The sequence below is a fragment of the Anomalospiza imberbis genome, chromosome 3 (assembly GCF_031753505.1).
Source record: "Anomalospiza imberbis isolate Cuckoo-Finch-1a 21T00152 chromosome 3, ASM3175350v1, whole genome shotgun sequence".
Classification (NCBI taxonomy): Eukaryota; Metazoa; Chordata; class Aves; order Passeriformes; family Viduidae; genus Anomalospiza; species Anomalospiza imberbis.
In genome coordinates, this window is record NC_089683.1 from 43,920,122 (window position 1) to 44,064,300 (window position 144,179).

Below are 144,179 nucleotides of genomic sequence, written 5' to 3' on the forward strand. Positions count from 1 at the left end.
GGGAAAAGACAAATGCTGTTTGACCCTTAACATTTGAGCCTGCTGTTGCACCCTTCCAACTTACTTTCCTTCCTCGTCTGTACCAGATGTGAGCACTCATGGGGAATCCCTTATTTGAGTAAAAGCCATTTTTGTGGCCACTGTGGTCCCTGAACTTGTTTCCACCACTTGACTGTAGTACAATGCAATGTTACTAAAAGCATTCAGTTTTTCAATAAAGGTGGGATTCCTTTGGCCAAAGCCACATTAAACATGACACTGAATCAGCATGGGAGCTATAAAAATATCCCTATCATTTCAGCACTCCTGCCCAGCTCAGTGCACAGTGCTGCCTATCCTTAAGAAATTAGCCAAGAAAATACAATTGTGTAAAAACTACTGAGCATGATTTTAAGCTGCACAGGAAAACAGATAGCATGATGAATTGGAGTAAAGCCATGCTTTTACTTAGAACTAAAAGCAACCTAAGGCTAACCATGAGTTGGTTAGACTAAGTGGCAGGCTGTGTTTAACGTTGTGTTTTAGCTGCCATTTGTTAGCCCACTACATTTCCTTTGTGAAGGAGAAGCTTCGGTCTGATCAATTCCTTTGCTGCTAATGATGGACAAGGGATTCTAGAAAGCATCCCCAGGGTACAGAGAGCCCTGCTGGGCTGTCTGCCTTCCTCCCAGAGTTTTCCCGTGGAAGGGTATAGTATAATTCTTTGGTTTTAGCAGTTGATTTACATCTCTTGCTGTCTCTCATTTGTTATTCCTACTCCCCACGCCTGAGACTGTCATACTTTGTCCTTGGCGTAACGGGTTTCAGTGAGTGTATATGAAGTCATGAAGAGGATTATTAGCTTCTAAATTATGACAAGTGAGAGCAAATGAAGACTTAAAGCAAAGATATCAGTTCTCTGAGAAAAATACTAGAATGAAATTAAATCAGATAAGAAATTACAGAAATTTGGAATAGGAGATAGAGACAAAATTGTTTATAATTAGCTCATTGTTTTAGGATTTTTTTTTTCTGTACAGACTACATGTACTTTGCACTATTTATTAAATAAACTAATTACTGCTTCTTTGGGATCACTGTTGTATATACCATGCTGGAAAACCTAGCATGCTGCCTGGGGAGCTGCCTTCACCCATGTTACACCTGGGACAGGGCAGGTGTCCACTCTGGTACCATATCCCAGGTGTGTTTTCATGCAAGGGTTTGTGTGTCAGGCTTGTAAGACAATGTTTAGGTATGGGCTAAACTCAGAACCTGCATTTGCAAAAGATGACATTTGAGAAATTTGTGCATTTAAATCTGCATGCTTATATGACAGAATTGGAAATAACCCAAGATTTCCAGTCTATCTAAGCATTGCACCTGGGGGGTCTGCCGAGACAAAGCTTGGTGCCCAAATGCCTTTTGTGGATCTTTTGTACATCAAAGCAGGTGTAGAGTACACAAGACTTTTAACCAGGTGCAGGATGAGATCTCTACTTCTGATCCAGTGAAATATATTTTCTTTATTCAACAGATGAATGCAGAAAACATGAGTTCAAAAACTCAAGGCAGTTATCACTTGGAAGCCAATATACAGCAGCTTCAGTTTTCAGGTCTTCAAAGCATTCATAGGTGGTTTGTACTGAAAAATGGGTATATGAAATAAACTCTGACAGCAGAGGCAGCATCTGAATAGTTGAACTAAGCTGCCAATCTTTGAAGTAACTCCTAAACCACCATGAAGTCCATACTCACACCAGTAACCAGAAAGCTTTGCCCTACAAAGCTTCAGATGCTGAGACCTTGCCCTTGAAAAGAGTTAAGTTAGCATCCCACCATAATTCATTGTCATCTCAGGATAAAAAACATTTGAAAATAACAAAATGCCACCTGGTAAAGACTCTATTAATATTTGTAGTTGCTGGACGGTTTCTATTTTTGAAGCCAAGTGAGTGAGTAGAGTGTAACTTCTGTATTTGTGGCAGCACAGTAGTACCAAGACATATTTAAACACTTGGACTGTAAAGTTATGAGTAATCTCCTTAGAACAGGGATATTGGTGTCAGAGATGTAACTGGGCATCCTCTTTCAAGCCCTGCTCTGGCAAAGAAGGTAAAAATAACTAAGTTTTTTTTGGAGGGCAGCTAATTCTTGGGTGACTCAAGACTTTTCTTCAAAAGTGTATCAGTCTTACTATCCATGTTGTGGACATAAAGTGCACTTACATGAGCTTAGATAAGGCTCCCATTACGGTCCCGATGTAAGAAGGTTGTTCAGTTTGGGATGCCCAAGGGTTGTCTGTGATGTCTCAGCAGGGCTGGCACATATTTCCAAGGCCTGGGAAACTGTCCCCTTTGGGAGAGCCCCTGGAGGCTGAGGCAATGCTCAGGAGCATCTCAAGTGCCATCAGACATGTGTGGGCAACTGAACTGCTCCACTGGTGACACACCATTGATCAGGCACTTTTTAATAATCACACATGAGCTCATCTAACACAAGGGCTATGCCAGACTTAATAGGTTACTTTTCTAAAGATCTTTTAAAGATGTGTATTTGTGGAGTTTTTTGTTGTTTTCTCTTTTTTTTTTCTTAATTTTTTTTGTGCATCACAGAACTATAAAGCACACACGCTTGCTAGCTGAATTACATTTTAACAGGGTTCCCTAGCAGACTTCATGAAGTCTCCATTCTCTGATTTGTTTATCCATAATCCTACCTTTTACTATTCCCATTCCCCGTTCTATTTATGAAAGAAAGTGTGCTGAAAACACTCTGGAGAAGTGTAAATCATTGTAGCTTGCTTGAATTGAATGAAGTTAGAAGAATTTTTATTAGGGAAGGATTTTGCCTTTTCATCTTCAGTTGTCATGGGTTTCTCCAGCTATCTCTGCGGTAAAACCCAAGGGGTACAAACTTATATGATGAAACGGTATTGTGTAGTTCGTTCAGATGGTTATGATTTATCTGTTCATTATAAATCACAGATTTCTGTTCAGAATTGATTAGGTTTAAAGATTTTGAGAAAAAAACAACTTTGTGATATTTTGATTAATTCTGCTGTGATATGAAAGTCCTCATGTGTCTTCCATAGAACAGACTCCCATATTAGATGAAATAAAAACTTGGAGGGCAGTAATGGATATGTGGTCCAAGAGTAACTGTACTGAAGTGGAAAAATATTCTTTGTGCAACAGAGGCATCATAGCCTTTAAGACATCATTTTTTTGGGTACGTAAAATTGAAGAAAACTTTTCCCTTTCAGCATGCTGGAATCTTGTCAGGAATTATGAAGCACAATTTTTCTTTTTCTGGTTTTAACACATTGCTAAAGAAATGGAATTTTTTGCTTTTGACAGAGACAATAGCTAATAATTCACTGTGCATGAAAATAATACCAAGATTGGACAAATCTGCAAAAAACATTGTTAACAGAGCTGACAATTGCCATTCATCTTAACTTTTTTTTTTTTTGCAGCTGGCAAACGAAAAGATATTTTCCATTTCCCTCTGAAGTTGTGTCTATGAGATTCATTGTAACACTATGATAAGTGGGCAAGAAGAAACTAAAAATGGGATGGTATAATCTGAATTGTCCGAAGGGCTTAAGACAAGCTAAGTAAGTTCCTCATAATTTTGTGCTGAACATCTTTAAACTGAGCTCAGTGCACACGTGGCTCCCAGTAAAGTTACTGGGAAACACAGCATGACAATAACAGCATCCCATTGTCCATTTTACTGCTGGAACCATTCCTGCCTTTCCCTGCACGTTCATGGCACATGCAGCATCCTCAGTGTTCCTGCCAGGAAAGGCAGCCCTTGCTTGATGAGGCTGGGTGGCCACTGTTGGGAAGCGAAGGTGAGGCTCCCAGGCCTGGATGATGCCTGGGCACGGCGGGGCTCAGCTGCTGCAGGGGACCACAGAGCCCTGGGGAGGCTGGTGGCTCCTGCGCCGCTGCTGCTGTGTCGCTGTGAGCCAGGCTTCGTTTCCTGAAAAATGGAAACTTTGAAGGAGGCTGAAACCCACAGCTCACTACTGTTTCAGTCTTGTCCTCGAGGATCAAAGCTTTCCCTGCTGCCTCTGTCTGAGACTGTGATAGAAAGAAAGCAAAGCACGCAGAAAGGGGAAAAGGAGAAAGACCATTCACTGGGCAGAACCATTTGAAGAGGAGACTTACAATGGGGCAAAATCTTGTACCTAAATATGAATTTAGGAATACTAAAATGTAACTGCTGCAAATCTAACGGAGGACACATGGGGAAGTCTCTTGATCCAGGAGAACTGTCACTGCAGTTAAAATAATAAGCAAGAGGTCATTGATTTTGAATCGAGGCTGAGAAATAATCCCCCAAGTGCTGTTTTGAACTGGCAAGAATTTGGCAGGAGGCACTGATTAATGCTATTATGCTCTAGCTCCTGTTGAGGGCTTATATGTTTTAAGCAACAATTTGGCAGAAAAAACAGAGGAGCAGCAGCAGACAGGTTCTTTGATGAAACCTTATAAAAGTAAAGGTGGAACCACACCAAAAATCTCTCCCAGGCATAAATGCTTTAGAAACAGCATGGGAGTTTTATGGCAATGTAGGATTATTTAGAGCATGAAGGACAGTGAACAACAATTTGCTCAAACAGGACTCCATATTTTAGGACTACACAGTGATGTGCTCATGACACATTCAGTGAAGTGTTGGAAAAGAGTCTCACAAAACCTTGGCAAAATCAAGTCAATTAATTTTCAAATTTCCTTCCTTTTGTGATAGATGTGCTTAATTTTTTTTCCTGGACAAATGACAATTTTTCTGCAATTAAATAAGAATTTTAGGACATGCATTTCAGTGAGGAAAAAAACCAAACAGCAAGACATCGAACCCATTATATATGAGCTTGACCAGAAAACTGAAAACCACATTTTGCACAAATAGCAGAGGTGGTAAATGGAAGTGAAAAGGCCGAGACCGCTGGCATCAATGTCAGTATCTACAGCAGAGTCAGTTAAATTAGAAGAGAGAAGAAAAAAGAATGAAAGGATCTCAGGTTAATTGCCAGTTGTCAAACCAGATTGAAATTAAATGTGAGTAGAGCAAAGGATGTGTAGGTATTTAAAAGCATTTCTAGTAACAAGCTGGCACCAGAAGCTTGTTTTGTTTTGATCAGAAAGCAAAGAGCTCAGGAAACTCTTTGATAACCACTGCATGAATCCAAGTAGTAAGGGAGAAGTAGCAATGAGCAGGTCCATACATATTCCTTTGCATAAAACCATCTCTGACCATTTTACCTGTGTCTGTCTCTCTTTCAAAACACTCTGCTGCTTAACCTTCCTCTGGGCCAGCAAAGTCACCTCAGATCATCACAGGAGATGAAGACACACAAGGACTGAGTACAGAAGTGCATTCCCTTGGTTGAAAAATCCCAGCAGTGGTAGGGTGCAACATTCGGAAAAAATGTGATCTTAGTCTTTATAATCTTATTCCTCTTTATACCTTAAATGGCTTCAGACTGCAAGAGCTGGAAAGGGTTTAAGAATGAAGGAAAATATTTCCTTTTTACAACCATTTCCTCACTTTTCTCCCACCATCTTTCTAGTGTGAACACTCTTCAGGATGTGCCATGGAGACCTGAGAACCGTGATGTTTGGAGGTTTTTTTCCCTTCAATTTCAACAGTAAATTGTACATAAAAGTGATTTGCTCCATTTTAGAGGGGGTTGTCCATACTTTTGTGGTAAGGTTCAGATATCCCAGGACTTGAAGTGAGCAGATGCAGCAGGGTCTCAGGCTGCCACTTCTCTGATGGTGAGCCTCCCCCAGGAGCAGGGCTGAGAGGGAGATGTTGTTAGGAATGCCTGCAGGGTGAGCTTCTGGCTTGGAGCCAGGTGGGGACCTTCCTGGGGATAGGGCACAGCTCCCTGGCCTCATCCCTTTGCCTCGTCCCTAACATGTGTTCTCACCCACCCGGTCACTGAGGGTGATTGTGATAATTAATGACCAGCAGTTCCCAGATTGTTCAAAGACTCAGTTAAATATAGGCACAAAATTAGCAGTGGCAGAACTACCTTAGTGAGGTATACTGAAATATCTCAACAGGTATTTGAGGGCTCTTTCATACCATCTATGCTGCAGATTCACAATTACACTAGTGTGAAAATTTCCCTGTTGTTTTTGGATCTGATCTGAAAGTTCATTGCCAAAATGGGAAGATTCACACAGATTGTTATGCTTTGGATGAGGACTGCCTTCTGCTGCCAGTCATTCTTCAGCTTCCAGTACCAAAAATCTTGTGTTGGGGGGGATGGTGTTTCACTTTGAGGAATCCCCAAACTCCTCCGTTATGTTGGATTTTGTTTGATTTAGACCTTGCTGGCTGTGTTTTCCTGAAACGAGAATAGGGAAATGCCAGACATACTCTTTGTGTGTCTGCAGGAGATGCTGTAATGAAAACAGCAGGGAATTTGCAGGAGGAGAAGCCCACATTGTCCTGGGGGCCTGTGTCTCTGAGACAATTACTGGGACAAGTGGCTGCTGTAGAGGTGAAATCACCATCAGGGCTGAAAGGTCTGCAAGCTGCCCATCTTCCAGTGTGGAAAGCATGCACAGGCAACATCTCTTCATTAGCAATTTCAAGGAATGAGATGGAGGAGATGCACAAGAGGTGGCAGCAGTCTGTGGGGACAGCTTGCCCTGGTGAAATAATGAGGGAAAGGAAAAAACAACAGAAGCTAAACCACAGCTAGTTCCAGCTAGAGGAGCTGATTAAACAGACCAGGAGGAAGTTCAGAGCAGCAGTATGTCTTGGGCATTACTTGTTTGTTAAGTAAGGACATCCAATTATCACAGAAGCAACTGGAGAGAAGGTTTTTCAGAGCCACAACTTATGTTCCAAAAGTGTTTCTTTAAAAATCAACAGCTGGAGTTTGCAACAGATGGTGAAAGCACAGTAAAAGCAGGGATTACAACCAGAGGGCAAAATGGGAATTTTAATGCTAGTACCAAAGATTCCTGATGGGAGAGATTCAGTCGCCTGTGGATAATAAGCATGCTGTTGCAGTCCCTGCTGCATCCCAGAACTAAGATTTCAGTGAAACAGTCCTTAGGAGGGCCACGTTTGTGGCAACCATATGTCACCCAAGGAGAACAGCTAGTCTTCAGAAACTGGCTCAAGGGATTTCTGAATTGCTAAAAAGTGATCTGGAACAAAGATGAGAGAAAATGAAGCAAAACCCCAAGGAAAGGTCTCTCTCTGCATATGTGTTAGCTGGCAGCTTGTTTGTTTTGCCGTAAGCTTTGTAGACATTCTCACAAGCTAAAGCTCCAGATAATTCAAAGAGTAGACAAAGTTAAAAAGCAAGAAGGTAGAAGAATGAAAAATGATCAGATGTAATGTGATTAGGAAAGATGAGAACACCTTTTGGAGCTCAAAGGTAAAGAAAATTAGGTATTTCTGTAACATGCAAAACTGTAGAGAGAATGGGATGGGAGAATGAGAAGGACAAAGCTTGTTGCTGTAACATATGGGCTCAGAGTCAATAGGAGGATCTATGTCTGATAGGCTTTAGGTTTATAAGTCTAAAGCTGTCATTCAGAAAACTCTGTCAATTCATTGCTTCCCTCCAAAAATATCTCTCATGCAGGCCAGAAATCTCTCTTGGTAGCTGGAGGTCTCTGCTGTACCAAAGGCCCGACCTGAGCAGGACTTCTCCTCTGCATTGAATGACAGGCCAGGCTGTTTCCTGCCAGCTTCACGCTTTACAGGACAGCAGGACAGCTGAAACAAATGAGCCAGTGGTAGAATTTTGGTAAGCCCTGTAGAAACTGGGGCTCCCCAGTCTTCCTTGCCTTGGCTGCTCTTGCTGGTCCAAGGGGTCTCCTTGCTTATGGCATCTCCCTTATCCATAGGTCTGTGTGGGTCTTGGGTTGGCAAGCCAGGGAGATCAGCTCCATGCTTCTCTAGCAGGGAGGAAAACCCCTGGGAAGCTGGCTTCTAGGCTAAACTCTCTTCATCAAAATCTGTGCTGGAGATAAAGATGACATGTTCTCCCAAAAGGCTTGTGCAGCTTTTGAGGGCTTGACAGAAGAGTAATTAGCTTCCCTAGATGTCTGCTGTCATCCTGAACAGTGGAGAAAACCCACAAACGAGATGAGCAGGCTAGAAAACTTGGAAAAAACCAGGTTTGACTGCAGATGTTTCAAGGAAGAGAAAGGTAGCCTCTGTAATTTGGCAGAATTCAGGTCCTCTGCTGAGGCAGGGCCTGAGGTGGTCCTGGAGACTTCAAATTCCAAATTTACTTCCCGACTTCCTATGTAAGCCCATTTTTCTCTACAGACAAGACCCAGGTCACAGAATCAAGCATCCAGAATCACTTAGGTTAGAAAAGACCTCTAACCTTTGACCGTTCACTATCTTGTCAACTGAGCCAGCACTGAGTCGAGCTATTCCTTGAACACCTCCAGGGATAGTGACTTCAAGACTCCCCTGGGCAGTCCATTCTAATGCGTAACAACCCTTTCTGTGGAGAAATTATTTCCCATGTCCAATTTGAACCTCCCCTGGCACAGACTGAGCTAACAACCTCTGAATTGTTCCATGGCAGCCAGGCAAAAATGATTAACACCAGACTTCTTTCTTGAACCTTAATTCAGGAGAGGCATCTCCCACTAATCGGATCCTAACAGCGAACAAGTATCAAAAATAATGAAAGCAATCCAAAATCTCCAATGAAATGTTCTTAGTAACTGTCTAACTCATTAGTAAGAAGCAATTTTGTAAATTTGGTACTCCTCCCCCTCATTTGACTTCCTCTGGCAATCACAGTGGTCCTGGAAGGCTCCACCAGGCAGGAAGAATGGGCAGCAGGCCCATGGCAGCAAAGTATTTAATGACTGGGTTGTTGTGCGAGTGACTGTCATCTGTGAGAGGAGGATGTTTTCCAGTTTGTCCTTGGCAGCTGAAGCTTTGCTGAAGGATAACCACATTGCAAAGACAGGGAATTTCAAGAACTGCTTTTGCTTTTAGGCATTTTGAGTGATGTGTGCTCTTATGAAGTTCAGATTTGGATCTGTACTTCCTTGAAGCTCAAGGAGGGCTGAGCATCTCTAATTATGAAAACTAATCCCTTTAATTTCAAATAACAGCTGGAGGCTTGTTTACATACAGTCAACCATAGAGGTTTCTCAAGACCTTCAATTTACAGGCAGTGATCATCTATGGTTATTTTACTGTTATGTGAAGTTTTTCTAGTTCAGTGTTGAAAAAAGCAGCTTTGGGCTGACCTAATTGTAGCCTTTCACAGGTAGGAAGCCTACAAGAAAGATGGAGAGAGACTTTTTACAAGGGCATGTAGTGACAGGACAAAGGGGAATGGCTTCAAACCAAAAGAGGGTAGGTTTAGATTAGATATTAGGAATAAACTTTTCACTCTCACAAGGTGGTGAGGCATGGAAACAGGTCATCCAGAGATGCTCTGAATGCCTCATTCTTTAAGTGTTCAAGACCATGTTGGATGGGATACTGAGCACCCTGGTCTAGTGGAAGGTGTCCCTGCCAAGAGCAGGTGGTTGGAACTAGATTATCTTTAAGGTCCCTTCCAATCAGAACCATTCTATGATTCTACCTGTGTCTACTCAGTGACACAAAATGAAAGGTAACCCTTTCAGGAGCTGAAGCTTGTGTCCCCTGTGAATGGTCTTACATCTACAGCTTTATAGCCCTTATGATGAAAGCATGGTTTTAATGCTGAGAAGCTTTAAACTAAACCAAAAAGCAGTTTCAGAGGCAGAATGTTAATTATGGACACTAAATATATGAAGTATGAAGTATTTAACAGCTTGGCCCAGCTTCTGAAAGAAATATCTGCACACACCTACATCAAAAAGCTTGTTCTACTACAGCAGAGCTTCCTCTGAAACAGCAGTAATACCAGAAAACAACATATTTTGTTGTTTTGAAATGACACTGTTTCATTTGAAACAATCAGAAGACAATAAGTATTGTTTATCTGCTTCCGTTACTGTTCTAAAGGAAACTGAAGAGTGAAATGCCCAAGCCCTTTATTCAGTTTCTTCCTCAGGAAGGAAACAACATTCCAAGTCACAGCATTTTGTCACTTGGTGCCACAATGACATGCTCTTGTTGCACACCAGAAATGGCCTAAAATAATAAATCAGTATGGATAACAGTTTTTCACCAGCTAAGCACTCCCCAAACTTCTAAAACTTTGCCTAAACTGGTGTAAAACTAACTAATGAATAAACTCCTCTGTTATTTAGTATGTTCATGGTTGTTCAGTAACTACTAGGTGGCAAACAAACTATTTTTTTCTGCTGCTCTTTTCTTCTGACACTTTCAATGTCCCACAGCAGAATATATTTGACGACATCACTGAAATGCAATGTATCTTCAGGTTCATCTGTTCTGCTGAGGAGATGTCAGAGGTTATATAAAGCTCTTCACAGAGAAAGAAAAGCAGCATAAAAATCATGGTGCTAGGAACTAAATGAAATTATTACCTCCTATTAGTTCAGGTGCTACTGCTGAACTTCTCCTTTTCTGATTATTTCCCCACTACTTTAAGAGTGAGGCTAAGATAAAAATTACAGATAATATTTTGGGCCTAGTAATGCCCTGTATAGGCTATAGAGAAGTATCAAAATTACTGCTTAGTTAGCACTATCAGATACCTACCTAGGACACATTTTGCTTAAAACAGCATGTTCCCCCCCCTCCCCTAAAGGGCTTCAAGAATAGTAGCTCCTTCCTTTTTGCATACAGAAGGCCTGGGAGGCATTGAAAGTAGTGCACAAACACAAGTAATAATTTTCAGAGCAGCATGTGGCCAGCTGGTAATGTCACATTTGCAGGGATGTCATCCATCCACTGACCCCAGCTGCCATGCTGCATCAACTGTGGGAGCTGGAAATGTTTAGTGGTCACCCCACACTGACTCTTGCTATTCAGACTTTCAGCATTAAACTTCCACTGCAATGGGTAAGGGCATGAGCACCAAGTTTGTTCCTTGCCTCTCTTACTCCTGGTAACAAGGCAGAGGGATGTCTTCAGAAAAGAGATTCTCACTAATACATTATTGGTTAGCTTTGGTTTTAAATGTTGAATTTTCAGTTATTCTTATGGAAAATCAGAAGAATCAGTCAAATCACAGTTCTTATAGTCCAGAATTTCAGTAAATTTCTGTGCCAGTAGCTAGTCCAGCCTCTACTGAAGGACTCCATCACTAGGATTGCCCTCCCTTGAATACACTGAGGATATGAGCTTATTCAGAATTTTGTATTAATGGATAATGTTATCTTGAGGAAACACTATAGTTATCTTCAGGGACATGAGAATTGGAAGGCTACCCCACATCACTTTTCTGCAAGACCAAGCTAAAAAAACCATGAGCAATCATGAGCAATGTTTTTTTTTTTTTTTTTTCTCCCGGCATGCCATATCTGAAGGCAGAAGTAATTAACACAAGGAAAAATGATCAAAGTTGCCAAACCTGGCTGTTCAAATCAGTAGGACCTATCCATATTCTGAGAGGTCTGGACAAAGAGACAATTACACAAAAGTGGTCTACTAAAGATTTTCGAAGTAGAAGAGCTTGGCAGAAAATTGTGTGGTTGTTTATTAGTCTGACTTCCAAGGCCCTCTCTTGGCCTTCCCCCTAAATCCTACTCAGCTTGGAAAACCCCTTTTACAGGAGAGAGTGTCAGGAAGTCTATAAGCAGATCTTTAGGCAATCCTGAGGGGCAACCTCAGGCTAAAAATAAATAAATGACCTGGCAACATTGATCTTTGAAAGCTGCTGCTTGCCATACTGAATCCAGAAGTACTGCTGCTCATGTTTCTGCCTTCCTACAGACAGATGGCAAAGTAGAGCCAAGTCAAGAAAATCCTGGTCCAGAAGCTCTAGGTGCCAGGGACAGGTATCTATCTCCAAACTCTGTCTTGAGCACCCTTTATTCTTACATACCCACAGGCTAGCTGCCCTCTTCCATCCCTAGGCTATAGAGTGCAGCTCCCAGCTGAAATCAGTACCTACATACACATATATAGATATATCTATATATCTATCTTTTTTTGCAGCTACCAAAATGTAAATGCACTCCAATGCAAAGGAATTCAAATCTCTCTGTAAAGAATATCAGCTTTTAAAAATACTTCTGACCTTTCTCACATAAATCAACTCAAATGCAAATGTACATTCATGGGAGGAAAGACAACTAAGATATCTTTATATCAGTTGTGAAGACTAATAGGAGAATTATGTAAAAAGTTCATTTATTTCCACATAAACCCAGATTTTTCTTAATGTAACATAAGCCTGTTACAGGGTTTTTGTGGGGGGTCAGATCTTGGCGCAAAACATCAGTATTTATTTTTCTAAGGTGGTTTTGAAAAAGCAGATATTTGGGAGGTTACCTTGCCCAGCTTGTGAATTTTGCTTCACATACTGGAAACAGACACCATAAAACACAATAGTATCTTCATAAAATAGCATTTCCATTATAGAGAAAATAACCTTGAAACAAGACTAACAGAAATTTCATTATGTTTTATACAGCAGGAATGGTTTGGCTCCAGGTCTATTTAATCAAAACCCCGAAGGTTGAAATCCCACTATATTACAAGAGCATTACTCGCTCAGACTTAATTACAGATTCCAGTCGGAATATGACCCTGTCTGCCTCAAAAGCAGCAACTCAGATAACAGGACAGCTTTGCAACATCATTTTTCTGGCACCTGAATCCTGAAGTTGGCACGGCTGATTAAGATCAAATAAATGTTGACATGATGACCTTGTTACAGAAACACAATGCCTTTCCAATACTTACCCCAGCATGCCTCAATAGATACTCTGCAACATTTACTTTGTGAGTGGTGTCTCCAGCAAGTAGCTCCACTTTCAGTACTACTGATTGCCACTCAGAGAAATGTTTGTTTCCGAAGTCCCCAGATTATGGGTCATCTGTCATGACACTGAATCATTCAGGGAACTCAGCTTCAACAGAAGGCTTCAGGAGGAAAAATGAGTTACTTTTAACCTGTGCCAGAACTTTTGTGCTTGAGCAACTGGAGAACAAGGAAAAGCATTTTTAGGAACAGACCTAGAGGTGACTGAGCTGGCTGTACTCAGGCATTTGCAATTCAATGCACCGACACAGTTCAGCTCTATTTCTTGAATGTCTGAGGACGATGTTTCCACACACCCTATCCTGCAAAGCTCTGTGTCAGAGGTGAACTGGGTACTGCCCTCTTGACAGAAACTATAAATTCAATAGAAGGCTACATGCCACAACTATGAATATTTCAAATGGAGATGGCACAGCTTTATATGCTTTGTTTCTGCCATGTGGGAAAGCTGTTGAAAATTTCTAGATGATCAAAGAAAGTAGTTCATATACCTCTGGGAAAAGGGGCTGAATCTGCTGAATCTGTACCCCATTTTCACAGCCTGGAAGGAAGAAAAAATCAACCCTCCCTCAACTCTCTATTCTGATTGTTTAATTTAATGCTGTGTTCAGCATTGAAGTTTACAGAGTATCTGTAAAGAACTCTAATGCCTGTGGATCCCAAATAAACCCCAGATCACATACAGGTTTTAGGTGTGGTATTTCATATGAAAGCAGGTATAATTTTTTATTTTCTCCTAAAGTCAAATTAGCCATACATAATAAGCATGATCATTCCTGGACTCCAGAGAGAATCAAAAAAAGTCCATATCATGAGGGAAACACAGAGTGACTCTGGTACAAATTTATTTTTATTTTTGCTGCTCTTTAGAGCACCTTCCTCTCTTTTAAATACCATTCCCTCCTCTTCCTGCACCAAGATATTGTTTGTTTAGAGATAAAACTCCTGAGTCCAAAGTTAAAATACAGTCCTTAGGGTCTAAGTATGAATGTAATGACAAGCATGATTCTGTAAGATTACATCAGTTCATCCACAAATGAGAAACACTGATGTCTTCTCGAGGGGCAGCAAGACTAATAATAGTTGATAGAATACTTTTTCCTCTGCAAAATAAAACTGTAATTCCTGCAGTGCATCAGAGATTAAACAGGAGGCAAACACTCACATCTACTTTACAGCCCTACAGCCTAGATGGGAAAAATGGCAGTTCAAATAATGTGCCTGCGTCAAATCATAGGGGAGTCTGACTATGAGCTCTTCCTGTTTTGCAGCCAAAACCAGGTTATATATGCATGTTCAGATTTTGCCTTGTTAGAGAATGTCCTGTGAGAAGCATCAGAAAAAAACTGAACCTGAAAAATCTGGACACAGCTGTGCCTTTGGGTTGGGGTGGGTTTTTTTATTTTGTGTTATATTTTGTTCATTTATTTAAATCAGTGCCTGGTCTACTCTTCAGAAACAGATAAAGAAATAATTTCACATGGATTGTTGGAGAGTATCTGTACAGCTTGACTGAGATTACAGTGAGAATCTAAGATTTCATCAAGTTTTTCAGCCTCCAGTCTTCCCTTCTGTGCGGAAATAAACGGCAGAAGAGAACACTGGTGACATTTTGAAGTCTCTTTGGAAAGAAAGAACAATTTAGCAAAATCATTATTATAGACTGTAACGCATTTATGAACAGAATGTAATATAAGCTTTTAATAATATTTGACATAACTGCATTACTGTCTCTTCAGTTTTTCATGGTTATCACTGAACACCTTCAGTTTACATTCTTAAATAAATTACTGTGTAAATAAAATATGCTCAGAGATCTTGTATGTGAACAGTACTTACATTTAATTACAAATGATCTGGATATGTTTATAGGTGAAATACATTAAAATTGTTTACAGGAAATAAGCTCAAATAGCACTAATTTTGAAATCTACATTTTCACAACAGTACTGAGAGTAGCTCAGCTATTTTTTTGAACATGCTTTTCAAAATGGAGTTTGGAATGCAGTAGAAAAAGAATCAAATAAATGCCAAAAAGGGGGAAGCACAGAAGATCAAAACTCCATAGCAGGTTGGATCAATAAAATATTAAACTGCAGTTCTTAAATGTAAGTACTACACCAAGTAGTAGTGTGGCTGTTCTTAAATGTTAAAGCCCTTGTTTTCTAAAGGAGACAGTAATAAGCATTTTTCCTATTCAATCCACTCAAGATTTAGACATCGTGCTACAAAAGCGAACATATCTGACACTTCTTCTATAACTTTAGCAGTTGGCTTTCCTGCTCCATGCCCAGCCTTGGTGTCAACATGGATGAGAAGTGGATTGGTTTGTTTACTGCTTCGGCCCACAATGTACTGCAGGGTAGCAATGAACTTCAGAGAATGCAGAGGGACCACACGGTCATCGTGGTCTGCTGTGAGAAGTAGTGTGGAGGGGTACTGGATGCCATCTTCTTCTGGTAGTTTGACATTGTGAAGTGGAGAGTACCTGAGAAAAACACACAAATGTTTCCATATCTTCTTTCTCAAGACCCAACAAGAAGGTCCTTTCTTACTGAAACCATCACAGTGGCATTTGCTAGCACTCAGAATAGAACAGCTCTCAGTTACATTAATCAGAATTGTGCTAATGGCAACTGACACGCAGTATTGGCCACAGATCTCTGGCTCTGAGATGTGAAGCACGTACATTTCTTTATTTTCAAGAGAGATGTATGTGTACATCTCACAGGAATGTCCAAACTATCAGGAAAAGCCAGCAGGGAAACTGCAGCAAAATCTGTCAAGTCCATAGCAGGATCCATCTTGCTGGAAACAGGAAAATTGAGACTCTCAACAGAAGCTGAGAAATTAATTAAGATCTTATTACAGTCTAGTGCCATTCAATTCCTACAAATAAATCCAAACCACACTGTATAATAGAATTCACAATGGTGACTGTCTCTCCCTCATGGTAAAAAATACAATTTATGTAGCGGTCCACTTGAGAATATTGTGTTGTAATAGCCTAAAAGAGTCATTATTCAGAAAGAAAACCTTATGAATTGTTAAAGGCTGCTAGGAGAACAAGGTCTTTGAAAACAAGACTGCTTGATTCAACAGGGCTTTGAAAATAGTCTTTGATTCAAAACTGACTTGTAAGGAAATGCTGAACTCCCCAAATTCAGTGTGGGAAAGGATGAAGTAATCACTAGAATAGATATTGATCATGACAACCAGAAACTGTTGAGCAGACTACGCGTTTTAACGACCACAGAAAGTATTTAAAGGCACTTACTTGCGCAGCCATTCAAACTGCTCCTTACAGTCGGAGCAACCATAGTCAGTGGTCCAAGCATGGCCGATGGTGTACTTGTGGAATTTGAGCATGTCCATCACTCCCACTTGGGCAATAGCACAACCAAACAGGTCAGGGCGCTGATTAGCACAGGCAGCTTCAGCAGGAAAACAATTCCATTAGTATTCAGATCTTAAAGAATTAAGTTCAACAGTAAAAGCCTCACTACCAACTTGCACTGGGAGTAGGCTGTCAGTGAATATGAAGTCAAATAGACTTTCAAGCAAATACACAAATGGATAAAAAACATAACTCTGAAAAATGGTATGTTCAAAAGAACTTAAGAGCCATTTCTGTGCTCTTCAGACACCAAACGTCGTTCTATGAAAACTGCCTTTCAAACCACCATATTGGGACTGAAGGAGAAATAAACTTTTAAGGCATGTGAGATTTTGAACTACTGCACTGAAGGTACCTAAACGATTTGCTGTTTAAACTTTTAATACTAATCTCAAGAAAGAAAAGGGCATTACGGATCAAAAGCCCTCCATTTACTGATGAAAATTGTCTTCCAGAATTACTATGTAAACCCGTAAGAAAAGAGTTTTGATAAAAGCAGACTGTTACAAAACAGTGGAATAACTTCAAATTAACAAAGTGAATTGCTGCTGTATTTTCTTGTTTTACCTTTACAAGTTCTTACAACTGGAAAGGATAATTTCTTTAAGAATAATGCTTGCCTCATATATTTTAAAAACAACTGCAGTAGGCCCATCAAGCTCAGTGTTCAATGTATAAGAGTGGCAACTGGGAGATCTCTCCTTTAAATTATTATCTGATGAACTAGTTATTTCAGTTTTCTCTGAGTTGGAGTTATCTTCAGCCATCCTATAAAAAAGTCATCAAAACACATATCCTCTGTAAATACAGCTGTTTCCTCTCTTACTGTTTATTCATCCAGTGTTCATCATATCTTGTAAGTTCTTCAATTCCAATTACTGTTTCTTGATTCAAACCTTTTCCCTGGTGATTTTACAAATTCCCCTGCCTTTTTTGAATTTTAAGAAATAAGAGCACTGAAATTATAACTACTACAATAGATCCCAGAATCCCTTAATTAATTCAGAACTATTCGCTGTGCATCCACATGTAGGTATAATCATTCCCAAATTCTTATCTTGTTTTTGTCCACTGTGAAAATGGATTGATTATTGCCACACTTTGCCTCCTGCTAACCATGACATTGCTATGACATGACTTTGCTTCCAGCTCAGCAAGGACTTTCTTTCACAGCTTTTGAAAATCCAAGAACAGCTCCTCACCTAGATCACTGTTACAAGCCCCATATGCAGCCTGACTCCTTCAGATAGCTCTAATACATTTGAAAGCTGTAACTTCAGCCTGCAGGATTCTTTCTTTTATGTCAGCTATTATTTATTGGTTTCAACTAGCTTGCCCGTTAGAGAAGTCAGGTTTACTCAGCTGCAGCTTGTGGATCACCATGAACCATTTAAAACTTGGCATTTCACTTGCCCCCTTCTGTTCCTCAGACATTCAGGCTTAGTAGCCTGCAATTTCATATCAGAGTTCACTTAGGATCCTGCATGTGCACCATCTGGTCCTAGCAACACGCTACTTTTCCTTGGATTGATTCATTCCAAAACCTTTCCTGCTGATGCTTCAACTGGAGCTCCCCAGATTATTCCCCATGAAGACAGACTGGTGCAGGGAACCCCCAACCCTCTCCTCAGGAAGGAACATCAATACAAACAGACCATTTAGTTGTTCTGATTTGCAATTAATTTTCTTTAATGCTCCTTTTACATCTCACTAACCTGCAAGTTGCACAGATCATCTGGCCAGCTTCCTGCCTCTGATGTGCATAGAAAAATGTCATTGCTAATCTTAATACTGGAAGCAATTTTCTCATCAGTCTCCTGTGGTCTGTCTGTCCCTGCCAAGAGTTTACACTATACCCTATTTTCTTCACTTAAACATGATTTTTACTTTCTGAAAAATGAAATTTTACTTCTGGTCATCTCTGATATGCAACTATGCTAACTTTTCCTTATTTATCAATCATTTCCATAAGGTATATATGAAAGAGATGCTATGTAAAAGATCTCTAGGTTTTAACATAAAGATCAGATCCCTCCTCTTCAAGTTATCTTCTTTTATGAACATAAATGGTATTGTGGTAGGAACAAAAGTCAAAACAACTACCATAACCTTTTGTTTTAATATTTTTTATTTCGGAGTGTCTCTTGAAGCACTGTCTGTTGCTCAGGATTTTGGAAGAAATTGCTCCTTGCTAGCTCCTTAAGTACTTACTTCAGTGAGAAATCACCTATGGAGACTCATCCATGCACACTGTACCTTTTCAATTAGCCATAATAATTATATACATTAATAAAATGTAATCTGGAACAACAATTTGTTTGTGAATTTTATGCCCCTACACATAACTTTGAGCTTTATCATTCAGTACGAAAGTAAGCCTTCAAAATGTCGGAACTGCTTTTGTCTAGGCAAACGTGAGAGGTCAAACACTGCATTTGCACAGAGGTTTTCAGCTCACAGCTGTGCTGCTCTGCTCAGCTTGGGGATCACACTGCAGGACAAGGAAGTCTTGTTTTGCAGTTGAATGAGGCAAGATGAGCTCAGGACTCTGCAGTCCTCAGAGTCACCTCCTGCTAGTCTGACTGAAAGGAAGCACTATTTTGGAAGAGTGACAATACTCTTCCTTGTCAGCTTTTTCTTCAGTAAATAAGAACAAAGAAAATCTGGCAGTGGGTCCTTGAACCTACAGGATGAGTTATGATCTCTAATGTTGCATCAGCAACTACTGCAAAATTTAATTTTGCTTTGATAAAAAAGACCTTATAAGAATTTCCTGAATTCACCTAATTCTACTCAGTCAAGGAAAATCCCTATCTGGTTCATCAAGAGTATGGAAATCCTGCTTGACTGTAATCTACCAGTAAATTCAAGGGAAGGATTCTAACAAGATTTTTTAGAGCAGGGAGGTCTAGATTCCTAACACCCGTCTCCTACCGGAATGATGTACTTCCTGCAGTTGTCACTTGCTTCCCCTTATTGACACAAGGAGCCCAGCTGAATAGTTCAGCCAGTAACCCAGGGGGTTTTCTTACTGAAGCTGGGTAGGATGAATCTCATCCTGACTGAAGCTGAAGTCCACATAATGATAAAGAAGTATTTTCAGAATAAATGCAATATATTCAAAGTTTAATTGCATTTCCAACTATATATTTAGGCCCAACATAAAACTGACCTGTGCAATGCTTGCATTCCAAATGGAGTACAAACCCTTTAATCCTTTATCATATTTACCCATTTCTATTTTAAATGCAGAAACACCTTCTGCCACTTGTTATTGAGAAGCATATAAGCAAAACCTAAAATACAGCTTTACAAGTACTTGTTACTTGATCTTTAAAACAATTGTTTTTTAAAAATAATATTGCAGGTCTAGCCAAGATGGCGTAGACCAAAGATCTGTATAATTCCAAATCCTTTTTCTCATGCTGGATGCCAATTCACTGAAAAGTAGAATAGAATCCATAGAGTCAGTATAGAGCAGCAGATAAATTCAAAAAGAAGAGTAAGCAGAGTGGGCCTAGGAAAACTGCTTGTTTTCTATAATTCAGCGGTTTATGAACCTGTGGTGCCTTTTTTACCTCCTTTTCACAGAAGTAGCTCTAATCTATCGTATGTCACCTTTCATGCTGCTTAAAAAAGGCAAACAGACCCTTATACTATTACTTTGTGTCTCCTTTTCCTTTCAAAATTACACAAAAAATCACCTTCTTTTTTTCTTCTGTTACTTTCAGATGCCTTCAGAGAGGGATCTTATCAGAAATATATTTTGTAACTCTTAGACTGCTCAGAATGAGATCTTTCTGTGACAAGACTTCTGTTTAAGAGGAGGCTATTAATTTCCTTGAATTTAAGAATATAGCAGTGAATTTTAAGTGAACATGACGCATTTGTGACAGACCACACACAGTTTCCCAGTGCTACATGAATTAATAGCTCAGTGGTAACTTTGTAATGGTTAACCTGAAAAAAGAAAGATTAAACACCCCTCCCCTCCCCAAGTTTTTTAAACCATTCTTACCTTCTGTGTGATTCTACCACAGGGTTAGCTCTTACCACACAAGACTGTGTGGCTTTTAACAGTTAGCCTTTGCCAGAGACTGCACAATTCCAATGCCCTATGCAAACAGCAAATGAAGTACTACTGTACATATTTAACACCTGGTATACATTAATGCACTGACATACTGGCAACTTTTGACAGGCAGATCTCATCAATTTTTGTCTGGTTACTTTCATAAGCCCAGCACCAAATCTGGGAAATAGACAAGCAGTTCTTACCAACTAAGAGGCCCCCATTTGAGCCTCCGTTAATAGTCAGCTTCTTTGGGGATGTGTAGCCTTCCTTGATGAGGTATTTGGCAGCACACTGAAAGTCATCAAAGCAATTTTGTTTGTTGGCCAAGATACCACCTAGCACGGAAACAAAACAAATCAATTGATACCATAAAATCCTTTTGATACCATCTCTTCAGAAAAACATGTGTAAAAATACCTGGGAACAATTCCAGTTTCATGAATATTTTAATAATTGACGCAGCCCAGAAAAACAGCAAAAATGAAAGATTCTGTCAACACAGAGAGGCTATAAGATGGTTCTGTCAATAACTCTGATGCTTTCAGAAACTCTGAATAATACATACCTATACTGTGGAGTAAGTGCCAGGTAATGCTCCTAACCAGTGAAAGGAAAGCTAAACGCTTTGCACAGCAAAATATATACACAAAACGTCCACATACAACACACTTGAGGTTTGAGCTAATGGGACTTTAACATCCTTAAACTCAGTGACAGTTTCTTAAGGCAATAAAGATTCAGCTTATAAAATAGGCTATGTAAAATAAGCACTTCTAATTTCCTGGATATATAATATGTGGCTGGTAATTTACTCTTTTTTTCTATTAGTTGTTTCCAAACCAGATGATATAAAGCTATGGTCAAAAAGGGACTTCAGAGTTGCATCTTGCTTTGAAATTTTATTAATTAACTTTCAATATGAAAATGCTTAAGATACTGCCGTCATGTTGAATGAAATTCCAAATGTCATCAGATGTATAAGGGAACAAATAATGACAGAACATGATGGTTCTGATGACATCATTGATAAGATCTCCAGGTCTGAAAAAAAAAATTGCAGGGTGGGATAAGGAAGGAAAAGGATGCTTTTTCCCTACAATCTTTCAATTATTTTAATAGAAAAGTATCAGCTTAGAGAACACATAGTTGTTCAAATCTTGGTTGTTTGGCAAGAAACTAAAACTAGATCCTCCTCAAATGTTATCACACCTAAAGACCATGGTAATCTCAGGCAATTAAATGCTAGTAAGAAATGGGAACTAGGAAGAAAATCCTTGCATTCCTGTAGCAAAGGCAGTGGCCCAGCCAGGCAAGCAGGGCTTATAGGATGCAGAAATTAAGTCCAGTTTCTTCTACTTTCTTTAAAAACTGGATGTTTATTGCAAGCTGATTGCCTAAGGTTCCCCCTATGATCCAGGAACCTCCAGGACAATTACTTTTACCCTAAATTAAGTGAGACGAGCTACAGTCTGGAGGTGTCTCTTTATCTCCATTCTCTATCAAGTGATCCTAGACAACCAGTTCACAATGGTTGCTTTGTTTCTATGGCACAGAAGTTTAGCAAGACAGGTCTGACATTTAGTCATAAAGATCTTGTAGAACTGAAACCAGTAAATTTGCAATTTTTTGTGGTTTTAACAAATACACATAATTCTTGTATTAACAAGACTGTTGAAGAGAGACATACTGGGATGACAAAAAAGTCTTCAAGCAGGTGGTAATAAAGGAGAAATAAATCTTACTCTTTGCTCAAAACACCAGGCTGGTGTAAGGTCAGAATCCTAATAAAATTAAACCTAAGTGAAAAAAACTTCTGTAACTGCTTCTGGAATTAAAAAAGAACAGATACATATTTTATTTCAAACTGCAATAAAAGACTTGGGTCAAAATCAAGCAGGAAATAGGTGGATCAAAGAAGCATTATCATATTAAGATAAATTTTATTAAAATCTACTGCAAATCAATCTGCAAATTAAAATTAATGAAGGCTATTTCATCTTTAGCAATAATATCCTGTATCTGCAAGCAAATACAGCTTCTATTTATGAAACTATTACATAATTAACTCAATTGTGAGGAAATGACCCAGACAAGTTACCATAGATGAAATACTAAAATCAAGATGCAATGATCTGGAAATACCATTTTGTCTGATAAAAAGATATTATGGATTACTGCCATGGCAAATTGCTAGATCATAAGCACCACTGTTTTGGTACATTTGCCTTGCTGACAACATTCCCAGCAACTTATGCACCAGATTCTTGGAATATGAGTAAAGTGTCATGATTAAATAAGGGTAAGTATGTTCCTGAGATAAGAAGGACTTTTTCAAGCTTTTTCCCCTGGTGGGGGAATGTGGACAGTTGTCAACAATAAGGCAAGTAGACAAAAACAATTAAATTATTAAGACAAGAACTTGATGGGAAAAACATGGACAGAAATACATCAAAAGTGTTAAGAAAAAAGGAAAAGAGATTGACAGAGCTTTTCAGTGTTTGACTGAGTTTCCCTGTGGCATGACAGTCAGCTTAAACAAAACCTAGAAGGTCAAATGGTTGCCTACAAGTTGGATACCCCAAGAGTTTGGAGGGGATGATGTGAATGCACTTCTGGAGCTGACGGTTTTCATATGAACTTCAATCACAGAATCACAGAACCATTCAGGTTGGAAAAGACCTTTAAGATTATCAAGTTCAGCTGTTAACTCAGCACTGTCATGCCCCTAAGACACATCTATGTGTCTTTTAAATATCTCCAGGGATGGTGACTCAACCACTTCCAGGGGCAGCCTGTTCCAGTGCTTGAAAATCCTTTTGTTGAACACATTTTTTCAGTCACATTCATCAAATATTAAAAAAAAGTCTATTCATTAATTATGCAAAAAAAATATAGAAAAGTTTATACTCTGAACTCAAGAGTTCACACCTTCCATAACATTCTGCAATTTTTTTTTTTTTTGTGTGTGTGTGATACCAAGAGAGCCTAAATAGTCAGTTTTGTTGTCTTGGGGATTTACAATTGGGCACCTGCAATAATGAAAGAGATATGTGAAAGCAAGACAGGTCTTTTGCAATAGACAGACATTTTTTAAAGATCAGTTCAATATAATTAGATGCATTTTCCAGTGTTTAAGTCCAGGGAACTTGATATTGCTTAAAAAAACCACGATTTTCTTGGAAAATACTTTGTACAAAACTGTTTTTAAGTAGGCTGCAAAAATGAAAATAATCTAATGAAAACTATCAGATTAACACTGGACAATGTACAGATCGAACATGTTAGTAAGGAAAAAGATCTACTTTTTGCAGAATAAGTAGAATGCAAAAGGAGATGTGAGCACAGGAGAAGGAGTGAAAAGAAAATGTTGCAATTTTCATTGCTAAGCCTGCAGTTTTGTTCCTGTGCTTTGACTGACTTACCTTTGTGCCAGGTCTCCCCATATTCACCCCCGCCCCTGATGTTCGCCACTGCTAGAACACCTCCCATGTGTCGCACAAAAATAAGCCTTGACACACTGAAAAAGCAAACAGATAAGAGGATTATTTTTATTTTCCAATTTTTATACACCTACCACTTCTGCAAAAATGCTTTGAGGGAAAGATCTCTCCCAAAATCAATGCTGAAATTGTGAATTAAGTCCCTCTTGATAGCGAACCTGAGTAGTTAGGCCTTTTTTGATGGTTATCCATGGAAATGAAACTCCCAGCAGCTTTAGGAGAGGAAGGAACCAGTGCTGGTCTGTTCTTCCTCCTTTAGTTCTGCTCTTTGGAGGAGAGTGGCCAGTGGTTTGGCCTAACAGATGACCACTCAGAATGTGTCACCATTTACAAAAATTATCTTCAAAGCCATTAGTCTGCAGATTAGAGTTATGCAGTACCACTGGACCTCCATAGCTTTACGAATTGTTCCTCCTTCATGGGACCTCCACTTCTTCAGAGAGGAAAGGAAGATTTAGCCCAAAGGAAGAAATCAAAGAATTAAGACTTAAGATCAGCACTTGGTCTTTGTTTATGAGCAGGTATTTTCAACCCAACTTCTGCTTAATATACTTCTTTTGGACCTTTGCAATACTCTGTTTGCAAATAAAAATTCTGCATCTACCATTCTTTTGTGCCATGGTCAGCAGTCACATCAGCAGGTGGCCAATCTCATTCTTATTCAGTTTTCTCTCATATTGCTAAATACAAAACAAATAGTTTAACATAAAATTACAGGTTCTGCCTCCCCTACTATCTCCTGAACCTGTCTAAGAGCCAAAATAGCATATTTTTTTAAAAATGCCAAATGGCAAAAGCATCAAAGATATTACTATCTTTTCTTTTTCAAATGGACTGAAGTAATTAAAATTATATTTAACAAGTAAAAAATATTAATTGTTGATCTGCAGTTGACACAGTAGCTTAATATAGCAGAAGCTGCAGAAGGCCAACCACATATATGCTAAGGAGACAAGTAAAATATTAAAATTTAACCTCAACAAGTCTTTTTTCCCCTCTAGTATGTTTAAATTTCTTATTTGAATTTTTTGCTCATCCAGAAACCACTGGATGCAGAAAATAAATTTGTTCAATCACAAGGGCAAGGATCAGGTCTTTTTACCTTTAAGTCCTACTAATCAGAAATGGCTTGAAAAATGGTAGTCTTACAGCATGTCTCATGTGGACGTAGTATCCCAACACGTGAAGTTTTCATACCTCCCAAAGAAATTACCTATGTACTGGCACATGTTCTTGAGAGTATGTATCAAGGAGTAAGGAAACGAAAAGAAAAGCACAAGGATAACTGGTATAAGATTTCTGTATTTACTTAACCATCAAAGGAAAACCTTCCATCTAGGCTGGTTATCTGGCCCATCAGATGGCTCAGGAGCCATGAATTATCTCAGCTTCTGTAAAATGAATTCTTAAGACCATCACTGTGAATTACATTTCCTTTAGACTGCTGTGACATGATGATCAAATTCAAGATTGATATTCTATAAGCACATTGTACAAAGGTCAGAGAGTATTACTCTGTCAAACTCCAGGACTCTTAATTTCAACAGGATGCTACACAGCTAATGTGGAGTAACCTAACAGAAGGTTGCTTTATGAGACTGGCTTCTTAATTTTTGGTACATAATTTTTGGTACAAACCCTCCCAAAATATTCTGCACTTCTTTTCCCTGTCTGCCTCAAACTTTGGATCTCTTGGTCCAAAGTTCTTTGATTCCCTAATAATCAGAAGTAGCAAGTAACAATTAGAAGTAAGATAAGAGCTTGCTTCCCAAACATGCTGCCTGAGAATACTTTAAAAAATAAGATATTCCACAACAGAATCCATCCTCCTCCAACTACTGAAAGAAACTGTGCCTGTCTGAAGGATCATGGTGAGTCAGGACCCCAACTTGACCAATGTTTTGAATATTTGTAACAGACTTTCTCAAAGCTTTTCTCTTGAACTTTAAAGTAAAGTTCAAGGAACCAGGTTTTACAAGTATAGAATCCAAACTCATTACTTTTTTAAAAAGTGAAAATTCCAAGTAATCAGACAGCACAAAGCTCAAATTTTACACACAGCCCTATTATTGCCTCCTGTGTTTTCCAGGTGGACTCTTGCTTCCAGATTTGATTTCAAGTCAGCTTGGCGTCTGAGTCACAGCAAACTGCCCAGCCAACCTGCATGGCTATGAAATGTCTCATTCTGCAAAACAAAGTCTGGCTCCCTGCTCTTTCCAACAGTCTCTGTAGCCTTTTGCTCATTGTCCCTGTTCTTCCTTCTCTCCTGGAAGTAGGGTAAAGGAAAAGGCAACAGGATCAAGATGGAGTCAGTGGAAGGATCAGAAGATAGTTCCTGCTGTGGAGAGTTCCTTCCAGACCTGCTAATCACTCTTAAGGAGCATAAAACAAAAAATAATAAATCGGGTATTGTTTTTTACAGTAGAGAACAATGTGAGGAGCTGTGCTTCACAGAGCAAGAGCATTTCTCCAGAATTACTGATCTGTTGTGAGGTGTTAGAGTTGACAGAAAAATGCAGGCTAGTGCACGGGTGACGGGGAAGAAGTCCTGAGTCACTGGACTTGGTTGCTTTTTAGGCTTTTGTGGAGCTGAAGAGAGCAGTAACAGAAAAAGCAAAAGGCATAATCCTCCACTCTGCACTGAGGGCTGCTCTGTTGCCTGACCTTTCTCCAGTCTCACAGGCTCTCTTCCCTGCACCACCTCTTTGCTTAAAGGCTGGGAACAACGTGGCAGTGATATGCAATTTCACAGTCTACTGCACAACCAGCTGTATTTCAGGATGACTTAGAAATTGCTCCTCCTGTACCCACGCAGGCACACACAGAACAGTGATGGGAAACATGTTGGTTCCTACAGTGTAGTTAGCCAAATCTGAGGCATTAGTGGTGCGTTTGTGATGGCATTTCCCCAGCAGCTCCGACAAGCCATTGGTATCAGCTCCATCAGCCTTCACTTGCACTTGCTATGTGGGCTGTATAATTAATGACAGTGCTCTAGCAAGCACCATCTCAAAATGCCACTAAATGAAGTTCCCCAGTCCAGAGAAGCATCTGAAAGATGCATGCTTGCATTCAAAAATAAACTACTACTGTAACGGACTTAATGACTTTGGCCTATCATTCTTGCAGTTATTTCTGGATCCTGTAATATGTTGGTTTGTTTCTATTGCTTTCAGTGAAAAAGATTTTTTTTTCATTTTTGATGTGAAAAGGAACACCAGTTTGTGAATTAAGCAGAAATAAGTTCCCCAAACCAGAGAGATGGCTCATGCCAATGGGTGTGAAATACCAGTAATAAAATACTGTACAGGCTGGAAGACATACAAGACAGAATTTAACCAGTGGAAAGGAGAAGATGGAATGCTTTGTGGAAAGTTCTAAGAGTCTTAAGTTTAAGTAAAAAAGCCTAGGAGTATTTAGCCAGGAATTTTTTGGTTTTTTTTAAAGGTAAGCTGGCTCTTACTGGTTACATTTCCATGGCTAAATTGCAGCTCAGAATTGGGTGAGTGATGTGGCAAGCCTCAGCCTTGGCCATCCTGTGGCTGCTTTCTAGCACTCATACCTGTGGTCATAAAAAAAAAACCAAAAAAAAACAAACAAAAAAAACACCACCCAAACCAAAAAAAAAAAAAAAAAAAAAAAGCCCCACCAAATTGTGGTGTTGGGCTGTGGAACTCCCTGTGGAGTAGCACTATATACTGGAGTATATAGTAACAGGGATGGAACAAAACATTAGTGGAATCTGCCAGGTAAAGGGTGAACTGGACATCCTGCCTTTCTGACATAAACTCCCTCTTAAAATTTCCTTTCCTTGATATTGCCTGCCTACTTTTGGAACACATTCCCTCACCAAGTACTCAATTCTCAGGTTATCAGTCATAAACATGTATTTGAAGGTGTTGGCTTTTCTTTTTTTTTTTCTTTTAGAAAGAGAAAACTGAGAAATCATATTTTGATACTACAGGGAGAGAGTAAGGAGGGAGGTGTGGCCAATTATGTTTTATTTACATTGTCAGTGGGATAATATATTTTGATCTGGAGGTCACTGATAGTTCTCTGTGCATTTACTTTTAAGGGACTCTTACAGATTCGTATTCTTAATTTATGAACTGTATAATGAAGGTTTCATAGGGTTCAGGAAAATATAGGTCACTGCTCCTAACTCCCATCTTTCTCTCTTCTAAATGTCAGCTTCACCCTTTTGCTGCTGTTTGCTGGACTCCTACGAGAATCAATTTTTAGCTTGCCAAAATGGCAGAAAACCACCCACTCTGTTTTGCTGGGATAGTTTTCTGTCATTCTTGTGAGGTAAATCAGCTTAGCAAAGCACCAGGGCCAATGGATGGGAGGTGGAAGCAGGGACTGTGAAATACCTTCTCCTTCTGCCAGCAACCAGCTCTTCAGTATGCGAAATTTTACCTTAAATCAATAGATATGTAATATTTATTTTACATTCTTTAAAAATGAAAACATGGTAAGTTTTATCACAGTTTTCAGCATCTACCATAAACCGTAATAAATAAGTAGTTGAGCCTAAGTAGAAAAGAATTTTAAAATTATGCTAGTTATATAATTATGTCTCTCAAGAACCACAGGAAATTAGAAGTGTAGCTTTATGAGGCAGATAAAAAGCTTACAAATAATCACAGAGCACAAGATGGGAGGTCCATTGTTAGACAAGGTATTTGCTAAAAAGGACAAGAAACAGTAAATGCTATTCAGAAAAACAATCACAGCAAACAAGAAAGGCAAGCACTATAAAGGATTTCTTGAAATGTGCAACTTTAAAGCAAGACTGGTAGGTAACAATCTAAACTTAATCGGATTGTTTCATAATAGATTATTTTTCTGTGGTGAGTTGCTCCTCTGCTTCCTGAAAAACTGCTCTCTATTCAGCCCTTTCCATTTCTGCCTTCCTCTGCCTCACCTAGGAGCATTTCTTAGGTATTCAAGCACTTCTTCTTGGCAAGTCTATTCAAATTGCCTTGCTTAAGAAATAAGCCTTTTCTTTAAAGAGATCATCTATGCAAAAAAGCTCATGGCTTTTGAGAGCTACAAAGCCTGTTATGAACACAACATTTTTGGTTTTCAATGCGTTGCTTTGCATTTGTGAGGACAGTATTATTTGCGTCTCAAGACACAATCCTCCTTCCTGATCATATGGGACACAGAAGGATTTTGTTTCCAATGTAATCTCAAAAGTATAATATGAAAATGCAGCCAAATTTAAATTATTTACATTAATTTAGTCAAACATTTGATTTTCTATAATATTTAGACATAGGTATTTGTTTAACTTGGAAAAAAGAAAATTTCCTATGATATTAGTTCAGCAACGGGCTCAAATATTTCCTTTAATATATTTGTCCATGTTTTTCTATTGAACTCAGTGACAGAGCAAGAAGAGGTTAAGGTGTAATCCTAAGGGCAGGGTGACTGTTGTAAACATCAGGAGAGCAGAGCACTTCTCTGCTCCAGCATAATTCTTCTGTGAGCCTCAAATTCAAAACTAACAAAGCAGACAAACGATGCCTGGGCAGTCCTTATGGCCCCCATCTTGCTTCTTAGGAATCTGAAATGCATCCTGTCAGATTCATGGTCCACCCCGCCCACAGTCTGTGACAGCTGTTAATACCAGATACTTCAGAAGAAGTTGTGAATCACCCTGCTTACCTGTAGCTCGGTGTAATTGATATGTTGAAGCCTCCATATCCATACAAGAAGGCGGGATGAGAACCATCTAATTTAATTCCTTTCTTGTGAATAATAAACATTGGGATCTTAGTGCCATCTTTGCTAGGGTAGAAAACCTAAGACAAGAGAAAAAGAAATACGAAATGCACTTAGTGCTGTAACTCTCCACAAGTGCTGTTACCAAGAATCAGAGCTGACCCTTTCTATGGGGTCTGATCGGTAAAACCTTCTGAGCAACTTGCACCAATTGCCCAGGTCAGGTTCAGTAATGGGCACCACCTGCTTGGTTGCTTAGCAGCTCTGGAAAACGTATCAAAATGAGACAATACAAAGGGTATGATGGCATCACCTTTAGGTAGCTTATCCATCAATTCTACACACAAGAGGGTTTAAGAAAATGTTACAAGAAGAATACACTTCTCTGCAAGGGAAGACTGTCAAAACACAAGGGCTGCATGGTCCATCACATGTGAAAGGAGCTGGCACAGAGAACAAACAGAACTAAAACCAGATCTCCTGCACAGATGAATTCACCGAGACAAGTCTGTATCCAGCAAAAGTGGACTAAGCATTGCCCAGTCTTTCAGGTTGTCTCAGGGACACTTCAACCTTGTCAGGGTGGCAACACAAGCCACAACAGAAACTTTTGTAGCACTTTGGTGCATTTTCAGACATTACTAGGCAACTAGAACCAGGAGACCCAACCTTGCAGAATCCCCAGTCCACCAAGTAAGACAACTGAACTGCCCACTGGCTTTCTTCCTGAAAGGAAACCAGCTCTCAAAACACCAAGTATCCACATAGCACGTGCTTTCATACATCTTTCTGTTGCTGCCACAGCACTGTGTGAAGTTAAAAGCTGAACTCCATGTATACAAACTAGACTGTGATTGCTTAACACAGTTCTCACATCTTCTTGTTTTGATGCATGTCTCTGCCTGCATAATCTAATTTAGGACCCACTGTGTGATATTTTGCCAATCAAAAAAACATGTGGCTGTGAATGTAGTTTATTGCTTTTCCTAAAATTCTGGCTGATTCCTTCTCACTGCCTTGCTTTAACATTGTTGTAACTTTGAATCTAATTAGAACAAAAATGTAGTAAATTAAGAATGACACATTATTATAATTTAGTTGCATGTTTACAATCTCTGCTTTTAAAGGAAATAGTCCTACCATGATTTGTAAAGCACATGATCAACAAGTTCTATTTTTACAACACTTGAACCTCATCAGTAATATGAACCTATGCAAAACATTTATTCCGAGCATTGCCTGTAATGTGAAACACGTAAATCCACATGGCTGAAAACCATTATTTAGTTTAATCATGGCGAAGGAAATGTGAGAAATTTCAAATGAAATCACATCTACCTCCACAGGCTTTACCAAAACCTCTAGACATATTACAGATAAAAATTAAGTATTTCACAGTGCCCACAGTAGATGAAAAACAAAACAAAACAAAACCAAAAGCCTAAGGATGATTCTACACAGATAAAATCACTGTTTCCATCTGCCATAATTGTATCTTAACTGACAAAGTGCTTGTCAGAACAGCAGAGTATAATGGATTTTAACTTTGAATAGTTACTTGAACACTATAAAGGAATAAAATAACTGATGAACAGGAGAACTGCTGAGGCCGATGATGAGGAGTTTCAGAGACTCTTCCCTAAAACGTCATCTGTCAACTCCAGCTGTTGCTGGAAATTCTCAGGAAGCAAGCACCTGGCCTTTACACATTTCTAGAAACTTACTGCCATTGGCCAGTCCTTTCCTGATGATTAAAGTATGCCACTAATTTTACTGCTGGTTTCTGAATGAGGACTTTATCTTTTATATAACAACTCCATGAAAACTGACTTCTGTAGGGCTTTTATTGTCATCAGCTAAGATAAAATAACATACCACTAAATTAAATCTCAACAGAAAAAAAAGACGCACGTCAAGCTGCATGTCATTGCTTAAATTTGCAATTTAAGGGTTTTCAGTCCTATCTTTGCTAAAATGATTATTACCTCTCCCTCCAAGAACACATGAGAGATGGGGCAGAAATCAATTCAGTGAGACACTAAGATATGTGAAGCCATTTAAACTTCTCCAAATAGACTATTTTCAACAACTGATTCAATCTCACCTTTAAATTAGCTGTTATCTCTGAAGCAAGTCCAATGGTTTATTCATGTAACCAATAAAAGGATGTGCTTCTATCTCAAAGATCAAGGTAAACTGCAAAGGGCAAGCCCTAAAAAGCATTTCCCAAGACGGCGTTTCATGCTTAACTTTAGATGCTGTCAGCTTTTACAGCGGTAAATGCTCATAAAAGGGTACTACCTTTTCCTGCTTTATCACAGATAGGAGAGATCCACTTGTGCCAGTCACATTACATTACTCGTTCATATATTTTCCAATAAGGTCTTAAGCCACTAAAGTCAGCATATGTAAGAAGAGGATAAGTTAGGAAAATGAATTTGAAGGGAAAAGGATGGAGAAAAACACTTCAGAAATATTATTATGAATGCTGAAACTCACCATTCAAGGCGAGACATGCTAAAAATAAGTATCTTCAGCCTTCAGGAATGCTAGAGCAATGCTGTGTGGTTGACAGGGCACTCCTGCTGCGTGCAACCCTTGGTGCTATTCTAGGACTATCATACTGGAGCAGTAAAGCAGCCCTGGAATAGTCCTAACTTTATGTCCCTGTGTCTCACATTAATGTCCCTGTGTCACATGGCAGTGGGGTCTCAGTGCCAAAATCACCTTCAATTCTGACAGCAGAGCCTGAAGTATACATTTATAGCCTCTAGTCTACTTATTGTGATGGAAGGTGAAAGCAACACTTTGCACAGCTACTCACTGCTACAAATTACATGAAAATTAAGCTACATAAGCAAAATAGAGCCCAATCTTAATCATTCTTCTGTAGTGCATACATATGTATTTATAGAGTGGTGCGTTACTTTCTTTTGATTTTTTAACTTAGCATTTGAAACCAATTTACACTCCATTTTCACCAGAAAAAGTCAATGGATGTTTAGTCAAAGACAGTTTACAGAGTAAGTTTTACAAGTAAATACAGTTAATAGCTCTGTAGTCTGGCTTGTAAATTTACTTAGGGGTGAAACAAGATAAAAAAGTTCAGTACATTCATTCCTGGGGAGGTCTTTGACCTGCTCATTATCATCTGCTTTAAATGTGCAAGTATTTATGTTAGGTAAATCTTCACTTGGGGAAGAGGGGAACTATCAGCTAGCATTGTGGACACAGACCTAAATTCAGAAAGGCTCTATATTTAACCATCTGTGCCTCTGCAATGACAAGAAACATCCTCTCCATCTCAAGTCACCAGGAGGCAAAACAAAGTATTTTAGAAAACCAAAAGGTGTGAAAAACAGGCTGCAGAAGAAGTTTTTCTTTCATTTATCTACAGAGATAACATAGCCAGACATTGATACTTACACACAGAACTAAAAATAATTTTGGCAATCATCAATATGCACTTCTCTTGTAAACCAGTACCTTAAAGAAAGTGATACAATCATCTCAATAAATAAATAAAACTAATCTGTATGCATACTCACATTGTGCCATGTAACTAAAAATACCTAAAATTACTGACATTGAATAGAAACTTCAATTTTTAAAAATTAAAAACTTCAGCAACTTCTGAGTATTTAGTTTTACTTTTTCTCCCTTTCAGAACTATTTTATCTATTTATATAATGAAGATATTAAAAGATGCATGTAATTATAATTGTTTGGGTAAGAAAAGTGCACCTGAAATCATCTTGCTTTTAGAAAACCTGAAATCCTTCTACACAAAAACCAGCCCCAAACCTTTACACATTTAAAATTAACCTTCTAAGGTAAGCTTCAACACAGGTTTTGAAATGCTGCTGTAAAACACAAATCCAAAATTATCTTGTCCATATGGATCTAATGTATAAATTTTTTGAACTGTGAACAATATCTGAATGCTCAAAAATCTTTTATCATTTGCCTGACTTGCTCATTAATGGCAAAGCATTAAAATCCAGTTAAAAAGTGATTAGTTTGTCTTGTCAAGAAAGAGTTATGCTCTGTAGATAAAACATGAATTGTACACACGAGAAGAAACTTTAGTTTCTGAGACTTGAAAACACCCCCTAAGTCACAATAGGCTCATTATTCTTAGGAAGCCAGTAGTTATTCTAATAATATCTCTCCCAAATTCTCTTTCAAGACTAGGTATTACATACCAGAAATAGCAATTGTTTCCATGTCTATGTGTGCTTGATCAAAACCAGGTAAGAATCACACTTGTCATTAGACTGACATCCATTGTGTGAAATGCCACAAAAATTTTACAAAGAGCAACTAAAACAGCATATAAATCAAGCTGGAATGCTACTTATTAAGAATTTATGTTCAATAATTTAGCTTTATTAACATCAAAACAATGCCTTCAAAATAGTTTTTTCCAATGTCCCCTATATAGTTTTTCTGAGACAATCCCTTTTCATTTGGAACAAACACAGGACTTAGCAGTTTTGTGGGAGTTAGCAATTTTTTCTACTTCTAGGTAAGAGCAGCTGCCCTCACACTGCTGCAGCCACCACAAAGTTACAGACAGCACCGGGGAGGCAAAACACTGTTCAGTCCCAGAAAGCCCTGGCACAGGGGCTACAGGGAATGACTACATGGAACTGAGTTTCAAACATCCAGTTTCACATAAAGTATTCCCCTTGTTAAGTGAAGATTTCTCATCACACTTACACCAACATTTGAGTTATGAGATTTGGGGAAGAAAAGTATAAGGAATTCATAGTAAATCACATAACGTTGCCCACATTTTGCCAAATGTCACAAATGATTTGTTAAATAGTCACTGTTTTAAAAATCCCACACCAGCATCTTTGAAAGGTGACTGGAACAGTAAACTTAAAGGAATAGTCCCTAGAGAAAGTCTTTCTTCACAGATGGTGGCATCAAAGTTTTCAAACCTATATTTAGGTACAGAGATAACAGTGTCAGAACAATGCCACACAGCAACATCTCCCACTGACAAGTCCTAACACTCAGTGCTTCAGGAACGCAAGTCACAAAGACCCTACCCTCACACAAGCAAGTCTGAACATATAGTGCTGGCATCCTCTCTTGAGATGTCAGGGCAAAAAAAACTCACTGATTCAAACAGAATCATGTGCTACCTTCCACACCACCTGTCCATTCTCTCCCTCATCACCTCTGACCTTACAAAACAGACACTAGTTTGGGGTTAAAGACTATAGGACATCACAAGCAAAACTCCCCATTTATTGCAGCAGTGGCATGGACCCAAGTATAAGATCTGCAATGGCCCCATAGGCAGCTCTGGCAGCCAGCCAATGGCCACACGTAAGAGCAGCTCTTACTAAATAATAGTTTTTGTGTTCTTATATAGAACATGAATCTGAAGTCAGGAAAAATAGTCATGAATCAGAAGTCAGGAGAACTGTTACCACTACAGAGCAAATCCACAGGATCTGAGGTTTCCTTTCTTCAGAGGGGAATCCTCATCAATCTTCTTTAAGCCTCTTAAATTAGCTTCAAAGCAATTCTGTGTGGGTTGCAAAGCTTGCTTAACACTGAGCTGGAGAGGGGCCAAAATAACTCAGCACAGCAAAAATTCATGCAGGTAAAACCCAGAAAGGACACCCACCACAGACATTTGCAAAAGCACTATGAAAATAATCAAGAAACCGCTCAGAAGAAATTGTTTCACCAGCCACCCACCCACTGGCACAAAAAGCAGACTCATGCTGACAGAGGCAAAGTGCCAGGAGATGGTCTTTTAGAGGAAATGTCTCCTTGTTACTAGGTTCAGCTGCCTAACTGCAGGGAGGTATCTCACAGGGTGATGGGAGGATGTAGGGGAAGACAAGGAAAAAAATACAGATGAAAGATGAGAAACCCTGCAAGACTGGCACGGCAGAAACTGCTTTTAAATCACTCTTTTCTAGGTAAGTTAAAAGATATCATCCCGCTTACATAAAGCCTTAGTGGGAAATGGGATCCAGTGAGACCCCCATACACCCTCTACTTCTGCAACCAGAGAGGCTTCTTGACTCTTCTGTTTATCCTTTGCCCCTTTCAGTACAATCTCAGAGCTTCCTGCAGCAGAATAATTAGAATCTGCCAAGTACAGTTATTGCTTTTCTTTCATCAGTTTGCCTTGAAGTGTAGAGACAGACAGATATGAGACAGATAAATTTACCTTTTCATTTAAATATACAGTGTCCTGTTAAACAGAAGAATGTCCCAGGGGCCTTTGTAAGTTACAGTCTCTTTTCTGAATTACCTCTGTGTTTATGCATTTAGGAAATGTACTACAGTGAAGTAGTATAGCATGAGACAAGCAAAGGGATGGCTTGATGGAAGTAGCACACCATTATGAATAAAATCACAAATAACAGCTGCTGGCTAGTCCATTTTCTTTCATTAAATCAAGCTCTACTTCACTGAGTAAACTGCTCTGGCAAGAGGCAACTCACTGCAGCAGTGTGTGGGCATTAGAAAATAAACACTACTCATTTTTACCAAGCTGGAAATCAGTTTAAATTGTAATGAGAAACCCTCTAAGAGCAAAAATATAGAAGCAACTTAGCATGGGGTAAGCAAGAGGAAAAACGTACTTTTTGCAAGCTACTTCACAATAACTATTCTTATTTATGGTTTCATGATGTGCTAGATGCACACACCTAATCTGACATGCTGAGAGATGAGAGAGATACATTCACTCAAACTAGCTAGTAAATAGCTAACTAATTAAAATTAACATTTACTAGTAACTAGCTAATTCATCTTTCCTGGTTTTGACTCCATCTTGCTTCACACTTTCTTGGTCATCTCAACATAGCCTCACTGCTGAATGTTTTACAAGCTTCAGGAAAATGACACAACTACTGTTGGATTTTCTCCCTAATGTAGGGGCATCTACACAGTTCAGGATCCTCAAATTTCACCTGTAAGCTCATATCCAAAAATTCTTGCACAGAGAAAATTCAATCTTGACAATGGGGGTGTCAAATGTCAGCTTATGTCAAAGCCTCAAGAGGATCTATGCATTCGCTTACATGGCCAAGAAGTTTTGTTCGTGACTTTCAAAGGCCAGGCAACTTCAGAGGGCTCTGCTCTGCGCTCTCTTCTTTAGAGAATCATACCATGTTTATAGATGTCAAGTTGGGTACCCAAAATCAGAAGTGCTATAGATCACTAAACACCTACAAAACCTGCATGAGGCTAATAGAATATTAAAAAATTCATTAATGCTTTTTGCTTTGAAAGAAAAGAGAGATCTTCTAAACCAGACAGTGCATGTTTCAAAATCAGTTCCAAATCACTTTCCTGTGAATGTTTATTTCAAAGTACTTACTGAAATAATAGGTCATTAAAAGTACTGTGATGCAGTTCCATATGCATTTTCCCACTCAAATTATAGCTAAATATAATTAAATTTCTGAGATACACTTTAAATTCAAGTTACTCATTTGTGCCCTTACATGACTAAAAAACCACCAAAATGGTAGCAGAAGGGGAAAAAAATCCCTTGAGAATGGTCAAGGTAAAACTAAAGTCCTGTAAAATATCTATGGTGCTATCTTAGAAAAAAAAATTCTAAGGTTCAGATGCTATTGATTTCAACAGTTTCCTCTGGAGATAGTGCTATTGTTTTCAGATTTGTAGTAGTCATTTGTACAATGAAGAAAAATCACTCAGTGAATAGCCAGAAGCAGAAGAGAAGTATGAGTTTTCATTGATTGTTGTAACAATGCTTAGGGAAAAAATTATTCCAAGTCTAATATAAAGCAACCCAGCAAAAAATTCAACTGATAGTGCAGTTTCGAGACAGATGTCAAAATTAAGACTTTGAAGGGACTTCATATCAGGAACACTAAGGAGTGTACTGGAGCACCCTTGTAATACTCTTGGAACAGGGCAGAGAAAAACAAGTAACAAAAGAGGAACATTTTTTTTAAGCCCTAAGACTAAGGACAGTTTGCAGCTATCTTTCCTTTCTTAGGCAAAACATAAACAAGACAGCCAAAGCTAATAAATTTGTATCATAATCCAAAACTAATAATCAACTATCAATAAATCAACAGATCAAATTTCTAATGACACCAGATCAACTAGAATGAGAGCTATCAGTTCAAAAACCACCAGTAAGCAGAAGGAAAAAGTCAGGGATGTCCTTACTGGTAAAACACAACTCTGATATTTCAGGCATTATGCTTTGAAGCTTTTCTGCATCCAGACTATTTTTAGCTGTTAGCAGGAATCTCTGTACACTAGTTCTTTCAAAAATAATTGACAAATTGGATGAAGAGCAAGCAATTCAGGGAGTTGTCAGGGAGAATTTATGTAGCAATTTTTCCCTGTCTGTGAGAATAGAAGCTGGAACTAAGGAAATAATCTCTTCCTTTATATCATTCATCTACACAGTTGAAACACTAGTTACTGTGAATAATACTAGTTCTTAGAGGCTCCCCATATCCCATAAATCTCCTGTGAGATGACTCAAGGACAGAGCAGAAATAATTAATCTAAGGGAAGATAATATTTAACAGTACCTCTGAGCAGTGTTGATAAAATCAAATCAACTGCTAAATGAAGATGCAAACTAGCTTACCATTAATAAAATTGCCACTGATGAATTTGTACTGCATCATAAGCAGACAAAAGCCCAAAGAAGATGAGTGATTTAAATATTTTTGGGTAGAAAGTGAACTGAAAAAGAACTATCTTTATTTTCCTTCAAAAAAATTTCTTTTAGAATGCACCAAGATTTTGTGATTTTTAAGTTTTTACTACTTCAGTTCTTATACTGAGGACAAATAAGAGAGGTTTGCAGAACAATTCCACTCATGTGTTCCACTTACACAATTTTGCAACTTTGCATCTCTGGATATTTTTCAAAGCACTTTATGTTTAGCTTGTCTTTTCAGCAGTGAACCCAATTTAAGAAAAAACCCGCCAAATCTGTTGACAAAGCACTGACTAAGCTTTTTAAGCTCTGCCTTACTGCTCCTAGTGCATTTTTTCTCTGTTTTTTTTATAAATGGAGTAAATGGAGACTATGCCCTTCAAAGTGGTCAGCAACACCAGCATATTACTAAGAGGTGTGATTGTGCCATCGAACACTGAATAGAAGTTCTCCAAAATCTCCTCACTGCTATTTAGCAAAAATTATTTTCTCGGTATAAACTGAACTGCTCATAATATTATGTGATCATCCTGATTAATATGCATCCTTTTCTAAGGTAATCATGCTCACAGTGAATGCAAGAGTTGTAACTTTAGGTTACAAGAGTTGCTATAATTTGCTTACCTTTTCCCCTTTCAATAGCAGTCTGCTCCAAGTAGTGGCCACACATACTCAATCATTTTTCAGAGATTTTCATCTTTCATATGTCTGTGTAAGATCTCGCCAACATCTGAAATTGTTGTTTTCCACTCTCAACTCTGTTAATCTGCTTTCTGCCATGATGATGAATATTAATTAACAACAAGAAAAACCCTAATCCACCAAGCAGTTTTGACCCTGGATTAACAGCAAGTATAATTTTATTGGGCTGCAGTGATTACGTGTGTATTTATATTATATATCAAGAGTTTATCTGTATTTTTTAGCAGTTCTAATTTGGATTTGTCTCCTTTAGGTATTTAATGCATAGCTATCATTATCAATCTTCCAAATGTAATTTATTTCTCTGTTCTTCAAGCTTTGGTTGGTAAGGGCCCTACGATGGTCTGCATTTCCATGCTGTCCAGCACACTGTTGAATGTGGCCCATGATTAAGACTCTTAAGTCCTGCAATAACCAAGCAAATAAAGGAGCAACAACCTTCTAATTTATTCTCTGCCAGCTGCCCTACCTCCTTAAACCTCTTTGTAATAGTTGCCTGCGAAGCCTAATAAATAACTGCATAAACTAGTTATGAATTTGTGTGTGCCTGGAGGCCTGCAACTCTGAAACACAAACCTCTCAGCTCTGCCGCCAGAGCCACTGCTATTCTGAAAACACTCCAGTTCCCCAGTTGCCTACAGGGACACTATTCAGAAGGAAAGATGCATCCACTGTAAAGTATTTAAATGGGAGCATGGAGCTGTGGTGAAGCTTAATTGCTAACAGGAAACACGGAGACACTGCAGAAAAGAGGGGACAAGGGAGTCCTTTTTGAAAGGAGTAACACAGAGAAGCCATAACTACCTGAAATAGTAAAATGCAATCCAGCAAGGCCAGAAATATAACATACTGTATAACCTGACAGATACAATCACATAAAGAACAGTGAACAACTCACTAAAAAGTAATTTCAAAAAGTATCTTGAAGATGTAGACGTGCCAAACTGAACTTGAATGATGAATTGTTGGGCAAACCCTACATGAGGTCATATAAACCAAAGTCTCACCCACACTGTGTTATCAACCCCTCCTGTTGTATTCACATTTGCAAAGCTGGAGTGCTGTGTTCAGCTGAAACCATGGCATACCAGATGCTGAGCATCTAAACAGATTCCAGGAAGAGGATGCAGAGTGATAGGAGGCCAGGACATAGAATCCACTAGAGAAACTGAACAGAGTGCATATTTTTCTTTTGTTTTGATTGTTTTTAGTCTAAAGGGAAATAAAATTGAGGGATACACTGTGTCAGTCTTTAAATAGGCAGAAATTGGCTGTAACCTGAAGAGAACCAATTGCCTTCCATGTCAGCGAGGGACACAAAGCAACACATTTCAAACTCAAGAAGGGAATTCAGGCAAGACCTTTAGATAGTGTCCACCTGTTCCCTGCAAAAGCTTTTTAACAGCAAACTCAGTGAAAACCTGGGACAGATTGACTAGGGAGTGTGAAGGTTTTTAAACACAAGGCAGACAGAAATCCGACAGGATTGGTCCAGGCAGAAGTGACCTGCCATAGTGCCCACGACAGCTCAGTCATGCCCATGTCACCACCACACCCAAACACATTCAGGCATGGTAGTTTCTTCTTTTTCCCAGTCTTTTTGCCCCTTGTTTATTACAGCAGCTCTGCTACAGGCTTTTCTGTTCACAGCTGCAGGCAGCTGTTGGGCAGTAGAAGAGAAGTTGGTTTCTCTCTTCTTGCAGGAAAAGCCAGTATCCTACCTCCTGGGACGTCATTAGATAAGATGAGCTACTGAGATTGTTCTTACACAGATTTTATTGATTTCAAGAAGAGAAGCTTCAAAAGCAGAAGTGAAGAAGACAGATTCTAAAACAGAAAAAGTACTTCCCTTCTCACAGACTTTTGCCTTTCATAAAACCATGAAACTGAGAAATGTGAAGGCCATCCAGGGAGTTTACATACCTAACAAAATCTACAGGAACAGCTGGTGAGAACAGAGATCTATTCAAAAATCTACCACTTGCATTATGGGTCTGTATTAGTTAAACTTGAGAAATGGTTTAAAAATTTAAGTATTAAACATTTACATGTTAAAACCAAAGAAAACATTTTTAAAATTTGCCCATATGTATAACACAGATGTGCAAACACCTATTAACATTTTATTTTGAAGTAATATGAGCTTCACTAACAAATAAATTACTATAATTGCTACTGTTCTGGAAATGTGTTTGGATTTAAACACTGTCCTGTGGAACAGACAGATACATACACGGGTATGTAACTCTTACTAAGAATAAATCCCCTTCCTAGGAAACCTAAAGACTATTAAATGCACCCACATAACACAGCTAGCACAGTACTGAAAAATACAACCAGAGAAGTCTGGTTTTCCTGGAGGCCTAGTAAAGGCAGCCAGTGTGACTCCCTGCTAGGTCAGTGGCTCGAATGCTGGCCTACACCAGTGATGACTGACAACTGCAATCATCTAATGATCTTTTGCCAGCTGAATAAAACTCATGATTGTGGTCCCAGAGCAATCTGTCCTCAATACAGCATTATCATCACAATTAAACCCCACCCCACCAGCCAGGCTCCATGAGGCAAAATGATGGGTGGGCAGATGGATAGAAATATTCCCATTCTGCAGAGGAGCATTCTCATTCTGAACAATGCTGGCATGCCAAAGTTTGACATTTATCTTCTTAGTGAGAAAAGGGGCAGCTATCACTTTTTTTTTCAGTAGAGGACTATGCTGAAATTTCCCCTTTTTATGACTACTTGGTTTAAGCAAGAATTAAACAGTTACAAGGAGGCTTTTGAGCATTTTTTCCTGTGGAACCATTCTGCGTTTGATCCCCTACCACAGATGGTACTGGCCATTCGATCTGCACTATACAATACACACAAACACTATAATGATCAAAAGACTCTGTGCTGTCAGCCTTTATTACTATTAGACATATCAAGAGGGGGGCTTTTTATTGATGCTGAAGTGCTCTGAACTATTTGTGTAAGATTTTAATAACCTTCTTGATTAGGTTTTCAACACACATCTGAAAACTCAACTCTGAGGATCAGCAAACCACTGCCATTAGAACAACAAACCATATCCCCAGAGCAACACCTCATCAATGTGAAGCCATGGACAAATTTCATCCTGAATGTTTCTGCTCCTCTAGAATGAAGTTAATAATATTCACTACCTTTGAGAAATAACACTGATAAGCCTACACAAAGAGGAGAAGAAAAGCTGGAAGTAGATTTCCACTGAGGAACATTAAATAGAATTCTTACTTACCCTGTAAGAGAGTTAACAAAAATAGCAATGTGTTCATGCTTAATTAGTGGAGGTGAGTTCAATCAGAGGAGTGAATATGAGAGTTGGAGGAAAAATAGAAGGGAAGAAATTCTTCAGTGACTTTTTAGAAAGAAGACAAACCTCAAGTACTTTTAGTACAACATTATAATTTTAGTATCTCTATATCAGCAAAGAATCTACCTACTGAGGTTCCTGAAGACCTCAACATATGTGTTCATTTAAGGTGTCTGAGTGAATGACTTTGTAAATATTTTTGATGGCAAAAGGTATTTTCCCATTTACTGCAAAAATCAAAACTATTTTTTATTTACAATCAACAATGCAATCATTTAAGACATGTGAGGCAATCCTTTAAGCTCCACTACAATTCCTTAAGCTCTTATTTAAAACTCCTGGGTGCAAAGAGGAATTCAATTCACTACACTATGTTTAATGATTACAGGTCTGTTTCAGTCTGTGCTATTTTGCCTTGTGTTTTAAGGAATTCTGAGAGAGCGTAGAATGCAGCTTGGGATTAAGTAAGCCAACTAATATCTCCCTTCGCTAGAAAAAAGGAAAACAAACCACTGCAAGTTCAAACCAAAATTCTACTGAGTAAGGCACAAGAATAGTATTTCATAATGAGCTTTAGTTAAACTACTAAGCAATCACTTATCTTGTTTGCTTGAAACAAATGAACATTTCTATAAAGTCTAGAGCATTAATGGTCTACAGATGCTTCCATTTTAAGAAGCTCTCAAACTCCCTGTACACTCAACAGAAAAATAAACAATTTATTACTAAAAGCTTGGAACTACAGAACGTCAAAACCTATATGACAATACAAATGAACACAGAGGGTATTTAAAAAAAATATTTTAGTATTATTTCCCACATTGTGTGGTCAGTAGTGTGCTAATTCTTCCTAAGAGAAGTTTTGCACTCCCCCGCATCCCAAACCATAATTTCCATTGTTCTGCATTCTGCTGAACAAAAGCTCCAAATTCCTAAACCATGCATCAATCCCCAGTGATATATAAGAAGAGGATAGAGAAAATCCAGACATTTAGACCTTAAAATAGGATTTGAACTGGACTGGTGAAGAAAGCAATGCAAAGTCTATCACTTCATCCTCTTATTTGGAATAGAGAGATGTGGTTCCTACTCCAGATATCTAAGGAATATCTGAATTGCATTGGCTGGGGGCTACTTAAATTATAATGGATATAGAGCCAACTGCTATTCTGCTACTCAGTCATATGGATTTCAAAGTTCAAGAGCATTTAAGGTCATCATAAGAAATCCATCTCTTGATACTCTATCTAGATGTAAAGTCCTTGATTCTGACAATTTCCTCCCTTAAAAAGGAATGTAATGTGGCTGTGAATATTTAACATATTTAATATAGAATCTCTTTGCTTTCAAGAACTACAAGGGTCTTTAAACTAGAGCACTACATTTTCAGTGTTTCAGTGTTTCTTCACTGACCTCCAATTAGAAGAGGTAATGGCAGACTAATGTGGTGTTTGTAGCAATCCAAGGGTGTAAGATACTATATTTCACAGGCAACCTGCCAAGAGTGTCACAGTTGTCACTGTGATTTTGTTGATGTCCTCCAGAGTGAGACTGGTGCCTTGGTGCCAAAGCACTAGGTGAGATAAGAGCCAAAGCCTTCAACCTCCTTCCTGGGAGCTCTGAAAGAAGTGGCTCAAAGCTTGTTTCTCCCCTGCAAGAGAGCAGGTGTCTGCCATACTGTGGCAAGCACTAAAACTGTGGTGTTTGTCAAATTCCTTCTTCCCCCCTATATTTCACAGAATCACAAAATAGGCTTAGTTGGAAGGGACCCACAAACATCGAGTGCAACTCTTAGCCCTGCAGAGGACCATCCCCAAGAGTCACACCATGTGCCTGAAAGTATTGTCCAAATGCTTCTTGAACTCATTTTCTTCCTTACTGCAATACAAAACCTCAAGGAAATAATAAAACAGAAACAAACAACAATAAGCAACTTGTTTTCCCCAAGCATTAATTCTATCCTCCCATCCCATGAGATCAAGGCAGGATTCAAACCCCAAATACTGTGAGAAGAAAGGAAGTTCAACTCTTCAAAAATCAACCCCTTTTTGATTGTGATGAATTCTTAGGAGAGATGAAAATTATGCCAAAATTAATACTCCTCTGTAGAAAAGGGGAAAATTGTTTGTTCAGAATCAGTTGCAAGTACATGCCTTCAGATCTCTGGTATGAGAGTGCTTTGTCTCAGCAGATAGATTCAAAGCTACTGAACTTTTCTCCCACTTACAATGATAGATTAATATAGAAAGTTGCACTCGAGTTCTGGTGAATTTGGGCTGCCGCTGTGTAACACCTTCTTCAGCAAAACAGACAGTGGGATTGAGAGTATCCTCAGCAAGTTTGCTGACACCAAGCTGTGCAGTGCAGTGCAGTGGACATGCTGGAGGGAAGGGATGTCAACTAGAGGGACCATGGCAGGCTTGAGAGGTGGGACTGTGTGAACCTCATGAAGTTCAACAAGGCCAAGTACAAACTCCTGCACTTGGATTGACACAATCCCAAGCACAACCACAGGCTGGATGGAAGTGGACTGAGAGCAGCCCTGCGGAGAAATACTTGGAGGTGTTGGTTGACCAGACACCCAATGTGTCCCAGCCCATGTGCACTCACAGCTCAGAAAGCCAACTGTGTCCAGGGCTGCATCCAAAGAAGCATGGCCAGCAGGTCACCACTCTGATGAGGCCCCACGTGGAGCACTGTATCGAGCTATGGGGTGCCCAACATATGCAGGACACTGGCATGTCAGAGCAGTTCCGGAGGGGACACATGAAGATGGTCAGAGGGCTGGAGCACCCCTCCTATGAAGACAGGCTGAGAAAGTTGGGGTTGTTCAGCCTGGAGAAGGCTCTAGGGTAGCCTAATTGTGGCTTTCCAGTATCTAAGAGGGGTCTATAAAAGAACTGGAGAGGAACTTTTTACAAGGGCATATTGCAATAGAAAAAAAAGGGAATTGGTTTAAACTGCAGGAGGGAAGGTCTGGATGATAGATTATGAATTAATTCTTTACTGTGAGGGTCATGAGACACTGGAACAGGTTGATCAGAGATGATGTGGATGTATGATCCTTGGAAGTGTTCAAGGCCAGGATGAGCAAGCTGGTCTAGTGGAAGATGTTTCTGCCCACGGCAGTGGGGTTGAAACTAGACGGTCTTTGAAATACCTTCCAACTCAAACCATTCTTTGATTCTATGATATATATGTGAGTAAGGGGAAGAAAATTATGTTAAGACCATCTCTGTAACTACACTGAAAAATCAGAGATAATTATAATATCAGCTCTTGCATTGCTTAGCAGGCTGAGCTTACTACAGTTTTCAGAGGACACTGCTTTCCTCTGTTATTTTTATATTAATGAGGGAATCTAATGCTCATGGAATGATACCACCAGCAACAGCAAGATCCAGGAATAGCATGGGCAGGTGCTGGGCACAAGTTTCTCTGCCAATCAATCTCAAGCCTGACTCATCTTCTCTCAGTGTTGTATTTTCCTGAAGCAGAGATTAATCACTGTGCCAAACTGTATGGTGTAAAGTTCCACTTGGAATGAGAATGACTGTAGACAAATTTTCCCTAGCAATGCCTCATAACTTGAAATCAGTACTGCAATGACTTAGTGATGGGAGTGAAAGACTAAGCAAGAAAAGAATAAAATTCTCATGAAAATTACTTCACCTGCAAAAGTAATTTATGCAAAAGAAAGGTGGAAATTCATCCCAACCCAAAGAGAAATATCTTTTTTAAGACCTGTGCTTCTTGCATCTGTGCCGCAATATTTAAACAGCAGCTGCTTTTTAAATCAAACTAAGTTGTAAATCCAAGCTGTGTTATGAATTTCACCTTTTGCAAGAGCTAATCCAAAGTGCATCTGTCAATAGCAACATCTATTTTTGGTTCATCTCGAAGTATTTTAAGTACTGGAGGGTATTCAAAGAATGGTAAAAGGAGTCAATCAACATTTTTATTGTTGCAATTTTAACACTTAAAAGCCTACACATCAACCTTAAAGTAGGTGTGCTGTGAGCCACACCAGAAGACTCTTTATCCATGATTAAGTATCACTGTGAGGTGCTAACATGGAGAGGCATTTAAGAACATAGTTGGCAACTTTACAGAGATAAAATACTTTTTTTTAAATAAAATGCTTTTATTTAAAGCAACAGTTGAGTTATTAACACAGTGCAAGGCAAGTGCTTAGGGGCAAGTGCTGTTTTTAAGTTCCTGTAAAAGTGTTTTTTACATTCTGTAAAGCCCATCCCAGGATATTTCCTGAAAAAGTCTGTCATTGTGATAGACGGAAGTACGCAGGGAAGACAAACCAAATTTCAAAAAGCACTTGTCAGAGAAAGAGTAATGAAACCAACTTAACGTATTATTTAACAAAAGCAGCCAGGAAAAAATTTTAATGTGTGGCAACCATTTAAAACAGTTTGACTTTTTCATGAAGGTCACAGAGTCTTTCAAGATAAGGGCATAAGTACAAGCTACAGCACAATAAATTAGACTGTACTTGCAGGGTGTCACATGGAGCCAGTAACTTACAAACATGCTCCCACCCTGGTGCAAAAGTCATGTGTGTTGAAACAGCTCTCCCTTCAGTGCAAGTTGGCTAATTTGTTCTTAGTTTGGGCTGTCAAGGTGTAAGATCTTAACATTAGGTACAAAAAAAGCAGGAGCTCTACCACAAATTTCCTTAGTGTAGTAAACTTTATCACTAGTCTACCCTTGCACTTTACAACATACACCAAATACTGCAGATTGGATTTGAAAGACCAAAAGAGGCACTGTGGCAATTTTCTGATTGCCATTAATTCAGGTTTCATATACAAGAGAATGCTTACATTTCAGTTCAAATCTTGATCCTGTTATATTTAAAGACTGTTGAAGAACAATTCAATACAGTTTCATATATGCCACACAGCAAAGCTGGGAAGATTGCTAGTATTAGAAGGTATTTTTTCAGGTATATGAGAATAAAGAAAGCCTTTCATTAAGGACATGGATTAGGACAGTCAGCAACATTATCCTTTATTACTTAGTAATTCTGATGGAAATTAAAATTATTAAATAGATTCTGCAGCATTGTTCATTCTCCTATAATAATCAGGGTTTGCCTACTTTCAGTATATTTCTTGCATTCTTATTTTTGATTTTTTTCACAATTCCCTTCAATGTTGGCTGTGTTTTGAAATGGCTAAGTATTCACTTAGGTTGACAGCCTTTCATACCTTGCTTTCATACCCTTCCGTCCCCTTTCCCTCCTCCAAGAAGAAGCATTTTCAAGGCTCTAAGTGGGACCACACAAATGGAAACAAAGACTAGTTCATCTGACCTATGCAGCACTGACAGGCTCAGTTACTACAAACTTGAGCAGGCAGTCACAGCCCTGGCCTTGACAAACAGCCTTTTTCACAGCTCAGCTGAGATTTCTCCATGGAGCTGAATGAAAGACATCAAAAACTTAATTTCCAAGAGGTTGCCATACTGAGATCATACTGAGATCAAGCTGGATGACTGGTGAGCCAAGAGTGCTCTTTATAAGCACTGATCCCAGTGTACCTACACAGGTCACATTCCCCTAGAGCTGGAAGTGAGCAGAAGCCGAATAAGGAGAAAACCAGGAACACTGATACTGACTTCCACCAAGTTACAGCCTAGCAGTGATTCTCTGCCAGTGCTTTACAAAGAGAAGGTTTCCAAGGGCATAGCAACAGCATGCTTTCTCCTTGAAATTATTTGTATTACTGTTCTACTTTACCTTAGTTTAGCATGTAATTGATTTAAGTGTAAAACGAGATCTTATTTTTCCAGACATTTATTTTATAATATTAGATACACTAGAAAAATACATTATTTCTAATTTACAGCAACCTCGTCTATACTCTTTTTAATTACATGGGTATTTGTGTTTCATTATTATCCTTCTGGGTGTGATGGCAGCATTACAATTGTACCAAGCTCTTTCCTAAAGAGAATGCAGTTTTCTTTTTCTTATCCAGCTCACTCTGCCCTAAAGTTATCCTGAGGAAGTCCCTTAATGAATGTGAGTGAAGCAGCAGAAATGCATTCTCTGTGAGAACATTTCCAGGAAATTATTCTCTACTACCCTCTTATTTCTGTCTGGAGATGCAGAGACAAACAGACGGGGCTGTTTACAACCACCTCATGTACACATACTACTGTCTTTACGCTTTTAGACAATGTGCCTTTGCACATTGGCAAAATTAAAAATAAGATATTAAGAGAAGTATCTAATCTCTTTTCGAAGACTCCAAGCCATGCTGTCACATCGCTTTGTGTTGCTTACCTTCTACATAATTTCACCTTTTTGCAGGCTAAGCTTATTTAGTTCCACTTATGGCACCAGATTTTGTTATGCCTTTGTCTGTAGAAAGAAAAAGCCTCTATTCCATTCTTACTCTTAGTCAGAAGATGAAAATACCCTACATATAAGAAAATGAATCCACCCTCCAATATTTATTCTATAAATTGCAGGTCTTAAATATGCTAAACATCTCAATATAATGACTGTTTTTCTAGACCCCTAATGATTTTATTTGAGTCACCATCCTTGGATGTTTTTAAAAGACAAAAAAGATGAGCACTCAGTGGCACACTTAGTGATGGACTTGGCAATATTAGGTTTCCAGTTGGATTTGCTATTAAAAGGTCTTTTTCAACCTAAATGATTCTGTGATTTCAACGAATTTCCATGAACTCTCTACAAGTACCATACTGTCTTAAAAGTCCTGACCAGGGCATAGTAGTTTATCAGGGTCTTACCAAAGCTGTGTTTAGTGGAAATGTATATTTTATATAACCTTTTCAGTAACAATACTTGTTATGAGGTCAAAGCAATTGTCTGTGAAGAACCCTGTATTCTCCTGAACCTGTTCCATATAATCTGTAGCTTACACTGTTTTCCACTGAAGTAATTTCTCTTAACTTTATAAATCTTAAATTTATCTAATTCTTATACACCTTCACTATGTGCAATAGGCACCTCCAAAGGAGTCTCCATGCTACTACACTGAGACACTTGTCTGAGCCTTTAGAGCACCTACAATAGTATTCAGTTCAAAATCAAAGCATAGTTCTAAAGCAAGCCCCCTCACCAATAGCTAAGTCCAGTTGTCTTGAGCTCTTGCATAGGTGATTAGAGCAAGACAGCAGGGTTCATGTTCATTACCTGAATTGTCTGGTAAACTGAAGGATCAAATCCTTTAACAGTCACTTCTCGGAAAACTCTTGGCTCCAGTTCCTCTTTGGTCAGATCACAGTGATATATAATACCTAAAATACAGAATAAAATGCAAGCTTGTCAGCTTAGTATATATCCATCACTAAAAAGATGTCAGATTAGGCACTATGATGAAGTCATGAATGGGGAAGGTAACTCAGCAGGGTGAAAATCAGTAGTTCTGGACACATTTTTTCATTTATTACACAATTTAACACTTACATATATGCATTTCATCTAGGGAGGGTGCAAAGGCTTTTGTGCAGAAAGAGTAATTCTCACCACTCACACAAAGCCAGGAGGCTTAAGCAAAACAGGGGAAAAAAAACATTCACATAAAGTTAGAAAGGACTTATTGAGAACAATAATGTTAGAAGAAAGATATGTAAAGTCAAATTTAAAACACTCCATTTTACATCCATCAGACTGAAAATAAATATATCAGGAATTTCACTCAGGTCAACCATTTTCTCCTTATGATAAAATATTTGAAATTAAAATTCAAATGGCCTAGATAACAGAAGGAGCAAAACATCCGCTTGAAATTGTGGCAGACTAGCACAGATTACCTATGGAACTGAACAAAATCTGGTCTTGAGTAGCTTCTTTTGCATCTTGATCCTGCAGGTTTGAAGACATCTGCACTTGAGTTGTACATATGATTTCCAAAGGATTGTGCCCATGAAAAAACTTATGTCTATAAATAGTACAGAACTTCTAGGTTGCAGCAGAGGCCAAATCACAGGGAATACAGCTATCTAGACACTACACAAATGTGTAATTAGCCAAGAATAAATTTGCATTTAAACTATTAAATGTATTTCCTGTCATTCAACCCTAATAACATTTGAGTATGTGTCATACAATGTGACTACCATGTTTGCACACTGGCTAACATACTAAAAAATCCTAATATTCATGCCTGTATTACAGATACATAGGATACATAAACTAACTTGAGTGTTAATTATTCTTTGTTTTTCTCCTTTACAACAACCTGCAAAATTTGGAACATATATTAGGGAAAAGAACACTAAAAGGTATGGCAGTAAGCACTCTACTGGGATCCTCAATGTAATAAAATTAAATAAAATTAAATAAAATTAAATAAAATTAATAAGGTGGACAGGACTTGTTTGAAATCCTGCTGTATTGTGTGTATTGTAGGTACATTCAGGAAATAGAAGTAATTACTACAGAGGTTATAACAAAAAAAAAATCATACAGACTAAAACATGAAATAATAAGGAAACTTATCTGATACCAGGGAATTGCCTCTTTAAGTTGGTTTTATAGACTGGAAAATCAGGAAGACAGAGATTGGTAAACAAATGCAGATGTAAACTAACACTTCTAGGAACTGCTGATAAAGCCTTTTTCCATAACAGTGAATTAACAGGGGACCAAAAGTAGGACTAATCTAGTCTGGATTTTTTTTTTTTTTTAATTTCTCACAAAATGACTAGTAAGCCTAATAAGGCTGATAGGCACAAACCAGCATTAAGGCACCAATTCCCTTAAAGATCAGGATCCAGAAAATGATGTGGAAGTGCAGTGTAAAGCCCTTCAGGCAGCAACAGCAGAGCAGCTGTTTGACACACAGGCAGCTGCCCAAGCTGGGCAATGTACTGGCAAACACTGCACACAGAGCAGGCAGAATTGCCACATCTTAGCAAACCACGATAAAGAATAAGCACGGTTACAGACTACATATCCAGAGCAAATCAACCTAATGTTACACTAATATGCAATTCAACCCCTGCTACTGCATCTCTTGTTCTGTTGTATTTTTAGTGTCACAGCAGTTCATATAAAAAACCATTGTAATATTTTAAACTGTTTTGCCAGGTACTAAATAAATGTAAAACATCAGAGTGGTCACCTAAGCATCTGACCAGAGTGGACAGCAGGGATAACCATATTTTTCAAGGAATACCAGAAATTATTTTATGGTCTCAGCATATATGGGTTTTGAACTGCTTTATTCATTACTTCATATATATGGTTATTATTACTTTTGTTGTAGGTATTAAACACGAGTATGTTAATTTGTTTCTCATTAGAAAAAAAAGAACAGTCCAACCTAATACAAGTCCAAATTATACTGATTTCCAATAGTAAAGTATGAATATCTAGGTTAACCAAGGATCAGCCCCCTACCTTTTGTATGATTACTCCTCTGATGAGGTGAATGGAGGTTGCACACAAACTAAAATAAACCTACCTAAAAACTACCTCTCTGCTCTGCTTTCCTCATTCTTTCCTTATCATCATTCAGTCTACCTTCATTTCTCACCTTCCCTTTTTCTTCCAGACTCCAGGTCACTCTGCCCCAGTTAACAGAGCTATGCCATAGTGAATTCTTTGTAGATGCTAAAGGAAATGAATGAAAAGGAGGAAAATAATCTGCCTAAGCAACCAGCAGGCAGTGAGCGCAGCTATTGCTGGCCAGATGGAAGGCCACAGGCTAAAACAGATCTGGGCTCTTCCCATACACATTTTTAGCAGCTGCAGAGACTCTACTGGCTCAGCTGAGATGAATGGTGCAGGACTGCAAAACTGGCAAATTCTGGCCCACAATGTGGGCAAGTCAACTATGAACCATCAGGCTGAACGAAGTTAGAGATAAATGCAAGAGTGTCCTCAAGCCACTCTCCAGCTGCAATGGCTGCAACAATCTGAATGCTGTTTAAAAGAGGAACTGAAAATATATCATTTTTCTGTTTATGTAAACAGTAAGACAATAGACAACTCATCACACTTCTTATCTGCTAAGATAGAAACCTAATTTTGATAATTTGACATGATTCTTTCTAGCAAAACCAGCAAACTTAACTAAAGTATTTTACAGCCATTTTGCAATGTAATGTTACTGGGCTCTAACTGAAACAAGCAAAAACATAGGTCAGATGTTATAATAACATTTTTATCCTCTTACGATACAAAACCTTGGAAGAAGATAAAGATGCTGAAACCTATCTGCTCCTTCATATTTGAATCTTGTGTTGTATTAGATATTGATTGTTTGGGCCAGACAGAAACAACAACAACAACAACAACAACAACAACAACAACAACAACAACAACAAAAAAGAGTGAACAGTAAATACATTTTCTTGTCATATACTAGATTGACAATTGTGTAGAAAGTCCCTTCCTATGCAAAATCCTACAAGATTTACTTTTTTGTCACACCTGTATTATGTGATCTTTTGGACAGCTCCAGACTTGCAGGACTGTACAAAGAATATTCCTATAGCGATCCAACACCTAGTACTGTAAGGACAGATAGTAAGGATGCTCAAATAAGGCTATGCATAAACAAATCATAAAACTGTCAGAGAACAATTTCTGCGACTTTTATTGATGTTCTTTAAAACTGTAGTTAAAAATCACATTAAACACATTAACAATTATCTTTTACTGAGGCTTTCACCTTCTGTCTTGCTGTATGAAGCAAGAACTGTGAGAATGCTACAATTTTATCTCCAGTACAAGTCAGTCTTGAGTCTTAATGCAGGTGTCTCAAATACTAGCAGGCACATTATTTAGGCTTGATGGATCAAAGGATACATTTTTATGTGCACAATCACTGCTAACATGGGTGGAAGCAGTTTTATACCAATATACCAAATAACTACTAAACTACAAAAAATGAGGAAGACACTGTTCTCAGGAAAAGGAACAATAACATGAGACAAAAAAATCTTACCTGGAGATAAAAAGGAAGTAAACTGGTAGAATATTTCAGTGTCCTTCTTTTGGCCACTATATCCCACAATACTACCAACTTCTAGGGGAAAAGTCTTGAGATGTGCACCAGTGGCTAGGTCATGAAGCTGCAGGATATTCTTCACATCATGCAGGTAGCACAAAACCAGGAAATTGGACCTCACACAAGCAACCCATTCTGCACAGCATGGAAAAGAGAAACAAAGCCACAGAAAACACAACTAAAAAACATGAGAAAGAAAACAATCAGACATACTCTGATCCTAAAATTCTTTCGCATACCTAAATGCATGCAGCAAAATTTCTGACACGCACTGCCTTTAACTCTTAAATCTTTGTAAATGAACCCAAAATAAAGTCTGACATTCTTTGGAAATGCATTAACCATGCTGCTTAAAGTTAATTTATGCAGACACAGGAATAAAGAATTGCTTAATCAATATGCTTATGCATTTAGGATATTTATAGATCAATATTGCTCTTAAATATCACATATTTCAATGCATAACTCAAGCAGAACATTTATCTTTGCCAGCAATAGTTATGGAAAGTAATGAAAATCAAAACAATCATTATGATTTATACTCAAACTAAACTCGTAAGGAAAAAAGACATGGTCCTGTATTGCACATTGAGGTACAGAACCTAGATGTTACTATTTGTCTTGGTTCTATTGCTGAAGTAATCAGGAGACCATTCTTGCAAGCATGCCCTACTAGGTGTAAGAAAAGGGCTATTCTGGAGTGATATTCTCATCATGCTATTAAAAAAAGCCCATGAGCTTATTCAAGATGCTAATGTTGCTAAACAGCATTCTTGAGACTGTAAGGTAATAGCAGCAGGATGCAGCACAGTGAACTCAATCCAGCAAAAGGATCCAGGAACAAACCCCTCTGCGGAGGTTCACTGCCTTTATGTCTCTCCTGGCAGTCCTAGTTCTAGTCCTGCCATGTCTGTGCAGCTGTGCAGGAATGAGAGCTTCTGCTTTACAGAACTCTTCCCATCCTGAGTTTGTTCCTTGGAATAATTACTAGACATATGTGAACCTTTATTTCGTGGCATGCCAATTTTTCAACTGGACTTAAAAAAATTAAAACCAATTAAAATAAAATATCTGGGTTGGTAATTTCTAAAAGTCTCTGTGGTTCTACTGACTACCTCACTTTAATCTCCATCTCTATAGCCTGTACAGTGTAGAAACTCTTTGGAGCTCCAGTTCACCCACGATATATAATGTAACATATTCTCTTCTGTCTCCTGTGTCATTGGCTTTAGATCTCTAGTGACAAGTCTGTTTATTTACTCATACAGACAGGAGAAAGATTAAAACATCTTAATCTTGCTCAATATTTCTGTCATTTAAGAAATTATTTTGCAACAAAAGTATTTTAACTTCTCATTAATTCACAAATTGAATACAAGTAAGACAAAATACAAGCAAAGTTAAAAATCAAAGAAAGTACCCTGAAGGAGGTAATATAAGACATTTTTATGTGTTTATAAGACTAGATGAGGAGGTGATTCTTATTATCTTCCAGCTACATATACACAACTTCTTCTCTGACAATGCAGACTGGAAATCTAAATCATGGGCAAAACACCAGTGTTGGAAATTTTTTTTATCTGCTGGAAGCAAAGAATGAGGAGATAAACCAAATGAGCAAGAAATTTTAGGTAGGACAGACAGGGCTACACTGTAATGCCAAAGCAGCACTGTGAGATGGAGAGTCTAATGTGACAACATTAGAGGAAAAAATACCACAGCATAAGCATATAAAAATTGATGGAATTTCAATTTTATGCCATTTTATGTTATTCACATCTTAACAGCTCTTTCTAGTTTTCTCAAAGTCTTATGAAACCAAATAATTTGAATTCACAGTTGTAAAGAAGACAGTCCTATAAATGCATCTTTGCATATTCAAATTCCAGAATAAAAGTTCCGAGTTGTATGTTGTGCCCCTTTCATCAAGGGTAACAAGTTTTTGGAATTGAAGGTCAAAACCTGTTATTTTGAAAGCATCATATATATGTTGTCATATAGAGTTCAGGTCTGTCATGACCCCTAGAACTCAATGACCTTCAAATCCTTTTAGCTTGTTTCTGAAGGACCAGTGAAATGCAATACTTGTCTTTCTAGACATGTGAAATCATGTTTCATAAACACCTAAATAAAGCTTTACTACTCCCCTCTTCCCAAACACTACCATTCTTTTTTTTTTTTTACTCTCAAACTTTCCAACTCCCTCATGAACTTGTAGTCTAAATTTGGGAATTTTCTAACCAAAGCCCCAGAGTACATGAACTGAAATTTTAGCCATGACCTGAAATAATAAGGTATAGCATAACATAACACTGTTTATAAATTAGTAATCGATGTGTAATTTTAACTCTAGGGTGGCTAAAATTTCTTAAGTGAGGCTGGAGAACATAATAAATGTTTTAAGTTAATAGTTCTATTCAATGACATATTTTGAAATATAGTCACTCTTGGCTGTATACACAAGGAGAGTATGTAGTAATTTAAAATATTTTTTACATTGTCACTGCACTAATTTTCCAGCATTTTTACATGGTTTATGAAATTCATACAAAATACAAATTTAAAAGTTAGCATCCCAACAGCAACACAGCTTTTTTGCATGCAGAATTATTGCCTCTGCAATGAGTAGGAGATCACATGAGATCCACTGGTATTCTTAGCAACATCTATAATTAAAATGTCCAGTTTTACTCTCAAAATTTCTTGAAAAAAAGTGTCATAAAATGGATTATAAACACTCTCAGATCAACTTCAAATGTATATAATATATAGCTATATAATATATAGCTATATATATATATAAAGCTATATAATATATAGCTTTGCCTCAACAAAAATGGGATTTTTATTTTAAAATTATGTTGTGGTGATGCTTTAATTCCTCACTAATTATTTGATTAAACAGTTCAGTTTAATGTTTTTTTTTTCTTTAAGAGCTGATGTTCATTATTACTTTGACTTATATATTTATGAAGAGGTATTACTCTTTTTATTATAAAAGATTCAATTGCTCAGGAGAAAGGCTGCTGGCTTATGTGGGGATTTCTGCTACTAAGGAACTTGCCTAGGAAGCAGCAATATCAACTCTCCATCACCTCTTTGTTGTACAAATTAAATGCTCTCAGGTGGAGATAACAGATGAGAAGCCAATGCAAAATATTTTTAAAACATTCCATGAAATTTAGGAACACAGCTTCTGTGAACAGTACCTGTATTATAACTGGGTTTGGTGCATTGCTAACTGCCTCCAAAACTTACAGTAATGGCAGCTACAAAGAAATGCAAAAATCAAAACAGAGCAAAACATTCAAGCAGACTTGAAAGACCAGAAGTAAAAGAAGACACTAAGAACCAACACTTATATACACGGCAAGCTAAAACAATGCTGAATTATTAACAAGAGCTATTTTTTGACTGCAAGCTTTAAGTTGAGTCTCTGTTATTTCCATGCTCAGCACTGAGAACCACAGATACTGTTGGGTGTGTTGCATTATCAGCCAACCTTTTGGTTTTGCTCGTGCAGTGCAGGATGCATCCTGCATGCCTCTGTATTTCCTAGGAACTTTTAAGACTGTGTGATTTCAAATCTCCTGTCTAAGCCTGACACCATTGCTGCAGGCACCCTTTATAGACAAATGGGGAGAAGAAATAAGCATCTTTAGAGTGCAAATGAACCATTTCTTTTGGATACCCCATTCTGGGATACTATGAATTGCCTGCTGAGCACTTTCACACACACCAGTGATGTTTTTTTAAAAAGCTAACTATCCAAAACCTCACCAATTTATTTTCAGTTAATACCAATGAACAGAGCAGTTACTCTCCTGGATGTATCTAAATTTATCAACCTACCTACTTCCAACATCCATCAGGCACAGGATTTATATTACTACACAATAAACACTAAGAGGTTGCCTTCTCCAACCTGAGCATCTTGCTTCAGGCATCAGAGAAGAGATGAACACACTTGGAGGCAGTACCTTCCTAAGTACTGAAAGCAGGTGTGAAGAGTTATCCTTGGTACTGGCCAGTTTTCTCTGAAGAGTACAGTGACCACTTTGGTGACTACAATACCTTACACACAATTCTTCAATAGCTAAATTTGGGCTAGAGGAGATACAATTCTTAACAAGGCCTAGAAAACTGAGCTCAACTGTGTCTAGTACTTCTAGTTCAACCTTCAAAAAAATCATACACTGCTACTTTCCAAAAACATTTTTTTATTTTGACAGCTGTCATTAGCCACAAAGCTGCTAATGTGGCACCTGCAATGTTGCTATGAACAACTTTTTGAAATAGTTTCAGCGAAAAAAGGGGTTGGGTCCTGACACTAAACATCTACGCCACTAACCTTAATAACTTAAAACAGTTTTGACCTTTCTTTTCTGCAGCACTAACTACAGCATGTGAAGTGTCTGAATGTACAAACACGCTTTGACAGATGCAGGCTGAAATGCTGATGGAGAACACACCCCGCTAGAAAAGCCAAGCAGCCATAGAGCATCAGCAGTTACTTGATGTACCCTGTGCTTATGCATCCACTCAACGTGTGTATTGTTGAGTGAGAATAATTAATGTATTTCAATGGACAGCCAAAGCTGTAGCTGCAAGACGGACCTGGAAGGTCATGGTGGCTTTTTTTGGTCATCACAGACAGTGACCATAAACTTCAGTGTCTCTGCAGATTAACAGGAACCAACGCTGATCTCAACTACAATGAGCTCTAACCATCACTCAAGGCTACTTATGGGTAGCTTTGCAGTTAAAGCATGAGCAAATTACAGAATAAAACATGAATAATTCTGAAACAAGTGAGTAAATGCTGACAAGCCCTCACAATATAAAGCATGTACCTTCTCACTGAAACCCTATCCTCAGTGGCAGCCTGCCATGTTAAAGTTAACGGGAAAGCTTCAACCAGTTCAAGAAGTCAAGGATTTGGTGCTCCTTCCAGACTTTCCCTCCTGGCTTCACTACAGTGCCAAACCACAAATTTCAGCTGCAGTAACTCACCTCCCCATCTCTCACATATTTATGAATTAGTTAGCAGGTTAAAGGTATAAAGAAAAATACTATTTTCCACTTGGGAATTGTAGCTGAGGGAAGGGAAGTATTTTACATGTGCAGATGTGTACAAGGTACAGGGAGCACCGCCAGCGTTGCCTGTGCTTGTTAAATGGCCAACTGAGATTCAAAGAACTGTTCAAGATCCTCTCATCTACAACACATTCAGGAATATGACTTATTCCTCAGCCCTCCTTACTCAGGACATCTATTCTCCTTTTCATTGCCACAAGGAAAAGGCTGGATACTAACTGCTGCTCTCCAGTTGCCCTGCTCTACCAGTACTGAGCACTTTGGGTGCAATGGAGGGTGTAACAGTTCTCAAAATAAATAATTTCACCTTCTAAACCCAGCAGGCTTATCCTGTGCCTTAGAACTAGGGTTGCAGGTCTGTTATGGTCAGTCCGCATTTATGGTGTCATAGCTGCCTTTCAATTCAGCACACTTCTTGCAGCTATGTGGTCATTTAAAGTACAAGTTCAATGTTAGATGTGAATATCCCCTGTGGTTTTACTTCAGACTCCCTGAAAATTAAAACTAACACTTTATAAACAAACTCCAAAGGGTAGGAAATTAGTCTCATCACACTACAATATGCTCTGAGGCGTCCTCTTCAATTTCCTTTTAAAATAGCTGTCATTTATTTCTTCCCCTCAGCTCACAGAGTAGAGATCTAAATTTACCTCATCTCTGTGTAAAATCCCTGCTGACAGTTGTAAAATGAAGTGCATGTACAGCCTCACTGCAGGGATATGCTTGATTTTTCCCTTTATTTCTCAAATTATCTCACTTATAAACAGTTCTTGAAAAAGAAAGGGTCAAAGCCAATAGATAAGTCTATCTTAAAGAATAGGTTGAGGAAACCAAGTGACATTCATCCCATCATGTAGGCATGTGTGTTTATTTCTTGATTAGATTGTATTAGCTGCAGCATCTTTCTAAGAATACAATGATACTTTGTGGAACATTTCTTTATGCCAGTGATGGACACTGGTAGAGATTCTTAATTCTAAATCCTGATTATTATTTGTAAACAAATCTATTTCTGTAACTGCAGCTTTTATGAAATTGAATCTAAGTTACGACACAGAAATGAACAGGCTAAGTCTTCCAGGTAGGTCATACCAGAGTAGGATCCACACATCCCAGTGAAACACATTTGCGACCTAGGGTACCACTAACTATAATGCTTGTGAAGAAATCCTAATACAGCTAAATTACATCTTGTTAAAGTCACTCCCACACGTAAGTAAAAGGCAGTAATACCCATTTACCCTCTGAATCACTGCTGTCTTAGCTTTTGCAGAAGCAGCTTCATTACACTGTCATCTCTTTATCACCCAAATCAAATTCACTTGACTCCAAGGTTTTCAAGAATGAATTATTAACTGTCATCACTATAACTATGTCTTCCTTAACAAAGCTTGTAATGTTTAAAAGAGCCTGATATGGAGACTGGCTTGCTTGCTGGCTACATCAAGTGAAGGAGTGAAGTTTTTTATTTATTCAGGACTACAACTTCCTGAACATGATAAAACTCATGTCTTGGTGCAAAGGATACAACACTAATCTGCAAGTATCTGTAATAAAGAAGCAACTGATGAATTTAAATTTACTTTTCTGTAAGATCTACTACAGATTTATTAAGATCTACTTAAAACTCATCTTCTAATGGGGACTCTTTCATTTGTTCAATCCAATTTCTTTACATACGACTCCAAAAAGCTATAGAGGGAAGGAGACATATGATTCTGTTCTGGCTTCACATTCAGCTACAGTAAAAGATTAATGACACACAACATATTCCTCAAAGTCACCCTGATGGTTTTATATGACAGATTATGTTTGCTTTCAAGTGTTTAAGAGCTGAATGTCTGTTGGGTTTACAGTCTAAAGGCCAATGTCCTCAGCAAACCCATTCATCTCAGCTTTCAGTTTTTTAGTGCAGTTCTTGTTAAGTCGGTACTGTCAAGGCTGTCATGTATAAGCCATTAAATGAATGTTGCATGCATTAATTCTTTTTTGTTTGTGCACGAACATGAACTCATCACGACTTTGCCTTTGGAATTAAACGAAAATGGAGTTGAGCTAAATACCACAGTGTAGGGAAGAGCAGACCTGGCATTTATCTTACTGGGAAGGAATAGATAATCAGTGCTTACAGAGCCACTGGTCAAAGCTCCTTTGGCTGCCTAGACCACTTTCCATGTAAATCCACACATGATAACCACATTTCATGTCAGTCACAGGTTTCTGTCCCATTCTGTTTATACACTCACCACGTCCAAGTCAATTTTTCAATTTGGTCCCACTTTATAAACTGCTGTCCCTCATAACTTAAGCATAGCTTAACATTGCCTGTGTATTTGCACATTACCAAAATTAAGAGTTGGAAGCAATTTTTCACTTACATGTATTACTAATTCTCTGCTTAGGACTCGAAACATATTTCATTTAAGATGCAGGTTGCTCCCAATTAAAATAGTTCCCAATCTTAAGAAAAGATTTGTGCCTCACCAAGCTCTAATTTGCTACATTTCCATTCACTAAAATTCTCTCAATATTCTAGATCCCAGTCATTTGCAACATCACTACAATTCTGGATAAGTTTAGAATCAACATTTATGTCACACGGGGGACACCTAGGCTGTGGCAGAAATCACACAGGGCACATTGTGAACTGCAGACAAAAATAAAGATTTTTTTTTAAGTGACAAAAGCCTTAAGATGACTTTGAAATAGTACTAAAATAGGTTTGTCTTAGTGAGGAAAGAGAGAAGTTACTGTATATGCACATATGAAATCAGATGCACAAAGAGAATTCTACTCATTCTACAAAGCAGCTCTTCACTGCTGGGAAAGTAGGAAGGAATTTGTATAAAAATTGATTAATAAAAAATTCAGAGTATTTTTGAATAACTAATTATACTAGTCAGATAATTAGTACCTTGTACATAATTGTACCCCGTACTGCATGGAGAGCAAACAACACTAAGCATCTGTCAAAAAACAGCTCAGAAGAGGGTCTTCTGTATTATCTGAAACTAATTCTAAGCTTTCATAGAACTTTCTGCAAAATGATGGGATTAAAAAATACACCTTTATTTTAATTATATAAAAACCAAATATTTATGTTTTGAACATGCTTCTATACTTTAAGAATTCCATGCCCTTACACTTTCCTGAGGCTTTTTTTTTTTCAAGTACTGTTCAATCCTCTTATTCTAGGAACAAAAGAAATCTTGTCTCAAATTCTGACCAATTCTGGTCAAAGCATGCTGCAGTACTGCCAGATTTGCCCTTTCCCTTCTTTCTGCTTACAAAGTCCCTCTTGTTGTAATCCCTGACTGTCTAGTAAACATTTATTTCACTGACATGAAGCAGGAAAATACTTTCCCCTCATTTCCTACAAACTCAGAATTGAAACAAGGACAGATGAAGCAACTTTACTAGGGCCACACAGGATGTCAGAGAGAGAAAGAGATATTCTGAATCACTTGTATCTCAGCAAGTCTTTTAATTGCAAATCCTAAACAAAGTTTAAACCCAGGAAAAAAGCAAGAAGGTCTGTAAAAGATAATTCAACAGACTAATTACTGAATTAATTTGGAAAAAGCAGAACCTAATGTCTTTAACCTGAAATGGTACTCTTACCTAGAACATCTTTCTCATGTTCAGGGACGAGAACTTTCCATTTGGATTCCTCTGGATCACTGAAGTCAATGTTGATTAACCGATAATTTGGAGAATGGCGGTTTGTCTTGAAAGTGAACACTGTTCCTTCATTGGTGACATACTCGTACTCAGCCTCAAAGTTATCTATCAGCTTCACCCATTGAAGAATTCCTGCAAGATCAAACAGAATGTCAATTCCTCAAACAAAACCTTTCAACGCCTGGGGGCAAGGCCTTTCTGACAGTTGCTGTAGGCTCTTTGTTGAACAATGCTGGTGACCAGTACAGTTATGGAAAGGCCAGAATGTGTACCAGGTATTAAGAACTTCCAAAGACTGCTCCAGATCAATAGGCTGCAATGGAAAAATGCCAGTTCACAGACATGTTAAGATGATTGGTTTGGGGGAATTTCTAGCAAAATAGTGCCAGAATTATGGCTCATGTTTCACCAGCTTTCCTAAGGGGCTTCTGGAGAGCTCAGATGCTTGCCACAGCAATGCTCCTACCACAGGGGCTGCTGTGAAGCCAACGCCACCAAGCTCATCAGGCTCTTGTCAAGGGAGCTCATAAGCGCCCCCTTCTAAAGACTTAGAATGAAAGGATGCAGCTGAATGGAAAGACTGCACAAAGCTTTCAAGTGCAATTTTATTTTTAACAGCTTTTCTAAAACTACTATTTAATTATAAAGAAATGTTTGCAAATTTTAGTTCCTGCAAAAAATTTTACTTTGAATGGAAAGTTTTCCATCCTCCTTAAAAGCCCAGAACTTCCCACAGAACAGAAATGATGGTATTGGAATGAGTACAATAAACTTCAATGAGAAATTTCTCTTTCAACTCAGAAACAACATTCCTGAAATGCTGTTCTGCAGAAATTTGTCACCAGCAAAGGACAACTACAGTAAGCAAATGTTGATGTGACAGCCTGGTCAGAGAGCCAGAAAACTAGATAAGTTTTCCCAGAATCAGTTTGTGAGACATTAGGGAGTTGAAGATAAACAATGATAGCTTGTTATTATAAACAACCTGTGGGTGTTGTTTTCCTACTCTCTGTTTTCCTGTTTTTCTCAAAGATTGTTTATAAGAAAGGTGTTTTATTAATTAGCCAATCAGGTGAAATGTATTGATTAATTGACCAACCTGGTCTGTCTGTATCGGAACATTGTATAAAAGAGAGAATTTTGAAGTAAAGCGCAATGCTGTGCAAACCAGCCTTCTGGTGAGTCTGTGTCATTTCTTACTCAACAGCGACAAGCAAAAACGTCTGGGTTTCTGAAGAAAGAAACTGCATTTTGCCTATCAATCTCCTAGAATATCACACTCAGTAAAAGAAGCGGACTTCTCTCAAAAAATGAATTGCCTCAGTTTCAGACTGTGGTAAAGAGTGGGTAGTATTGACTCAACCTGAAGATGGAATTTTAAGACTCCACTGCCTTTTATTCACATTTTCCTGTTTTACAATAGGTTGAGAGGCTAGTAGAAAGAAAAAGTAGCAAGGCTAGATAAGATATGTGATATACTTGTTATATGTATCATCCAAACTTACTATTGCAAGCATCATAAATAAGCTATGCCAAAAAAGCAGAATCCTTATTGATATGTGAAACTAAAGCTCTTATATCTTAAAATAACATTTAGTGCACTGTCTGCCCCTTTCCTAAAGCTACAAGTTGGGTCTTTGCTTTTAAGTATAAACAAATAAACTGTTCATAAATCTGTTTGTGAAATTCTATAATGCAATGTTTGTATCAATAAAAAAGCATTTCAGCTTATTTTATAATATTAAAAACTGAGCAAAATAATGCAAGTAGATCATAGCCAAGCTGTAATTACTGTAAATTTAAAAAAAGAAAAGAATAATTGAGGAAGCAGTAAGATGACTAAGGTCATTTTAAACCCATTAGATGTAATAACAGAGTATAGTCAGGCCTGGTACATTCATAAAGTTTGTATCTCTTAATTGCCATTTTGAAGAAGAAAAGAAAAGCTCCCTGTCTCTTCATGCAGAGTGATTAAATTCCACTTTGTGTACTGCTGTAGTAAGAACTTTCCACACAATCCAGTCAATTTAGTATCCTGAGTGAATACACTGCCCCTGAAACTTGATTTTTCCTGAGATTCAAAGTTTTGCCCAAGAGATTTCATGTTGAAGAAAAATCCTGCTAAGTCACTCCAATTGCTGTGAGTTCCACAGATAAAACCTGCTCTGATGCCCAGTGAAAACAAAGCAAATCCATTCTACAGCAAACCCTAATAAACAACATGAAACCATTTCAAGACCCCAAGTCACATGGCATTTTAGTAAATAAAAACTTTAACTGCAGAGTAACACCATAACAATACTGGTATCTGACAGAATGAAACCATCATACTGAAGTACAAGACTTCATAAAAAGAAATTGCCAGACTGTTGAAAAAACACACTTTTTTACTGGCAAATGTGCACAATAGCTGTAATCTCCATGAGTGCAACAGAACTTGGATTCCATGAAGAAAAAGGACAATAATGTGGCACTAGGGATTTACATTGCTTCCTTGCAACTCATTCATCCACTCCCAAATGAGCAGCTAGTAAAAAAGTGAGAGGGTTGGTGTTCTGCAGGGGTACACTTAGTTGTTATTATACAAAAACAAGAGCATTCATCTTATTAAAGTGGCTTTTATGCAGTCCTTAGAAGACAAATATTGCAGATGAATTACCTCTAAACCACTGTCTTACTGAAGCAGTTAAATATGAGAACATCTAATCCAGGATCAGAGGCAGGAACGAGGCAACTACAGGCAGCCCTTACATCAGACACATCATTGCTGCACAGAGGATGTGCTGCAGTTCTCCAGTGAGAGGAACAAATCCTTTGCAATGACACGGCTATCAGCCATAAGAGGATGCTTCTTTTTGCTTGGTTGCAGGTGACCTGGTTGTGGCTGTGACTGAAAGGGATATTCTAGCATTGCTTCAGATCCTCCTGCTTAGCCTTCTCTGTTGGGCTAGAAATAACAACCTAGTGACAAACACAGGCAGTTCACTGGGCACTTACACGGCTGAAAAGTGATGGGGACAGACACCATTTCTCCCCAGGTCATGCCTGTGGAAACACAAAGAAGGGACAGGCCCATACAGTTCACTAGCATGGCACTGCCTCCATATCAAGCACTCTCTGACCTTGCCTCTCAGCAACAAAAAGAACAGTATGTCTGTAAGTTATGACCTCAATAAGTACTTGAAAAACAAGGTGAAGGATAGACATTGAGTCCATTCTTCATAAAAAGGAGAAAAAAGAGTTGAAGAACTGGATCTTGATAAGGCATTTACAGGTTTAACCAGCAGCCCTGAGAACATGTGTCTTTGTGAAGAATCACTGAGAAGTGGCATTTGGATAGTCTAAGGCTACTCTTAACACCTGAAATGCTGAAGACTTCCATTTAATCCACATAAGCACACAATGAGACAGATTTATTATATAGAGAAAAAGCATGACAGTTTCCTGTATGCTGCTGCTATACCCTAATCCTTTCCCCTGCCAGTCCTTCTATTAAAATACATCACTGAAAAGATACAAATGGTTTTGCCTATATGTTTTATACCAATCAGTTGTTCATCATCACATAACTGCATTACAATAGGAACTGCAGGTAGAATTCAGTGGACAATAAAGCCATACTACACAACAGAAATTCATAATCCTGCAGAGCTAGGCTTCTGCAAAAGAATAAAGCAATATTCAGTGTACAGACAGAATTTTTAAACAAAGTTTTTGGATCCATAGACGATCAAAAGAGAAATTGTTTCAGTAAGCATCACAAAATATGCCCTCAATCTTCTACTGGCCTCTGAACATAGTAGAATATTCCACAGTCTGCTGAGAGCTCTGGGTGATGAAGCAGGTCTGTGAATGACAACTACAGGAGAAGGAAAAGCTAATTTGAACAAATTGGTAAGAGCATGAATTATGACAAGGTCTTGTTACCAACCCTCTTTAGACAGAAAGGATAGAGCGGCTGAGAGTCACTGTTAATCACTTCACTAAATGTTCTTGATATTTCCATATTTCATGTTTCATGGAAAGGCCAAACAATCAATTAATGGCAAATAACCTGTGTACTGGAGAGACAGGGTTTAATTGTAGGATTATGTGACACAGGGGAAAAAAAGTTTTCAAAAGGCAAACACTTGCATTTGGTGTTTTTCATGTGCTCTAACAGTCAAAATTACCAGGTGAAGATATAAATGCTCGTCTCCATAAATTCCATTCTGTCTTGTCATTTTTTGCAAGACAGCTTTTCCACAAATGGGGCAGTGCTGAGAAAGCTCAGGAAATGAACCAGGAGGCTTGGGTCGTAACAACAGGACAGGTTTTCTAACCCAAAGAATGACGCCACATTTTATTACAGTACACACATTAAGTAAATAAACTTCTACCTACAGAAAGATAATGATTTTTTAACTCCTGTATTTTCATAGAATCACAGAATGATTTGGGTTGGAAGGGAGCTTAAAAGCCATCTAGTTCCAACCACCCTGCCATGGGGATAGGGTCATTTCACTAGACCAGGTGCTCAAAGCCCTGTCCAAGCCAGATTTGAATACCTCCAGGGATGGGGCACCCACAACCTCTCTGGGCAACCTCTTATGGTGTTGCACAGTACTAATCCACACTAGGTTTTACATTCAATAGAAGACAGAATCTCATGGTACACAGCATACATCAGACTGGAAGAGACTGTTTCAGGGCCCCTGTGGCATGTTCATAACATATTCTGGGAACTGAATGGCAGAGTCCTTCACTCAGACATCTACTTCCACATCAGAATCTAATTTCTTCTTGAATCATGTAATATTCAGCTTGCTCTCAAGCCCCTGCTCTGAGCGAGGCAGCTAGGGAAAAGAACTCAGAGTTTTTTCCTTCTTTTTTCTTCAAAGCCACAAATATTTAATTGTCTCACTCTGATCTCCAAAGGCAAAAGAGATTTTCAACCTATTTGGACTGTCTTTAAAAGCAAGATCTCTCTGTATCTTGGGACCTGACTTCATTTATAAACATCTGAGGGCGGAAATCCTGTAAAGGAGATATTAAGATGCTCTTAAAATGAATGCAACTTCTGTATTTGTATTGAGAGGATACGACTCATTTTGCAGATGATGGATAACAGCTACTCAATGATCATGGAAAGTTAATGTATTTGCCATCTAAAACACAAATAAATGGAAGGAAGCAATCTTCATCCCTTTGAGTTAAAAAGTTCAGATGTGTCAAGATATTTTCAAAGATTAATCCACAGGACAAAAATCAAGCACTTTTATGAAAAGACATTTCTCAATCAGTTTCAAGGCTCCAATTTTACTTCCACTGGAATAATCACTCAAAAGACAGGAGAAGAGAATATATATGATTCATTTTGAGAGCGTTATAGCTCATGCCCTCAGAGAGCAGAACACAGCAACAGAAAAGCAGGCATCAAAGCTAATCTCTCTCCCTCACACTATACTTTCTCTAATATAAAACGATGAAAGCACAAATACCTCATCTAAAAAATAACTTCATTAGGAATACTATTTACCCTGGTGGTGTTCAAAGCCATCCTGAATAAGGCGTCGAGTAACCTGGTCTAAAGGGAGGTGCCCCTGTCCAGGGCAGGTAGGGTTGGGACTGGATGATCTTTAAGGTCCATGCCAACCCCTCAACATTCTATGATTCTGTGATTTATAAATGTAATGTCCAGTCAGAGAGCAGCAGCATGGAGGTGTCCTTGCTCAAATTAACAGCAAGCTATTTAATTTCATAGAATAGCTTGCATTTGAAAGGACCTTTAAAAGTCATTTAGGCCAATCCCCTTGCAATGAGCAGAGACATCTTCAACTTGATCCAGTTGCTCAAACCCCCATCCCACCTGAATTTAAATGTTTTCAGGAATAGGGCATCCATCACCTCTCTGTGATGTGGCAACCTGTTCAAATGTTTTAACACATTTATTGTAAAAATCTTCTTCCCCTGTCTAATTTAAACATACCCTTTTTTTAGTTTAAAGCCATTACTGTTTTTCATATGGGAACAAGCCCTGCTAAAAGTTTGTTTCCCACCCTTCTTACAGACTCCCTTGAAGTTGTGAGGCAGCAGCAAGGTCTCCCTGAAGCCTTCTCTTCTCCAGGCTGAACAACCACAGCTCTTTCAGCCTTTCCCCACAGGAGATGTGCTCCAGTCTTCTGAACTTCATCATGGTCCTCCTCTAGGCCTGCTCAAACAGGTCAATGTCCTCTCTGTGCTGGGGTCCCCAGAGCTGGATGCAGTGTTCCAGATGAGGTCTCATGAGAGCATGGCAGAGGCACAGAATCCCCTCCCTCATCCTGCTGCCCATGCTGCTTTGGATGTAGCCTAGGATACAATTGGCTATCTGGGCTGTGAGTGCACATTGCCGGGTCATGTCCAGCCTCGTATCCACCAATACAAAGTCCTTCTCAGACCCAGCAGGGCTGCTGTCAATCCCTTCATCCTGCAGCTTGCATTGAAAAAGGGGGTTACCCCAACACAGGTGCAGCACCTTGCACTTGACCTGGTGGAACTTTATGAGGTTCCCATGGGTCCATTCCTTGAGCTTGTCCAGGTCCATCTATATGGTATCCCGTCATTCAGGTGTGAAGCACCACTCAGCTTGCTGATATCTGCAGACTTGCTGAAGGTGCACTCGATCCCACTGGCTATTTAGCACCGCTCCCAGTACGGGACCCCTGAGTATGTATGGTCACATTACACCACAGACACTCATCACCCCTGTCCACTGGGACCCTGAGCTGCTGACCACTACCCCTGGAATGTGATCATCCACCAAAACCTCATCCACCCATCAAATTCATATCTCTCCAGTTTAGAGAGATGGATATGGTAGGGGATCACGTCAAAGGTCTCACAGAAATTCAAATAGGTGACAGCCCATAGTGCTTTTTTGTCACTAATTTTATTTAATTTTATTGCTAATAATTTGCCTCCAAAAATGAATGTATATGAAGTATAAATTTATGTATAATAAATAAAAAAATACAGTGAAAGCAAAACTTTGAAACTGACATTTAAGGGATATGAAATATTTTTCTTGAACACTCTATTGTGGATCCTTCCACATATTTTTCAAGATAACTAATTTTTTTCTCCCCATTTGTTAGGATACAACAGCCTTGTTTTGATATTAATTTTTGAAACTTTTTTAAGTTACTTCAATCATAGAAAAATTTTTTAAAACATGGAAGAGTATTCTCCCTCTCATCACATTCCACTTTATAGCTGATGTCTACTGTCGCCTCACTGTCTCTTGTTCATTTTCATTACAAAGTTTTTGATCTACTGTTTCAGTCTACATTACACATACTGACTCATCCCTTTAATGTTACTGTATATAGCACTGTTCATTGCTTATTTATTTATTAAGAGAGCCTGCTAAATTGCAAGACTAAACTAAAACACAAAAGGCCAAACAAACCTATTTTCAACACTGATGTGGATAAACATTACCTTTTTCCACCTGCCCTCAAGTCACATACATGCTTTTTTAGTATGGGGAAAAAAAAGAACAACATTCTAAACAAAGAAACAACACCAAAAAAATCTGACTCATAGCCTTGCTCTTAAATTCTTTCTTGCAACCTTTCCCTGCCAGTCTAATACAAAGCAATTCCAGCTGACAATGACTAAGCAACCAGCAAGCTGTGAACTTCTGTGTTTGCTCCATTTTTATCACGTTTTAAAGACAGTGGCTCTCAAGTATTTTTCACCAGCTCCTATTCCCCTACATGTGTCCTTCCACCACCTCACACTGTTCCCACCAGACACAAACCACCAACCTTCAAGCAGCCCAGTACCCAAGCATAAGAGCCCCTATCACTGTTCTCTCCCTAAAAAGCCCCTGTACCTCCTATTTAAAACAAATCTGCATTTAGCTTCCTTTCCAATCCAACAACTCAACTGCGCTTTCCAATTAGCCAACCCTCTAAGCTTTTTGCATTCCAGAAATCACTGCAGCTTTTCATAAGGCTATGTTTCTACACACACAAAGGTTACAGGAAGAGCCACCTCTTCTCTACCCCATGCTGGTTTATATCCCTTTTTTTCCCCTCTGCTCTCATGCTTCAGGTCCCCCAGGAAGAGTAAAGTGGGGCTCTGCCCAGAGCTCTGAGTCAGTTCTGATCTCAATCATTAAACAGTTCTACAGTGTTCACAAGAGAATCCTGACTTCTTCATTAGCCTTCCCAGCTGCTACCACAATACAAAATAAAGAAAAAGGTCAATACTAAGGACAACTTCAACAAGACCAATAGGCAATGTCCTGCTGGTCTATGTTCATAGCCAAGGGTGATTAAACAGCTTTCATTTATTTCTTGCTGCACAACAGATTGGTGCTAAATTCCTTCTTCACAGCACCAAATCACCAAATTCAAAAGAGTAAACAGTAAAGGCTGACAATCTAATAAAAAAGAAACAATCTCACTTTTCAAGAAAAGGGAAAGACAAAATTATTACCAGGCACAGAAGCATGAAGAGACATGCTACATAAAAAAACACCACTGTTTTTGTGGTTTGGTTGGGGTTTAGGGTTTTTTTGGTTGGTTAGGTTTTTGGGTATTTTTGGTAAAGTGTACAACAAGGTTTACTAATAAATAATTGCTTGATTACTGTGTATCCAGCTGTTTGGCTACTATGAGGCATTTTCAGGTATACGGAGAACAGTTAAGCAAAGTGATTCATGAGAAGTTTTCTTGTTTGACTGGTTCAACAAACAAGCAAACCTGAGCGCTGTCTGTCTTGTCAAGATTGATAAAATACCTACTGAAAATTGTGCCTTACAGTGCTCAGCTACTGGGTAAATATGTGTTTTTTTAAGAAATACTTAGCATTAGATCACTTTTAAATGCTTGTTAGAGGAGCCAAGAGTTAAAAAGCCTATGAGCAGCTTCACAAGATAAGTACGGAAATCTGGAGTACTGAATGAGGGAATAACCTTCTGGTCATGAACCCACAGTGCCGTCCTTCCTGACCCAACAGGCACTGCACTCCTGCTACTGATTCATAAGGCAAAAGTAAACCTTATCAGCTGGCTGACAGAGTAGTCAAATCTGGACAAGAATCCCATAATTTTGTCCCTGACCTTTCTAAACCTCACCCCACAAGGAGCTAGAGTAGCAAGCACAAAGGGAAGAGCTCCCAAATCCACAGTTACTTGAACCAGTAGAGCAAGGGAGTTACCCCAAAAGTGTAAAGAGCTGTCTTATTACAGGGGGTCTTCTCACAGCACTGTCTTGCCACAATACTGTGAATTATGACCTCAGGTCTTGAGAAATAGAGTATTTGTAAAACACTGATATGAGATAAAAATATTTTTTAAAGTGTGTTTGGTTAAGTTAGTTGTAAACAAAGTTCCAATTGGTAAACCTGGTCATTTCTAACACAAAGAGTTTTGTCACAAAAATTATGCTGTGAACTGGGTTAATCGGATGGGATTCACAAAACGCCTGTGGTAGTAGGGGAGTAAGGGAAACAATATCTCCCCAAATCTCTCATCTTTTCAGACTAATTTAAAATCCCCATTAAAATGAAGCTATTTGTCATAGGATACTTACCACAGTGATTTTCTATTATAAAAAGGAGCATTCTTGGCACAAGTAGCTCACAATGGCCTGCTTAAAAACCTAGCAAACAACCTAAACATTTGAAGAGGAATATGACTCAGTCTGTATACAGTAGAAACCCTGTGAAGGGGGGAAGGAAAGCATGAAGAACATTTTAGCTAATCTGTAAGGCAGAAAAGATGCTCAGATGCTCCCTGTACTGTTCATTGAAAGAAACAGAAACACTGCTGTGTAGATTATCTTCTGAGGAAAACAATCTGACAAGGAATGTCACAGGAGACTGCACAGCAAATTCAATTAATCTATAGCTGTTGACAAAAACATCATGACATATAGTAAAGGGGGAAGATCTATTGACACACCTTAATTTTCAGACGCAGAAATAGACAAGTTAAATCCTTTTAAGTCTCCTGAACATTTAGAAATAGTCTACTCTCATTTATTAGATGTGATCTCCATTCAGAGACTAAGATGATTTTCCACTCAACATAGGACAACTTAACATCCACTGACTCACAGCCTGAGAAATACATGAACAATCAATGAATGCATAGGACACAACTCCTTCAGTACAACAGAACTAATATAATGTTCTCTCTTCCAGAAAGTCACTGATGACATCATTATCACCTCACTTATTATTTAATGGCTGTATATGCAAAAGGAAGCAATAACTCATGCTGTGCAGGAAGGTAATGAAATTAATTAACTCAAGATTACTAAAGCAAAAATTAAGTGGCAAATATTGGACAAGCCATATTTCATAAAAATAGAACTTATGAGAAAGCTAAACCAGAAGTTTCCTCTTCTTCAAAGCAATTTACTTTAGATTGTTAGCAAAATCATTCTGTTCCATTTCTTGATGATTTTTGTGGAACAATCTGGATCTTCCCTTTCAGTTTCTTGGATTGAAAAGGTGCAAATTTACTTTTTTATTTGTATTGTCTAGACAGACAGCAAAAATGGGACAGGCACATAATTGAGCATAAATATGGAAGAAGTTCACAATTTAAGAAGGCAAAAAGGGTTTTACAGCTTTGTTTTTTTGACTGAATGAGCTTATCTGGTTGGATTAATCTTTTCGAAACAGCCACAAACTGTTGAATTTAATTTGAAATTTAAAAAGTAAATATTGTCTTGCTATAAAAACATGCTATATATAAGTAACAGTAAAAACTGAAGATCACACATTCCTTTCACCTACTGGGGAAAGAAATATCTGAGCTTCTGTAAGCTTGTTATGGGCTATATTGTGTTGCTTGATGATTCCCACAGTAGCTGACTCATCCCTGAATTCACAGCCATCTTCCAAGTTCTACCAGGAAGATATTTATTAAGCATTTTTTATTTCCACACATTAAACAAACTGTTTAATTTTGCACTCCTGTTTCTTCTTTCTTTTCCCAAGATGGATATCCCCCTTTTCAATCTGCTTCCCCACTCTACCCTGCAAATTTAAGCAAAATAATTCTACCAGCTACGGTGCTCTTTGAGGGAAAAGGCCTTTTTTTGTCTCTCAGACAGACAAAATGAACTTTATTCTGAGCAATAAGGTCTCCTAACATATAGGCAGAAGTATTTTTAAAAAATTGTGCCACCTTTCTAACCTACAGTAAATTAGAAACAAAGCCCACAAATCAGCTAGCCAACCTTAATTCTAACAACCCTTAAGTACAGTGCATTTACTCTTTCTAAACTACGATCTTACAATACAAATAAATTCAGAAGTATGAGAAATTTGTTGACAGCAGACATGAAATAGTTAATGAGTATATAATTTCATATGTCCAGCTGTGTACAGAAGTAGACTAGTTCGGCTAAATCAAACAAGTCTCCAAAAATTAAAATAATGAAAAACTAATCAATAAAGTCTATACATGAAAGAGAAGACTTAAATTTTTATTTGATCATATAAAATTTGCCACATACCAACCTTTATATACCCAGTGCAATATTGCCAGATTGCATGAAGTTTTCAAAATCTTTTTCTTCAGTCTCAGTGAAATAAGAAAATTATAAAAACAATCACTATTCCTAAACAAGCTGTACAATATTCTATCAAAAGTATCCAAACTATGAACCACTTCATAGAAACAAAAATGGCTTTCACTGAATCCAAGAGCCTCAACCTAGAAACCATAATATTGCTATCCAGTACAAGAAGAGCCAGTAACAGGTAACTAGACTATAAAATACCTATACAGGAATAGTTTATTATTGTGATTCCTTCACAATTGAGGGAAGTCCTGACCTTTGTTTTGCTCCATCCAGACAAGGGAAGTCAGGTCTGCCAGCCAGGATGCTGCTGCAGAATGACACAGTCCGTACATTGAGCACAGGAGCTTCTACGACCATAGTGTGGCTTTAGTCCATAAATACACACATGAGCGTTTATCTTGACCTGCTGCTCAAACAGCACTTAAATTCTGATGCATCTCATAAAAATTAAACAGTATAAAGGACACTTCGATAACCAGCCTCTGTGGGATTTTCAAGGACAGGTCCAAACACTGGAAGTGATATAAGGAACACGGATATAAGGGGTTTATTACAGAAGGAAGGATAAAAAAGAAGAGGGAGACAGAACAATCTAAGTACAAAATTACTACAAGATTTTTTGTAATACCAGTTGTGTTCCTTCAGTTCTGAGGTACGTTCCATGTATTAGGTCCTTTCCCTCGATTACTAGTTCTGTTACTTTTTTTCTCTTTGTTAAAAAACCATAGTCCTGTCTCTTAACAGAAGTTTTCCTCAGTCAATTAATTTCAACAATCCAGGAAACTGTTTAGTCAGTATCACTTTAATAAAGTGTTAAAAAAAAGTAACTAAGAATTCAGTGGTCATTTTCAGCTTTCCGTTGCAAAATCAGACTTATTTGCACCTGTCTTCAGCAAGCATCTCCAAGATGCAAAAGCATTTTGACTGAAATAAGCAGAGCCACTCCAATGTTATTTCACTTCTTCTTTATGGTTACTAAATTGAAGCTTCACTGTAAAATCACTCTGTCCTTAAAACAGCATCTATATCAGATGTGTTATCTGCTAGATCTTAGACTAGCTACAATATCATCCATTTTCTTTCATTTTTCAGTTTCCCTCATTCCCCCTTTGCCAGTCAGTACAATTTCTGAAGTAACTAACACTCACTCACATAGTCCTGAAAATAGTTATTTTTTTCTGACAGCTTCTTCACAAACATCTGTGTCTTAATCAGTTTATTTTCTCTCTCCCCTCAACTTTGTACTTTTTTCAGATTTCCTGCTTTAATTTTTTCCAGTTGTTTTCAGTTTTGAGGTATTTCTCTTTTCTTTTTCTCCCTTTAATCTTAGAAGCATGTGAGCTACAAGCCCCTTTTTGCAATCAGCAAAGAGGTCCAAATCTGTCCAGAGAGATACTTGTATTTCACATGGACTGAATCATCCTGAGGGAGCACAGGAGAGCAGGAGCCTCAGCTAACTGTCTAAACAGGTACATTCAGTCCATTATCTTATCACACCTACAGTCTGGAGGTTGTTCTCACTTTGCCTCCAACACAGAATTTGGCAGCAAGCAGAGTCCTTCATTACAGCACAAGGTAAGAAAATGTATTAATAATCTCATCCACTTTGGATCTCAAAGCAGTCAACGATGTAACAGCTGTTGGATGAACATGGCTTAGACTAATTTAGCCTTGTTATTACATACCCAACTCAGCCAAGAGCCCATTCAAGGAGATGGATTTATGAATTTAAAACCAAACAGAATAACTCCACTTGTCCACCCTGTGGGTCCTTTAAATCATACACTTCCCCATCAGCCAACATTACTTGCCTACAATATTGCAATGCATTACAATGCATTTCCCCATTTATTTAACCATCTTCCCTGTTGACCTTATTTCAACTCTGAGAGCACACTTGTCTAACACACTATGAATTGATCTATGACCTACAGACAGCACTTCTGAGAAAAATCAGAAGAAAAAACAGGTTGTTTAAGGAGCTCTCTAGAAATGTAGCTATGCTTACAACTGTTCCTTCTAATCCACAAATGGGTCCTGAAACTTCATCATCTCAGGTCACCACAACCTCCCAGTGATTACAAAGCCCTGCTGAACATCATAATGATCCAAATAAACACATGTACAGGAAGGGTGCATCTTAAAAGTCCTCTGAAGTGAGTACAACACACAGACAGAGTCTTGCATGCAACAAAGAGACGCAAGTCTCTGAACACTGGAAACAGCGGAACCTAGTGGTGTATGGGTTTGTATAAAGTCATTTGACATTCTAACTTAATATAATTAAGATTCAGCATAAAGAGAGTGTCATCCAAGAATTCACATAGGAGAGAGATGTTATGAATATCAAAGTTGGAAGACAAATCATTGACTTTCACATCTCTGAGAATCCACAGGGGAGAGAACTTTGACTGAAAGTGGCTAAAGTCTAAGGTGAGAAAAATTTCTTCTGAAGCATTCTCCACATCTCAGGAATCCACCAGGGTGTCCATTTGAGTGAGTCTTCAAGGTATAAAAAGATTAAATTTATGCCACAAGCTTACGGTCTCACGTCTGCTTGGCCAACTGACTTTCCACACATTCTTGTGAGGAAAGACCACTGCGACTCCTGCTTTTCCATCACCACTGATCACATTTGGGAGCTAACGCTCCCAAAAGCAAAGTGGGATTAAGCATCTCTTATTTCCCCAGAAAGCAAATAAGGAAGAGGAGACATTCATCCATACACATCCAAGAGGAAAATCAATGATTTGGCAGCAATTCTAGGTTACCCCATTTTGTACTATTGCTGCACTGCTGTCCACTGGATTAAGCAAGGCAAAAGGATCCTTGCAGGTTAGACAACCCAGTAAGCAGAGCTCTAAACCAGAAAAAACAGGAGAAAGTGATTCCTCCACAAGTAAGGAAGATGTGGATGGGGTAGGCAAGCCAAAGGCCTGGGTGGTAAGAATGAAAGAGACACAGCAATTCACAAAACAGAGCTGAAGTGGAATCTCTCCAAGCATAGGCATGTGAAGAAGGAAATGCCTGCAGAACAGCCTCATGGAGAAAGCTCTCAAAACTGTACTGAGGATTCAGCACACTTGGGTGCCTGCCTGAACCATCTCTACACTGATGCACACAACATGGGAACAAACAGGAGGAGTTAGAAGTCTGTGTGCACTTTCTGGACTATGACCTCAATGGGATAATGGAGACATGGTGGGATAGCTCACAGGAATCCTGTGCTACCATGGATAGGTAAAGGTTGTTTAGTAAGGATAGGCTGGCAAGGTGAGGAGGTGAGTTGTCTTTTATGTGAAAGAGCAGCTGGAAATTGTGGAGTTCTGCCTTGGGAACGTTCAGGAGATGGTAAATAGCTCATAGGTTAAGATTAACAGGCAGATCAGTATGGGTACTACTGTAGTGGTATCTACTGCTATGTGCTATAGAGCACATAGTAGTAGTCTACTGTATGTAGTACATGCTATGGACTTCCTAATTAGGAAGAAGTAGATGATGCCTTCTTCAGACAACTGGAAGAAGATTCATGTCCACAGGCCATACTCCTTACACTGGAAATTCTAGCCATTCTGATGCCTTCTGTATGGAAGGACAATTTAATCTAGGGCTCAAGCAATCTAGAATTCTACAGTGCCTTGATGATAAATTCCCAAGGTGATCATAAAGCCAAAGAAAGAAAGGTGCCCTGCCTGACCTGGCATGTATAAATAATGAAGAATTGGGTGTGCATGTAGAAGTTGCTGGCAGCCTTGGCTGAAGTTTGGTTGTAGACAAGTCAGTAGTAGTGTCCCCTCCTTAGCCTGAAATATTCTGTTAATAAACAAGAGAACAAGTTTCTTGAGATCCAATATTCAACAAAGAGCTACTGCAGTATTTATTCTGTTTCTGAAGTTTTTGAAGAGAGAAGCTGCAAGAATCAAAAAAGCTAAGTTGTGTTCTATGCAAAACACATATTGAGGAACACCTTTCAATAATACAATACTCTGGAAATACCAAACTACCAATCAGTAAACCAGCCAACTATGCCAACAATTAACTACAGCCATACAGTGTAAAGTGCCATACTTTCAGCTCATACCATTGTGGCTACAAAGCCTAATACACAAAAGCCAAAGGCTACTCCAACTGGAAGGCAATAAAGGAGCACTTCATGAAGGCGCATTTGAAATACGAGTTGATATTTCCACTGTAACAACAATGGTGCTACCAAATAACACTGGAGGATTTTTATTTCCTAGTATTATACATAGGAAAAAATGTTATCTATAAGGTATTATAGATAAATATATATATTTACTTTTTGTAAAAAAGTGCTATCAGCGCTTGCAGGGAGATATGTGAAGTTTTTAAAATATGAAAAAAAGTTTTAATATGGAAAAGTATCAGTGGTGCAGAATGAAATGGAACATGCAGTGGTGCAACTGCTTATACTATACCAACTTTTCCTTGTGACCTTTTAAACAAACTACAGAATGAAGAATGGAGTTTTTCATCTACTGATACATAACAGAAAATGGAATACTAGCAGTGCTTATTTTATCTAATTTCTGCATTAAGGTGGTTAAGCAATACATGTATTTGAATATATGTATCTATATATCTATATATATATATATCTGTATTTTCATTCAAGCATAAGGTATTTCAAATCTCATAATTGTCTTAGAAGGAAGCAAACTTACAAAGCAACACATACCTGATATACCCTGAGACTCCTTCTGTAGATCACAGTACCACAGTCTGTTCACTGGATCACAGCCTTCTCTGATAGACAGCAAGATATATCGACCATCATCTGACACCTATAAGAAGTTACAGAAAAATTAAAGATAATTCACCCTTTGGAAAAAATAAGTCCAACTTGAAAACTGAGTTCACACATGCAGAAAAATCTAGTGCTGCTGTTAAAAGAACATTACAAGCTACAACCACATTATAAATTACCTGATAAAGCTTCTTGGTTTGCGTTTGCACATGCATGTACTCACACAACAGAAATTCTGAAATGGTGGCTGCTAGTACATAAAGTCATCAATTAATCCTTCTTGCTACTCAGGCTTTGCAAACACACTACATTTCTTGACAAAGCTTTTGAAAGTGCAAGTCTAACAAGGAAAGGCAGAAAGTAACAAGAACTCTTAGAGTCTCCCTCTCCTGACTTAGGTGTTTTGAGCATATTTGAAAATTACCAAATTTTGACGTTTATTAACAGAGCTCATAGAGAAGGCTGTTTACTGTCCACATTCTTATATGACCTTATCTAATGGAAATTTAAACACCCAGTCACAAAATATGAATCTGGGTTCTGGAAATTTTCCACTTGGCACTATACATAGCTTCAAAACAATTCTTATATTGTAATTACTTCTTAGATATATTTCAGTTTATATTTGTAACATCTGTTACGTAAAATATCTTTAGAATGAATTGTGCAAAATAAATTTCAGAACAATTAGGTTCTAATTATACTGCTATTCCAACAGATCCACAATTTTAAAGACACAAGAAAGAGACCTAGTAGAACAGAAACAAATCTCAGTGTATGAAAGTTAATAAAAAAACCCAACAACCAAGTACTCCTTGAAATAAAAACAATCCCCAAATGAGTGCCTCCACATTGTATTTTTACAGGCATTTTGTTAAGATCTAGTTATACCACAAAAAAAGTCCATACAACCAAAAGCTCACAAGACAAATAGAAAAGAGCACCTAAGAGTCACACTGTAGCCAAAAACCCACTCCATTATATGAAGCAGCAAAGACATCTTTAACAGGGCACCCTGCACCTAGAAACAAATATATCCAGAAATGGAAACCAAGATTAGGTCATCTTTCTTGAAAGATACATCTTCAGTGGTTTTAGGTAAGCAACAACTGCAGGTGTAAATTTTAATTAAGAAAATGATTGCAATAGGCTGCCTAAACATCTGTCCATACTTGTGAAAGCACCAAGTTCCCTTCACTTCCTCACCAACTGAAAAAACGTAACAAATAATTTAAAGTTGTATATAAAAATACAGATTTCAGTTATGTTCAAGAATATGACACACAAAACTCTTTTAGTCACTGTCAGAACCCATATAAATTTATTCTTTGATTCTGTGAGTAAAACAGTTAAGAGAAGACCGATAATTTTACCAAAGAAAGAACAGAGATGTGCATATTCCTGATGTTGTTGTAAGGGCAATTCAGAATCTCTGATGAAAGCAAATCTGAGTATATCTAATTTTTCCTTCCATAGTCCCAGCTGGACTAGTTAAGAGCTGATAGCAGTTTATGTTTAATTTGAAGTAAGAACTCCCAAAACATCTTGCTGGTGTGATACCAATTATGTATGTCTCTATCACTGAAGCTATTCTTATACCAGTGAGTTCTACAACCCTAAGGATTTTGACAGAAACAGGACAAGACGGTTGACTACAGCATGCCAAAATGGTCAGTATTATACTGCAGATTTAGACATCTACATTGCAGAGTTACAGTTTGATGAGCAGCAACATCAGCTGATGCAGTCTCCACCTCGAGATCTTCCTACTGCTATAGCTGCTTGTGTCCATGTAAGTTCATTCCCCATGTCATGCCAGTACAAGCATCCACCATTTGTGAAGTGCACCAGTTCAGGGAACTGATACAACTGAAAAAATGGCATGTTCAACAACAACAAATATTTTAAACCTAAAAGAACCAGAAAAGAAGAAAAAAATCCAGAAGAACAAAATGCCCAAACAAACAAAATAAAGAATCCAGGAGGGGAAGGAGAAAGAAAAAGGAAAAATACATAAACAATCCACAATAAAAAAAACCCAAACAAATAAAAGAAGCCCCTCTGCCAGATTAGTATCTCAATCAGTTCACTGTTCATTTGCAGAAATGGCCAAGCTAACACACAGCACCAAACAGCTGGACACATGAATAACAGGGGTAGAGATTGCTTAATGCAGCTCAGATTGCAGCACTGATGAATGTGTAAACACTGCCCAAATGCCACTGACCCTACACTGTAAACAGACAAGAGTCTGTTTTTTTGGATGGCAAAAGGAAATAGGATTTACCAACTATCATTTGAATTATTCTTACACTGCTACATCATCTTCATGAGCTGAGCTGCAATCCCTGCTCTTGGCTCACAAATTTATGAACTGAAATTTCATACTAGTACCTCACTCGAATCTCAGAATGCATTCATGGCTCTGCATAAGGGGGACAGCTGCAATGTCAGACCCGATTTCCTACATTTAAGATGAAAAGGAAACATATCTCAAGAATTTCTGAGAAAGCTCTGGAATGCCAGTCAGTACACACTTCTCTCATTAAAATACTTACTATCATTTCAAACAACACCCACTGGTAAAAGGTAAGCAGGCTATAAAGCTATTTCACCTCTTAAAACAACATTTAGTATCTGTCAAAACAGGACAGAAGAAATCCTGTAGCCTTTCAACTGAAGCTTTTGAAAACCTTCAGTGTAACAATGATTTTACTGGCATAACACAGCACTAATCCCTAACTCAGCACCAGTAAAGGAAGGTTTATTTCAAAGAGCTGATGTTGGTATGTAGCTTTTAGTTTCTCTACTACTGTCATTCAGTCAGTTGGCAATTTTGAGTTTGTTAGATCTGCTATTTCTTAAAAAATTGTTGTGACCATCATTACACCATACAAACATACACAACAGTATCATTAAGACAGGTGTACTCCTAAGTACTATTTTATCTAGTCTTTCAAGCATCAAAACCTTTAAATCCTCCTTTATAGTAGAGTTCTGGTTTATAGTGGAGTGTTTTCTCTGGGTTGTTTTTCTGCCTAAATGATTTTGTTTCGATGTTATCTGTTCTCTCTATTTTGATGAACAGTAACCACTGCTAAGACAAATATTAACAGAAGAAGCGGTTTACCTGTAACTTCAATATATAAAAAAATGCCAAAAAATTATTTGAAGCGTAATTAGTAAGAATTATCTTCTAACCACTCAAATCTCATCTTTGTTACAAAATACAACTAATTCATTATACAAGCCATATAAGGAACTGCAGTTATGAGGTTCCACAGCAAAAACAAAGTGAAAAATTTTGTCTAGCAGCAGCAGTAGATTTCAGACCAAAAACTCATACATAATTGAACAAACAACAACAAAAAAGAACGAACAGAAGAAAGCTGTTGGGTTTTTAGACTTCCTGGCTTTATGTATTGCTCAACTAAAATATCAATATGAGACATATTAGACTGCTCTACTTCAAGTAATTTGCTTACCAACAGTGAATATTAATGCAAGCTCTGTGAACGCTACCTGGACAGTCACCACTGCCAGATTCAGGATAAGGAAGAACTCTTTATAGTCAGTTCACAAATAGGGTCTCTTAGAGTACATTGTATTCTATTACGGCAACTATATATACACATCATTCCTTTACAGATAATAAATTAAAACCTTTACTACTTTTGCCCTTTTTTATTATCAAGGTGGCAAAAAACTAACCACTGCATAATTTATTTCTGCACAATAAGGTACTAAAAATAAAAAAATAAAATTCAGTTATTAGATCCTATGCCTGTGTTGAGAAAAAGATAAACCCTCTTTTTAACTGCAGGCATGAACATTGTGGTAATCTACAACCTGATCTGCAGTAATTTCACAAACTACCGCTCCTCATGCACTGGTGCCCTTTGCATATGAAACTGAGCAATTGTCATTGCTATCTAATGCTTTTCCAATGAAGCACAGCAAATGAATCACATAAAAAAAAAAAAAAAAAAAAAAAAAAAAAGCAAAGTTCAAAAAAATCACAGACAGAAACAAAGCTTTCCAACAGAGCTAAAAGGTCAAATTACTAACTGTAATGTATCCAGCCATGAAAGATCAGATACTCCAGAAAAAGAAAGATGCGTGGCAATAAAGATGCAACTGTGAAATGCGTGGAACCAGAAACTCACTGCATCAAGCTGGATTTTAACTCTGCTACAATTTTCTTTCACTATATGCTATGGATGTAACAGCTTAAAACCATCCAGAGTGACTGAATAGATTTTTTTTAAAATACTTATTTAGGAATGTATCCAGTCACCCCAATAAAACAGATTAATGACAGTAGTTACTTCCTTTAGATAAATGCTACACAAAGACTTTTGCATAACACCACTGACCATGGATATGACTCCACTAAGAAGAATTTACATGCAAGAAACCTTTCACTTGCTGCAGAAATTACCTCTTTTGTTATTTATGAGTATTTTAAAGCTTTTTATCAGATGAACAAAGAAAGATATTAAGCACAAAAGTCCACAAAGCACGTTGGTTCTACAGAGATAAAAAAAATTACTGTAAAATTTGCTGAAACATTTGACAAGTAAAGAGCAATTACATTGTCTGAACAGCCTCAAGTGTTCTACCATCACAGATGTGCACATGCGCCTGTGCTGCAAAGATCTGCCTGCATGATGACAAAGAACCCCCACAGTACTCTCCCAGCCTTTCAAATTCCACTTTTATTATCTCACATTTATTAGAAAAATCAAAACTATTTCATTTCCTAGAATAGGAAACTCTTTTGTAAAGGGTTGTGGGGTTTTGTGGATTTTTATGGGGGTTGTTGTGTGTGGTACTGGTTTGCTGTTTTCTTAATGAAAGGAACATACAGCTATGTTCTGATATTATTTTTGCAATGGTGCCAGAAAGTCACTCAAGCTTGGAAATAGCTCCTATCACATTTTATGTTCTTGCAGTCTTTTAAGACATTGAGGACTGGGGCATGAACTCCCTCTCACAAAGCAACCTCTTGGGACTGTCTGCACAATCCAAGCCACCTGAAGCTGCTACTCTCAGGCTGTAAAGGCGCGGTTTTGTTTTCTGTTCACAGAGTACTGGTTTCAGAATCAGCCAAATTTCAGAAGCCCTAACAATGGGTGATCACAGGAATGCAAAATTTCAGGATGAGGTTCAACAGAATCCCCTTCCTACATTCTGAGGCACAGGCCTAACATACTTTATGCAGGACGTGGATATGGTTATATGCAAACAACATTCTGATGTGTTCTATCCACTCACTCCCCACGTTAGAAAACTTGCTCTAGGCATTAATTCAAATCTCTTATTCCAGCTGGGTTTTTATTCTTGGATTTTAAATGCAGTGTGCTGGTATAAAATGCACTTCTATTCTGACCATATCCTTTTGAGCCTCTGCTAACTTTGGGGTTGAAGGAGCCCTACCAAAGCCAGAGAACAGGGATTTTGAACCTAGATCATCACAGCAATATATACACACATATATACATGCATTCTCTTCCCTAAGTCTAGCACAGAACAAAATCAGTAGCCTTTTGGGGTGACAAACATCACACACAATTTTTACTGTGGCTTTCAGCTTGCTTTTGAGCAATGAAAGCACCAAAGCATCTGGAACCTGGCTACGTAAGAGATTATCAGCTCCCATGGTACCATGTGCAGCCACGATTACCTGCCTCTTTCTTATGAGTAAAATTCTCTGGGCCTACTGCCATCATACTAGTCTTCTATTCAAAATTCATCCTTGACTAAGACAGTGTAAGGCTTTAGAAAAATTCCCACTGCCCTGTTTTACCCAGCAGCGTGCCTCACTTGAGTGAACTGGCAATGTTTTCAGCCCTACATGCTGCTCACTCTTCCCCTGTGGATGCTTTTGTGTTGCTGCAGTGAAACCACTATAGCCAGAACACATTTGGCACAGCTTACTCCTCTGTGCTCTGAATTTCATGTGTAAGATCACCTCCCTGGTTTAGAACCACGGATGTTAACTGACAGCTCTAAATATAAAATCAAGAATTTAAAAAAAAAAAATTGTCAATTCAGAGACAGTGCACAGTGTTTGTTAGAAAACATGAAAAATTGTACTTATTTTACTGCTGGCAGAATTGGGATGGGAGGGTTCCTCTCACCCACTCCTTTCTGTTCTTTTTACTTTCCTGCTGGTACCATAGGGACTTCTCACACTACCAACTGTGAAAGACTGTTACATAACTTATTGTTTAACTTTGAGAATAACAGTCTGTCTGTGAGAGATATGTTCAGTCAGTCTGGAGAAGAAGCAAGAAAATGCCACTTAAACGGAGAGCATGGGAAGATCCTGATTTCCCAGAGTACCTATGACACTGCCAAGGTTTTAAAAATCTTCATACCAGACTGCCCTCTGCTGGGCTGTAATGCAATTAAATTCTATCCCTGCTCGCCACAACTCTCCCACCATTCTAGAATCTGTACCAGAAATGTTTATGCTTTTTCTAAGCTAATGAAAAGATTGGATGGCCTCTTTTTCAAAACTTACATATCTGACTAAGAAAAACCAGTTTTTTTCCTCAGAAACAGCCCATTCAAGTGAAGAGCTGGAAATGCACCTGTATTTCTCTGCCAACACCATTTTCAGCACAACAGATTTTGTTTAAATCAAGCATATTGGGGGTGGTGTTGAATGTATAATAAGGAAAAGAACGCTGAAGCTATTTGCTTGCATATTGTCTTGTAAATATATTAAGCTGACAAAATTTTATACAACCCTCTTTTGTCCGTATGAATCACCTAGTTTCCTATCTCCATTGAGAATACACACTACTCCAACTCCCTACAGCACACCTGAGATTATTTTTTCTGAATTATCATGGCAACATTATTCATTTTGCAGTCTCTGAAGGATCGCCTTGTCAGGTGCTTTTCACTTGCAAGCAAAGCATTTCTCTTCCCTGTCCGTAGTTGCAAGACCTGCAAATTCTGTTCAAACCTATGTATGAAAGTTCAACTCTCCCCCTACCATAGAGAAAGGTTTGGTACTTAAGACTAGAACACCCACACTACAATTCAACTGTTTTCACTGAAGCTTATGCAAAACATAATGTCTCTAGTTAGCAGGACTAGCAAAGCTGGTGAAATAAAAACATTTATTTACTTATCTAAAAGAAACACATGAAAGAATGCATTTTATAACGTTGAGCTCTGCAAAGTTGTATTTTAAAATCTACAGCAGCTTCTTAGTACCAGGAAGTATATTCAGGACAGCACCAAACAGCCATATAATTTGATTTTGACTAATGATATTTTAATTTTTCCCCCACTACTTTGTTGTCTTCTACTTTCTTAAACATTTAGAAAAACTGACCAGAAAACTTGTTGGAATGGCCTGAAAAAAATAATTCTCACCCATTGCACAAGGATGAATCCACATTTTGCAATTACACTGTTTTTTTGTTTGTTTTTTTTTTTTTTAATTGCAGAATATTTTTCTCCTGACTATTAAAAGAACCTTTCTTTTCTGGCAAGCTACAGTAAAGACACCCCTAACATTTTCATGGGTTAATGTGTTGAAAAGTGACACAAACTGATGATCACATTTTTCAAGAGAGGTTCTCGCAGAGAGAAGTATTTGCAGGAATTGAGTACCCCAAACCAGGATAAAACCACTTCGTATTTATCACAAGTGTCAGACAAAAAAGAAACCAATATAGAAACAAAATGTACTGATCAAACATAGTAGGCAGGAGAGTACAGAGTATTACAAGTACTCATCCACAGGGAAAATGTCAGTTCCCTGATAAATAGAATGACCATCACTACATTCCAGCAGCACTTCAAGTAAGTGCACTCAACTGCACATTGCTAAATCTAATATGGGGAATAAAATACATTAATTACAAAAGGTTTACTGGGATTTTTAACTATATAGTAGTTCCACAAAATAAACTTAGGAAATCAATTCCATTTCCAATAACACAGTCTGTACCATATGTGTACTGATAAAACTTGTAGGGAAATTTAGAGTTCTCCAATTATACACAGAGTATTAACAGATTTTGACCTGTATATCTCCATTCCTCAATTATGTAGATATATTTATTTTTCAGGGAAGACCTTGCAAAATTAAATATAACCAAATAAATATGCAGCAGGAAATATCCAGACATGGCGGCTATTAGAGTAAGCTTTTTGTGCAGAAAGTAGAAGCTGGGGCTAAACACTGACCAAGAAGAAACAAGAACAGTGACACATTGTCCATCAAATCATCTTCTCTGTCTTGGAATATGTATCAGGCAGAATGACCTCAGTGAACAAAAAGGGTATATGATTGTGTCATGGCAGGCTGGAGGAGTGATTTATAGCAAATTAGGCAGTCTTATTTTCAGGAATTCTTAATCAATGATTCTTAGTTCCACTGTCAAATCTACAACACTAATAAAAATCAAAAAATAATAAAAAAAAGTTTTCAAATTAATATCCACAATCAGTTGTTAGAATCTGTATAACAGAATATGATAATGGTAAGGTGCAGGATGTTTACCGTACCTCAGCTCCCCCCATCCATTTTGGTTCATCAGGAAATTCAGCACATAGGATATCTTCTGACTGGTTAGTTCCTAATACGTGATAATACAGCTTTTGATGCAGATTAGTGGAGGTCTCAGTGCCTAGTGAAATGCAGATATTTAAACCAGTAAGTTCTCAAAGAAATGCAATAATCATATGAAACCCTTAGAAACTTGTGTATCCTTTTGTATATAAAAGAGAAATTCAGAAGAGAGAACTAGGAATGGTTTCAAGCTACAGCCATTCCCCTCCAAACAAACACCATCCTACTAAACAAGATAAAACTTCATGCTGGAAACCTGTTTAAAAAGAAACCCTTTCCTTTTATTGTTGCTAATACCATCTTCAAATTTGAAGATTTATCATTTCAAGCTTTGCTTTCTAGAAATAAAAGCAAGCAAAGCGAAGAAAAACAAGCATCTCTGCCACCCTCTAATTACATTTTCATTTCCATTTCACCCAGTGCAACTAAGGGGACATTTACAGCTAATTAACATTCCATACTTCATACTTCATACTTCCATCTGCTGAAAATATAAAAGTGATGTATTTTAAAGCACTGCATGAGGTACCATTTGATTTAATTTTAAAAAAAATTTCATTCTTGCAACATTTTCCAACACTTCAGCTATTAACTACAAACAAGAGGTAAAAAAAAAAAAAACCTCAACAAAACAAGACTATCCAGACTTGCAAGACTATCTTGCAAGTCTGGCAAAATTATAGGCTTCAAAAGCAAATACAGAGGCAAAATTTAGGCTCTCTCCCGTTTAATGAAGAGCACATCTCCAGAAGAAACTTTTCAGTATCTCTGCCTTATAATAAAAGCTGCTAAATTCCTTCCCCAATGATGCTCCTCCACAATTTATTCCACTTTGTGCGGTGCTCCTTGAATTTTGCTAGCATAAACATTTCATTTTGCTTTGCTGTGAACCACACATGAATTAATCTGGTTGAACAAAAAAAAACCTTATGCCTCACATTGCTATTCATCAAAGTCAATCTCCTAAAGCAGTTTATCTATGCCCACACAAATGCATAAGGGGAAAGATCTAAGTAAGTTTCCACCAGGCATCAAATTCTAGCCAACACCACCAACAATATGGAACCTACGTAAATCATCCCAGAGAAAAAGAAAGGGAGTAGCAAACTTTCATGAGAAAAAGAGGGGCAAGCAGACAAAAAGTGACTCACACTGACTGAACATAGGCTTTGGTGATAGAAGACATAATTTGATCTCTAATTGCACAACCAATACAGCCACTTATTTCAATACAGATTTGTAGAACTAATTATTTGTGGCACCAATTCACTGCGAAGTGATTTTGCTTCCACATAGCATGCAATTAGAACGGTCATACCTACCATCACTTTTCCCTTCTTGTTTTGGGTAGCAGTTATAGAACATGCCTTTTCCATCATGGGTCCACGCCATGCAACTGAATTTAACTCTCTCCAGTGTATCTGGGAGGTCCTCAGGACCTTCTACTTTCATAAACTTGATAGTAATCCAATCAGAGCCACTAGAACTCAGGCCATATGCAAAGTATTCACCATCTTCACTGAATGCATAACCTAGGAAAATGGAAACAAACAAAATGAAGAAAGATTAAATTGGGATACTAGTTAAAGAAACTGTTCACCAAACACTAAGAGAAGGTTTATTTTCTAAAAACAGTGCAAGATACTACGTCTGTTATCACTTGAGATTCACACCACTTTTCCAGTCTCTGTGGACTTCTAAATTAATTCACAGATCCAAGTTTAGGCACAGTAAGTGTATCCATGTTCAGTAAAATAATTTATGCCCAACCAATTATGATTTGAGTCTTGTTTCTTCTATTGCACTGAGCTTGGCAGGAAGAGCTAGAAAATGAAAAGGAACACAGGTAGAAAACTTGATTGAAATTTTAAGACAGAAACAGTACCGAAGAAGCTAACAAAGATGCAAGCTATGTATCTTGAAACAGTGTAAATACCACTTAAAAATGGAGTCACTGAAAACTAGACCCTTTAAAACCCTGAAAACTGATGTAGCTGGGAAACATTTAAATGGTTAATTACCAGTATTCTCAGCTAACACCTGTGATATATACTTCACTTTATCCAAACAGTGAGGAATAAAGAGCTTCCATTGTAGTTGATGAAGATCAAATTCATGCTTGCAAATCAAGTCAAGCGAAGAGATTGAATTATCACATGCCTGTACAGACCTGAAAGTATCTACCAAAAAATTACCTAAGAAAAAGTTTAATTTCATAACCATGATAGTTTTGAGAGGCACCACTGTGCCACACCAATATATTCTCTCTCATAATAATGTAAGAGTGGCATTTCTGGTTCAGAACAAAATTCCACCTAGTTGTCCTCAGAAGTAACCACAATGTGATACCTACACAAGTAAGAACAACCACATAATCATGGAATAGTTTGGTTGGAAGGGATCTTAAAAATCATTTAGTTCCTACCCTCCTATTGTAGACAGGGACACCTTCCACTAGACAAAGTTGCTCAAAGCTCTGTCTAATCTGGCCTTGAACACTTTCAGGGATTGGACATCCACAACTTCTCTGGGCAACCTGTTCCAGTGCCTCACCACCTTCACAGTAAAGAATTTTTTGTAATATCTAATCTAAACCTATTGTCTTTCAGTTTAAAACCATTCTCCCTTGTCCTATCACTACATACCCATGTAAAAAGTCCCTCTCCAGCTTTCTTTTAGGCTCTCTTTAGGTACAGGAAAGTTACTATAGGGTCATCCCAGAGCTTTCTCTTTTCCAGGCTGAATAATCTCAACTCTTTCAGCCCTTCATCAGAGGTGAGGTGCTTCAGCCCTCTAATATTTTCATGGACTCCTCTGGACTCCCTCCAACAGGCCCATGTCATTCCTAGAATGGGGGCCGAGAGCTGGATGCAGTACTCCAGGCAGAGTCTCACAGGAGCCCAGTAGAGGGGCAGAATCCCATCCCTCACCCTGCTGGCCACGCTGCTTTGGACGCAGCCCAGGATTAAATCGGCTTTCTGGGCTGCAAGCTCACATTGCTGGCTCATGTCCAGCATCTCATTCACCAGGACTCCCAAGTCCTTGTTAGCAAGGATGCTCTCAATCTCTTCATTCCCCGGCCTGTGCTGATACTGTGCAATGCAAGCACAAGAACAACATGCAGGAATAAATGCAAGAACAATGCGAGCACATGTAATATTTCCCTTAAATATTCTTATCATCTCCAACCATTTTCAGTTTAGCAGACTCTGTTTCCAATCAGTAATTGGCTAATACTCCTGAATGCTTCCCATCCCCTTGATTATGTCCAGCTTGCCTTTTTTCACCACCACCATCCACTGGTAAGGGATAAACAGGCCATAAAAAGGCCTTCACCATAAAAAGACCCTATTGATTCTTTTCAGCTAGGTCACTTTTAGAGAAACATTCACTAATTCTGATGGCTGTTTTTATTAACTGTCCTTGAACAGACTTAGAGGACTTTTAGGTCCAAGAATCTGCTTCTAAAAATGAGCAAGTAGGAGTGTGAAAATTGACAGCTAAGAGAAGTTACAGCCCTAGTGAACACAATCTTGTGATCACAGAAGTTAATGCTAAGTTCCTTCACAGTCTCTAACTTGTTGGCTTGTGTTAAAGCTGCAAAATACAATTTTAAGAGAACTAATCAAGATAAATACATAAACTTTTTTCCTTGCTAGGGACAGCCTCAAAAGATGCTCATATTTCATTGGAAACCTGTTACAGACTTGTGAAAAAAAACATTGGGAAACTGAACCAAGTTAACTGTGGATGCAGTGTAGATTTAGAAGTGTTCTTCTGACACATAGGGCTTGTAATTACTTAGATTAAATTTTCAACTTCTGCTGAAGACTGAGACTTACTCAGGAACTGCTGTCTCACTAACCTCGTAAGGCCACGGTGCCATCATCAGAAAGCTTATTTGGATCAAGAAAAACTTTGGCATCAGCATCTAAGGAATCTTGTACATATAAAACTCGCTGATTCTGGAGCCCAGTATTGTAGAAGTGAAAATACCTAAAAAGAACACAAGAGGGAAAAATTGAGTAGGGAGAACTCTGATTTTCAGTTAGGCAAGCACAAAAAACTTGTATGAAGTTGTCATGAAGTGAATAAAAGACAGATGAATAGGTTAGGGAAACACAAGTTTCACAGCAGAGTAGGAGCCACAGCTAGGATGCATCCAAAATATCCTTTAAAAATAAAAGCTGCATTTGTCACAGTACATTTCAAAGAATTCTAAGTATACTATAAACTCCACATAACTGTCTATGTTATCGCTGCCAGCTGCAGCATTTTTCTGTTACAAGTACTGGCATAGGTTCCCATGCCTTATGTTCTCAGCTTTGTCATTCATACAGCTGCTTTCAATCCATACTAGGTGACAGACTTATATTCAAATCAAACAGAACCAAAACTGTTTGAATGTCCCTACAAATGTGTGTTTGAAAAAGTTGTAGGAACAGACAAATACAGAGCTGTCTTTAGTGAGTGATACTCTTCACATCCTGAGACATTACAGACCTCACAGAAATTAACACCCATTTTCATAGTGCTTTACTACATAAACACATGACTTAAAGAACCAGGCGGCAGCTTCACCTGGGGGAACAGAATTTACAGAGCAACATTCAAATCTAAATATAAGTTCATATATTCCCTAAGACTGACAAGTACTTGGCTACAAACATGGGAACTTGGTAAAGCCAGAAGGGGAAAATATACTCACAAAGGCCTGGTTAACAACGTCAGCTATTAATATGTTCAAGAAAAAACAGTAATGTTCAGCAAGTGCAAAACTGTAAGATTAGAAGAAATAGAAGAAAAAAAAATCTATTTGATCAGCCATTTTCTTGCCAATTTCACCTCTGCAATGCTGGGCAACAAGCTGGGAAGCAAAGGTCAAGCAATGAGACAGACACAGCACCTCCCTGGGCACCCTTCCTTTCTGCAGACTCTACAGAACAACTCTTCAGATACTGTCCTTTAGCAGCCATTCTTCATCAGAAAACCAGAGCAGTTAAATTTAAGGATTTCTAAGTGTCATGAGAAGTTCAGAAAATTCTTCAAATAGAATAGTTCCTTACCCCACACCTTACTGAGTGTTATTTGAGTTGATAGAGACCTCTTGATCGCCTCAAACACCACAACATAGGGCTTTTCTATTCTATTTGTATTATAATCAAACCGCTTCTATTTAAATCCAGCACATGCCAAGAAACAGACTATAACTGAGAAAGACTAAAAAGGCATCTATTAAAGTCAAAGTAAAGTGTTATGAATTAAAAGCACATCAAGTTGCTGGCACAAATGTTCTTCCTGGAGGACAGTCAGCTGCATTAAATTAAGAATTTGTATCTGCTAGCAGAGACTGTATTTATCACTGCCATGAGCCCTTCTGTAACATTAAGCCTCAACAGCACTGAAGGTAACAACACCCAGACATGTTTGCACTGCACAATGGAGAATGGGTCAGAGAATCCAGAGCAGTCACTGACCAGACCTGGTCACCTGCTACATCTGCATGAGCATCACATACAAACTAACAAGCTGTGCCTGACTCACTCAATAAGGTATACTTACCCAGATGCAGCACGGTCCTAAACAGCTCCACTGCTTCCGGGCTTAAACCTCACACCTCTACACACTGGCATGTTGTGCCACATCCATGACAATTAAAATCCACATTAAATCCACCAACAGCTTGGGTTCACTCTCCACCATATACCTTCACCAAACCCCACACAGTACAGAATTCCCCTCCCTTAGCAGTATCAGTGCCTTCCTCACAGCACAGATCACTAAAACAAATCCCTCTCAATATCTGTGTAGATATCTTAAGGCAACAAGATATCCTATCTTTCTCATTATGTGTGGATGATGGGGAACACATACATGGCACACCGGGTGCCCGCTCAACAAAGACAAAATAAATTGAAAATGTTTAAAAAGATTATCTGTGTTTTCCATGATTAAGAGTGGCTGGTTGTTTGCACTACCTCTTTTTCAACTGCTAAAACAATCTTTAGATGTAGATAAGTCCCTTTACTCCCTTTCCCTAGAAGCTAGCTAGTGTTTCTAAAAGAGGTCACATTAAATTCAGCAGCTGCAGTCTCCAGATCTTGGGTAAGACACAGAAACACCATCTCTTCACTTAGCCTAGGGATATGAGTAGATTAGGCACTGGAATATAGCAGGATTTCTTTGTTTTTAAGAAAACAGTTGCTTTAAGTCCTCCAAATGATTTTTCCTATATATCCTGCAGCTACAGGAACAGTTTTTCACATGGGAATTCCTACTGCTCTTCACTGGCTATGACTATACAAAAAAAGCCTACCAGCTGCTCAAAGAATGACCAACGTAAGAGCAGTGTTCTAGCAAATATGTGAAACAGAACACACACGACAGGCTTATGCTGTTTTCAGACAATGTGCCTTTAACTATACTGACAGTGACCAAGCCCTTCTGAAAGGAACTCCTCTAAGCTTTACTTTTACAACAATTATTCTACAAAATCATCTGAGTTCTGATAAACTCACAAATTCTTCTTCTTGTAAAAGAAAAGCCAACAGAAGAAGAAGATAATATGATTGGGAACTGGAGAGAGTGAAGCACCTTGTGCTCTGCATCATGCAACCTCATGTTAACATTGGCTTAGTTTTCTTACTTCACAACTATAAAAAAAATACAAATATAATTTGTTTTCCTAATTAACAGTTGCTTCTGACTTGCTTCATATTCATCACCACCTCCAAAGACATTCCTCACATACCTTTTTCCTTTCTTGAAGTGGCAGCTGTACTTAGGGTAATCATAAAGTTCAGTCATTCGTTCCTTGAACAGCCCTCTAACAGGACACTGCTCGAGAAAGGGTACTGTGAGCTTGTTCTGAGCTTCCACAAATGCCTAAAAGAAACAATCAAAAAATATAAAGTGAAGCAGAAATTCCCATTTTCTACAGAAAACATTTTCAGAAGCAATGCATCACAGACATCTTTCCCCCATATAGACTACACAATGTCACACATGAAGAATCCAACATGCTTATTTGCTTATTATGGCATAATTCCTTAATAGAACTCAACTTATATCTTGAATAACGACTCTCCAGGGCATACACTGGGCTAACCAGCCAAGAGATAAGACAATCCTGCCTTTCCCCTTAAAAAAAAACCCAAAACAAAACACCAACAACCAAAGAAACTCTAAACAAACAAAAACCCAAACAAACACACAAAAAACCCCCAAAACCTAAGGTAACAACCTCCAAAAGCACACCATGCTTTTAAAACCTATCATATTTGCCTAAATGACAATATTGCCCACAGACTGCACTATTATTTCAGGAGCTGTAAAAAGCTTTAAGATGACACAAAATGTCATGTGAATCATCTGTTCATATTATTAACATAACAGACAGAATTAGTCCCAGCCAGTATTTCATGATAAGCCCAAATTATTGTTCACAGATCAGTTCTTAGGAAAAAAATACTAACCTCTGAAAACTTTGGGAAGTCTGGTTTCTTTAAAACACTCCAGCTCCCTGTCACAAACACTTAAGGACAGTGATCAAAACCATTGCCACTCCAGCTGTTTGTTGCATGCATAGAAAACCTGGTGCTCTGTTGGTGTTTCATCATCCCTATTTATAGCATGGTACATTAACCTAAAATTAATACCTAAGCATCTTAAGGTGAATCACAGCTGCTAACAAGCAGATGTGCAGGCTTTTCTGTCTCTTAACATGAAGTAGGTAGGACAGGACACTGTGTGGCTGTAACTCACAGCCAAATGTCACAGTGGCAGCTGCAGTGTCACCCTTGGACTCCAGCATCTCACCCCTAGCACAAAATCCCATCCACTCATCCCTTGCTTACACGGGGCTCTTTTCTGGGAGAGGGTTTGAAAGAGCCTATTGTTTCTACCTGTCCTGAATCTGTCACAGGGCTATCAGATCAACGCACTTTAACAGCTGAGTTACAACTTCACTGCAGGGCATGACCCACAGGAACAGCAGGGCTACAAGCCACATTGCACAACTTGTGCTTCACAGATCTTCAGAAAAGCCAGTGGCTGTACAGGAAGAGTACCTGGCACACACTTACCAGCTGCTATCAGTGTTTAGTCATGCATTAATTCTTCAGGGGAAGAATTAATATGTGCAAAGCACATCCCAGTGGTAAGTCATGCAGCCTCCACACTGTATCGCTATAACCATCCCCCCATCAGATGGTAAAAGAACCTAATCAAATCTACCCAAGAATTACGTCTATCTGAATTGGTTTCTCTAAATGGAAACACGTGAATTTCAAAGACCACATACACAAAAATATGGACCGTGGATCCTATACAAATAAACTAACTTCTTCCAGTCTGTGACACTTTCAGAGAAACGGTGGCTTATAAAAACATGTGTAAGACCATCCAGTGTATTGGACAGACAAAACACTTTCCAGTTACACGTAGGGAACAGAAACTGGCACACATCTTTGTCTCATCCATCAATAACATGACCAAAATTACAACATTGCTGCAAGGGTATACTGGAACTGTGTGTTACCCACTTTTAACTGCATAGACACATCTTACCACATCTGCTTTCATTAGTGATATTCAAAGAAGAAACACAGACTTTTCCTGACAAGCATTTGTTGCCCAAGAGCATACTTACAGACTAATTATTACACTCACAACTGTATCACTTGTAATTTTGCTTTTACAGAAACTTAATATATTTTTCTCATTTTCAGATAGTATGCACCAAAGATTCCAAGATTATTTGTAAATGGAATGCCACAGTTGTATGAAAAAGGAGCAAGGAGTTATCGATTTTTCAAAGAGTTTTGTGGAGAAGAATACAGTCCACTTTGGAAACTTTCTGTTTCCACACTTTTGAGCATGAAGTTGCAATCATGTTTAAAATGAAATATTGCTCTAGATAAAGTACAAGAACATATGTCAGCAGAAACTCTCACAGTAAACAACTCCGCCCATCATGCTGAGCTAAACAGATGCCACCCAGGCTACAGGGCTAACGGTAACTGCAGGCCTTCATGAACCTAGAAAGAAAGATTTTTATTGTACCTGTAGATATCTGCATCTGACAATGTATCATAAGCCTTGAGCCAGCGCAGACTTTGCTAGCAGCAGAAAGTATAGACTAAGGGTCCATGTAAAGCAACTTCTTATGGCTGTTTTGGAAGATAAGGTAATTTGAAAGCAAAACAATTTTTAAAACATTGTACTACCAGTAGAGATGGTCTACTTGACGCTGAAGTGTCTGGACATTAAGTAGGCCAATTGTCATTCTAAAACAATAGTCAAACTAAATTTAATGTAAGAAACACATGCCACAAATTCATATTAACCATGCTTTTCTACAATCTATAACCTTTCTACATTCTACTAAGCTACTCGATCAAGATAATTATTCCACTGACAGTATAATTTCCAAGAAAAAGCCTCAGAATAGAAATTGTTTTAACATGACCAATCTTTGTTATTACTCTGCAAAGCACTTACAGTTCATATATATATAATCAGCCAAGGGTAGTTCAGTGCAACTCCTACAAGAGAGCACATATCTTTCCTAAGTATTACAAAGAAAAATTTATTAGAGTTCTTGTGACTTCCAAGTGCAATTGTAAAATTTATCAAAACGTGAATAAAACACTGGTCTATTATCAAACCCATTTAATTGTAGATTTGAGAGTTTCAGTTCTAGTCCTAATTCAAATATACACATGTACACAATAGTACAACCCAACCCCACATGATCCCTGCTTTTTCATCACTTGTCCATCCCTCATGTCTGGAACAAGCTCAGCATTACTGCCTACACTGCCAGGGAGTTAAGGTACTGTACATGACTAACATAGCAGCAAAAGGCTTTGCTGTAGTCTAAAAATGAGCTTATTTCCCACAAAGTGTTAAAACAAACCAAGAAGTTGAAAGTCCAACTAAGCCAAAGCCAAGAAAACAGTGAAAGTGTGGTGTTGCAGTTGTGGCCAATGTCATTACTAGAAGTGTTTCACCAGTGTAGCACATTTCAGCTATGCCAGGGATGTTTCCTCAATCTGTCTTAGAAGTCAATGGCAAAACAGCAGCAGACCACAAACTCACATTCTGCACTTCCTTTTCACAAAGTGAGATAGGAACTTCCCCACCTGACCATGGATTTGTTTTTATTACATTATTATACCTTACATATCTGGAGGAGGGAGTTTGGTTGCTTATAGCTGCCCTTAACTGGTCCAACGAAGCACACACATGGAAAAAACAAAAAGGTAATGCTTCTCTTCAGTATGACGCCACCCACCACACTGAACATTCGAAATGGCCAAAAAATGGGGGCAAGATAAGCATGGGTTTAGTTTTAAAAATTTTGTGATCTAAGCTATACCAAGTACTTCAGACTTTCATATAACCATAGAATGGTTTGGGTAGGAAAGGTCCTTGAAGATCATTTAGTTCAATGTCCCTGCCATGGGCTGGGACATTTGCCAGTAAACCAGGTTGCTCACAGCCCCATTCAACCTTTCCCCATTAAAATACAGGAGCAAAAAAATGGCATTGCTGTTGGTGCCATGAGATACCACATGAACTACATCTTTGTTCACTATACAAGTTTTCAAAATGTATTGGCAGGCTCCTCAAAAGCAGAATACCAATGCATCTGGTCTATAAGAGAGGAGCATGTGAAAGCAGCCATTCCCACGCAAAGAAAGGTTACCTTCGTCTCTTCACTATCAGGATCTTCAAGCCAGCAGTACGGATCGCTGATTTTACATCCATGGTAATCTGACACCTGAATTTATAAAATACAGTCATTTTAAAAAAGACATGCACACAAGCAAACTCTATCCATCAAGGAATGATAGTCAGCACGATGAAGGGCATCTGGAGTTTCACAAAAGCATACAGTGCTAAGTAGCAAAGACAGAACCAACACATTGCTCCCAGGTAAGTTAACAGTATTACCATTCTTTGGTGATGGCACCACAGAATCAGAGTAGTTCTCAGAAAAAAACAGAGCACCAGAAAAATGATGAAATGCACATAAATTCCTTCCACAACACAGATTAGTAAGCAAAAAAGAAACCCCACCAACCAAACCAAGCCCCTTAAGGTTTTCAAGCCAAATTATAAAACCTGATTACTGGATGTACCCAAAGCATGGTTCCTGGTTACACAAACGGTCTCTGGTTTAGCACTCCCTACTACTGTTGCCCACAATATGTGCATAATGTGTATATATATAAATATTAATTTAAAAAATCAAAAGCCCACCCCCAAAACAACAAACAAAACAAATAAACCACAAAAGATGAATCCACGTGGTTGAATTTACCTGTTTCCTTCCTCCAGTTTATACAAAAAGACTAGATACTTGCTACTAGGGCTTGCACAGTTCAGCCTTACAGTCAGATAGGAAAATAAATACTTCAGGATTTTTGCCAGCTTTGGCTCATACCGGCAAAAACAGTTTGATTTAAATGCAATGTAAATCTTTCCTGGCCGGTGCACAGTGTACAGTGCTTTGAGGAAGGGAAAGAAAATCGAACCCATTTTAGCCCAACTTACACTGTAATCCCTTGTGTATCCAGATACAGTGGAAACACAAGGAGATGAGACTTTGTTACAGATGTGCCATCCTATGAGACTTTGTTACAGATGTGCCATCCTATATAAATAGACTATTTGTTCCTCTGCTGACGCTGCTGCAGCCCGGGCGGAGGCCTGGGTTTTCCTGACACACGCACCGGTACCGAAGCTCGGGGATGCGCCGTGCGGCCGCTGCTCCCGCACCGCCGGTCCCGCCGCCCGCCCCGGACCGGCTCCCGTTCCCCGGCCCCCGGGCCCCGCACACGCGGGACGTGCCCAGAGGCGCCGGCGCACGGGCCCGAATCCCGCCCTAACAAGCGCCCGGCAGCCGCCGCGGCCCGCGGGCGCGACAAACCCGAGACCCTCTGCACGGAGCACGCCGGGCGTTCCGTGGCCGCAGGCGAACAAAGCCCAGAGAGCCGAGCGGCCCCGCGGGGAATGGCGAGCCGGGTGCCCCGCGCCCGGGCCCGGCGGCCGCCGCACGCCGGGTGCTGTCCCAGCCAGCGCCCTACTCACGGCGGTCTCGTCGCGGTACACCTCGGGGTACTGGAAGGCCGGCATGGCGGGCTGCGGCGGACAGAGCCGGGAAGCAGAGGAGGCGGAGGAGGAAGAGGAGGAGGAGGAAGCGAGGCGCGGAGGCGGCCGCGGGGCTGGGGCCGTGTTTTGGGTCGTGGCGGCAGCAGCCGGCAGCAGGCGCGCAGCGCGGCACAGGCGCAGCGCCGCAGCCGCCATACGGCCGCCCCCTACCAGCGCAGCGCACAGCGCCCCCTGGCGGCTCCCGCCGCGCGGGCGGCAGCGGGGCCGGGCGCCATGGCGGCGGTGAGGAGCCGGCGGTGAGGAGCCGGCGGTGAGGAGCCGGCGGTGAGGAGCCGGCGGTGAGGAGCCGGCGGTGAGGAGCCGGCGGTGAGGAGCCGGCGGTGAGGAGCCGGCGGTGAGGAGCCGGCGCTGCCATTGCAGTCCCGCGCCCTCGGTCTCTGCTCCCCCGTCCCGGTCACCGTGCTCCGGCGTGGTTGTGTACCCGGCTCCACCTGGGTTTCACCCTCCTTATAGTAAACGTTTGCAAAAAAAACCCCAAAAAACAAACAAAAAAAAACCAACAAAGAAACAAAAACCGCAGGTTTCCCTATTTTCCCCCCTCGGCTCCCCAGCCTTGGCACGCGGTGAGGGAAGAGGCTCGGGTCTGGCTTGCAGAGGTCCGAAATCAGAGCTGATTCCTAGGCGGGGCTGATACTTTGATTCTAATTCTGTGACTCGGGCAGCTCAAAGCCAGGTTACAGAATCACAGAATCGATTAGGTTGGAAAAGACCTCTGAGATCATCAACCTGTGACAGAATGCCACCTTGTCAAGTAAAGCATGGCACTAAGTGCCAATCTTTCCTTAAAAACTTTAGGAATGGAGACTCCACCACCTATCTGGGCAGCCCATTCCAATGTCTAATCACCCCTTCTCTGAAGAAATTCCTCCAGATGTTCAACCTAAACCTACCCTAGTGCAGCGTAAGACTGTGTCCTCTCATTCAGTCACTGGTTGCCTGGGAGAAGAGACCGACCCTCACCTGGGTAGAACCTCCTTTCGAGGAGCTGTAAAGAGCGATAAGGTCACCTGTGAGCCTTCCCTTCTCCAGGCTAAACCTGGCTTGGTCCACTCAAACCTTTAGTGGTTTCCATCGAACATACCTCTACAAGTTTCCAGTGACTCCCCTTTGCCCTAAAAGTGAAGGACAAGTTGGCCACCTGGTCCCAGTGAAGATGGCCACTCCAGAGCACCAGCCCAGCTGGCTGGTGCTTGTCACCCTCACCCCCAGAGTCATGGTGTGTCGTCCCACGCCAGCTCCCACCCTGGCCTGCACAGCCAGTCTGGATGAAAGGGCACCCAATAAAGGTGTTTCAAGTGGATGACTTCAGGCTCATCCATGGCGTGTTTATTTTACAATAGCATTTCCTGGGTCAGAAAACCTGCAAACATTTTTTCTCCAGGGAGAGACCAGGTGTACTACTCCTGCACAATGGAGGAGACAGGAGGCAGTTTGGCAACGTGGCTGAACTGCTTTTCTTCCGAATGAAGCTGCTGCCCACAGCCTTTGCCAAGCTGTCCTGTCAGCCTGGGGAGGACCTCATTGCAGCTCTTCATCCAGGGTAAACTTTTGTGTGTGTGTGTGTGTGTGTGTGTGTGTGTGTGTGTGTGTGTGTGGTTAATGGCACCAGCTGGAGACATGGAGGTTTGTGTGTGGCCTTTAAAGGTCTGGTAAGCCCAAAGAGCGCTTATGGTTCTTAATAAAGTAACCACCTGGAATGACAATGACCTAAAACATTTTGGAAATGGCATCAAACCTTTATAGTTACCAGCTCAGAACTGTGTTTTGATTGCCTTCTCTTAATGGAAAGAGTTACCATCTCTACTTAACATCCTGTGTAGAGGCTAAGGGTTGTGTACTTATGAAATATGCCAGCCCCGTAATGGTCACTGTTACTAAGTGACATAACCATGCTTATGGTCTTTGCTTACATCCTAAACAACAGCAATGTGGCTTCTTTTCTCTCACCCTTTCTCTTTTGGTCATTTTTCCTTCTTACCTTGTTTCTTTGTTAATCTTCTCCCTTTGCAAGATAGCAGGACAGCTGCTGACTACAACTATACCTTTTGTTCTGGAGCTCAAGAACATGCCACCAGCAAGGAGGTTGATGGCAATGCCTTGACATGCCCGATGCTGATAAAAGCTTGCTAATTTTCTGAGCAACTTGCTTAGGTAGATACTGGCAAGCCAAAGGTATTTCTGTCTAAAGCTTCCCAGACAGAATTGAATATGCACACAAATTTGCATCCTGGGGAGAATTATTAGCTCAATACCTCTGTCAAGCATTCTGCTTGCCTGTGTGCAACACAAACAAGCTGTATGTCCCTAGTTTGTCTGGGAGTTTTGAGCAGCTTACTACAAATTTATTTTGTAGACGGTAGAGGCTGTGCATTTGATTCAGAACTGCAGTTTTCCTCATGAAAATGTCTTTTTCAGCCTGAAGGTATTGTCCGGGATGAATGTATCTATGTTTATCCAGAATGCCTGACTGTTCGGCAGCTCGGGCAAGGTTATCTGTCATATATCTGACTGAACAGCCCTACATCTCAATATCCTGAGCATTTCCACAACGTCTCCGAAGATCAGCTTCGTGCTGTAAAAGCAGCCAGTCTGAGTTGTAGTGGAAGTTTTGGGCAGCTTTGCTTCTTCCACACAGCTGGAGCTCCCTGGGCGGGCGGGAGAGGGCAGCCTGGCCACGCGGGTGCTCCGCCGCTCCGCACAGCAGCGCCCGGAGTTCCTCGGGCTCCAGCAGCGCTCTCAGGGCAGGGCAGGGCAGGGTAATTCCTGAACGGGCTAGCAAGCATCCAGTAAGCACAGCAATTATCCATCACAATACCTTTCAATTCATCCTGGATACAGGATGAAGGTGGGAATATACAAAAAAACCCCAAGTACATAGCGGTTCAAGGTAAGATCTCTGGACCTGTAATTTTATAAGCAGTAATTTTCTATCAAAGATGAGCACCAGGGACTGAAAGTGAATTTTCTCTGTACTGTAAATTGCTTTTTGGGGGGTACTGGGGGGAGAAGGAAGTGAATAACAGCAGAAGGAGCAAATCTGCACTGTTGGATCTTTTCTTACCAGGAAAGCAGTTAATACAGGTTCACATAGTGTCTAAAACACTGTGCAAAACATATATTTCTTACCAGAAAGATATGCTCTTACCATGCACGCCCTGTACAAATGAGAGTGCAGTGTACAGTCTGATAACAGAAATCCTTGCAATGAAAGGTGTAGCACTCTTCTGCCTTTTTCAATATGTTTGGTTAACACAAAATTAAAAGTTATTCGCATTAGGACTGTGCTATGACTGAAAATTTGAAGCCTATCTTAATTGTTTGTATTGTAGCAGAAAGTAAATTTCTACTAAAATTTTACCTTTTCTTGGGCCTAACCAACATCAACAGAGTTCAGCTTTGATATTTACTGTCTTTTGAAGATAAATTGCTGATTAAGCAAAATTTTATCTTCCCATATATAAAACAAAAAGTTTGAAAATCTCTCAGTAGTGTTTGTCATCTTATCACACTCCCATGTTAGCGTGATTCTGATCATTTGCAAAATAGATACTGGTCTCTGCTGATATTAATTATAGTTCTGCTGATCATCCAGTCATGAGCAAATCTCTTTCAGCTTAGTCAGCATCTCCACAATGACTCACTACAAGTATTATATTGACTCAGTAGGAAGTGAACTCATCATCTTGGTCAGGGAAGATCTGACAAAAAATCTAGCAGCAAATTTTGTTTTTACCTTTCCTTGTCGCCCTTTCCCCAGCCTCACTCACATTATGACTTACCAATAACTGGAAACTCTTCTGTTACAGAATGAAGGCACGTCTGTACCTTTACTCCTGTTTTCTGTATATGTTTTTATTTCATTTACTTAATTGTGTGACATCAGTTCTTCTGTTCAGACGTTTACCAACAGGTGTCAGCAGAACCTCAGTCTTGTGCTACGATGAGCGTGTGCTGAGGTGTACAAATAACTCCAGTTTCGGAGGAATGTGACTCTCAAATTGTCTGCCCTGATGGGTTTCTATTTTGGAAGCACTGACTCAAGAGCCTAAGTCTTGTTGATTTTCAGTGATATTTGATTCCTAAACTATGTTCATCTAGCCTACACATTAATTATGATCATTTTGTATTGTTAATGGGTAATTAAAGGATTGCTTGTTTTTGAGCTGAGTTATGAAGTGGCTTACATAATAAAATACGATTTTATTATCTCAGTCACAGAAACTTCTACGTGACATAGGTCTGGTCAACCTCTGAATGTACAATCAAGCAAAACAATATTTCATTGAGGTAAACTTCTCTGTAGGCCATGGGACAGGATGGGTTCATTGAAGTCAGTGTCACACTGCAGAATCATCCTCTAGCTTTCCCTAGGTATGTGCATTGGTGTGTTTACGTGTGCTTACACTGCTGTGGAGTTAGTTCAGTGATGTAATGATGTCCACAAGAATTAGCATGGCATTGCAATTACAAAGTAGTATTAAAAGGTATTTCATCAGGTAGGCAATCTAAACCAACATACCTAAACTGTTGTAGGAGGATGAAAACAGAGATTATAGTATAAGTACACCCAATCCAAAATCACTTTTCTATGAAGGAACTTTTTCAGACAGATGAAAGTTAAGGTGTTTTAGGTTCATCTTTTCCTTGTGCATTGACCTGAGGTGAAGAACAAATAAAATTCTAATCATAGACAAGACTGATGAGTCTTTATTATTATTATTAAATTTTAACATTAAAAGAATGATTTGCCAAAAACCAGAGATCACATAGTAAAATTTGTGCTCTTGTGTCCTTGGGTAGACAGTCAATACTCATGTCTCACTGCATGTGGTGTGCTTGGGTTGTTAATAAGTTTTCACAGAGACCTTCAGTATTTGCAAGAGTTGTAGGTCTGGCACCTACTTAGGCACGAAATCACTGTGTTCCTGATACCTAGATTATACTTACTTCAGCATTTCTGGAAATTAATCCTAATCTTATACAATTCAGCTGGGACTCGTGGCTCAAATATTTTGCCAAATTCTTCTTAAGAAGGCTCTTGCAGAAGAAAAGTTAGAAGGAGTTGAACTTTTCTTGTTACACAGTATTTTATTGCCACACTGAGGAGAAGGGTGTGACATAAAGTCCATCAAAGTCAATAGAAGTTTTTGTGTCTACTTTTTCCCCACACCTATTTCACTGAATCTTGAATCAGCCCTTCCTCCACCTCCTCCCACCAAATATCACTCTGAAAAAAATAATTATATTTACAAATATAATTTTCTATCTAAAGAAATTATGTTCATTCTTTTGTGTGGAAAGGTAGCAAATACATATTAGTAAAATGGAAATATAAGTGTTAATTTTTAGTGTTTGCTTTTGCCTTTCCAAAGTATTTTTTGTTGTGGTTGTTATTGTATGCTGCAAAAACACCTTATATGCTAACTCCTACCTTCAGTGTCAAAAGCAGCTAAGGTAATCTTTATATAGAAAAGGATGACAGTATAAATAATTCTTACATGGCAGTATCTGAAAAATTAGATAAATATGAATTGGAAGAAGGCTTTTAATTCTTTCCCATTCTGAAAATGTAAGGATAAAAATTTTCTTGCTTTGGATGAAATCTTCTGCCTATTGAAGTCAAAGGAAGTTTTGTCACTGATTTCAAGAGTGTAGGAATATCACCCCTAGTCTTGGCAGTGAGCAAACCAGTAGGCAGCTTCCTGTTAATAGATTATGACATGTTGACAGAATTTGAAATACACTAAACATAGGGAATCTAATATATTTTTCTTGGAAAGGAAAACAGTTTTAGCTCTTTTTAAAAGACTCCACATCTAGAAATACCTTCTTCTGCAGTCATCATCTACCCATGTTTAATATGTTTTGAATGTATGTGTTCAGATGGCTTAGAAATAAAACTTTCTGTTATGCCTCAGGAAACATTTGGTTTGGGTTATAAAAATATAGAAGTTATAGATCCCTGCAGAAAGAACAAACTTTGGAGTCAGAGCACCAGAAATGTGCTTCCAAGAGGGACTTGCACATGCCTTTGAGAAGAACCTCTCAATACTTGAGAAAGAGAAAGAAAGCTATATAAAATTCAGTAATCACCAAATCTGAAATTCAAATTGAATTGAATACTGTGCAAGGTTATCCCACAAAATAGTGCTTTAGCCACCCTAGCAATTCCTTTAAAATATTACCCCTATAATTCCACAATGAAGGCAAAAATGAGAAAAATTTTTAAAAAATTCAATTCCAGATTGCTTTTTAAGAAAGGAACCTTATTTCAGTAGATGCTAAATAATTATAATTCACTTTTTAAACATTTAGGGATAACTTTAGCCTCCTCTCTGAAGTAGTGTGAGTCAAACCTAGTCCTGAAACTGAATAACACATTCCAAAGATGCTGAATATCAAATCGCTGTGTTTCTAGTACTGCAGACTCTGTGCAATTCAGATGGGGACCAGGGTATCACTGTGCCATTTTCCACACATGGCCAGGTGGTACAGATGTTCCATGCATTTATGATCTACTACTTTCAATCAAAGTGAGGAACACAAGACAACAGGTAGCTTGCATTCAGAGACATGGAGGAAAATAATGTGATGTTATGGATCACTGTGCATGTAACACTTGCAGCATGCCCACAATCTGGTGTTTTGTAGACTGTGAAAAAGGAAAGCTCCTGGGAAAAGGCTGAAAGTGCATAATGGCGAAGTTCTGTATGTTTTTACAGAGGGCTTCACCTTGACTGACAGAGCAAGGTAGCAAGAGGGTATTACTGATGTGAAAGGTTCCTGAATGTGTGATGACAGCTGGTGCCACAGGTTGTCCAAGATGGCAGCGTGGCTGCAGTCTGTACATGGGAGAATTGTGTTGTGCTTGATGTCGGGGGAGTGGATGGGAACATGGGAGGAGAGAGGAAACCTACTTAAAGCTGTGGGCATGGAGGAATGAGCAGGAAATGGGCTCCATCCAAATCAGGGAGAAGCATCTTGTGGTGAAAGGATGAAAGCTGGACTGGTAATTTTAGCTGTGTGGAAGTATGAGGAAGATCAAAGCGCTGAAGTTTTGTGTATCAAAATTTACAGAGAGCCTCGATAGTCCTAGACTGAAGGTGCTGGACAAACTCAAATCCCAAGCAACAGAACACCCAGTGATGTTAACCACAGTGACTGGAAAAAAGCAATATCAAGGAGAGCTTAGAAGACAAATTAAGAGCTCTGGTGAGCCATGCTGAGCTTGAGCCGATGGCGAGACATTCAGAGAGAAGCGCACTGAGCTTTGGGCTTGGACAGACTGGAGCAGACAGGTGGATTTGAGTGATCAGTGTGAGCAGTTGGGCTTGTGTGTACAGACGACCTTCCCCAGGGAGGAGGTGCCCTTTCCAGTGGGAGGAGGGAAGCCGACCATGGACAGAGCTCTCTGGAGCTCACAGAAAGCTGGAGAAAAATGAGGGCATGTTATTCTCCTGTTCCAGTATGCAATTTGTTGATTAGAAAAGCTTTTAATAACTAATTTCAAACCATACGACCAAAACTTTTCAAGAGATACCTTCCAAAGTAGTGTGGGGCTGGTGCAGAAGCCCTATGTGTTTTATTCTGTAAATAGTCACTTTTGAAGAAGAATTTGAAGTTTTTCATGTTACAACAGTATTACTGAAAATTAATGTCTTTTATGAATTCTGTTATTTCCTTCTCTTGGAGAATTGTGCAGGAATTTCAATGATCCAATGCATATTAGAACAAGTTAAACATTTTTCTTCAACTGGAAATTTGAATTCAATTTTTGCAAACTTTTTTTTTTTTTAGGCTTTTTTATCCCTATGGTTTCAAATGCTGACAAAATGTGAAGGAGGAGAAATTGAGAGAAATTTCATGGAAATAAATTCCTCTTCTGAATATTTTTATTAGAAGTTCTTCCTTTCCCTTCAGTCTAGACAGAGGAGATATTTTTCAGTGCCTGGAACACGTTCCTGAGTGCAGCCAGAAAACATGGAGCAAATCAGAGAAATTGCAGAAATAGGTATGATACATTATTTGTACAAAAAAATTCCACAAAAAAAAAAAATCCTCACAAACTTCCCTCTAATTCGTTGTATCTAATTAATCTAATTTATTTTTGACTCTTGGCAGGTCTCCTATTCTAAACTCTGCACATGCCTGAGAGTCATCAAAATGCACAGGACAGGGCCAAGGTAAAACAAGGCCTCTGCCCTATAATTTCATAGACCAACTATTCCAAAGCACTGCTAAAATTACCTATGTCAGAAGAACCCTTTATGAATCTCGATAAAAACATTTAAATGAGCATTTTAACTAAATAACAGTGGTGTTATTTAGCACCCATTCTCCCCGTTCTTCTCATATGTAGTGGGATTGTGATGTCAATATTCTTCACCCATTTTTGATGTTTAGGTTCTGTAGAACTAATAGGCAACTGCTACAGGTTATTTGATCCTTTACAAAAATTATTTAATTATCTACAATTAAATATTCTAGAGGAAATAAAAGTACTTGGGAGAGAAATCTAAATGAGAGAAAAACAAGAATTAAAGACTAGGACACCACATCTTCTGCAAGAAGGGTCTTGCTTGCCTGGTAGACTTTCTTTGATCTCTAATTATGTTAGATGTTATGTTGTTGATGTTAGTGCTGTAAATAATCCCTCTGAATTCACTAATTAAATCTTTTAATATTATTCATTCCCTCCTACCAAAACTTACTTAAGTAATTAAAAACATCATGGTAATTTATTCTGACCGTATGACTATTTTGTCAGTTATTTATTTAAATAATTTTATTTTATTACAACCTCACAAAAAATCATCCTCATCATTTAATTAAATGGTGTATGTGAAAAGCCAAAAGGTATTTGGAGTTAGGCTGTGTTTGTTCACTTTATTTATGTGCTTACTCTTGCGAACTTCAGGGTATTTACAAAGGTATAAAGGGTAACAATTGTTACCACACCAAGTAAAACTTGCAAAATATCTCCGTTTGCTTCATGATAAGCATGTTATCTAAATCTTGTAAGCACTAAAGAGATCAGAGAAAGAAATGTACCTTTCTCTTGTGTAATGCTACCTGGATTTTCTTTTTGTCTCATGGGGGACTGGTATATTGCTGTAAACCAGCCTTCTTAATCACTTCTGTACTCACTGCCCTTTTACTGATACCACTCACATAGAGAAAGACACATTTCTACACAGCTCTTAGGATTTCTCTTTTACCAGAGTTAACTGAAGGTGGCTGTCTATGTAAAATCTTTGCTCACACTGGCAGCTCTGAGCTGGGGGGTTTCAGCCAAAGACACATTGGAGCATCAGACAGACTTGCTCCAAGACTCAAACCTTCAAAAAAAGCACAGTACATTTAATAACCATGCCCCTACACCTACTAAAGAAACTGAATTTGTCTTCTAGTTTCAGGGTAATAAAGCTAACAGCCTCATTTCCTGGAGGGTGCTGAAAATAAATTCAGCCAGACCCCTTGTTCCAGGGAGTGGAAAAGTTGGCAAGCAGTGTCCTTCAAGGAAAATCAAACAGAACAAGTCCCTTGGTTGGAAACACAGGGCAGTCTTCGTTTTTCTTTTTGCAGAGCACAGAGCTGAAATCGTGGTTATCTGAGTTAACCCTTTTTTATTCTCTGGAGGCAGCCTGTTATGCAAAATAGACACTGTGCCAACCACCAGGCTGGAGCAGGTGGCTTGCCTGCTGAGCCATCCACTTCCTACAGCCCTCCATACCCAGAGGAGGTCAACTCCCCCTGATTTGCTCCTCTTAACTTCTCCTTTTTAGGATGATTTTCTCACCAGTGAGGAGAGGCACTCAGTGATCAGATAGAGTGTTATATCTGAGCCTGACACTTCACAAATCACATTAAAAAAGATTTATCTGTGTCTTCCTCACTGCCGTTCAACCCCTCCAATCCCCCTCATAATCTGTCCCTGAATGGGCAAGATCAGGTTTGGAATGAAAGCAAGGAAATGTGGAGAGCCTTGACTGCCTAGCTCCCTGCGAGTCTGCCTTAGAAACCACTCAACCAGCCCACAGCTCATAGCTGCACTAGTCAAATTGTTGGGATCATGATTATAGGCAGGTCTTCCGTGGAACCTCATGCTTCTGTCATTCCACCAGGTCCTCGCCTTTCCTCAAGTACATCAAAGGACATCTTCACCATAGGTGAGCAGAAATCTTATGTTACCTTATGCTGTGTTGATTAAACTACTTGAAGACCCCTCTGGAGTGACTCAGGGAGGACCTCACCTGGTCTAGGAAAAGGGAATTCTGGAATGGCACCACTGGAGGACCATCAGCAGGTCTGTTGTCCAGCTTGCACCTACAAAGCAGGTGATGAGTAACTAGCAGGACTGAACACATAGCCATGTTTCTGGCCCATATACTTAAACCTTTCTGCTAACATCCAACTTAACTGTGCAGTGGATACATCTTGCATTGTTTTGCTACAAATCTTGCAGAATCCAATGCTGTCCAAAGAGCATGCCCTGAAAGCTCATTTACCAGTACATACTATGCTGTCTGGTATGGTAAAAAAATGCCCAGGCCAATGAAGTCAGGTCCCCTCCTCCTTTCCCCTGCCCTTGCATACCTGCACACTCAGCACTTCCCTCACATAAAGCATGATCTGCCTGCAGGTTTGCTTATCACAGTCTCAAGAGTAAGTACTATGCAAAGTTAAAAACTGTTGAGCACAAGGGCATTTGACCCTGACCACAACCTGCTGTTCCTTTAACAAACAATTAAGACATTCCATGTGTGACTAAATTTGAAAGCAAACCCAAGAATTAACCAGCTTGTTTTAAATAGGGATATAAATAAGAACCAGCCCAACCATTGCCTAAGAGATAAGCCAAAACTTTGGGGTTCAATAAAAGTTCAGTCACTTCTGAAGGCTGAATATTTATTTAGGGATCGGGGTCATAATTTAGGGAAAGGGTCTTTATTTAGGGATTTTAGGGAACACAATGTCCCCCTGAATCTCATTTCTATTTGAGTAAATTTCCTCTGAGTATGGATGATGCTAAAGGAAAATAACAAAACCAAATCCATTCTTGCCTAGCACAAAAAGTATTTCTGTAGGACTTCTAATTCTAGTGTGAAGTAGCAACAAACAAAACAGTCACAAAGGTATGCATAACTCTGCATTGTGTGTCTACCTCAAGGCTTGTGAGAAAAGAATGCAGTAAAAAAAAAATCTGCATTTAAATCAGGTTTGTCATAGAAGCTTTGCTGACATAATACAGATTAACTTTTAAAAAGATGTTGACAAAAATACTCAAATTTTAAAATTAGTGGCACATTGCTTGATCAATTTCATTAGAATGGCATATACCATTTCTTATATGAAATGGTGTATCAAATCCTTGAATAAGCTAATTGAAATACATCTAATTGTTAATATAGTTATATATTACATATGTATTATATGGATCATATAACTCAGGAAAACCTAAAATAGTTTGAATGCTCTATCTAGGTAAAAAAAATGCTAGAATAAAACTGCATGTACCAGGAGAATTTGAAAGTTGCTTTTTAGGATGAAAATTTTCTCTGTGGCAGGAAAATAGATGTAAGAGAACTTTGGTTCTGCTTAGTAGTGTGAAGTTAAGAAAATTAGTAAGTAAGTAATGAGATCATGGAAAGTGACTATACCCACACATTTTTTGAGGTGATATGGAGTGCAGAGAGTTCGTTTTTCAGGGTTTGTAGATTGAAGATTACACATTAACCACTAACCTAACTGATAACTCTATGGACAGAGTCCGTTCTTCTATGTAACATGGCCTTACTTGTCCGATGTAGGATGTTTTATGAGAGCTCTAAAACTTATGCTTGCACTGTTTTCTTGCAAATTATTTTCCATGTAGGTCAAAAGAGCCTTTTTTAAAGGGTTCAGCAAAATATCTGATGATTTTCATGTAGATAAAATGAAACCTTACATGGAAACTATTACAAGGAGAAGTTTTACTTCAGAATACGAAAGTGATAAATTTTATTCCTATTACTGTTGCATTTGGAAGAGCGCTGCTGTTTGTCTAAGAATTGCACACTACAGCCTATCACTGCAATGTAAAGCTTAAATGCTTGAAAGTATTTAAGTACCTAACAAGTATTGTGATTTCAGAGAGACTGGGTACATGAGCATCTTTGAAATCTTAGTACCTTCTACATAAAATCAAGGGCAGTAGCAAGGTCAAGGGGTTTTTGTGATGCTTCTGACACTTCTTTTTGTGAGAGATTTTCTCTTAGTAGAAGAGAAATTGTTAATATGTCTGAAGTTGCTGGTTTAATATTCTGTTTTAACAGCAGAGAAATGTAAGCAGATTGTTACAGCAATTAGTGCAATGTTAAGATTTGTTTTGAAAAGAAGGAAGTTTCCATGCAATATTTTAAAGCGATGCTTCGTAGCAATATCAGGGGTCAGATTAAAGTCAGAAGATCCATTTGTTCTGCTAAACACAGAAAAATATATAAGCACATAATGGTGTTATTATCACCCTAATTAAAATCTTCAGTGTCTCGCACTACAAGTGAACTAAAATTGTGTAGCCATTGTGGTAAGTTACCACTCAGATACAACACAATGGTATCAGTATTGAATTTTATCACCCTGCAGATCCTTTGTGATAGTTTTTTCTTTCAACCTTACATAAATAAAGTGAACACATACCATTCATTAACTAGTACATGTTTTTCTGTATGCATTTATAGCATTAGCAAAACATTAATTTTCAACCACATAATTTTTTATGTCTCTTTTTTCACAGACATGCTACAAAAGTGTTTCAGTCACCATGATGTTGAGGTTTTCTATTATTGGTAAAAAGAAATTATAGGTATTTTGTTGAAATCAAAAGGATTCAGAGCATTTCAATGTCTGTATTTCCAAGATTAAAGTTGTACTGAATCTTTTGACTCACCCAGTTGCTCCCACTTCACCATCCTAATCCATTTTCATTATGTGGCACATTTTATTAATCATACATTTAAAATATGCCTACTATTCCAAATCTACTAACTAATACTATGATATTTCAGCAGGATTTTCAAAACAAATCAGCCCAAATAATTTGATTGCTTTCCCCCAAATTTCCGCTTTCCCAAGAAATTTCAAATTAACAGCTTTTCCACCATAAAAACTGAATGCCAAAATGTAAAGAAAAACTTGTCCTAAAAAAAAGTTTTCTTTTAAAGCTAGCAATGGTAGTTTTCATTTGGAGTAATTTTAAAATGCATTTCTTCTATGTAATGTACAACAAATAAATTAAGTTTTCACTCAGCTCTGGCAATAATTGTCTTTTTGAAAGGCTTCAAACACAAAAAAAAAAATTTAGAATGTTTTAATTAACTTCAGAGAAATCGTATATTTTTGATTTCCTGAAAACTCACTTTAAAAGGCAGATAGTACTTTCTTGTTTGATTTATGCCTCTTTTGAGGAGCTTCTTAAAGATCAGAAAGTTTAGAGGTCAATGAGATGATCTGACCCTTAGTAAGTAAACCCCTAATTATTCCAAAAGACTGAGGCACGGGGATCTGGGATCTTCATTATTCTCCAAAATGCGGTGCTTCCACTGAGCTCTGTTGAGAGATCCCTTTCCTCAATCAGCTCTTTGCCTGCCCAGCAATTCTATACTTTACATTCTTGTTTTGCAGATAACACAAAATCTGTCAAATGAGATATATACTTGATCTTTCTTATCATATTGTTTTACCACAAATGATGCAGTGCATGGTATACAATTCTAAAATAGCACCAGAAACTATTATATTCTGCTTCCAAGGTGAGGCTGTCCGAAGTCCACAGATGCTGGCAATGTCTTTTGAAAACCTTCAGGAGCTTGATCCAAAGCCAGCTCAAGCTAATGAGACATTTTCCACTAACTTAAAAATATTGCTCCTCAGAGTGCAAAACATGTTATGAATTGCAAAGTAATAGGTGCATCTTACTTTCACGGTTTTTAGGGTGTTGTGGTGTGGAGTATTTACTTACCTAGCTGACTAGATCCTTCCTCATCCTGCTTTGTCCTTCTATTGAATATAAGCTGACTGGTGCCCATATTTGAAAAGAAAGACCCTTGTACTGAGGCAATTTGTTCATAGTTAGATTTAGTGACCTGTGCTCCTAAGCTGTAATGATAAATGATACAATAATGCAAAATTTCCAGCCTCTAGACCCCCTTTTCTTTGGGTCTTACATGAACAAAATGATGAAGTATTTTCTGACCCATACTCTGAGAGGTGCCCATTTTTTAAAGGAATTTTCTATAACACACATGAACCCAGTTAAAATGAATGAGAACTGGGGAATTCATTCAGTAAAAATAGTGACTGGCCAGGAGTGAGCGCCAGTTAGGAGCTCTGCGTGAGTTAAATATAGTATTTTACTTCTTCATCACTATACACCACAGTGAAATGTGTTAGTCTTATTATAAAGAAACAGATTTTTGTCTTTCACCTGTTTTTTACTGCAGGTTCCTGTCTTTTAACTTTGATTTGTGTAGCTGCACTGTCTGCTGTGTGCTGGTGTCCCCACAGGATCCTTTGTTTCCTACCTTTGAAAACATTCAAAACAAACAAGACCCTTTCTCTTCCCATAGACAGTACACATAATATTAATGGTTATCTACCTGTGGTAAGCAGAGCAGTATCATTTTACATGACTTGAAAGGGTCATCCATATCGTCAAGCACAATTAACTTGTCTTACTCTCACAGAATGGGCTGGGGGAAGTAACTAAGAGGCCATACTTCTTCACATACCTGGAAAACAGTTCCAGAACAAGGAGACACCCAAAAGACACAAAAAGATCCTAAACAACAAGCACAACAGGCTTTCTATTGAGAAAAGAAGCTATATTTCACCTTTTTGATGTGATACTCTCTGTGGTGCCTGTGTGTATTTACTGAGATGAACAGTTGCATACAAGTTTGAACAAGTTGAGCTGCAGAATTTAACTTCCTGCTTATCCCACTTTTAAAGAAAGCAAACTCTTTGAGATATTTCTTGAAAACAGAGTGAAAGTTGTTTTGAGGATATATCCAGACTTCAATAAAAAGTGTTCTGAAATGTCACAGAACTTGTACTGTTTCTCTAGTCAGGTTTTGGTTTGCAGCCTACCTAGATCAGAAGAGCAGACTAAGAATGAGTGGTAACTCCGGTTCTCTGAAGGAGGCTTTCACACCCTATGGTACCTTTCAGTTCTCAAAACTAATGTGAAACAAAGATTTGGCTTAGAGGAGAAAATGTCCAAGTAACCACTGTGTGGAGAACAATGTTTGTAATTCAGCATGTGAGCATATCCCCTCTGAGTCAGCACTGAATCAGAGTCCCAGCTGATGTTTATGGTAGTGCCATACTGTTTAATTCAGATGTAATGATGTTGACCGCTTGGGCTGTGGAGAATGGCATAGCAGTTGTCACAATAACACAGCTATTAAATGTGTGACGTGACCAAATGCCATATCAAAGTACTGCTCTGACCACATATATTATTCCGGCAATTAAATGAAATATCTTTCACTTCCTGTCTTAAATAACTCGGTAGTACTGCTGCCAACGAGGTGCTGACTTTCGACAGAAGAATGATGGACTATCAATAGCACTATCCATTATCCTTTACAGTTTTTTCCTACAATGCTTTAGGATCCTTTAGGAGAAAGTGACCTGGTTAATCCAAATTTTTTCTTTATTAATAAAATCACAAGTTTGAATCTGCCATTTCCTTTCTACTACTAATGAAAAAATCTTTACAATGCCAATCATGTTGTGTCTTTTCCCCATTTAATATGCCTATATAGGGAGAGATGGTCAGAATAAAGCTAGCCTTCCTTGCTCAGATGAAATTTAAAGTAGAGAAATAATTGAACAATGCCTATTTCCCGTGTTTTTATTTTAAAAATCGTAGATTTATTTTTGTCAGCAGAAAAAAAATGTCTTGAAAAGAAAGCAACAGTATTCCCAAATAATTCTTGTCAATTTTAAATTATTCTGTGATTCTGTGAATAATTTCTATGAGCGTTTTCACCTTGATAAGAAAAGGAAAGTTGGAAATGCTTCAGACATCCATTGTCTTTAAACCAATGATTAAAGCTAGACTGGTAAAGAAATTAAAGCTTCCTTTTCTCCTCTTATCCTGTAGTGTCGGATTTTTTGCCAGCCCTGTGCTGAGCGAGCGCAGCCTGCATGAAAACGGGGAGATGCCAGGGGTTTAGGAGCGGCTGGATGAGGAGGGTGGGTCTTGCCCTGCAGGGAGAGCGGAGTCCCCGCGAGGCAGCGGGGGCTGGGGACGGACCAGCTCTGTCGGTGCTCGCAGCCCACGGCTGCTGTAACATGAAGCTCGGGAAAGGTCAGCGGCCGAGCTCTGCAGTCGGCTCTCTGCCTATCTGTGGCATCTCTTGAAATAACAGCGACTTCCAGGACTCCTTCACCTTCTTCCCTCTCCGGCCCCGTCATCCCTTCCCTCCCCAGTCCTTCTCTGGCACACATCCTTCAGCGCCACTCTCTTTTCTTCCTTGAGCTTTTCCTGTTGTCATCACCAAGACCTCTATGTCCTCTATTGTACTGTGTCCTCTCGGGCTCAAAGGCTATCTCTGGCTCTGGAGATAAAGTCTCCACTAAGAAGGATGGAGATTTAATTTGGAAAAAAAAACCACCATAAAGGGTTAAGAAAAAGAAACATGCTGGTGCCCTGTTTTGGGAACAAATCCACTCTCTCTGTTATTTACTCACATAGGTAAAATCAAAAATTGCTCTTAATTATCTACTCTTTCCTTATCATACCCAAACTTTGTGAATTTCCTGAAAAATCTATTTATGATCTGTACCCTTGAAAACTTGGAAGCAGTTCATTGGAGAGAAGCTTCCATATTACTCTGCCAAGTGGATTACCAAAATAGACCTGCATTGTTATTTTTGAGCATTCGTGACCCTTCATTCGTTTGTTTGTTTTAAGGGGATTTTTTTGATTGAAGATGTTTTGCCTTGGTGATAATGAAAGTTGAAAAGGATGTTTTAAGCAATAAAAAAGTAATTGTTTAAGTTTGCAGTTCAAATTATTTCAGAGTGATCTGTGTATTTGGAAGAAGGAGACTGCTTCTGTAACATGCTATATTATGTGGTAGATCAGGTACTAAGAAACTTCACTAACCTGGAACTGAAACTTTGGGTAGAAAAGTAATTTCTTATGTACTTTTAGGGCATAAAGTCTTGATTAAATTTTCTTCTGAAATGAAGAAACCGTCCTTGCTGCAAGAGCTGTGCTTGGGGCTGCTGAGCCACCTGTGGCTCCTTTTCCCACGTGCTTCTCACAGATGTGCCAGCAGTGGGTCTTTTGCTGCTGGGAGTGTTTGTCACTAGCAGGGCCTCCTAATCACCTGCTCAGCTGGGGCACCAGCCTGGTGACTGCCAAGGAAGGGGGAGACAGACTTTGCTGTTCACAGACACCAATCCTGTGCAAATGAAATAGCTGTCTGCAGAGAGATTCATTGGTGAGTAGCTGAGTCCCTTCTCTTGACCATACACGTAGCAGAGAAAGCACCCTGTGCACTGTTACACCACAGCACTGATGGCATTGAGGAGTAATAGCAACCTCTTCTCTTTGCATTGCTGAATTGTTTTGCTGCAATACAGCATAAACACAAGGAAAAATCTGTGGCATCCAAATCATGTTCCTGCCTGAAGAATGTTTCACATTTGAAAAAAAGCAAGCAAACCAAATGAAGATTCTTAACCTAATAGAAATATGGTGAGCAGTGCACAGAATTTAACAGAGTTTGTAATTAACTGTTCCCCAGTGTCTGCTGAAATATTTGACCATACTCTCCAAGGAAATTCAGTTATGATTAAGTAAGAAAGAGAGCAGGGCCTATTTAAAAGGAAGGTATTTGTAGTAAATTACCTTAAAAATGTTCCTAGGACAGACAGATAATCTCTAAAAACTTCCATGCACTTTGCCACAATGCTGTTGCTGGTTTCAAAAAGACATCTCTCCTTGTACAAACAAAGGAATCAAAATAAACTCTGATTGCTGAAGCTATGTTACCCTTTAGAAGCACCCTTATATTCACTCTACTGAAGATAAAAATTCTTCCTCAGCCCCAACTACCTGCAGCCTTTCAGGACCGGGCATTGAAGTAGTGCTCTGAACACATATATAAGTATATTTGTAAATAATTCTGTACACATACATGTTGCCTTCTCAAACATCATGGTACCTATTTATCAGCGGTTCATCTGCATTGCTTGCTCTTTAATTTGCTTTTGAAGCTTTTAACACTCAAGGCAGATCTGAGCTCAAGAATTACAGACATGGTGTGTCCTTCCTGAAAGTTTCACTAGGAGATCTCTGAAAGAAAACTGTCAATTTTCACACAGAGAACAAGTATTCCTTGCCCTTAACAAATGCATAGATGTCTGACTATACCATTGTAAAATGCCATTAGATAAACACCCCTCTCATAAATCTGGTGGAATAATACTGAAAAGTAATATTTTAGGTCCAAAAAAGAACTACTTTTTCAAATGGTAATCTCTTAAAATTATGGATTATTCCATAACTCCAGTGAATAGACATACTTATAGGAATATGCGTGCATTTCTGTGCCCCAAATCCTGTGTTTATCTTCTAAAAATGATAACCAAGACATTGTTGTCTCCATTAAGATAAGTGGTAGGATTTCAGGTCAATAAATTAAACTAATATCTCACTGGAGGAAGTCCTAATCTTTACATCTCTTCCACTTTTCTTTTACACAATTTCTACCAGAATAGCCCATTTATTTGACAGGTGAAATTATAGTAAAGAGTGATTTATTTGACATAAAGTCATGCCAAAAAATGTGTAAGTGAATTGTAGAAAGTATTTAATGGCTTTGTGGCCATAGTAAATAATTCTCCTGGCTTTAACAGCTTGATGCAACCTAGAAATATTGTTATAAGTCCAGCTCATCCTACATGGCATCACAGTTGCTACTTTTCTTTGGCAATGTGATGTACACAGGCTTTTGAAGCATCAGATGGCATGGGACACTACAGCATATAAATTATCTAAAGCTATTGGAAAACTTTTCTTTTTCAGCTTCTACAAACCATTACATTTGTAAACCAAGAGATTCCTATGCTATGTGAAGACCATGGGCAGCAAAATCCTTACCCTGCTCAAATGAAACAAAATGTAATAAGGATGATTGTCTTTGAGGAAGACAAATTATCAGATCCATGAGTGAACTCCTGTCTAAAGAGTTCCATCAACTTCCCTTCCAATGGCCTAGCACCTTGGGGCCCATTTTTTGGATTTGCTTGCCTTACATAATCATATTTGGAACAAATATTAGAACATATTTTTCAACCATTGAAACAACGGGTTCTGAAATACTTGCCAGAGTTAATGGAGAAAGAATACAAAATTACTTCTAAGATAAATTTAAGAATGGGATTAAACAGCAAGATATAATTATGATGATCTCCAAGCATGGACATTAATATTTAAGCCATCAGGCTTTGTTAGTTTAGTGTCTGGACCTTCTGAACAGCACTAGAATAAATGTGATCTCAGTTCATGAAATGAATTGTGTCACATTAAGGAAAGGCTTTACTTTTCTGCTGGCCACTAGCAGAGACCAAAGATTTTTTTGTCTTGACATTAAACTTGACTCCAAAATTTTTTTTGTGTTTGAAGATAATTTCTTCCTACTCCTTTCTGCAGCAATAAACTACCTACAGTAAGAAAAATGATATCACATAGGATGTGCTGGGAGTCCTATGTACTCTCTTGGGTGCATAAAGTAACCACCATATTTGGGATCAGAAACACATTTTCCCTCATGCCCAATTGGTGAGGCCCATAGGTGTCTGGAAGGAGTGAGGGCTTCTCTACAGAGGCACACAAATCAATTCCTGCAGCCCTGTGAGCGAACCAAACAGCAAACATAAACAGGACATTGCCAGTGATCTTGATTTCCCTTGCTCTCTTCTTGTGGCACTACATGGTCCTGTAAGAATCTTCACAAATCTTTTTTCTGTGGTATGCTGGGAATTATATGACTTGTGGTAGATGGAGACATGTGGAATACATGTGCTCAGCATCCTTTTAGGCCTTTTTCTGTGCCCCAGTCTGTGTGATAGTCTTAGATCCCACAGTATATTAAAGAGAAAAAAGTCCCGGATTCTGTAAACAGAAAATCCAAACAATGCACTGCATGCCTCTCCTCTTGGGAAGAGGGCAAGAAAACATTTTGTGCATATATGATGAACACTACCTGTGCTACTTAATGCATTAATGACAATTACTTGCAAACTTCTGGCAATTGAGCTGTAAGGCTCTAAAGCACAGACTAGAATAAAGTATGGGAAAGTAGCACAGACAAGCAGAGATTTCACTGCATAACTCCATAAGTATTTTTAGCATGCTAAGCATAAATTATCTTCAATTACATAGTTAGGGGAACTCAAAGGTAAATGCAATTGTTAATAATCCCAGCATGTGTATCTAAATTATGTTATTTATTGACCATTTGTACTATGAATAAGTGCACTTAAAGACACTTTAGTGTAAAGTGTTACTGTCTGCTAAAGATCTCTTCACTAAATGTTTGCAGAGTCCTGAGTGGTTTGCAAGTCAATTAAACCACTGATGGAACAGAAATAAACACTTCCTATTGAGAAATGTCACATCAGTCTTTCTGCTCCATTTCATTGTGTCATTTAATGCACTGAATGGCATTCAAGTGACACAGCACCAGCTATGATATCATGGCATGGGCTATATAATGTGCTGAGCCACGTGCAGATGGGTAAACAGTATTGTAATTGCACCAACTGGCACAGAGACCAGAGACAAGCTGTCATGTATTTATTCTTAGGGCACATTAACCTGCAACTGGAGTATTGAAAAATGGATTTTCTCCCATGCATTACTCTTTAAGGAGCAGCATGTAAGCATGTGCAATTTAACACCTGCTAGTTCTCCATTCCTTGAAAATTAAGAAGTGTGGCAACCAGAGTTGTCAGGATCTTTTTAGTATTAAGTTTCCTCTTGCTTTCTACAAATGGGAATGTCAGCAAACACTGTCACTCTGTTCTACCTGATACGTCACTCACATTGTTCAGGTTAATAGATAAGGCACTGGAGTTTCAGGAGTGCTAACAAGCTGCACTTCAGTTAATGCTTGCAATTTTTCAAACAGATGAAGTATCTACCTATTATAAACTATCTTTATGAAGAGCTTAAGAGGTCCTGATTTCTTCAGAGCTATGTAGTTACAAGGAAGGTAAAAGCATTCTTGGTGAGCAGAGAAACCAAATGCCCCTATGCTAATATAAGGCCTAGTGAATTCAGTTTTAAAATACTTGGAGGCTTCCAGATTTTTATTTAATTGTTTAGATGCTCTGAAATGGTTGATAGCATGTTGTTTAATAACAGCAAAATATATGTCAGAGTTGACTTAGAATTCATTGTTATATTGAGTACTATGTTTCATTCAAATCTAAATTGTGACATAAGTATACAGTAATATATAGAAATATTAAATATTTGATGAGATAAACAAACAAAAAAAAAAAAGAGAAGACAGCTCAATGCACTTGGGAGCTATTAGGGTTGTTCTTGTACTTCAAATTAATGTTGGTGTCATATGATTCATATTTTATGATAAATTAATGTAGCACCCTGAAATAGAAATAAACAAGACTCCATTTCTCAGAAATGTGCTTGCATTACTGTTGAATCAGAGCTTGGCATCAGTACCAATGGAATACATGAAAGAAGTGTCCTTTTTTCCTTCTACAGGAATATTTTTGGAACTGTGTTTTGAAAATACTGAAGAGCTTGTAGCTGCAGCAAACCAAAGTGTGCTAGGTAGCCAAGATAGCCAGGAATGAAACTTGCTGCATTTCCTAATCAAAGCAGTGACACGGTATTTTCTCTGCTCCTCTTGCCAGCTTATGGTGCTCAGCCTCCTTCCCACTGCCCCGAACCATTCTTCCGGCTCCGGGTGTGTCAGACGGAAGAGAGACCTGTCCCTCTTTTCCATCCGTGCCTTTGCTCACAGGGTGCACCTCAATTTGACCTTGATTATTTTTATACATTCATGGCCCTTTTTTTGCTATGCATTTTAGAAACAAAATTAGAAATTAAATTGGAATCAGGAAAATGGGATTGAAAATGCCTGGAGACTTCACTTTCTGTTATTAGGAAAGCAAAAAGACATGAAATGATAAAAAGAGAAATATGCATAGAAAATCAAAGTCAGGGGTTTGTGTATATTCCTTGTCACCCTACTGTATACTAAAGGAAAGTCATTAAGGTTACGAGTCATGAGAGTTCTTCTTGGTGGTAAAATTGCTTTGTGAACAAGAGGGCTATGTATATTAATATATCATCTTTAATCTGCTCTTTCTGTCTATATATTATATGCTTGCTTGTTTGAGTATAATAAACCCCTAAAATTTACAGCTGCTTCTAGTATTTTTATGTGAAGTTAACTGAAAACAGATTTTACTCAGGGAAAGAAAACAAAACCCACTACAATTTTTGCAACTGAAATGCTTCTGCTTTGGAATCAGTCCTCTGAACAGAGAAGGTTCTCAGTGAACCACTGCTTCTAGGTCTCTCTGCTGTGGGACCCTGTACACAAGGCTCTTTGGCAGATGGGAACACCCCCTCTCACCTGTGCATGTCCTCCTCAGGGGAGCCCAGCATCAGGTGTTTGCATATTTGCCCTCCTTTTGGACCTTTGTCTTGACCTGTCATTGCTCAGCCTGACTCATCTCCAGTGGGAAGGGTGGAGGTTTTTCTGTCCCAGAAGAACTGATTTGATGGTTACAAGGTTCTTCTGGGATGTGGGAATTTTGGAGTCAAACTCTCTGAGGCTAAAGACACTAGCCAGATTTTCTGCTTCCTGGATGAAGGGACTATGGCATCGTGCACAATGTAAGTACAGGTACTTTCCTCTTCATCCAAGCTTAAGGAAATACAGGACATAACATTTCTTCCCTGAGCACAGAAAATCATTTGAAGCTCTGAAGCTGTTTCACAAGGGTGCCAAATGCAAGCAAGAGAAAAATATTCCTGACACCTCTTTTTTCAGTCCTCATTGTAGTTTGTTTAGAAAGTCCGGTCACGCTGAGTAGAGCACTCAGACGAGAATTGTTGGGTGCTTACCACTCTCCATTCAGCCTGCTAGATACCTCACCCAGATATCTCCCTCCACAGCCAGGTGTTCCAGCCTGTAGTGTGGGTTATTAAAAGGGTGAAGTTCCTTCTGGTGCCTTGGCCTTAACAAGGCTCTTCTTAAGTAATAGACACTCAGCATTGGTGTGAGCCAGCTGCTTCAGTACATTCTCATTCTGCCATGGACAACATGTGCCATCAAGTGCTGAAGTTCACCTGGAAGGGTATGAATAATTCCAGGTATGGATGCAGCTGGACACAGAGCTCTTGCAAGAGAAAATCTCAGATTTGCAATAACCAGAATCCAACCCAAAGCCAGTAGGAGTCAAGACAGATATTGCTGTATTCAGTGTGAAGGAGCCACTCCATTAGCTGCAGGAAAAAAACCTCATCTTTTCAGCACAGGCTTGCTATGCAAAAGCAACATTAAGCCACTTCACAGTTCAAACTGTAGAACAGACTAACATGAAAATTATTGGTAAATCAAAAGAAAATATTTTAAATTAACTACACTACACTAGAGGTAAGAATACATCTTAAAGGAAACTTTCCAAGGCTTGGATAAAATTTTAAATATTGTAACATTTTAAAATAGTCAGTATCGTCCAAGAATTTCACCAGGTGCCTGGCTTTTTTGTCCTGGGGGAAGAAGGGAGTGTGAAATAAAACCAGAGCAGTTTGATAAATCTGTAGTATAATGCTGCAGCGAGCCAGTCTTTGGGCAGCATCTCAAACTGCAGCTAGTGAGACCAGATGCATTGCCCCACAGAATGTGTGACAGAAGTCAACAACACGTGGTGAGCTGCCCTTTCATACCTTAAATCGTGCCTGTCTTAACCTTCTAAATTGCCACAGTGGTCATGTCACAGCTTAAAACATATCTTTCCCGGTTCCTTATGTTTGCTGCCCTGAGAGTTACTCTTGAGGCTAGTGGAAGGCAGGAAGTTAGGTGCTGTTTTTTTTTTTTTTCCATGTGTGTGCAAAGCTTAACAGACTAAACTTGGAGGGTCAACAATAGGCGAAATTAAAACAGTTCTAAAAATGAACTAGACAAGAGGAAACAATTATAGGGCTGCTGTTTGGAGGAAACAAGCACTGGGTGGTTCAGTCGCTAACACAATGAAGGAGACAGTCCATGATGGTGCTTCTCAACCCTTCCTGGTCTGATATTCCCAAACTGTCCAGTGTTGTTCAGTTGCCTGGAACGCTGCCACAGACACATCCTGATAGGTCAGGAGCAATCCTCGGCAATTGCTGTGAGAAATAGGAAGCAGGCAAAGAGGGCAGCAGTAAGTGACATCTGCTCCTTTGAGGAGCAGTGAGCACTTTCCTCTCTCTGGGTTGTCTGAGGCAACGCCTTTGGTCAAAAAATAACTCCAGGAGGTATCATGGATTTCAGAAAACATAATCAGATAACATTTACAGTTGCCCAGGTCTGCTTTTAGGATGTCAAAGTGCTTGGTAGTATTCTTGCTGCCATAACCCCAAATGACTAAAGCAATATTAATCAGTGGGGATCAAAAGAGACATGACCTTAGGCCAAATGCACTAACTGGGAACTTAGAAGACTTGTCCTGGTTTTTGTGTTGATACAGAATTACACTGAATGCTCAGCTTTCCACCTGTGACTAGAATTCTTGCCTTCTCCTTGTCCTTTAAATGATACATTCAGCTGCAAGAGGTTTGTGGCAGGCACTGTCTCACATTGGCTGTTAATACTCCACATGGCACAGCAATGCTAGGTTTCACACTGCCATAACAACAACAGAGAAACTCTTGCATCCATCTGCCTTACTGCTAATTAATGAACTTACCTATCAAACCCTAGATCTGTAAAAGAATCAGTTTCATTTTTAGTGGCAGACTTTTGCCAGGCTCTCTGATGTCTAATTGAAAGTTAATGATTAAAAACCAAAGGTCTTTGTTGAAGGCACAGGAATATCAGAAAGGGAAAGTGCTAAGAGCCCAACACATATATTACCCAAATATCTATTGATAAGTGGGACAAAGATAACAGAGAGTTTCTCTAGTACCATTTTTTTTTTGTGCCTCCTAAAATGTTTTTAGTATTTGAAGGTAATCTAAAAACTTTCATTCAAAAGGCTAAATAAAAAAACAATGAAGTGTTTTCAAACCTCTGCTCTGGAGAATTTATGGGAGATATTGTGCATAGATGTTCTTGTCTGTCAGGTTTTATGATGTGAGGTGAGAGTGGTGTTTTTTTTTTTAATCCAGAAAACAATGCAGGCCACAACTATATCATCAGAAATTACCACATGGTTATTCGGTTTTTTTTTCTGCAAACATTTTAATTGCAGCTGCAAGAGACGGAAAAATCCTGCCTGATAAGCTTGCTTTTCTGCTTTAAAAATACAATGGAAAACTACCATGTACACACAAAACCTCATTAAATTAAATGCTAGGGATTATCTCTGAAGGTAAGAAAATATAGAAGGTAGGTGAAGATAATGAAAGCAGAACATTATCCCATTACATTTGTTCTGTTACTGCACCCACTTTGCTGTCAGTTCTCATTAGTATCCTACCAGAAAGCTACAGACTAGCTGGTAACTCCAGCACCTCTGCATACTGGCCACTCCCGCAGAGTGAGGAAAGGTGCTGACGGCTGCACGTCAATCAGGGCAGTCACATGCCAAGGAAAAGTGCAGGCTGCAGAGAGGTGCCTGATATGCCCTTCTCAGCACAGCCAAGTGCTGTCGGTGATGCAAGAGCTCTGCTCGGGTCCTACCAGCAAAGTGTATCCTCTTTCAATGTTTCATTCCTTCACACCACCCATGCAGCTTCCTTCTATTGAAGAGTGACTCAGTGGGATGCACGTGTCCCAGAGCACACACAACACTCACAGACCCCTCTCTAATACCTAGGAACTCAATGTACACTTTAAACACAGGCTGGCAACAAGGGTGGTGCAGGGCTCTGCTGGCCCTGGGGCAGCTCAGGGGAAGGAGGCAGCAGAGGGAGGATCCTCTCCTGACTCCCGGGCTGCCAGGGGGGACCTGGCAGGGTCTGCAGCCCTGTCCCCCTGTCCCTCACTCACTGCGACGACAATAGGACAGCTCTGCTGTGTTCCTGGCTCTGCCCTCCGAAATACCCGGGAACCGGAGAAAGGCAGAAGGGCATTTGCCTGCATTCCAAGTTGGTGGTGGTGTTTTTTTTTTTTTTTTTTTTTTTTTTTTTTTTTTTTTTTTTCCTGGAGAATCACAGTCATGGCAGTGAGAAAGCAAGAGCTACTGGGAGCGAGTTCTTTGGGCTTGCTCAGGAGACTGATTTAGAACTTTCCTTTCCCAGAATTTGAAACCATTTCTGCAAGCACAGATTGACCTTGTTTGTTCATCTCGTTAAGCATAGACTTTCATTCCTCCTGTAGAATATGAGGAAGAAGATATTGAGTAAAAAAGCATCCATGGAGGAGTCCTTATGATGCTCCCAAATTGGTAGCAATTATTACACGACAGTAGAATTTGCAGAAATGGGGACAATGTAATTAGCTGGCAGTCAATTCATTGCTAGTCCAGCTCATTGCCAATTCATTGCCAGTCCAGGTAATCCACTTTCAGCCAGTGCCTTCACTATTTTTACCTTCTTATTCCCTCCCATTCTTTCCTTTTCTTTGGAGTTCCTCCTGTGGTCGCGCTCCTTTTTTTGTCTTTCTATGTAACTAATCTCTTCCTAATTAAACCCTATCCTAAGAACTTAACTCCCAAATCCATTAATCATTGCTCTCCTTGGTTTTATGTTTTAGTTTTCCCTTACCCCATCTCTGGTTTGTTTACATACACTAAAAAAACCTAATCTGTTGAGGTGGGGAAAGCACATTATTCCCTGTTTCTATTCTAAATCTCTTTTACCTCTCTTCTTTCTCCCTCTCACCCCCTAACTGCCCCTAAGACCCCAAGTCTTATAAACATAAATACAATTGCATTTGGCTTTGAAGCTCATATCAGCCCCATACAATAAAATGCCATACAGAGGATACCTATAGGCTATGCTTCATTTTTAAACTGTTTTCCTTCCTCTTCTCTGCTCCTGTTTTCATTATCTCTCTGTTTTTGTTTGTCTTCTCTGCCCCATTTTTCATCCAGGACCTCTTTCTGCTTCACCCCACCCTTGCAGCCTCACCTCAGAGGAATGCAAACCAAATAACCATTTAAGACTGGTGAACTTTAAAACCCATGACATTCAAGTGAGTTGGAAATTAGACAAAACAATTTCACCCATCCCTTGTTTAGGACCCTGATGAACAGCTTGTTGTAGCCTCCTGGGTTAGTGTGCAGAAGGATGTGCTGCTGCATGTCTCCCTTTCATAAGGGAAACACTGGAATGTGGCTGGGTACCAAAAAGCCTGTTGCAACATGGTTTGTTAGAAGGACACCCTGGATTCCCCACACACATCTCATACACAGGGTTTTTCAGCTCACCTTCTTTGATAGTGAGCACATGGAAATGGCAGGATGAGTCTTGTTGATTGCTTAAGTGGAGTAATTTTTTAGGGTAATGAATAGACTAGTTGGCAAATCTGCTTGGCCCAAGTTAAAAATCTAACCCAAACAACCTAATAGAGCTTTGTTTTCTTGAGCGAGAAAACAAAATTAAAAGGGCTCCCAGTTTACATTTTCTTGCTTTTTATAAACAATTTCTTAAGGCTGCCTAAGAAAGTCAAGTGCCATCCCTTCATTGTCTTCAAAAATCACATCCAAGCTGGGTCCAAAATGTTATTTTATTTACTTAGAAAGTACTTTAAACAGTGTCAGTGCGAGCAAAGCCAAGGGTGCCGGAGTCTGAGACATCAGGAGGAGATACTTTCCTCTGTGCCCCCAGTGTGTCAGGGCTGCAGGCAGCAGCGAGAGGCTCTTGATGTGGGGGCTCCCAGACAGTGGGGAACAGCAGTGGGTCCCCAGACCAGAGGGGTCCCTGCCCATGGTACAGCAAAGTGGACACGGGATCAGACATAGGCGCCAGAAGGGCCAGTGCTGTGCCACTGCACGCAAGTGCAGCTAAAGCCCACCCCCGCCCATTGTTTACTCAGCTCTCTCCCTTCTCTCTCATCACTCACAAAACCAGGCTTGCAATTATCACAATGACAAAGCTGGAATTGAATTTCATTTCTGGAAAACCTTTAATATCAGTTCTGGTTTTGGTTCTTATAGGATGAAGCTGTTCTTTTTACAGGAAGGGGGGGGAGACAATTTCTTGAAAATGAGCAAACAAAGTGAAAATAAAATATTATAAACTACAAGAAAATGCTTGAATCCAGATTCAAGCAATAACAGATCTTTAAGGGGCATAAATATAATTTTCCATGCAATTAGTTTCAAATAATGATAACTGACAGATGCTTTCATTTATTTGGCTGAATTGTGACAACATTCTTTTTTTTTCTATAGCCTCCAAGCCTGATTGAAAATCTACTAATGCCAGTGGAAAGACTCTCACTGTCCTCAAATGGGCTTTGGATCAAGCCCTAATTAGTCTAGGACAAACCAATAAGCTCAAACACTTGTTTTATATTGAGTCTCAAACCATACTTTGATTTCATTCTATGTTTACTAGAAAAGCTATGGATAACTTAGATCCCTTCATTTAGGAAAAATTAACTGAATTAGTTTATGTGAAAAGACCCCAACCAGTTAAAAACCTGTCCTGGAAACATTATACCTACATTATGTTAAGGAGAAATAGGGAAAGCGTACAGTCTTTCCATAGACACAATGCACACATTTCAAACATTGCAAAAAGCATACCCAGGAATCTTCCTTCAGTAGAATCTTGGTGTTCACTAATGACAGTCTGCTGTATGCCTACCTATACCACAGCAGTTGATGTATGTATGATATTTAAAAGAGTGTGTACACAAGGATGCATATTAAATATACCTATAAGCAACTATAATTTTTATTGACATAAATAAACTACACTCGCTGAAGGATATTTTTTGTTGATATAATTATATCTACATTAGAGTCCTTTTGGCGTGACTATGTGCTTCAGGTGAATTTTTCACACATCATAACAAAGCTGGCAAGACTTTTAAGGGTTATTAAGTCGTAGGCTGGATAACATTTTTGTTGGCAAGGCGTAAGCTTCTTGACTTGCTCTGCACTAAGATGATACAGTAGAATTTACCTAATGAGCACACTGGAGAAGGTACGTGGTTCAGATGCTTAAATCAAAATCTTACATTCATAACAGATCCAGTGCCAATCACAAGTTTTTATAAAGAATAAAAAATGCAGAAAAAGTACACAAACAAGTGCAGACAGCTGCCTTTTCCCTCTGTTTATAATTAGAGCAGACAGCACCCTACCTAGCTCACTCTGTTCCAGAAGTCAGGTAGCCACTTTATTATTATTGCCACATACTCTTCCAGCATTGTGGTTTATTAGGCTGGGCTTGCTGCCGTGATAGAACAGCCTCATGACTTTCAAAGTAGACCTGGTGTATGTCTGGCTAGCTCAGAACGGAGCCACGTAGGAATCAGCTGCATTGCAATACTGGGTGGGACTTCTGGTCCAAAGTTAGAGGTCCACCATGTAGGCATCTATGTCTGAGTTGGTTCTCAAGGCTCTTTTTAGAGGCAGTGAAGAGAAATGGGCACATCTAGGGTTAAGCGCTTTCCATGTGCAGGTGCGTGTCTAAAGTCAGAGCAATTCCATGTGCAGGTGTCTAAACTCAGGTGGGGTGATCTTCAACCACCTTCATAAATGGCTGCAGCTTGGGCTTGATAACATGGAAGCTGCCCTGATTTAAGAGAGGGGCTATAGCCACATGGAGCCATGGCCATGGTACAAAGTGAAGATGTGTGCCTGTGAATAGTATAGATAAGTATTTTCAAGAACACTTCAGCAAAATTCTTTTTGGAGACACATCAAATCATTGTGTTTGTGCTGTGACTATTTCCCTGGGGAGCCTGTCCCAGTGCTCAATCACTCTCTGGGTGAAAAACTTTTTACTGATATCCAATCTAAATCTCCGCTGACTCATCTTCATGATGTTTCCTCAGGTCCTGTCACTGGTCATGAGAGAAAAGAGTGAGAGTAATGGCAAAAGCAAATTATGTTCTTAGTGATGAAGGGGTTCCAGATACTAAGGTCTTCTCCCTGCATGGAGTTCCAATGAAATGGAGGATGGCTGTGTCAGCAGGCAATATTTCTTACTAAATCAGATCATTTATAGGAAAATAGCCAGCACAACCTTAGGTTAAAAAACATTTGCAGGTTTTCAGCAGCTATCGAGTATGAGATGTAAACCTTCCAAATGAAGAAGCTGATTGTGGTGTGTCAGACACTCCTGACTGAGTTTGAAAGAAAAACATTTAAAAAGCCTGTTCACACTGCATAGTTCCATATGTCCTTTCTGGTAATTAGCACATCTCTCCTGTGAAACACCCTGTTAAATAAACGCATTTGATCTACAGCAGTTTTTGTCAATGGTTCAGACAAATTTACCTAGTGCATCTTTAAGGACTAAATCTGCTGAAAGAGGAGTTTATTTTATTCTGAGGCAATATTTTAACAGATCTCAGCTGCATGGGAATGAACAAATAGGTGGGTTTAGAAGGTGCCAGCAGCAGCTTTTGATGTGTATTTGATGTTTAGAAATATCTTCATGTTGTAAAGTCACCTCCTATTTCCCTTTACATGGGAAAGAGAGTATTTGGGTGGAATCCTTCATGCTCACTGCTGACCAGAGAATCCTAACACCCGTTTCAAAGTTGGGGTTCTTTAAGTCTGCCAGTATTAAAGTCTGCTTCACAAATTTATCTCATTACAGTATATAGCAGTCAAAGAAGGTCAAAGAATTCATATAAATTTTAATGAGGTGTGTTATTCAACATTCTCTCCTGTCTTGTTTGGCTGCCTGAATAACCACCACCAGATAAAAGTATATAAAAGTAATCGAATAAAAGTAATCAAATATATAAAATATATATAAAAGTAATCGAGTCCAAATCAGCAGCCTGCCTACCTCTGTGATTTACTTCATTCATCTGTGGAAAGATTTTTCAAAGCTCTCACAATTCAGTCTTTTAATGGCAACAGCAGATTATTTTCCTGATGAAGAGAGATAGCATTTTTATAAATACCCCAGGCTTTTCAGACTGACAGTGGAGGACAGTCAGTAGAAGGACTCTTAACACTAGATGGAACTTCTTCACTTTAATCAAAGGCTACTTAACAGAAACTATTTCCACTTCTGTATAGGAGACACTTTTTCCCTTCATTGATTCTTTCTTCTAAGGTCACTTTACGTACCCTGGATATGCCCAACTTTTTAATATTAGCCTTTTATTTTTTGAGCAACTCTCCATTAGTATAGCAAGTAAATGTCATAGGGATCACTAAGGTAGGGTTATGTAAGTCAAAGAGTACAATTTAGTGTCATTTTAAATGGTGTAACTTTCTACACTGTTCTTCTTGCCTTCAGACATTTGTTCATCCAGCTTTGAAAGAACAGCTAGGAACATAGCTCTGGGGGCTAAACTAACAAATCTTTGATCCAGCTACATACAAATAAACAAGTGTTTACTCTCTGTTTGACAGCTTGGCAACAAATTTCACCCCTGATTTCACCAAATCCTTCAGAAGAAGTTGCATTTATTTTGACAGCCATTGTTTAACCAAGTATAGTGTGTCCTACCAGATCAACCCAAAGTTTCTTCAGGTAAATGCATGCTGCAAGGTGAGACGCAGGTCAGGGGATGATTAAAGGCTCTATGTCTGGCCCTGGGATGCCAAGGTGTGGGCGTCACGCACCCACATTGTTCTCAGGGCAGCTCAGCATGCAGACGCCCTTCCTTCCCCAGAGGAGCTGCCTGCCTAGGACGTGGGCCTTTTCCCCAAGGAGCAGGAGCTGGCTGGCTCGCCAAGCAGGGCTGTCTGACAGTGCTCCGAGGCACTCTGGGGCTGGCACTGGAAACCCACGCTGAGCCAGCCTGGCCTCTCTTGTTGCTGCCACTGCAGCGGCTGTGAGGGGGGGGCATGTGGAGCCAGCCTCCTCTGCCTCCCAGTGTGCGCTTGCTCAGGGCTCTCACAGGAACCCCCTGTTGCCATCAAAATGCTTGGACCGCTGCTCAAAAGGCCTTATAAGGGCTCAAATCTGAGCAAGGTCAACACAAAGCATTACTGGTCAATTATTTTGTGACTTTAGCCTTACTTTTTTTTTATCCAGAATGCTGGAAACCATTTGCTTGATCTCTGGTCAAAGGCAGGCTGGACTCAGCTGTCACTAGAGGGGTAGTGGGGAGCTCTGGTGGATGGACAGTGGCTTTCCCAACTTCAGTACATGCACATGAAAATGAAACAGTGCTGTTACACTTGGATTTACTATTTCCAGAACTTAATGTCAGTGGGCAATTAGTCACTGGAGAATGAGACAAATATTTGCCTGGAAAAGGGACCTCATGAGATGAGTCAGCAGATCAACCTCTGCTCTCTCCCCTAACAGGCAAATCCTTACTCAAATGCTAGTCATCAGAGCAATTAGAATATTCTATAAACTGGTAATCCAGGCAGAAATTAATGATTTGAAGTAAGAAGAAGGGATATTCCTAAATGTTTTACCCATCCACTCATCCCTAGGATGAGTAGCTGAGTTTCAGCTCTCCAACAGATGCATGCCAAAGTTCAATAATGTTGTGTTGGTGTTCCATCAGTTGTATTCATAAATTAAACTTATGGCGCATTTCTTATTAGAATTTAAAATAATGAATGAAGCAATGTTTTCCCCATGGAAATTTCTTGGCACGAGTTCTTGGGTAGTTTCAGATATGATTTTTGAAACATATTTTTTAAAAACATAAAGTCAGTGCATATTTACTTGGCCTTAGCTATGGATAGATTTTCATCCTCTGGCCTAAAACAAAAGAGCTTCTCCCCTGAGGGAAAGGAGATTTATTTGTTGTGAATTCATGGGCAAGATGCTATTGAGTTCATGTCCAGCACTGGCTACTTTCATCCATACAGACTTTGTCTCTGTTGTGCTGTACCAGGGTCACTGTCAGCACCCCAGAAACCACTATCACTCTGACAGCCCACTTTACTTTGTGCACCCCCAGTCTCATTGCAAAGGCAGTCCATGCATAGAAGCAGGGCTCTCCTCAGCCCCACTACCATTCAGTGGGACCCACACAGCCAGAAAGACCACTCCCCTCCCTGACACCCTTCTGCACCAGCCCCAGGCTTTCCATGTTTGATGAGCCACTGGCCACAAGAGGATGGAGATGGGGATGACTCTTGCCTCTGCATTGATGCCCTCCATCCCCTGCTCAGGCCCAGCAGAACATGGTCCCATCAGCCTGGTGTTGTGAATGTGCAAAAGCACTGCCTGCAGCCACCATGTGCAAGCAGGCAGGCAGCAAACAAAATACATAAAAGGGTCTGCTTTTTCACTGGATGCAAAATACTCCCCATGAGGTAAGGATTTTGGGACATGGTGTTCTGACATGCTGGTTACCTTCTCTCCACCTCACCCCCAGAGAGGGATGAGACAACTTTTGCCCACACTTGTGTGCTTCTGCCTGATTGTCCAGTTCCTGGGAACACTTGTCACGAACACATGCCAGAGCACCCTCGCCTGACACCATCACTCCTTGCCAGACAGCACAAGACCTTTGGACCCATCCTTGATGAGACCTTTGGACTCATCCTTTTCCCCCAGGTCCTGCCAAACACTCCTAGGCAGGGATTCCACTTTCTGCCTCCTGTGTCCTCCACCAGCCAGCCAAGTCCAGCTGTCTTGGTTCAGACAGATTCCACTGCTTTGGGAAAAACAAGCTCTGAACTTGTCTGTGCTGTAGAGACACAGAGAGCTGGCCAGGAAGACAGTGAGCTGGCCAGAACATCTTCCAGAGAGTGGGGCAGGGTGCTACCCTGGCTCCTGTCTTGCACTGCTTGCACCTGGGTAGTCATAGTGTTGGCATCAGCCTTTCCAAGGCTGGAAGGTATTGAAGAAGCAGAAGTGATGCTGATGTTTCTGAAAAGGCCTTGCTGGGGCTTAATTAGGTGTGAGTCTCATCTCAGAGAGGTGAACCACAAGCCAGATAGCCTCCTGCTGCCAGCATGGTGGGGCTGGGCTCAATTCCTCCTAAAACCCCCAGGACTAGCATGCTGGGGCACACATCTGGTGATCAGAGGGTGGGGAGAGCCTAAAAAGACTGAGAAATATCCTCCAGAAGTGCTGTGACCTTTGTCGAGAGTTGGTCTGGACCTATTTTGTGCTTTCTTCCTAGCCTCACCTTTTCTCCCACTTCCTCCACATCTTAAAAATTACAGCCAAAACACTCCCCAGATGCCTCTAACTAATACCTTCATCTGGATGGCCTTTCCCAGGACCTCTAACTTACTCAGGCTGATGTGTGTAAGAAGGAGTCACACTTCCATGCTCTTTTGGTTTCTAAGAAATGCCTCTGAGTAGACATCCTGAGAGCTGTCTTGGGAAGTTATCTTAGAGAGGGAGAGCCTCAGCCTAGGGAATACCCTGGGAGTTGCACCCCTTTTGCCACTGCTTCTTTTATTTGCAAAAAATGGTGCTCGGGGTTTCCTGGTAATAATTTAAATGATTACTGGCTTTGTTCTCCAGTATGTCTGAGATGTTCCCAGAGCTGCCTCAGGCAGCCTGCAAAGCGAATTTCTTTACACACAGTTCTTTGATGAGCTAGGAGCTTGAGCTAGTCAGGTCTACAGGTTCAATAGCATGGGCCATAGGGAGGGCTTGGGGATGCTATTTTTTGAAAAGGGTTTTTCTATTCAAAGATGCATTGCCTAATGCCTTTTTCCAGGTCTGTTGGCCAAGTAGCCGGTCCTGATTTGAATGCTGGCTTGAGCTAGTGCTGGACTAAATGCTGTTGATGCAGTTGGCACATTGCAGTGTGGAAGAACACTTTCTCTTGCAAATGCCTGTCCTCCATGGATCCTCTGAGGCTCCTGGAAACTGAAGACAATTTCGCCCTGTTGGAGTACTTTTGTCAATCTTGGAGGACTGCAAAGCATCACTTACAAATGTTCTGACCCATGGGGACAGGCTACAACTGGCTACTGCCAGTTCATCACTCCCAGCCTGCGCTACTTGGGAGAACACTTGTGTTTTATGCCAGGCAGTATTAGCAGGTTTTGCTTTTGGGTTGGGAAGTCATGTCACATCATCTCCCAGCTTGGTGACGTGGGAAAAGATGAGTCACAATTCCTCTCACTCAAAGATGTGTGCAGTACCAGCGAGGGCCATCACCACTGCTCGCAGATGACAAAAGAGAAGCCCTGTGCCCAGCCTTCTGGCCCTGAAGTCTGGGGAGAAGAAAGAGGAGAGGCTTTCTCCGTGCATGTAGGCAACCAGACAGGCCCATGCCTACATTGCATGTAGGTGGAGCCTGGCTGCTGTGTCCTTGTGGGCAGCTGGGCAGAGGCACAGACAGCCCTGGGGAAAGGGCACAGAAGGTGGCTGGCCCAGAGCTCTCTTGTCTGGCCCGCACTTTTCCTTATCCCCTGCTTTTGCTGGAAGGTACTGGTGGATAATGTACTGACTCAGGCAGTGCTTATGTGGTCTGTTGCATTTCTTCTGGGGACAGTAGGTGTTTTGATTTTGTAGTGTTTTTTTTGTTTTGTTTTGTTTTTGTTTTTTTTTCTTTCTCCCCTTCTGTCAGTAATTGAAATAAAAGGTCAGGAGGAATAACCAGAAAGAAGGGGAATAGAAATACTTACAAAGCGAATAAGCTTCTGGCTGGGAATCTTGGCCAATATCTGTTTTGCACAAAATTCTCTGGTACCTTTTGCTGTCGGGGATGGCCAGGGCTGACAACTCAAATACCAAAACCAAGGCAGGGCTGAACTAATTCCATTCCCTGAATGGAGAGCCAGATTCTGGAAAACATAATGAGAACTGGCAATCTCCACAGGTGTTTTAGTAGACACATAATCCAAATATTTAGCACACCCAGTGAATAGCTTATTTGTATTTCAACTGCACAGTTGAGGCTTAATTGAATTGGTACAAATCTCCCACTGACAAAGGAAGGTCTCAAGGCAGCATCAGTTTGAGCCTGCTTCATGAGGCAGGCCAGAAGTTTTGTCTACTTCTTCTGCTTTCTAGCAACCTGACAACATATCTGTCACCTCTCTTGCCAATTTGAACAAGAACCAGTCATTTCCAGGTAGCATTAAGAAAACTTTGCATACTTACAAATTAGCTTTTCAGTTATTCATTTTTTTGTGTGTCCTGTCAATACATTTTGGGTATTTTGAAACAGGCAAAGATAAAGATCCAGAAGATCCAAGAGGAGAAGATCCTAGTAATTAGGGTGGAAAACAGTCTGGGCCTGTGAAAGGTTTTCTCTATGAGCACAGGGAATAATAATTTAGCTTTAAAGAGGCTGTAGAGCTAACATATATTTGGGTTAGTAACTACATCCATGGGTGAAAAGAATACTCTAGTCTCTGAACTGAGTAGAAAAGGTCAATAGGTTTTCTGCCCTTTCTAGCCTTTCTTCTTTTTCAGTTCTCTGTAAAAAGGCATGAGATGGAAAGGAGGAGAGATGACAGGAAGAAAACCTTAAAACAAGTATTTTCAAAAATTTAATCTTGGATGATCAAAAACTCAGAAATTAGTCACTATGTCTTCCCACAAATTGCCATTTTTGGCCAGCTTTCATGGGCAAAATGTTAAACATAATTTTTCAATAATAGAGTCACAAGAAAGGACCAAATCAAACTTTGGCCATAGGGCACAGACATGTCACTGAAATAATTCTCCTCTCTGCTTACTGAAACCACATTCTTTAATTGGATTAAACTACAATAAAAAGGATGTGTCGCTTGAAGGGATTAATTTATGAGAGAAGATTTAGATAGGAGGTGTTAAGTGTATTTTTAAAAACTAGACAATTTCCAATAACTGAGACCTTTATGTAGTGCAGATATATACATCCAAGAAAGAGGAGAAATTTGCAGGAAAATCTCTTTACAGTAGGATGCACAATGCCTTGAGGAATTGTCTCCCACAATAACTGGTGAAAAAATAGTAATTTTCATTAGATCTGACCAAAAACCATGCCCCAGGGCAACCCTGCATAATATTGTTTCCTTCTTTCATGATTTTCCTCTCATAAACATCTAATTTTCTTTTCAAAATTAAGCAAGGGAGCTAGTATGGCATATCTGATACAGACAGGTTAGAAATGGGTGAAAACAAAGCATATCAGGACCTTTCCTAAACTGCAGGGGTGCAGCCCGATCAGTAGGCTTACCAGTCCTGACACCTCTGCAGGAGTTACCATGCTTCATTATGCAAGAGCAGAAAATACTCTGATCACCTGGCTCTTTTCCACTCATCTACTGCATAAAGGTTAGACAGCAGTGAACCACCAGATCTTATCAAAGAGTAAAAAGAAACTAGTAGCTTTGCGAACAGCAGAGCCAATGCAGCCTGGTCTGTGGGGAATTGGGTCTTGTGGTTGAGTTCTGATGTCTGTTGAGGTGTGAGCTTTGTTTGAAGTGTTACATGCAAGAGAAGCACTTGTTCACCATTGCTGTTTCTCACGTGAATTCTCTAATTCATGAAGGGTGAACCCATGACACACCGATTCCTTGGAACCGGATTTCTTGGAAATAATCTTTCTTTAATCTCTCCTCCCCATCCTTTGAGACCTCTCTACAGCTAACAAATTTAGTTAACACTGGCTGTGTGTATGCCCAAGTCATTCCTTCCCACTCAATAGTCTCTGCTCCCTGGAGGCTTTCATGGGACCAGAGCAGAGAGCTGAGTTGTCCAGAAAAACTGAATTAATAAAGCCAACGGGTCAGTTCAACAGAGTGGGCCAGACCAACAACAACAAGTTCTGGCTCCCTGAACTAGGTTTCCCCCAGATGCTTGAGCCAGCAGAAGACAGGGGACAGCCCAGGGCATGAATGGTGTCTTGGGGCAGGATGGCAGCTCAGCAGCTTTCTCCAGCAGCTCTCTTCTGGCAGCTGGTGATAAGCCTGTGGTACAAAAAAATATACCTGGAAGTGTTAAACAGTAGTCCCTGAACAAAGTTCACTGGCTGAATCCAGACACTGTGTGTTCACACCTACTCATGGGCAAGCCTGTGGCTACCTATCAGGTACAAGGCCTGGGCTGGGCCCATGGTTGTTTCCCCAAGAGAAAGCATGTCCTTGCCAAAGCTGGATTATAACAAGCTCAGAGGACACACTCAGAGGCATTGCTTTGTTCTCAGATAAAGACAATTTTAAGGAAATGGAAATCTGGATAGGAAGATTTGCAAAAAGAAGTGTTAAGAGGAAGCTGTCAGGTTTTTCACCAACTGCTGGTCCCTCTTCCCTCTCAGTTTCATATACTTGATTTCCAGGACAGGATGTACGACCTGGCAGCTACAGTGAACTGGTGGGAACAGAGAGAGTTTCAGGCCACAATCTCTGAAATATTGAGTTTCCTAAGTTGTCAAACCTCTGTGTGCTCAAGACTGTGGGCAAAACATTAAGGTGAGAAAGAAACTGATGCTGATTTCTGCTTACCTGAGTCTGTGTGGCAGAAATGGGTAGCTGGTAGTGGAGATTTCTTTTTGTGGATTAAAATTGACTGCATGTGATGCTCTGGTCAGAAATTATATGGCCACCATAAAGGAACTATAAACACAGCAAAATTCTAGGAAGCTAAGCTAATTCTAGGAATTCTAGGAAGCAAGCTAAAGAAACACATGGTAAACCATGGTATCTATTTAGATGAGTATCATTCTCATACATAGCATGTCTCAGTCCACATGATTCCTAGTAAATCCAAATGCTATTTCATAAGAAATCCCATTGCTTCTAAATGTCTTAGTTTCAGGGCTGCTTCCTATAGTTATCTTATCAGGCATAATTTTAATACTGCCCTGGTAGTGTGAGTGCATTAATTTTAGTTACTTTGTGTATTGGTGCTGAATTTTAAAGCTCCTCCACTTTTCTTCCTTTGCTGTAGTAGATGTGGCAAGCATGCCCCAACTGATTAAGCTTTGTCTGCCTGTCTAGTCATTGAGGTCTGGAAAAATTACATTCACACAGAAATGCTGAGTTAATAATGATGAGGTGCTGAAAAAGTTTTGGGCCACTTCCAAGTCTGTGTTTCCGAAAATGAGACCCAATGCAAGAACTACAGACTCAGAAAAATATGAAAATCAGATTCACTTTTTAACCTTACAAGGGATTTTTTTCTTCATTGCAAAGGAAATTCTGTTCAGTTACGTGCATGAAACTTCAACAATTTGAGGATGTAATCCTGTAATTCTTTGTCAGACAAGTCTCCCATTGACTCAGTGATTTCAAAGGCATTGGTGCCTGCGTATGAATGGCAGGATATGGTGCAAATTTATAATCATGAAAAGCTTTACTCTGTACTTTCACATTATTTTTTTTAATTCACTTTATGGGAACATGAAGGGAAAGATATCCTGGCCTCAATTCATACAGCTGGAGCTCTGCCACTCACTTCCGCGGAATCAGGCTTCCACCCGGTCTGCTTTTTGCTAGATAAACAATTTGTAGACAGCATCCCTAGAGTGAACCTTGAAACAGCATCCAAAATCATCTGAGAGCAGATGATTGATTTTAAGCAAATACACAAATAGGTTTCTTAGGAGAAGGAGAATCAAGGGTGCGTGGCATAATGGCACTATGACAAGAACGTTCACTCTGCAGAAAAGATCTCACAGTGCAGTGACTGTACCTGACAGAGACAGCTTATGGCAAACATCCTAACTTCCTTATCCTCCCAACCTCCTTTCTTAATATGAGCTGCCTTGATAGGAGGTGAAGGATAAGATGGATTAATAAAACAGCTTTTCCCCACACCTAAATAATGTACAAAGTAAGATTTATGGCACAGTTGGTGTCATAAAATAGAGATGTAATATCATTGCTGTGACATTATCTCCCTTGCTACCCTTGAACTCAAGAGACTTAATGGCCTTCAAATAAATGATATTTAAACAAACCACTTCTCAAATGATCTTGTGGAACCTATTTAATCATTACCAGGAAAAAGTGGTCATTGCTAAGAACTGGATTTTCCTGGCTGCACAAGCAATACTCAGTGTGCTCAATCCCTAGGGATCAGAAGTTTGTTTAGCTACTTTTTTGAGTGCAACTGCATCCTTTAACCAATTTGAAAAATGATGCCACAGATTTAGAAGCCTTCAATCACAGTTTTATTATTATGAGTGGTCTTCAAACCGCCAATCTTAAAATATGAGCTCCTACCAGTTAAATATGTATCTTTTTATATCTTTCTCTTCATGTACAATATATGGATAAATGTATTCTTAACCGTCAATTTCATGATTTTTACAAAGGGGCAAACGAGAGCATTGCTTATTCAGGCTTGGAACTGAATTCAGTGATGGCTAATCACCATGCTTCATGCACTGGAAATAAGATTCCCAATTCTTTATCCAAATATGCAATTAGTCATTGTGATTGCTGTAAAAACCTGTAAACCTGAGAAGATGCATCTGCTTAGACAGAAAAAAAAAAGGCCCAAGGATCTGCAAGTACTTTCTTTCTCATGTAATTTCACTAGTGTAGGAACAATGAAGTTCTCTGAGCGTGCATTTTTCTCTTTAACCATATCCATGGAGCACAGCAGTGGATGAGTGCACGTGCTATATATATATATATATCAACCCTTTGACTAGTAAATGATACTTCCTGTCTATTCTCATTTTCCCACTCTATGTTTCAGTCTGTTTTAACTTTATGTCCCACACCATGATTCCACCATTGCTGTGGATCTTAAACGCTGGCATTTATATGTGAGATGTAGTAAATTGGGAAGTTAGATGAAACATTGCAGAGAAGAAGAAAAAGAGCTGTTATCTAACAAAATCCAGTGCTCCATATGTTGTCCTGCAGGTGTCCCTTTATGTTGAGCTGAGTACTTAAGCACTCTACTTTTTGCATAAGCACTGTCAGATTTTCTTTACCTGTTTATATCGTCATGTCCAAACCTCCACAAAAGAATTTCCTGTCAGTAAAGTACTCCTGATGTCAGTCAGAGGAGATGTTTTTCTCAGCAAAGCCATAGTTCTCACGTGTCAACTTCTCTCCCATCCTGAAACATTTTTCAAAAAGATGAGAGAAAAGGAATTAATCTTCATAGACTCATAGAATAGTTTGGACTGGGAGGATTATTTTAAGGTCATCTAATCAAAGTGAGCCGGGTCATCTTCAACTTGAATATTCCCATGGATAATGCATCCACCACCTCTCTGGGAATCCTGTTCCTGTGTTTAACAATCCTCACTGTAAAAAAAATTCTTCCTGATGTCTAGTCTAAATTTATTCCCTTTCATTTTAACCAATTATACCTTGTCCTATCCCTGCAGAGCCTGCCAAAGAGTCTGTCCCTAACTTTCTTTCTCATAAGCCCCCTTTAAGTATTGGAAGGCACTCTAAGGTTTTCCCAGAGCCTTCTCTTCTCCCGGCTGAACAACCCCAGCTCTCTCAGCCCATCTTTAGAGGAGAGGTGCTCCAGCCCTCTGATCATCTTCGTGTCTCTACTGTGGACCTGCTCGTGCAGGTCCACGTCCTTCTTCTGTAGGGTTCCTAGAGCTGGATGCAGCACTCTGGAGCAGAGGGACAGAACTCCCTCCCTCGCCCGGCTGGCCTCACTGCTTTGCACGCAGCGCAGCACGCGGTTGGCTTTCAGGGCTGCGAGCGCACACTGGCACCTAAGTCCAAGGCCACAGGGCACCGAAGTCCATCTTCAGGGCGGCGTCCAAGGGGCCAAGGCACGGTCCTTAAGCTTTCCCCAGCCCCGATGCCCCCGGCAGCAGGACGGCGCGGGCGCTGCCGTTCCTCCGGCCGTCGCTAGTTGGGGCTCACGGCCAAGGCACCGGGCCCGGGGCTGCGCTCGCCGCCCCCGCCGCTCCCGCCGCACAGGCAGGGCTGTGCCGCACCTCCCGCCACGGCAGCACGGCCTGCCTCTTCCAGGAGGGCTTCTCCCCGAGGAGCTCCGAGGGCCCGTGCGCCTCCCACTGAAAAGCCCACCTAGGAGGTAGCTACACGCTGCCATCCCGGCTTTGCACGGAGGGAAAAGGAAAATCCCCCTAAATCAAGCACCTTTCTCAAGGGCAGGAAATAAGACTATTACAGGTATCTGGACGGACCGTAAGCAGCAATTCTTTTCTTTGGAAACAAATAATTTGTCATCCTAAAAATGCCCCAGAATCTGTGCGTGGTTTTAAGGACGTAGATGATACCAGTGACTTCACTGGGACGGCTCATGCTGCAGCATCCTCTGAAATGTGCTGCCTGACTTGGTTTTCGGAATGTCTTGGTTGTTTCACATCCAGGGAGATGGCTTTGCCAACCCTGAAGGAGAAACCTAAAATAGAACAAACTTCAGTATCTAAGGTTCTGGGCAAAGTTTCAGTTTAAATCCTAAATAGCCTTACATCCTTTCTTAGTAAGATGTGAATCATCATGTTTATAGTCAGAGCTAGAGAGATAAAACCCAGCACAGTCTGTAAAAACAATTCTGTATTAAAATGTGAAACTGCAGGTCTTGTTCAAGCTCTAAAACCTGATACCTGATACTAAAAAGGTATCACCCTCTTAACACAAGTGCCAACTATCTGTTCAGACTGGAAAACCTGCCAAAAAGCTGGTGTCCCTTTTCCAGTCTCTGCGAAAAAACCAAAACCAACTCCTCCCAACCTTTAACAGTCAAAAGCATTCAAACTACAGAACAGATTTTTTCTCCTATTATTTTTTTTCCCCTAGGTTTGTGTGTTCTGTCCCCTCCTCACAACCTGTGTACCTCTAGTACAACTGATAAACAATGTTCTTTATTGCTATAGGCAGATAGTTCTGCTTAATACAATAGCAGGCAAGGCTTGGCAGGACTGCAGAGTGCAGGTGTTTGGAGTATTGTGGTCATCCAAACCAGATGCTGAGGAGATGGAGCACCTGTTTCCCTTCTTTTCTGTGCTGGAGAATACAGCACTATGCAGGCTCCAGAAACAGCCTGACATTAATAGCACTGCTGCTGCAGTTTTCCCTTGACAGGATAACAGAGATGTACCATCTACAGATTTTGCAAGCTCTCCTCTGAGTGCTCAGACACATGTACTGCAGTTTTTAATTTTTTTTTTCCCAGACCAACAGAAAGCATTCAGAGATGGGTCTGCAAGGTAATTTCTTTCCAGATCATTTTATTCACGATTGATCGTGCCCTGGCATGAAGAAAAAGTTTGGTTTTATAGCCCTGACAGCAGTAAAGATAAACCAAAAAAATTCATGTGCATTTTATATCCATTTTTACAGGTTCTACAAATGTCTGCGTTGGTTGTAGAGATGCATTTACAGTGTTGTGCTCAGGACAGTTGACTCACAGCTACTGCCTCTGCAGGCAGTGGAAAGCCTTCTGCTAATGTGAAAGAAGGTGGGCACCTACCTCTACTGAAATGCTCTAGTAATCCTACAAGAAATGGCGCCCGAAATGATAACCCTAAATAAGCTCTCCTTTATCTAATTGGCAGTTCCCATGGCTTGCATGGCTGGGAGTCAGGAGATAGCTGGAAACTCCAGGCACCAGCGTGACGGCATGCAATGAGCCCTCCCTGGTCTCAGCCCACCTTCGTCCACTCTTTCCCACCTCCCACTTGCAGCACTCTTCAGAGAGGGAGGAAGAGCACACCTTCAGCTGCAGCCTTTGTGGGACCAGGTTTTAGTCATACCATACGGAAAGGACCAGCTTCTCACAGCCTAGAGGACTGTCTCTGATGCAGCAGCTGTAACCCCAATTTGTGCTGAGCTCTGAACAGTAGTCAGTCTTTAAATGAAGAAATGAAACAGGTTTAAACCAATAGAGAACATAAAACACCAACCACTTTATAGCTGTTTGTTTGTTTGTTTTTAATTTAGAGAAATTTGAATGGGAAGCAATATTTTCTGGTTTTTGGCAACAGAGATATTTGTGATAAGAAGATGTAAGTATTTGAAAAAACCTGTCAGAAAAGTAAAATTTGAGAAATGTCAAAGAATTTTATTTTAGGCCCATGTCATTTTAAAGGGAACTCTAGCTTTTATCACTAAAAAAAATACATCTACCTGAAAAAAAAGAAGCCAAAATCAAACACTGTCACTTTAGTTTTATTCCATATAAATCCCAGTAAAGTCCAGCTTCCACAAGGAAAAGACACTCAAGACACTATGGTAATATCATAGAAAAATGAAGACATGGTGCTTTCACTGTGATTTTAGCTCAGGATGGCTCACAGCCACTGATTCTCTGGTGGAAGATGCAATCATTTTTGTGGAGAAAAGATGACCACGCAAATACTGCCTTTATCTCATTCATGAGAGAATTAAATATGCAATCAAGGCTCTTGCTGGACACAAGAACTGCTCCAGGTCTTCAGTCATTCAAGCAGCTCCTCTGATGTTTGGATTTCACAAGGAATTGACTGAGAGCGTGCAAGCCACAGAAGCAACATTTCAATTGCATCTTTCCATGCATGCCCACCTCAGAGCAGGTTTGAAATTGCTCCTGGCTTCCTCAGCCAAAGCCACCCATAAGTCCCAAATCAGTCGGGTAGAGGTGATTTTTTTCCCTGACTCCTTGCAATTCATTGTGTTGACAAATGAGAGTTCATCATTGCTACCACTTGGCATTCATGAAACTATTTTTCTCACATCTCCATGGGCAAGGTACACTGGTTTCACCATTTAAGCCCTTTATTTTTATGGCTTCTTAGCTATATTTCAGTTTAGCCCCCATAAGTCCCCTACT

General features: G+C 39.3%; 1 protein-coding gene and 1 long non-coding RNA gene across 2 annotated transcripts; one reads left to right on the top strand and one right to left on the bottom strand.

Annotated features, from left to right (window-relative positions):
* Nucleotides 1-14,704: 14,704 nt before the first annotated feature.
* On the bottom strand, nucleotides 14,705-99,371 carry PREP (prolyl endopeptidase). Its single transcript, XM_068184168.1, has 15 exons — nucleotides 99,146-99,371; nucleotides 97,758-97,832; nucleotides 93,798-93,931; nucleotides 90,912-91,042; nucleotides 88,369-88,578; nucleotides 86,983-87,104; nucleotides 78,379-78,484; nucleotides 62,050-62,241; nucleotides 53,269-53,466; nucleotides 49,506-49,609; nucleotides 29,532-29,668; nucleotides 23,781-23,875; nucleotides 20,562-20,693; nucleotides 16,164-16,320; nucleotides 14,705-15,374 (listed from the first exon to the last, which is right to left on the bottom strand). The coding sequence occupies exons 1-15, from the start codon at nucleotides 99,359-99,361 to the stop codon at nucleotides 15,080-15,082; spliced, it is 2,304 nt and encodes a 767-aa protein (XP_068040269.1). The 5' UTR covers nucleotides 99,362-99,371; the 3' UTR covers nucleotides 14,705-15,079.
* A 3,023-nt stretch (nucleotides 99,372-102,394) lies between these two features.
* Nucleotides 102,395-107,121, top strand: LOC137470612 (uncharacterized). The gene is made up of 3 exons (XR_010997157.1): nucleotides 102,395-103,597; nucleotides 105,645-105,780; nucleotides 106,304-107,121. It is a non-coding gene; the product is annotated as an uncharacterized lncRNA (long non-coding RNA).
* The last annotated feature ends 37,058 nt before the right edge of the window (nucleotides 107,122-144,179 follow it).

What these genes read in the sequence shown, in the direction of transcription:
- PREP (XM_068184168.1), bottom strand. Translation starts at nt 99,361, where the DNA reads ATGGCGGCTGCGGCGCTGCGCCTGTGCCGCGCTGCGCGCCTGCTGCCG. An exon ending in CACTTCAAGAAAGGAAAAAG is followed by an intron (nt 91,043 to 93,797) that starts GTATGTGAGGAA and finishes TGTTCTTTTTAG; the next exon opens with GTATTTTCACTTCTACAATA. An exon ending in AATGGATGGGGGGAGCTGAG is followed by an intron (nt 78,485 to 86,982) that starts GTACGGTAAACA and finishes AACTTCTTATAG; the next exon opens with GTGTCAGATGATGGTCGATA.